At 35.8% G+C, this 113,345-nt stretch overlaps 5 protein-coding genes and 1 long non-coding RNA gene across 14 annotated transcripts; 2 read left to right on the top strand and 4 right to left on the bottom strand.

Annotated features, from left to right (window-relative positions):
- Positions 1-2,670: 2,670 nt before the first annotated feature.
- Positions 2,671-23,938, bottom strand: LOC113496608 (A disintegrin and metalloproteinase with thrombospondin motifs adt-2-like). Its single transcript, XM_026875880.1, has 13 exons — positions 23,562-23,938; positions 17,462-17,628; positions 16,866-17,037; positions 16,454-16,777; positions 15,984-16,192; positions 15,348-15,539; positions 14,594-14,722; positions 13,307-13,427; positions 12,803-12,949; positions 12,141-12,386; positions 11,659-11,782; positions 10,831-11,006; positions 2,671-3,654 (listed from the first exon to the last, which is right to left on the bottom strand). The coding sequence occupies exons 1-13, from the start codon at positions 23,634-23,636 to the stop codon at positions 3,376-3,378; spliced, it is 2,361 nt and encodes a 786-aa protein (XP_026731681.1). The 5' UTR covers positions 23,637-23,938; the 3' UTR covers positions 2,671-3,375.
- A 118-nt stretch (positions 23,939-24,056) lies between these two features.
- On the top strand, positions 24,057-27,886 carry LOC113496609. Of its 2 annotated transcripts, XM_026875882.1 has the most exons (3): positions 24,057-24,377; positions 25,684-26,217; positions 26,496-27,886. In XM_026875882.1, exons 2-3 carry the CDS (start codon positions 25,740-25,742, stop codon positions 27,395-27,397), a joined length of 1,380 nt encoding a protein of 459 aa, XP_026731683.1. In that variant the 5' UTR covers positions 24,057-24,377; positions 25,684-25,739; the 3' UTR covers positions 27,398-27,886. The 2 variants fall into 2 exon arrangements, with proteins under 2 accessions (XP_026731683.1, XP_026731682.1); XM_026875881.1 differs by having other exon boundaries at positions 24,057-26,217.
- Positions 27,887-31,202: 3,316 nt separating this feature from the next.
- Positions 31,203-36,705, bottom strand: LOC113496323 (14-3-3 protein zeta). 4 transcript variants are annotated; one of them, XM_026875486.1, is made up of 5 exons: positions 36,587-36,705; positions 33,701-34,036; positions 33,022-33,145; positions 32,489-32,652; positions 31,203-32,155 (listed from the first exon to the last, which is right to left on the bottom strand). In XM_026875486.1, exons 2-5 carry the CDS (start codon positions 33,998-34,000, stop codon positions 32,000-32,002), a joined length of 744 nt encoding a protein of 247 aa, XP_026731287.1. In that variant the 5' UTR covers positions 34,001-34,036; positions 36,587-36,705; the 3' UTR covers positions 31,203-31,999. The 4 variants fall into 4 exon arrangements, with proteins under 4 accessions (XP_026731287.1, XP_026731284.1, XP_026731285.1 ...); XM_026875483.1 differs by lacking the exon at positions 32,489-32,652 and adding an exon at positions 32,747-32,910 and having other exon boundaries at positions 36,587-36,704; XM_026875484.1 differs by lacking the exons at positions 32,489-32,652; positions 36,587-36,705 and adding exons at positions 32,747-32,910; positions 36,296-36,460.
- Positions 36,706-37,476: 771 nt separating this feature from the next.
- LOC113496324 (mRNA turnover protein 4 homolog) lies at positions 37,477-39,681 on the top strand. The gene is made up of 4 exons (XM_026875488.1): positions 37,477-37,823; positions 38,362-38,606; positions 38,825-39,073; positions 39,434-39,681. Exons 1-4 carry the CDS (start codon positions 37,796-37,798, stop codon positions 39,641-39,643), a joined length of 732 nt encoding a protein of 243 aa, XP_026731289.1. The 5' UTR covers positions 37,477-37,795; the 3' UTR covers positions 39,644-39,681.
- Positions 39,682-41,689: 2,008 nt separating this feature from the next.
- Positions 41,690-67,583, bottom strand: LOC113496963 (phosphatidate phosphatase LPIN2). Of its 5 annotated transcripts, XR_003400862.1 has the most exons (17): positions 57,735-58,036; positions 53,059-53,378; positions 49,633-49,865; positions 48,844-49,323; positions 48,601-48,696; positions 47,137-47,522; positions 46,738-46,879; positions 45,968-46,160; positions 45,435-45,562; positions 44,922-45,157; positions 44,724-44,836; positions 44,496-44,644; positions 44,234-44,372; positions 43,910-44,125; positions 43,719-43,822; positions 43,465-43,602; positions 42,424-42,510 (listed from the first exon to the last, which is right to left on the bottom strand). XR_003400862.1 is itself a non-coding variant. In XM_026876367.1 (16 exons), the coding sequence occupies exons 2-16, from the start codon at positions 53,245-53,247 to the stop codon at positions 42,360-42,362; spliced, it is 2,955 nt and encodes a 984-aa protein (XP_026732168.1). In that variant the 5' UTR covers positions 53,248-53,378; positions 67,416-67,583; the 3' UTR covers positions 41,690-42,359. The 5 variants fall into 5 exon arrangements, 4 of the variants coding, with proteins under 4 accessions (XP_026732168.1, XP_026732166.1, XP_026732169.1 ...); XM_026876367.1 differs by lacking the exons at positions 43,465-43,602; positions 57,735-58,036 and adding an exon at positions 67,416-67,583 and having other exon boundaries at positions 41,690-42,510; XM_026876365.1 differs by lacking the exon at positions 43,465-43,602 and having other exon boundaries at positions 41,690-42,510; positions 57,735-58,035.
- A 13,926-nt stretch (positions 67,584-81,509) lies between these two features.
- LOC113496470 lies at positions 81,510-109,047 on the bottom strand. The gene is made up of 2 exons (XR_003400816.1): positions 108,565-109,047; positions 81,510-87,247 (listed from the first exon to the last, which is right to left on the bottom strand). It is a non-coding gene; the product is annotated as an uncharacterized LOC113496470 (long non-coding RNA).
- Positions 109,048-113,345: the final 4,298 nt, after the last annotated feature.

Raw genomic sequence — 113,345 nt, 5'->3', positions numbered from 1 at the left:
AACCATTCAACCGTGTCAAAAGTACACGACTACAAAAAGTAGCATTCATCAGATAAAGTGCTACGGTGCTACAGACACACAAGTAAAAAAACTGCTTGTTCACTACATATACGTTTTCTTAAAACGTAACTCTACAGAAACTTCTCAAACCATGCCAGATGTAGTCATATAAATTCTATTGCGTTTATTCAGTATCGATAAAACGATTTTCTCGATTTAATTTTATTGCATCATTTGTTTTTAATGTTTCGCCAATATCAATAAATAAAACCTATTTGTTACTCGGACAATACTGTGTAATGTACAATAAGTGTCTAACCTTAGTCGGCATTCATTTTTTTTCTGTGACGGTAAAGGCATCACTATGTGCTAGTATCACGTCTAATTGTCACGTGATTTTAATATTAATGTATTTTGGCAAGGCGTGTAAATAAATTTACACAAAAATACGGACTCATATTGTGTGTAAATAGTTCGTCAGCTTTTGCGAAGCCTTTGTCACATTGTTTTCATCCTGTAGCCATAGCCATCCATCACCGAATGGTAGCCTTGGTGTTTCGATTATTAGGTACCATCAACATGAAAAGTACAGGATGTACAGTCAGTAACAATCTTCATTACAGAGAGTCACTTATGACATATTACAAACTATCTGTTTTATTCAGTAACAAGTGGAAAATTGGAGTTTAATGTGATATGTACTAAACAAATGACCTCTGAAAAACAATCTGTCTGTCTGCGTTTTAGAAAATTGCCTTGCGGAAAATTATTGACCATACAATCATACGAGACAAAGTTTTGATTACAAAACAAACAAGAAAAAGTACTCTCTTGCCTGTTGTAGCTTCGTACAATATAGTTAATTAGGAAGGGAAACAATTGCGAACAAATCTGAGAGACATTTATTAAAATAAAAAAAACCTGAAGGCGTATAAAAAAAATGAACACAACAATCCGACTCTACAAGTAGCAACGAAAATTACGTTTCACCCATTCATAATTTACTTTTGTTGTTGATTGTACCTGATGTATTATAGGTTCACGCCCATCACTTCATCTTCATTTCCACGATATTAGTATAATAAACAGTTAAGTGGAGACATATTTCTGCCAGCCCTTGATTATCTTTGATGACTCTCCGTCAAACCGGTCGTGTCATTGTGTGACGTCCTATTATTTTATTAGATACTTTTAGGACTAAGAGTGGCTAGACAATGTCATAGATAACGAATTGAGCTCCTCAGGCTTTTGTACAAGTTGACTTTGACTTTTCAGTTTAACGATTTGTCTGAGGAGCTTAGCTATAACTGCTCAAATAAATCGATCAAAGGTTCAGCTACGCCGACACGGTTGGTCTTCAGACTGCGGAATTAACTTTAATTTATAGGCCCCAGCCGTTCCTATATCTTTGATAGTCTTTACGGGAAGTCAGAAGCTAGAGAGTCTGACAACCAGTCTGACTGACGGCTTACGAGTTGGCTAGACTGGAGGAAGTTAGATAGACAGTCGCACCTTGTTAAGATGACCCCAACATAGTTGGGAAAAGGCTACGACGAAGATGATGACATTAGCCTTACTGGTCGGAGTCATGTAACTAGTCTGAAGGCACTGCTCTGCTATGAAGGATTGCAACGCATTGCCATACACCGACACGCGGATACCGTAGCATGGCGGTCAGGTTTATTATAGTTTTTCACACCCCTGAGTGAGTGGGAGTCCATGAGGATTCCCCCGCCTTACCAAAAAAAAAGGCACTGCTCTGCTATACAGGGCGTGTTGTTTATTTGTTATATTCACAACACATACGTAATATATCACAGAGTTTATTTATATGTGTAGGTATTGTAAACGGGTCGCACAATACGTACAGAGCATGCGTTGAAAGTGCAACAAACCGATTGTGTGTAATTGTATCCGTTTCAATGAATTATTTATTTTGTAGTCTGTGTTTACGTTCGCAGGCGATGGGATAATAAGATAACATAAGTATTTTTACTCCAAAACCTTTGGACTTATATTTTCTTGAAGTGTCACCGTCTTATGTGCTTACAATTATGATAAAAGGCATCTACATAAAGACATCATTTGCATCCATTACAAAAGCCCGCATCACGCATGCGTCGGCCGATGCCAATTAATCACAGGCTAGGCTAGTAACCGACTACTTCATGTCTTTATACCCAACATTAAAACTAATATATGTGATAACTACATATATACTCAGTTAAGTAGGTACGGCGTCTGTATATGTATGTGTATAATGTTTGAAGTTTGCAGGCTGCCATCAATCTTACTGACAAAAGTCAGGTGCCGAATATTTTAAAATAAATTAAGAATAAAAGTGATAAAAACTCCTTTATATTCTTGAAGTGTAGGAGCGAGTCGAATGACACAGGATTCGCCATTTATAGCTTAAAGAATAGCGTAATTGATGAAAGGATAGAGCACCTATCTTGATGTAATATAAGATAGAAAACAGTCTTAACTTTTTACTGTAATTGGTATAAACATAGATAAACAGCCAAAGTATTACTAGGTTAACTACCCAAGTAACTTAACATGTTAATAAAATCCTTGTTCATATTTATTCAACAGTAAGCGAACCATGCGATAACATCGTTACATAAATTATTTTAAATAAAACACGCATAAATAGAATATAAGTTTTATTTGAAAACATGCGCCATAAAAATACCTCTTTTCATATAAACTGTAAGTAGGATATAAAATTTATTGAAGTTTAAAACTAGAACATCTTACTCTATGATTTAAAAAAACAAAACATCTGCTCTGTTCAATATAAATAGAAAGACTAGTATTTGATTTATTCGTTTGCTAAGGTTGTTTTTATCTAACATTTATGAGTATACATTCAAAGATTTTTACAGCCGTACAGGCATGACTAACGCTTGTATTACGTAACGAAGGTCGGCAAATCTCTTTAATATAATCCCTGCATTGTAAACGTTACACTTATCAAAGTTATCACGCCTTGTTCATAGGAATGAGGAATACACAAACAAATAACACGATATTTTCCAGAATAAGATATTATTTACACTTAAATATTTCTAATACTTTCAGTAATACTGTAGTAACTAACTTCTAATAAATGCTTAAGGCACTGGTCGCACCAACTTACAACTAATCAATTAACCTACCCTTAAAACTACATTTTGGCAAGATCATGCTTTATATACGAAGTTCACTATGTAAAAAATGCGAATACATAATGCTGGGCGATGTCATAAATCATTCAAATGTATGGGAATGACAATACTTTTCCATAAGTGACAAGTAAATGACTTGTCAATGCCTAGATGTCGCTTGTCTATTTGGCGGGCAGTTTTTTATGATTTCAGTTACGCGCTCTTTCTATTCTATTTGACTTCTCTTTCTATTTGATTGTTGCCTTTGATTGTGAATATCAACGTAATCTTCAACTTCCCAATAGCTTTCTGGTTCGTCGAGTATATGTGGTGGTAAAGCTGATCTGACTAAGGGGACCCCTGAAGGGTCTAATGAGAGGTAGGTTCGTATAGCGTCTTCTGCCACTTCGTCATCCGGTGTCATCAACGCACGCGCATTGAAGGGTCCGTCGACATCCTCGCTTGGAAGCTCCCAGATGTGCCACTGCGCTGTCATCTTGAAATTCTGTGAAATAAATAGATTTACAATTATTTACCTTTGCAACATACAGCCGTATTCAATAATAATACTTTACCTCTAAGAATCATTGATCAAAGACATTCTTAAATATATATTTGTCTATACAGTCTCCTTGAAAATGACCAAGACCGCAGGATAGTTGAGAGGAGTATTTTGCTAAGCATCTGTTGAGCTTCGTTATTGCATAAGGGGTTGTTCGAATTGAAAATACATTACGTCTAAAAGAGCCGAAGAGTAATATTTCTAGTTACGTAATTTCAATTACAAATATTGCCAAAGATATATACTCAATAACGCAAACTTTTGTTGATTTTGAATATTCTTTCTTATACTCTTGAAATAAAACCCGTAGAGCAAAAGCTCTACAGATTTTATTGGTATGGATGCAACCTACATTTACCTTACAAACGATTTGAACTTTTCTAGTATTTGTCTCGCAAGCCTGTTTATTTCATTTTTACTTGTAATACGCCTAAAACCCGCATTATGACACTCACAAGTTCTGTTTTTATTACAATGCATATTTAAATAGTGTTGCGCAAAGAGTCATAAACTAATCTGTGTATCAGAGGTTCCTTGTTTACGAGATTAACCATGAAGGGTGTTAGTAACCGTAATTACTGTAATTAAAGGTACGAGGTACTTTAACACTTAATGTTACTAACACTATTAATACCTTCCGATACTACATCAGTCTATTTAGAGTATGTCGCACGAGAAAATGTACATAGAACACAAAGAAATCGAATTTCATTACGCATTTTCTATATCTGGTTTCCGTAACGGTCCCGCGGTTATAAACATATCTTATACTTCAATCAGTACATAACTTATACTTAAAACTGAATTATTGCGTTCTATAATGTACATTTTTAAGTTGACATTAGCTAGTAGATTTTAATATGTATACAATATTGGAAACTGTCGGGCACAGCACAGCATTATTATGGGAGAGACGAGGAAGAAAACTGAGTCCTTATTTATAATACTAAAAATATATGTATATTTCACATTGCGTTATTTTTTTTATTTACCTAATATCGGTAAATCTTTTAGGGTCTTTGTATGTTAAATTGGTATAGATATACTTACATTAGTTTATACTATTACGGGGTTCAATTACCAATACCGTGTATAAGAAAATATCATTATTTTACGAAAAGATACGTCAGCAACTTCTTACTTTCGTCATTAATTTAAGTCGTATGGCAATTATTCAAAAAGTAGAGTCGTATCATTTATCGCGCTAAAAATAGTGACAATTAATTCTTTCGATAGTATATGTATATCGGTTGGTTTAAATTATTATTACGTCTCGTTAGTACAGAAGTCCTTCACACATTTGAACAGAAAACCTAACTTGCAATGAAGAAAACCAGTTTAATTTGAAGATACGATACTGCTGGCGACTAACAATTTTGGAATTCGAGTAATTGTTGCAATTACATAATTGATACACTTTACTCAATGACACACGTTTGTTTATTTGTTTAATGCCTAAACAATAGGATTGTTGTAATTACATAATACTTGAATGTAATTTTGTTTACGTTTCTATTATGTCTCTTGTAAGTAGGTAGTTCTTATTTAGATTATTTTAGATACATAAGCAATATTCGCTTTTGATTGTCTATTTGAAATGTAAGACAAATTAAAAATGATAACAAAGAAAATAGTGTGAAAATAAAAACTTCAAGCTCTCGTCAAAAATATAGCATAGCTTTCGTTAGCGCTCTGCTTTATATGAAATCAGTTAAAGCGATAATCGCGTCTAACCAAATAACATTCCTACAATACTTAATATTTTAAAAATACTCGATTGTAAGAAAATGACAGATTTGAATCACATGACTTATCCCAACCAAATGTCAATTCCACACATTTGAACGCTTCCTTTTAACGGTAGCAACTGTAAAAATGTAGCTTGGCTTGTCAAAAGCTATGGCAGAATAAAGAAATTCAATGGCCCTTAAAAAATCTACACTTCTTTTTTAAGGAGTCGTGAAACAAATATATCAAGCCTCAATTCTTCATAAAATTAGTACCTCATTCTGTAGCTGTACATCATACTATTGACATTCTAATTTAAGTAACTACGAAAATGATTCTAATTCGCTGACGAATGCTTGTAAATAAAGAAGATAAATGTATATTTTTATCATAATGGCGTGTTCTAAGGCACGAGTTCAGGCTTATCAAAATAAAACATTATTTATGCGACAGTAATCTGCCGTAATGTAAACATTTCGAAACTTATCTGGGAATGATTTTTTCGACAGCATTCTCTATTCAGGTTTCAATTTTTTATTGACATATCTTACAAGCCAATATCCACATTAATTACTATTTTTATAGCTAAATTGATAAACTATTGAAAGGACATCTTTTTTTTGGCAATACAATCAACCACAGGTTGAAAGACAAAATGAACTAACTGAAAAACATGAAGCGATTAAATTACCCATTAACCCAAAAGCGGTGTGCGGTGCACCCAAAACGTACTTCAAACACGCTGTCAGCTTTATGGAAATATACGACCAATTTAAAGTAAATTTATTAAAATCTGAGATTATCCAATCATCCGCGCGATTCTATATATAAACTTATTTTTCGAGACATTCAGACGATAACAAAAACAAAGGAGTAACGACAAACACCGCATACTGAAGCCAGATGTGAAGACAGATTTGTTCGTCTTTTTTATAGTCCTTGAAATGTGAAAATTATATTGATTTTGTTAGCAGTCTACTGTAAATGATCTCATAATGTATTTTAAATTATAATATAATCGTTATAAACACTTTTACACTTATTTAGTTTCATGCAACTTAGTTTTACCGCACAGAGCGCGTGATGTTTGATTAGCCTTCAATTTTATCGTTTTACAACTAAAAATAACTCGACTGATTAACTTATTTTTATTTGTAGTACTTAATAGTTCTTGAAAGCTTTGTATAACTGTTTAAGTATAAATCTTATGTTATAAAACTGTTTATTAGCAATACTGCAAAGTTATTAAAAAGTTAAATGAGTAAGTGTCAATAGTTTTAATGATAATTAGAAAAATAAAATATATTATTATAGTTTGTAAGACAGAATACTTAAAATATTCACTTTAAATAGTACCTATGTAAGTTTACTTTCAGAAAGATTATGAAAAAAAAAAGTTTCTCAAAGCTAGGAGAAAAGTGTGATCAAGCCTCCAAAACTCAATGTATTTAATCCTTGTGTAGTCGAAGATTCTCAAACACTCGAGTTACATTCACAAAGACACCCGTCCTACGCGAGGATCGAACCCGCGCACATCGAGCGCTGTTGGTTTGGCGTAGTGACCTAGGTATACCACTCGGCTATCCAAACAGTCAAAAATATTGTAACATGCGCACTAAAGATGATTAGTTATAAAGCTAATTCTATAATCACATCTTTATGTTTTTTCATCCTACATCCTATTTCTATTAGGATCTGTAATCAGGGGTTTAAAAAAAAACTATAAGTAATAAATATACGGAATTAGGCAAACGTAATTAAACTAAAATCACATAATAAGGGAGATAATTGAAGGTTCAAATAGGTAAATAAGTACTGAAATTACGTACTTAGATGTGCTCTGTTGATTTCGCTTTTTGTTAGTGAAATTATTTGCTACTAAGTAGTTATGGCCTGCGGTTGCAAATCAGTAAATTGATTGTTAAATAATAACGTGACCAGAAAAAACATTTTTTTACCGTTTATGTTTACAAAACAGTATAAAACCTAATATAAAAGCAAAGATCTAAAGGGATGCTGCTTATAGTGTCGAAAATAGTCCAAAAATCTCATCGTCATATAGTTACTTTATTAAAAGTATTTACTTAATTGATATGGAGAATTTAATAACATTAAAGTAAGTAGAGTTAAGGTAATCTGTCAACAATTAACAACAGCCTTGGTGGAGTACAATACATGCCCTTGCCTGCTTCCGTTTGAGGCTTATCTAGGTTCTACTGCACATGAGTGGAACTTGTAACTAACTTGTATGCAATGACATAAGATTAGTAAACAATCGTAATTGTATTGTAGAGCATGGCGGTACATGTTGGCGGTAACAAATGAAACCTTCATGTCGTTATAATTTAATGATTTATGAAGTACTAAATCTTGACAACGCCTACGTACGTACGTACTTTGCCAAGTTATGTATGTGATCATGTGATACACAAGTAGTTATTGGCTATTAAGCTAAAGTTAGTATTTACTTATACTCCTACCTATTCTATTAACAATATTCTAAATATAACTTGGTACTGAAATCGAACCATGAGATGACCAATGGTACCAATAACTCAGTTACGCATATATTCTGCGAACTTCAAGAGACTTTATCAAGAGCGAGTTTACTTGTCATTATCTGGACGCAAAATTATACAGAATCACCTGCATAATACATCACGGTCCAATTTAAACGTCTAGATAAACTATGACGAATTGGGTCAATAATTCACCTAAAATAAACAAATAACTTTGAAAAATCTATGACGCACGTAAGATAGTTGGAATAAGGTATGTGTTTGACTGCTAATACAGCGGTTAAACAACAGCAAAGTATCACAATCAGCTGTCGAGTGACGCAGGCCCGCTCAAATATTATCTCATAATACAATTCAGGCTCTCTCTATGATAACAGCGTGAGCCAGATAATACTTGATCTTTTCTTAACAGTGCGTTAACTTCTAACGGTATGCGGCATGTCTGTAGTGATAAAGGAAACCGCGCGAGTCACCAATGGATGTCTAGATAGCCTCATTTTTTCAACAATAAAATGTTATGGGATGAAAAATTAAGCTTAAAGGGACGCTCCTGCTGGTTTTACACTGCACAACGCGCCCCTTGCGACTTGACCGACGAAGTCCAACCGAGGCATAGTCAGACCAACATATCCAGCGGCGTCGTGCCAGCCGTCGCTTTTAAGAAAAGTTTAATATTAAACCTCTTACGTACATTGAATTTTAAAGAAATGTATATTATAAGAACCAGTATTGTCAAAGAGTTAAAATCTTTAAAAGATCCAATTTAACAATGAGTCTCCCTATTGAACAACATTTTTTTCAAACCATAATAAATTAAAAGATTATACTTTGTAGTAGTATTACTTCACTATGTTACTCTTTACTATCATAATGCAGGTTTTTTGAGCGACTACGCTTTAATTACGGAAGCGATAAACAATTGCGTAGCGAATGAATACTATCAATTTTAGCTACTTGATGGCAAGTGATACTGCGCAGTGCGTGCATACTTTTTAATATTTAAAAAACGAATTGCCAAAGTGTATTCAGCCATTGTCAAAGGGACGCGTGTATTTGATTTTTTATTATGATTCCATTCAAGTGTCATTTTGATGCTTATTTTAAAATATGAACTTAAAAATACGGGTAAGGAATTGAACAACGCATTACATTTTGCTGTCTTTTTCAAGTCAATGCACAAAATTGTTCGCGTCTCTTTTCAGGTTTTGTGTTTATCTTTGCTCTTTAGGGTTTTCGCCTACATTACGTATATGAATATTCTAATTAACTATAAAAGCTAAATCCAGTCAGCCATTTTAGTTCCATTTATAAAAACTAATTTAATTTTTTACGCATTGCAACCTCCTTCCTACAAAAAATATCATCATGATTTTATAATCTGTTTGCAATTAAAAATATAATTTTAGCTCTACCGCAATCGTATTTTTAAGTATTGTAAAAACATTAATGATGTAGTTTAAAAGATTGACAGAGCACGTGAGATGACGCGGCACTGTTGACAAACAACAGATTAGACTGCCGTTTGTGCGGTTATTAGCCTATTTATACCAAGACAATGCACTATAAACGTAACTAAATGTTCTTAACCGTTTATAGACTTCTAATATGTTGCTACATTGTTAAAACCCTGTAGACTGTAGTTGTGGTTCGTTCATGATTATTCTGCCATATACGCTTGACAGATACATGACAGGAATGAAGATATCACTTTTATGCTCGAAAGGACCTTTTTTTAATTTATATGGGACTTGTATATTGGTACTTGCAGTAAGAAAAGCGTTATCTAAAATTATTGAGTTATTTTGTATATGAATGTTAACAAAAGTTCAATTTTATCATTCCGGCTGTTTTTGGACAACATGTTATAATTAGGCTTTAAAACTATTTCAGTGCTTAAATCTTAGTATGACAGTGACGGATACGTCATAAAAGAATATATTTAATTTTCCTAGCTCATGTCAAGTGTCATGACTAAGCGAAGTCAGTCAATGTGATCAATCACTGTTACGGAGTACGCCTAACTTCATTATGTTAGTCGTAAAGGGAAATAGAAAGGAAACCACTATATTTACGTACTTAATTTATTTAACGTACGTAAATTTGAAATGAGTGAAATGAGCAAAAGCTTTTATGTGAATAAGGGTCTTTTTTTCAGTTGGAAAATCATCAAATGACGCTTTCCGCAATGGGAAGGAGTGTCAGACTTTTACTGCTAGACCCACCCACCCTTTTGTACCTGGGCCGCAGTAACTCTTTCATGACCACACAACAACCAAAAAAACAATTTTCTGACATCCCCTTTTTCTGAACATAACCATACAGCGCCATCTATGACATTAAACACGAACCACAAACTCAGGTGAGTTTCCCAAGGCTACAACAAACTATCGAGTCAAGTACCGATACTATAGTTGTGACAGTTCCCACCAAGTGGTGGCGTTAAGATCTACTAATGACTCATCAACTAAATTGTAAGCAGAACTAGAATGTTTTAGTGATGCCACTTATACTAATGACGGGTTGTCGCGTGACAACTCATAATTATTGTTATTTGAAACGATTAGCTGTCATATATCTTGTCGTTCATTATACCTGGAATCTATGCTAAAAATTGTTGAAGAATTGAGGTAATTTGAAGTATAACGACGTTGTTGTTAAGAACTATTAAGATTTAAGTAAGCAGCGTTTTCGTTTACAGATGTGAAGTATCGCTACTAATTATAGAGAATCGTCAATGAGATAGTCACTTAAGTATGTTTCTTGAAAAAACTTTATCATTATTTTTAGTCAGCTCTTGTTGGAAGAAACTCGAAGAACGAAAGAATCTCTAATTAAATCAAAGTTTAGGTACCTACTGTTCCAACGATCTTACCTCAGGTAAACAGTGGTGTTGAAGGCAGTAGTAGTCTTGGTTGCCGTCATTGTGGCACCAGGTGCCGTCTGGAAAGTAGGGATCCTTCCCCACGTCGTTAAGTTCCACGCGAGGAGCGTAGAACCCACCGCCCGACACGCGCCTGCAGAATACTGCACACCCCATCCACATGCGAGCTGGCGAGTACATAAATAAGATTTGTAGTACAATAATACAATGCAAAGGAATGCTAGTTATTAAATAACAAAACTTGTGGCATATCGGAAAATTTGGAAATTGTCCTTTTCGGCATGTCTATTAAATTCTCAGAGGAATCCAGCAAACTTACGTTTTTTCAAAGGTTCTCAATCCACACGGAGCGTTATGGGTGGCTTACTCTAACAACAGGTTGTACATCAACAACACGAAAAGAAGGAAAAAGACAGATTGAAATTTTTACACACAATACAAAGAATAATATTAATTGAACAGTGCCCAATATAGAAGGTTGTAAATCATAGCACTTTTAAATGTAAATCTGACTGAGAAGCCCGTAAAAATAAAAAATGTGGGAGTGGTAAAGGCTTCTTTACCAGATCTCTTTTATGAAGTGATAAGAAAGATGTCACTACATAAGTATGCCGTCCACAGAAAAATAACAGATTAAAAAAAAACAGAAACAAAAAGCATTCGAACTTAAACAGACCTCTGCAGATAATGCAAGCGCTAACTACTTTACTAGCCTGTAACATCTTAAATATGTGACTAGAGTTCTACATTCTTGTAATAATTACAAAGAGATTCAACGCCTGGTCAAGTAGTAATACGTGAACTAAAGTAATGTCTCACTGGAGTCATGCGGCGCTTGCAGTCCGCCCCCTCTTGCATCCAGCTCGGGTATCAGCGACGCAAACTCCGAGCACTTGCGAGAGGCCAGCTCACTCGCCGCCACGCGAGTCTTTTTGCCGCACACCTTGGAAGTCAAGTCAATATTACTAACATATATCTAAACAGAATAGGTAACAAGGCAATGTTCGTAATATGTAAGTGTCGTCTGGGATGGCAATTAACCTAATTTTTTGATGAAAATAATGTAAAATGATTTATAGTATAGATTTATTAATTAGGTACACGTACTTTGTAGACGTGAAACACCTCTAAAAAGATAATTTCTACAGCGGTGTGCAGCTTTATATTATCTACATTTTCATAATCAACAAAAAATAATTCTTTGAATTTATAGGTAAGTTACAATAGTCTGGAATCAGGACAGCAGTTTATGAAAACAAAAGTGAAAAGAGTTTTAGTTATAGACCAAAAGCTCAGTGAACCTTAGTGTCATTGCATAGAACGACATCATATGACGCTCCTTGGCAGCCAGTATTCGTCGCGCTACATGTCCTGCGCCGCTCGCGGAACCCGCGCCCGCGCTCGGTACAGCCGGACTGGCAGCTCGCCTCCCGCCACGGGCTCCAGCCAGCGCCCAGACTATTATCCAGTTCACTGCTGGGCTTCGGAGCAGCTGTGCTGGATGTGGGCAGTGCTTTCGCCAGCACGCACTCGCCTCCTTGACACCACTGAAGCAAGGGTTAGTTATTTTACAGTATCAATTTCATTGATTGTCAATAGGAAAGAGAGATTAAGGTGAAATATTGTATTAATTTAATCTAAACATAAAGTTTTAACTCATATTGTGAGTACCGCGGTGGGCGCCAAATCCAAAATCGCAAAACCTTTTGAGATGCGCTAAATTAAGTAAACTTTTAAACAATTAAATGTGATTTTGTACGCGAACAGCGTCTTACATAACCCTTTTATTAAGCCATTAACTAAACAACATTTTTTAAGAGAGCTCTTAAGAGTTCACATTCTTGTTTTACTCTCACATTCTTGACTTCCTTCCTTGAAGACTTCCTTTCATATATGTATTTATAATCTTATTGTTACAGACTAAAATACATCCTTATTCATCTTAATAGGACGACTATCTAACCATATGAGGTCCGCAGGGCGTGCCAGGTAGTGCGGGTCCAGCGTAGTAATACCCGGCGCGGTGCGGCGTGCGGCACGCCAGCTGCGCGCAGTGCTCGCCGACCGGCGCGCTCGGAGATGGTGCTGCGTCTATGTCTCGGAGCAGGACCTGCGACAGAACATGGGAGTAGTAACCAAAGGACCTTCCTACATCACTAAAACGTATATATCTGTACGTATGTACATATCTGTTGTCTTGCTTTCACAACTGCAACTTATTTCTCTCACTTTAAGAGAAAAGTAATGGTAAGATTAGAAATCGTCTGTTTAAGGTGTATATTGATATTCCATCGCTCTCATCACACAAGAAACAAGATAAAATAAAAAACTACTTTTTAAGTCGTTCAATTTTACACAGTTCTAGTGCCAGTATTTGTCTCATAAACTAAGTTTATGTATTAGCAACTACCAGAACCAGTTTCAAAACTAATTCAGTTTTAAAGCATTTTAAGTAGCCAGGTCAGACCTCGCACTGTTTCTTTGCGCTCCAGATGGCACCAGGAGCTGAGCCGAACCTCTCGTGCTGCAACTCAACCGGCGCATCCAAGTCCTCGTCATCGCCTCCATCGAACAGACACGTCGCCCATCTGTCAACAAACAGACGTCACGAATAAACAGATCCTTAGCTCAGCAAATGTGACGGTTTATGCGAATTACCTTGATAATTCTCGTTATAATATTAGTTCGACTTTGTCGCATGGGTCATGTGACTGTGTATGACAACTATAATAATATAACAGATAAGGAGCATATAAATATAAGTGAGATCTAAACTCACGTATACTTGTGTGAGTTTGTGTGAACTCTGAGATAGTTCAAAAGTAGAGTTCCATTCATGTGTTTGTATAGAACTTCTAATTAAATATTAATCGAATAATAAAATTCTTTATTATTCCCCTATACTAATAAGAATCTTCGCAGTCATCAATGACTGCATTATTTAAACATAAATACTGCTTTGGATAATTTTCCGCGACTGTCTATTAGATTTAATACCTACTTGTGACGTAGGACATCACGCACTGCTCACGCGTGGTTTCGTTGTCATTAATATGAGTGTACGCGATCAAATAATGTTTAGCGCATTATATCATAAACTAAAACATCATGACGGCACACACGTTTTGTCTGCTTGTTAGTCTAGGTTATGTAAGAGCGTTGCTCTCGGGGTATTTAATTAAGCCACTCGATATCAAATCATATATAAAGACGTGTATGTTGTTTATAAAAAAATATAATGGTTTGCACGTTTTCTTCGGAGACACAACACAATTAATTTCATATGTTAAAAATTGTCCACAGGTATGTAACGATATAGCTTAAACTGTTAATGAATTAAAACCAGCCTGTTAACGCTATCCCTCATAGAATGGGGACAGGAGAGGGGGAAAAACTCCTCACGATGTTTTGGTTCACCGCATTTTAGTGGAGTCTTCGAATAAATAGGCAATATAGGTTTGGATAAGTTACATTGGTAAAGTACTTTGGCTGCTTTGGGATCGAACCTGCACGTCGTGCATACAAATCCATGCATAGAACCGCAAGACCTACGTACACTTACTGAAGTACCTTAGTAGTATATTGGAATTCTGGTCTCCTTTATACCCCAAGGCGGACTTTAAAGTGACGTTTCTATAACAGCCAGCCACATGTATTGAAGGCCACAGCATATACAAAAAAGTGGAAAATTTAATACTCGACTTCAGCAGGCGCTTTTCCAATATTGATCTTTTTTTTTTATTTATCAACATACTGCAAATCCGCCACGACTCTTGCGCTGCATGTGGACCAGGACGCCTCGCCGTTGGTGCCCCTCGACGGTGACATGATGTATCCGTCGCGTGCGCAGTTATTGCCAGTGCCGTCGTGATGCATGCCCAGGCTGGAAGTAAGGCGATCGTTTTGCTGTTACAAAGTCACAAGGGTTCGATATTATTAACCACAGGAGTTTCGTAAGCCCATTGTAATTAAATGGATCAGTTAAAGAAGAACGGTATTGGAATTTAGTAAAGATTTGATATCAAAGCCTCAAAAACTTAATGTTATAAGGCTCTTGTTCTTCCTGATATAAATTAGTATTAACTATTATAGTTTTGCTATACTCTTTTAGACATGGGTAATATCCTACCAAAGTAATTAGAGGTAATATTATATTCATGTTTCTTTAATAAATATATACGCAGTGACATACTCAAAGTTGACCGTTGCTGACAGCTGTCGTTGTAAGTAATGCACTTCTTTGTTTATTGGCCTTGTTATATTTCATTTACCTCAAGTCCCTTTACACCTTCTTTGTTCATCAAAACATTAGTCAATACCCGCATCATTATTTCTTAAATACGGTTAGGTTTTAATCGTTTTTAGGCTAATGACCCCACAAATCTATTCCTCAATTATTAATATTGGTAAAGAAATCAAGATTCAAAGTTATCGAGTGAATCTACCGTTGACCTTTCTTGATGTGAAAAAGTTTCCAAAAATAGATCAGAATAAAAGTTATGACCGACTTGTGTCCGATCTCGTGGGCGAGGATATAGACTGAAGTGAAGCCGGCAGAGGGATAGGGGCGGCCGAGCAGGTCCGACGTGCCGAACTCGGACACGACGCACGCATGCGCGGGGAGGCACACGCCGCCGACCGGCGCCAGCCCCATCGTCACCCCATTACGACGACCGCCCTCCAAAGAGTAGAAATCCAACCTTAAATGCAGAGTAAACGCCGCTTTATCTTTAGATACACTAGTTTTACAAACAAAGTTACAATTTACAAAAAATAAAAGGCATAAAGCTTATTACACTACACAAAACCATAATAACTGTCGTTAATCGTCTTCTTAAAAAATGCAAACACGTTTTTTTGCCCAAATAATGAATCATCAGAGTAAGAAATGAATACACCGAAACCACAAAAAAAATATTTAAAAAACGCTGTAAAATAGTATACACGTGTTAATACCTAAATACACCTTGTATTTATACATTCTGCATTGTCAATAAAATTACTGACTTATTTACGAACACAAAAAATACAGAAGGTCTGTTAACATGCATTGAATAAAATAAGGCCCGCAAAATCCAAAGAGTTGTAAAAATTGTCTTCTGATTTACGTATTTATACCGATTTAAGTATGTATTTATAGTTACCCAGAAAGCAGCAGCGCCATGTCCCAATGCTGTGGATCGTCATCATCCTCCACATTCAAGGATCGTTGATAAGCACAAAACGAGTCAAGAAGCAGGCCTCGCTCCGCGTGTGCGGGCAGCGACGAAGGCTGGGTGCGTAGCAACGTTAGCCGTACAAGAGACAGCTGGATGTGAGTGCCTAGAGACGAATGTTGGTATAGGGCTTGTACCTGAAAATCAGAAAATTATAGAAATGTAGGAAATCACTTTAAGTTATATTATCAGGACGAACGTTCGTGTGTAATTTTGTTGATTTTTGACTCTACGTTCAAAGGAAAATAGACTTTATTACAAGAAATGTGGTATTTGTAGCCGATACTCTGGATTAGCGATGCAGCCGCAGGTAAAATTTAGTAATATTTAATTTCAATATATGTGGACAAGGAAGCATGTATTAGGTATATATCCCACTAAAGTAAATAAGAACTTACACCATTTATGTACGCCAAAAGCATATCACGCAAGTCAGTCTCGCTATAATTAAGAAAAGGGTGGAAAATTTTGTAGGCGGCCTCATCCAAGAACAGGGCAATTTCGATGGTGTATTTAGGAGGGCCTGGTTTGAGCCGTGGTGGGTGAGCTCGCGGTCGACGCACTCGCGGACGCAGTGGCCGTGCGTCGTCTCCGGGCGAGGCTGGTGGTGGCGCGCGGCGGATCACGTGAGCTGTGCGCCCGCTGCCGTTCTCTGCCCGCCCAGCGCCTAGCGGCAGAGGACGCACCTCGTAGGTCGAATTGTCGACGACAATTAGACCATGCTGAAAAGTAGGAATGTAGATTTACTTCTTGATCTATCAAGTCCAAGTAATAATATGAAATATTGTAGGGTGTGTGAGTGAAACTTACAAGAGAGTGATCTCTGCAAGCTGAGAAAGCTGCAACTGAATTCGGACCGGAGTGCAGAAAGTGGCATGATGGGTCTACTGCCGAAAGTTTTGATTCCTGACCAAGGTCAGTCCACACTCGAAACTCAGGTGAAACCAGCCGACGATTCGGAACCAACTGTAGCTCAAAATTTCTGAAATAAATAAAGTATAGATTCGTTTCAGTCATCTGAAAAACCCCCATTAAATTAACAACTCAGTCATTAATATTAAAGTAGCAAACTCTTTGTCCTCGCATTCTCTAATGTATATTTTTAATCCTTTACATTCTTTGTAACCATGACAAATAACAACATCGAAACAATAAGGTTTTTATGGCCATTAAAACTTTACGAGAGGTGAACTCCAAGCATAATTAATGTACATAATACTATTATTAGAATTTACTAGCGTCACGTACCACTGGACGTACTGTATCTGTACCTGAATTTCATTTGCTACGAACTTTAGAGCTCTCGAGACAAAGAATACACAGCATTTGGCTATTCGCTAGGACTTCAACACGGTTCAAAACGAGTCACAGTTTTGGCAAAATTCAATCAATGCTGGCTAACATACCGTCCAAAGGCATCAAAGCTGTACGGCACAGGGATGTCATCAATAGCCTTGTCAGCAGCTAGTTGAGCCTCCCGAGGGATGAGGGCTGGCAGGTACACCACTTGGACATCAGAACTGTCCTGCACATGATCCGCATTCGTCCACCAACCGTGTAGAGAAAAAAAGTCCTGAAAAAATATAGCCACATAAGGCAAAGGACAAAAGAAAAGAGAACGTTATGTAAGTTAAAGAATAAAAACTACGAATAAGAAACTTATCTATTGTGTATTGAGAAATAACTGCCATAAATCATGCATCTTTTTCATTTGCACAACTAATTAGAAAAAATATAAAAGTTTAAGCAAATAATATAGCATGAATGTATGTGTATGGAGGTAATATTTCTAATAATATTTCATATTTCTTGAACTAAAATTATCAGTATTTCCAATAAATTTCAATTTGTTGAACAAATAAAATAGAATAGCTTTCGTTAATAGCAGCTTACTACTACAACGTGAACAAAAGGTACATCATGTAACATGATAAACATACAATAAATGAATAAATACATTATTAAATGATGTAACGGTTTACTCACGCGTATTTATCGGGGTAGCCCGACTAGTTTCGGACCCAACCGGAGTCCTTAATCATGAGCAGACGCGGCGGGATCGAGAGTCGAACTGTACGCGCGTACTGTAATACGCGTGAGTAAACCGTTACATCATTTAATAATGAATCAGTCTCACGATAGTTATTATAAGAATAAATACATGTAAACAAATACTTTCAGAGAACATTTAAACTTCATTTATATTTTTCAAACTTATGTTATTATCTGGTGAGTCAAGTATATATTATTGGCAATATTTGTGCTTTTTACGTTTTATAGTTCGAGCTGTTTGTACATATGTTTGAATAAATAATGAGCTAACAAAAAGTCAGTAAGTAGATATGAACTCCTCCTTTTTTATCGCGCCCAAAAAGGGTCGTTTACGGCCTGTGTACCGTAGCGAGAGAATGGACCCAAAAATGTGCTAAATAAATACTAAAGCGACCCTCGACATTCTTTCTCCCAAAACATGCATTTTTATCGAAGGAACATTTCTCTGATTTTCCTGGAAAACAGCTCATACTAAATTGTGAATTTAAAGAGATAAATCTTGAGAAACTTGAATTATTTTACGAAGCTATATCGCTAAAGTTAGATATGGCTGGTTTTATAACCGAAATGTTGGAAACCTTGCCAGAAAAGTTGGAATAAACGACTGAACTGTTATTTTTATCTCTAGTCTCGAAAGTATAGGAAACGATTAAGCTTACAAGCGATTGTATACCTAAGGGACTTACGTACGTAAGTGATTAAGTAAAAGTTTTTGAAGATAGCCAAATTCATGCACGTATAATAATAGAATTAATCAAAATTGATAGCTATTGTGACTCAAACTCAAGGATGTGAAAACGATGAGATACGAAATTATTAGATTGTATAACTACAAATCACCAATACAAGACACGCCTCTTGGAGCTGAGATAGAGTAACAGTTCCCGGGCGCAATAATAGCGCAACTTGGACAACTGCTCCTGTAGCCAAAAGACCTTTCTACAATCGATAACGTCTACACAAAATGCTGAAATGTAGAGAGATGATAGGTCAAAGTCACGTGACTTGTAGAAACTAAACGTCATTTTCATACATTTGCATTATTTAGTGACGTTAACGGTTGTCGAAATCTCACTTGACTAGAGGGGCTGGGTTGTTACGTTCAACAGACAACGTTAAATCGATCAACCCCGGCGAATCGAGTGAGTCACTCCGATAATTATCGAGTAAGCAACACAAATCGCAAGACGGTATATTGACTATGGTGATTACAAAATCTGTACCATTAATCTTTATAACGAAGCTCCACATCGTATCAAGGGAGTCTCTCAGAAGATTATTAATAGGTAAACAGTTTAATCGATTATCACGGTTCTTCCATCAACTGGAGAAGACTTTTTGTTTAAGAATTTATTGGTATGTTTAATTACGACACACTCGAATAGATCAGAAGACTTTAAATGCTAAATTCAAAGAATCATCAGATTATATTAAATCCTCGAACCGAATTAGTGTCATTCATTGTGTCAAGCAATATGAGCTAATTCCATAACTAGGTCCCGACCGGCCGGCTCGCGGCGTGACTAGACCTATCATTCATTGAAGATTACTCAGCTTCCTGAGTATTTGATATCTCATTTCCAACAATACAATCAATGTGGGTATCAGGAACACCGAAATGCTTCGTATAAGGCGATGATAAATGTTTTAACGAAGTGGGCCGGGCCGGTCGCGCCGGCAGGACCGCCACCGTCTAGTGGGCGCCCTCGCACCATTGTCACGACCATGTCGTCTGCGACATGTTCACATACTACTTTTATTACTCTCATTAATGACTAGACAACACTTTTATTAACCTTGTTAAGTAATCGTCATTATAATAAGCCACAAAGACGGCCTTGTTTTGGAACATCTGTTTCCTATAGACCACAGTCTCTATTAAAATAATTCGTTAAGTTACACGCACATTAGGCCCGCTATGGTAATTTTCACGGTTTATGTTTCAATACATTAGGTTATGTTTATTGATCCGCCGGTTCGCACTAAGTAGGTCAACGATCTCTATTAATTATCTCATTACACCAATGCCTGCGGCTCAAAGAGACTGCAGGAGTCTATTAAAATGTCATTAGATATTCTGTAGATAAAAATTGGTACACACCGCATCCGTCTCTGAGGTAACCTTGTGGTTCTGTAGACTGTAGCAAGGAAAACATTTTTAAGAGTCATAAGCTAAGTTATCGGTGAAAAGCTTTTGTTAAGTAGTTGCTGCTCTGGATTCATTGTTTTCGCAATGTGAATGATTAATGATAGTTGTCTAAGAGACAGCGGGCACAATGAAAATGTAAGTGGTTAGTGGTTACTGTTGTTTATTGTTATGAATATAAAAAGTGTCGGCATTATCATGTCAGTCAGGCGACGGACAACAGTGAAACCGAAATCAAGTCCACATGAGTCAGCTAAGTGTAGGCTCGACATTAACGGATGCGAGAAGTAAAGGGGAAAGTTAAGCTATTTGTTTTTCCTATTCCTTATTTTCTCGAGACAATGTGAGTTCTAATAAATAATTAGCGTCCGTAATAAATGGAATGGTATAATGGCGGCGGTGATTACTTTAATTTTGGCATTGAATAGCGTTACGTCGTCGTCGGTATGTGTCCGATGATGAAAGTTACTGGTATCGATCTCCATGAGGCGGAGGCTGCGGGTCCGTCAGGCAGGCACGTCGCGGACGCGGGCTCGCGGCTCACAACAAAGGCTCGCCATGAATCACCGAACGATTGAAAAACTACAACGACGTTAGCGTTGTGTAACGTAGTACGTGATCCAGTGCGCGAAACACCTGCATTCTTCTTACGTAATATAATTGTCAAAATAAAATCGTAACGCTAGGCGTTGTTAATGTACCATAATTTGGTGAAAGTTTTAATAGTATCGGAAAAATGTGCATTGTAGGTAACCCGTTATTGACGTAATATTATATAACCGGGGAGGCTAAAATAGCTCCGGATTCTAAAGCACGCATGAGTCCTACAAAATGGCAACACATATTGAAGTCTACAAAAGAAAGCACAAAGGCGCACTTAGCCCTTTCTTACTGCATTACTCTAAAAGCTATTAGACATTTTCACCTTCTTCTGCAAGCTATCAAATTACTAAAGACATGGTTACTCAATTTTGATGAAACAGAAACAGGCAGACTATAGCTTCGCATGCTAATGAACCAACTATTAAAACCTACAGATAATTTAGACACGAAACCACATGAAAAACAAACATATCTACACTTTATCAAAGGTATAATAGGTAAAAGTAAATCAATGTAAAAAAAATAAAAGGATTCAGATGTCACATAATGAAGGATTGTTTCCATTAATCAATTTGGTATCCATTCATCGTGTGTCACCTACAAACTTATAAATCAAGAGCAAATGTCGCGTCCCGGCGAATAATGTTACACCGAGTTTCCCCTGTAATAATATATCTTCAAGGTGCCTGTGATAATCGAATCCACGTGTAGATACCAAAAAGTTTTTATTACGATCAGCAGGGACCTTAAAAAAAACGTTTTCGTATTATTTTTTGTTTAAGAAACCTTGAATGTCTCGAAGCTCTATCTAAATGCTACGAATATATTAGACAAAGACTTGCTTCATATTATTACTAAAATGTAACACGATACTCATTATTTACGTGCTACATTACTTATGTACACACAAAATAACGTTGAAACAATATAATAAAAGGGAGGTTAGCACAAAGGAGTATCTACTGCTTATTTCTCAAGAAATCTCTTCGCAACAACTTCTATTTAGACATTTCAAAGGGGATTCAAAGGGTTTTACGTCTGATGTTTACAATATAAGCTTTGACTTGCGTAAACAAAATTAAGTAAGGTAAAATTTTAATTAACAAATCAATAATTTACAGTTCAATTCTTGGAATCCTTCGAACTACATTTCGTTGGCTAAGCAAGAATTATCATTAAAAACAAAGTGACTGACATTGACATCGTACAAAAGTGGTAATAATTCTAATATTATGAACTAACAAAAGCGTGTCAAGCACACGCCACACGTTCGGTTACAAGAAGTCGAGACATGTATTTTTGAAACTGATTATCATATTGCTTGTGAAAATCGTTGAAAGTGAACAACTTTACTAATATTATCACCTGCTTCTATTTATTTGCATTACCTACTTTAAATTTCAACACGAGCTAAGATTTTTGGATATGAACGACAATAAACGTTAAATATTAAATTAATTAAATATTACTTTTTGTAAACAAACATATTGTATGTATTTGTTCATGTATTTCACATTCAAAAGTGTATTTTATATACTTATTGATTTGGACGTACAATACACTGCAATTGGTTATTTGTACGTCTAAGTAATAGCTTTCCTTGAACTCTACATTTTTATTGACTGCTAGCTGACATCGCAGATGTTTTTTTTTTACCATTTATTTTTTTCCGTGAATTCCTTGTGTAGAAAAATCATTAAAAAAGCATAGATATAAAATAAATAGTAGCCAATTCTCAGTCCTACTAAATATGCATAAAAAAATTAGACGCATAAGTATGACAACTAAAATTGTGACACAAAAATTTTATACTGGTATTATGATAAATAATCATGGGTAAAGTTAGCAATATGTATTAGTAACATATAAAAAATTAATGAATGGTAGGTTTAATTAAAAGTTTAATTATACTTCAATAGGCAAATTAAAGGTTTAGCTTTTAACGCATTAGATTCGGGAATAATATTTATAAAAATATAATATTTGGACTATAATTTTTCAGAGATTTTTCAGTAAATTATTTTACACAGCAATTATGTTTATAAAGCATATTCTAACTATTATTGATGGGTTGGTTTTCCAATGTAATAAATAAGAGATGCTAAAAATTTAACTATGTAGAGTATCTGCATTCTGGCGCAGTCAGCCCTCGCATGTAGCTCAGAACATTAGTTAATTAGTCTGCAAGTTATAGTTGCAAGTTCCGTACAATGTACATTCATCTATACTGAGTAATTCACTAACTATATTAATTTTAGTATAATTTCATTTATGACAGCATTTTTTTATTTATATAAAATATTTTTTTTGTTATCGTTTAACGGGGAAATAGCAAATGATCTGCCATTGTCCTGTTACGTCCTTCTGTTTTCTATGGGCATTATAATAATACGATCAACAACGGTTAATTATGTTTTCGCAATAAAAACACAATGGTCATAGAATAGGGATAAATATGACGAGCTTATGACGTATATGTTAAAGTCTAACCATATACGTTATTCGTACTTTACAATTCACAACTAGTAAGACTTAACAGTTTGTTTACTTAAGTCAGTTAAACAAACACTCAATACGCATTGAAAAGTCAAAAATACGCAGCATCGTCGGTACGACGTAATGAAAAAATAAGTACAGCGAGGAGTAATAAATCAATATATAAGATATGAAGGCGGCCGCCCGCCCTCGGCGTAAAGCTTACTCACGGGAAACCGCGCAGGCGCACCGCCGCCCAGCACGCACACCAGCGCTACAATCACTAAGACACTGCTCGATGCCATGACACCCTCTCATCGCTCGCCAACCACCACGATAAGTTACTTCCTTGCACCCACACTCCTTATAAACTCAAACTCGGAAGACGCATGCAGGTGCTTTGAATATGTTTGAACCACGCGCGATGCACCGTGTGACGCAAGGGAACGACCGTCGTTGCGCGCGTTTAGAACGCGTACACTTATGAGGCGCCAGCTACCGAATAAGCATTGCGAGCCCCCGAATGAAGTGAACACCTTTCGCACCTCCGAGAGAAAGTCGAAGGAAAGTGCAGATTTTGGCTGTCAAGTCACCGCCCACACGCGTCCCCTGAGGAGCATTGTCGCGAGTCATCCATCACTCGACCTCGCCGACAGTCATCGGCTTCCGCTAATCAAAACAAATGAACAATATCGAGTGAGGGCCGCGGCCAGTCGGTCGTGCTGTGCGCCGGCCGCCCGCCGCCCGGCCGCACCGCGCGGCGCCGCTCTCGCTATGATATAATACTAAGTAACGTTCACGCTGCTCATAGCATTTTGTGATTATAAAATACGTAATATCGAAACATCGACAGGTTTTTTTTTGCAATTTGTGCGTACATTGCAACCGCGTGAGTTATACATCAAAGCATCAGAATGTAAGGTTTCCGGTACATCTTATCGTCTCTAGATATAATTAGGTATGTGAAAGACAGCCCGCATTCTCTTTATCAAGAAAGGTTTGGATGACTCACGTAAATATTGATCGACGTGTGACTTGATGAGAATGTAAGTTAATGTCAATTATTTTGTCGTTGGCCTGCCGCCAGCTGCCAAAATAAAAACACTGTTCTATGGTTTTTAACTATTAATTAGTTGTTTTAATGTACCTCATTCCCTAATGGACGCGTGATATGAAGATCTCCTAACAAATATCTTTAAACGCAAGTGTGTTCTTATAGGCACGAAAGTATTGCGAGTTTTTAAATTATAATACCTCTAAAAATATAGAGATCTGTATATGACAACAACTAAAATGCAAAGAGTCCGTAACCCAACAACTTACAAAAAGGTTTTATGATACCTTATGTTCTGAGATACCGTTATTTTTGATGATCATTTTTTACTTTAAGCAGCGAATCCAAGTCCCACATGAAACAAAGGAATAAATATTGACGTTTTTAGTAACATTTAGCACACTAGGCCGATGAACAGAGAATAATATGATATTATTCTATTAACATTACCCTCAGTCAATTACTTATTGTAATTAGTAAGTTTCAGACGCACGATGTCCCCATACGTCGTGTCAATAGCTATACCCAGCATTCAGTTTAGATAAGAAGAAGTTTGGAATTGTAGAGCGAATTGTAAAATTCCGGATAAGTGCAGCTCTATCACCAACATCCCATTCATTTTAGAAAAGTTTTGACGTAATACTTACGACGAGCTTCAGTAGCTAAACTTTAAATAAAATAATTCATATCCATTACATGTAGGTGTCTATAATTGGGAAAGTAATACGTGATAGTGGCACACGCCAAAAAAGATTGATAAGGCCCATTAGAGAATTAGACGGTAAGTATTAGGTCTAAGTGAATAGAGGTTGACAAGTGATGAAGGTTCGATTTCATTCCGCAAAGTTGGTGTGTAAATATTCCTAGTAAAATAGCTTCTGTGCTCAGATAAGTGAAGTGCTTTCAAGTAGTTTCAAGACAAAGGATTGCGGAAGTCGCGAGGAAGGTTACGCGGCGCCTGACACATAGTTACTCATATAAATATACTTACTTAATGATATAATGTACCTAGCAGAGATAAGTCATATTTATGTAATTATGCGCTTATAATATATCAAATCGCCGAGTATTAAATCTATTTAATTGACAAGTCTGACTGCAACACTATAGTGCAGATGCTGTAGAATGTAGAGTCACTTATTGCTCCTGAAAGGAATAAAGTGTCAACATATTTTTTACCCTTTCCTACATCAAACAATTGCATTAATTAATTTTAGTTGTACTGGTTATAAGCATATAAATGATATGAAATTCTATTTTAATTTATTATGGCCGAGGAATAAAGTTTTCCATGATAGTCAGGACAACTGTTCGACGCGTCGCGCCGGTAGTGGTCTGCGGACGCGGAATAATAATGAACTTAAACCAATACGCAGCCCTTTTATTGCTTTATTTGCACACTCGATCGGCGAGAACGCTGCCGTTCGTAGATACTCAAAGTGAATATTTGTCGCGTAGGACAGTCCGCAAACGTACTTGCTTAAATAAGATATTGTGCGTGTATGTCAGTCAGTTCAGGGACAATAAAAACTGGAGTCGTCGGCAATTTCGCGCGTTCTCATATGCTGCACATGGTCGGAGCGGTGAATCACTTCTGAAAAAAAAAAACCATCGAGGGACGGCGGAGAACGCGGGTGACGCAGCGGGCGCAAGGCCCGAGTCATTGATCCCGACACAGTCCCGGACGGCCGACGCCATGTCGGAGCTCGCGCGCGCCGCCGAGCCGCTCCTCCCGCCGCTCGCGCTCGCCGCGCTCGTCGCCTGTGTCGCTGGCGCTGCCGCTCTCGCCAACTGCTCCATACTGGCCGCACTCTTCAAAACCTCAAGGAGTGGTAAAAACTTTGTTCTTAATATCGGCAGCATACTTAACTTATTTTTAGAAGATGTATCCTTAAAGTTTACAAATAACCAGAATAGGAGATGGTAGTGTTTGGTTTGGAATGTATAAATGGCCGTAATTATAATGCTAAACATTAGTCCATTATGGTCCACACATAGTTTTCATTACTTCATTTACAAACATACAAGATATGCCTGATAGACATACATCTTGCATTCAAAACTACCATACAACGCCATTTAATTTCGTATTTATGTGGTTTTTACACAGGTTTACTGACCATCATCCTGCAATTAGCCATCGCGGACTTCATACTGGGAGCAACAATAGGTCCAGAACTGTGGTCGTTCAACACCAGATCGTGGGTTTTTGGTGACCCCGGCTGTGTCGCATACCGGGGGCTAAACGTGTTTGCCTCGACTGCGTCGTCATATTTGGTAGCCACCATCGCGCTACATTCACTTGCTACAATCAACATTGAAGAAAAGGCTATAACGAAACGAATCAAACGAAGCGAACAGGATGAAGATGAGGAAATAAGATCTTCTCGTCACAGTTTAGTGACTAGCAGCGATTTCTCAACTCCACCGAGAACTATGAACCTAGATTACCGACTGGGTGATCATAGAATCTCTGTGGCACAACCTTCAATCTTTGTTTGGGTTTTGGCTATATCACTGAGCGTGCCAGAGTTTGTATTAGCAACCACCGTGCACCTAGATCAGAATGTGGTCGTATGTACTATTGTAGACACCAGCCAGCGACTGCATATGTACTCAATTCTCGCTGTCTTCAACTTATTCTTACCCCTACTTATAATGGGTACTGCTGGGGTCCTCGTTATAATTAAGTTAAAATTAAAAAAGTTACTTTCTCAGATTGAGTGCTTCGAGTCGATTGCAGCTTTGAAGTTGTCTCTATGGCTAATAGTAGTTTACATGTTCCTCTGTACGCCGCGCTCCGTTGTGACAGCTTACAATATTTACTCAAAGTCTATGCAAGGAAATGTAACTTCATTGGTTCAGGACAATGATACAGCTGTCGTGAATATAGCTACCAGCGGTGCTTACATTGTTTCCACTTTAGTTCGTCCATTGCTTAGTATAACTTTATTGCCGCATGTCAGAAAGTTATTTTCTTTTGGATCATATACTCAAACAGACAATGTGTAATAGATACAATAAAATTATTATTTTTGTAAGACTTTACTGAAGTGATATATTTTAAACGATGTGTCTTAGCATTTAGCAAGTTGCTTGTGATTGTAAGTAATTAAGGCGTTAATTAAACACAATGATATTAAGATGCTCCTTCTAGTGGGGTCAGTAGCGCTGAAAATATTTTTAAGACTGCTATTATATAAAAATGTTAACACTTTGTTGTATACAACAAGTGTTAATTTTTTATTTTGCATTTAGATTACGAGTGACATTGGTGCCTTACCTAAAGCATAGTTTTCTTTAATATGTAGAGTTTAATGGGTGCAAATCAGAGAACCACCTTACCCTAAAGATACCAAATAAACATGAAAGACAATATGAGATATTGCATGTTTAGATTTATTTTAGAATATCGAGTCCGTTCCCTCACCTTATTCGGGAAATGGAAAATATTGTGTAATATTTTTATACCTACTTTTTTAATAAACAATTTTAGCAAAACTCTGTATTTTTCTATTTATTCATTTTAACAATTTAAAACAGACTAAGCACAAATAAGAAAATGCGGAGTAATTATTTTCAAAAAATGAAAAAGGCTTTTCTCCGCACTTGAAACTGAACCGCACGTTAACCTACCCAGTCGATATCGTCTCGTATTCAGAACTGAAGCGACTAGCCGGCGAGTCTGCACTGAATTAATAAATCTAGACGTTTCGTAGTATCTACGTAATGCCTAACCAGACAATATAATGCACTGCGCAAATAAACGCAACTAGAGACTAGAGGGAGAGTTGGGTGGGCCTGTCTCGCTCCCTTGAAACCTCCCCAGCCGGGTGATGTCATGCAACAAACACTAAGGAGCCATATTGCGGACACACATTGTACTGCCATAGTTTTATTGATTTTAACGCGCTCTACCCTAACTCCAAGCAAATAGAGCAGAATTACAGTGTACTAGCTGTCAGCTGTGACAGCTACCGCCTCCACTTCATCCGAGTGGTTATGAAGATATAAGGCACATTTTTTAAACTATTCTTGAAAAATAATTGATACAAATAATTATAATATATGGCCATTATTCAATGAATCATCAACCGGGGTCAGCAAAGTTAAATGTAGCAAAACATTGTAAACTGGAAGAGATATTTAATCATAGTAGAGCCAATTTACGCAAGTTCCTTATTTTGCTTGTTTTCTTCCTTGTTTTATACAATCTCTTGAAAAGTAATAAGAACCTACCACTCATGACAATGTGTCGTATACGACGGCGAAAAAAAATTGGCGTCGAAAGGTCCAAAATGAAGCTTAACTTTTACAAACTGAATGAATTTTGACATCGCTATAATTAGGTTTTCTTGATATTTTGTTTTCCGTCCATACCTTTAATTATATTAATCTTATAGGGAAACATGAATAGTAGGTACCTAATATCATGATTCGAAAGGTTTTAAAAAAATAATTGAAGAATTTTTGTGCCTAAACTGGCGCTTATTAGATTTCTTAATTTGTTATGAGTGTTGCAGCTATATTTTTATGAAAATTACTTAGGAAGTGGATCAAATAAATAATTTTACATAGAAACCATGCAGTCAGTATTTGTTTTAAAGAGAAACTAAGGCTTCAGGAACATCTAAGAATATTCAATTATGTTAATATAGGTGTATACTTTCAATATACGATGTCATGTGCTGACATCGTATATTAGGTACATATTTAACAAACAAATAGGTAACCTGCAGGACTACAACTTTCATAATTGTAGGAATACTAGGAATAATTGTAGGAGTAGGTACCTATTTATTACCCGTCCTGATCTAGATAGTTGTAGTTTGCAATCACTTAGTGGGGGTAGGTACTAGGGGTAAGTAGTGGGTTATAAAATAACAAGTATGTAATTAGTACATGGAATACATTATTAGGTAAGTCACTCTTTTGAAGTTCCCAACTCAGACATGTAGGCTCTCATGTTGTTGATAGGCGGCTCAATCTCATTATTAATTGTTTATATTTGCATGTTAAAGGTCACACTTCTGTAAATCTTCATGGTAATTAAAGTTTATAAAAAACAGTAGCTACTACTTGTGCGCCTACATAAACGCTAGCACTAGGTAGGTAGCTAAAGACCTACATGTAGACAGTTCAAAATCCGGTCAAGTGCTATCGCCAATAAGCATACTTACGTTTCTGTAAGTTAAATATGAAATACAATTTCGCATAACATTAACCGACTTTTAATGCGTTCTATTCTATAACAAAAAAAAATCATGAGCGGAAATTCTATCTACCTAAGAATTCTTGACTGCTTGGTTCTCTGGGATAGGTACAACCAAATAAATAAAAACAAATGGTTATAAAATTGAGGAAAGCCAAATAGTATAATATACCTACATAGGCACGTATAAGTAATACGATATCCATTGATAAAATGTAAAAACAATTACTTCCGATGCCTACATAGATTAAAAGGAATTTTAGAATTATTTTAATCCTACTATCCTGCTAATATACGGTTTATAAACGCGAAAGTTTGTATATATGGATGTTTGTTCCTCTATCACGCATAAACCACTGAACGTAAAGGAGAAATCATTGAAGGATTTAAACGAAACTTGGTAGACAGATATTTTATAATCAGAATTAAAATAACCAGGATGGTTCTTATTCAGATTTTCTGTTCCTCTTATTCAGATTTTATGTTCCCGTGGGATCATTTACGATTTGTAGCGGGCCGCGGGCAACAGCTTCCAATTAACCAGTTATTGTCTAGCTCCTGCCGTTAAAAGGTCAGCAAATTCATAAAAAAATAACTATGTACTAGATTGCAGCGAATGTAAGAACGTTCATCCGTAGTAAGCCTGCAAAGCAGTAAAAGCGCTCAATAGAGCCATGAAAATAGACTACACTTCAGGCCCACCAGACGCCATGGCCCTGAAATTCTTGTTCCATTGTTTCACGTCAAAGCTGTCTTCGCAAAATCTATACCTATTGATTCACCATATGACAGGTCCCTTACTTTCATCAGATACATACCTTCTTATCTTCATTTCGTTTATTTCACTATAAATGCTTACAAACTACTAAATACTGTCCTCAAAGTGTCGATGAAGACACGTAAGACGTAATGGAGTACATTACTCCATTGGAATTCTGTCGTGGAAGGATTTTGAGAATTGGCGTTATCGAATAAAATATTGTTTTGAAAAATAGGTAAAATTTTTAATTTACTCGACATTACTTAATTCAGGATCATCGATCGGACCGCTAGTTACCCATTAGCCCTTTCCAAACCTCCCGCAATCGATAGTGCAAGTAGGTGCCTATTGATCTCACCTTGAAAGCTTAGCTATGTTAATTTTCTTTAGCATAATGTTTTTACCACCAAACAATGAATGCCTGTTTTAGTGGCACGCTAATTTAAACTTAAATATAAATAATAACTAGTTAAGAAAAATAGTAAACATTATATTTTTAGTAGTGTTTATCGTTTCTAATTTTTTTAAGACAGTTCTCGAGTAGATAAATACGAATTATGGTTGTGTCCTGCCCCCGAAAACGACTATTATTGATTACGCAAATGTCTACTAGTTATACCTAAATTGGAAATCTATGTATTGATATTAAAAAAATACAAATGATTTTAGAACTTTAGCCTTTCCAAGATTTTCAATGATTGTAATCTAACTGATGGTTACCAAGAGACGATTAATTCTCAATTTACTTAAACCCTGAGGTCTATTACTGTCTCATCTTTTTTTAGAGAAACATTTTTGGGGTTATAGGTGATGGTTTATTTAAATATTGGTTCTAAAACTAAAAATTGTATTTAATACAAAAGTTTATTGGTGAAAACATGAAAAATATAATAGATTAATGGCTGATAAAATGCAGCAGAAATGTTACAATATTGGCCATCACAAACTATTTTGCTAATAAATGCCTGAAAATTCAGAATGCTATTATTAATCAGTGATGGGCACAATAAAATGGTTAATGTCAATATCAATACACTTCCTTTGGTAAAATTACAAATATGAGAGGACATCACAAAACCACAAAGACACTAACAAGTTTTTTGTGCCCTAATTTGATACAGCCATTATACAGGTGGATTTATTTATATTTATGAAAATCTAAATTTCAATGGATCGATTTTGGCGCATTTCAACAAATTCAAAATAACGAATAGCATAATTTTTAAAACAATTCACCATCATGATCTCCATTTCACTGCGGACATGCGGCGAAAGGAATGTTAATTTGGGGCCGACCTGGCTGTTAACTTTTAGTCTATTAAGAAAGGAAAACACTTTTAACTTAAGAAACCGTAATTTTAATAACTTAAGTTATAAATATTTATATTCATCGGGTCAGCTCGATATCTGTAATCCAGTGTAAATACAGAAATACAAAACCGTCAAAGATGACACATAACATTTAATTTTAGACGGAACGTGAAGGTCCGCTGCGAACGACATTTTTAACATTTTTTTACAAGCGACGGCTCGCATCAGCGGCGGAGGACCCGCGCCGCGCGGCGTTCTCGAATGTTACTCGTTTTCTTATAAAACACCAATGAGAACAAATGCGTGTGCTGGGGGTGAGCGCGGCGCGAGATTAGTTGTCGCCACCCTCGGCGGGCTCATCGCCATCGCCCTGCGTGTCTGACGTCCAGAGCGTCAGGTTGTCTCGCAGCAGCTGCATGATAAGTGTAGAGTCTTTGTACGAGTCTTCGTTCAGTGTGTCTAATTCGGCGATCGCGTCATCGAAAGCCTGTAAATACAAATAATATATTAAGATTTAACTCATTGCGTTTCAAAAGAAAATATACTCATTCCTTCGTAGGAAATAATACTCAGAATATAAAAAAAATACAATTAAACACTCTGATGCTGGCTGGATCGAGGATTAAAAGGTTAATTGCTTTACACAAGGCCATGCGGATATTTTATTAGTGAATTTAATAATCTACCGGATTATTTCTAACTTCGAAGTATCTCTTTATCTTCATGCAAACTTATCAAGGAGTATGCACTAACAAGAAACCTATCAGTTAGTTAGTTACAATACTGTGTCATCACACAATAATTTTCTCTTTAAAAAAACCTGTTTAGCTAAGTGGCACGCTCGCGCAGGGGAGTTGATTATCTCGTAATAAAACACGGAAAAGTTGAGCGCAAGGCCGAGTCTGATGGGGTGGGTTGGTTGCATTTTGGCTTTAGCAATGTCGAACGCTTCCTGGTAGGCCTTCTGCGAGTCCTCCACGACGGCTGGGGACAAGCGAGTACATTAATATGCCTAGCCTGCACTTCCCTCTCGTGCCAGCCAGCACAGAGCCTATGCATAACTGACACAAATAATGACCTGTTTGGCGAGCTGACACGCTTTGTCTGGTGAATTTAATATCTCATAATAGAAGACGGAGAAATTTAACGCCAGACCCAGCCTGATTGGGTGTGTGGGCTGCATTTTCGCCTTGCTGATCTCGAAAGCGTCTTGGTACGCTTTCTGTGAATCCTCTACAACAGCTGTAATGTAAAGTGGTGTTAGCTGACTAATTCTATTAAACATGTATTCATTAAAAGCTAAACTTTTTATCAAAATTACCAGACAAATAAAAAATTATACTTAGTACTCACAATTTCTGGTTTCTCCTGTGGCCACTTCTGCGAGGTACCTATAGTAGTCACCCTTCATTTTAAGGTAAAATACTTTACTTTCTGGATTACTAGCTTTAGGAATAAGGTGCTTGTCAAGTAAACCCTGAAACAATACATTTTTTTGTAAATTTGTTGAAGTTATGATTTATATTTTACAATTGAATCCTCTCAGTTAATTAATGAAATATATTTCAGGAATTCAGAAATATTTATAATAAATAGAAATATGACTTGTCCATTTTGCTTCTTTAAAATACTCAAAAAAGCTATAGTGCAGAAGTAATACGCGAGTTTAAAGGACAGGGCAACGAACGAAAACGGGATAGCAGCGCGCGCAATGACGCGGCGCAATACGTCACCCCGCCCTCCCCGCCCGCGAAAACTCCGCACCGCGCCCTGCATGCTCTCACGTGCTAACCAACATTATAACGCCCATGATTAACAAAAACGTTATGACTGCGGAGGAAATGACCACGGCTACTGCTCGCTTGCATCACCCCTCAAATTGGCGAAGCACAAATATCATGACGTCATACGCGTAGGACGGCGGCAACTGACGCTAATCTAGCTTAGTAAGGAGTAAATTCCCCGATTACATTGACAAACTAATGCAGGAGAAATCCAAAGTAAAATCCTGAAAAAAGAAAAAAAATCTTACCAAGACATCGTAGCAGATTTCTCTCAGCTCCTTTTCTACTTTAACCCTATATTCTTTTGCCATCTGTTGTTTTCTTTCCGATCCTTCGGTTTTCTGTTCAATGGAGGAGATGACGCGCCATGACGACCGCCGAGCGCCCACCACGTTTTTGTAAGCAACGGAAAGAAGGTTCCTTTCCTCGTTGCTCAGCTCGACGCCGGTTTCCGTGACTTCTTTCATCGCGGCCGCCATGTCGTCATATCGTTCAGCCTGCTCCGCCAGCTTGGCGCGTTGCACCAGTTCCTCCTTGTCGACGGACATCGTGGACGATGGGTGAGGATTATTTCACTGATGCCCCTGCAATAAAGTATGAATCACGAATAAACTATTTGATCCACGTCGAAGGACGATTCATTGTGAGCTCAAATTAATCAGAAAGACTAATCGTTAGGCGTCACTTTCACCGAAGCGAATCGCTTTTGGGTATATTAGTCATCATGGATAAATGGAAGTCGCACCTTGGGTAGAGGCTCGCGGGCGCACTAGCGCAATATGAAAATTGAACGAAGCTCAAAGAGCGACTCTCACGCCAAACGCGACATCGACGCGGCGACCGCTCGGTTTGACAGCATCTCACGGACTCAAGCAACTAGCAGGCTAGGCACGCGCCGTGTCGCCGCGCCGCCGCTTGGTCACCGCCACTGCGCCAACAGTATTGATCCGGCGACGCGGGATAAACACTCCAGACGAAATACGACTAGCGCGACGATTGCACACACCCCTCACCCTCACCGTACGCCCCTCGTGCACCGCGCCCGTCCGCCCGGCGCCTACCTCATACTACCCTTATCTACCTACCTATACGTATCGGTTTTTACGAGATTCTCCAGTTACTATGCTACAGGCTATGAGTAGTCAGAATAACTACAAGATCAACTCCTTAAATTATAAATTATGTAGAGAGACAGAAAATGAAATCCTTATCATGTTATGTAAAATTATGTTACACATAAATTAGAAAATGACTAAATAATTTTAAATTCAATTGCAAAGTATATATTTTAAGACATTTTAATATTGACATATTTTGATATTTATTGTTTAGTTATTTTAAAATAATTAATTAAAAATTTAAACAAGGCAGTTTTTTACTAATTTTGACCAACAATAAAAAATAAGATACCAAGCAATAGTGTTCATCTAACTAAACTATTAAATTGGCCACCTTTACTATTTTCTTTCAGATAGGACAGTTTTTAATACTATGATTTAAAATGAAAAGATACAGTAGGGGTGTGAGGGTCATGACCTCCGGTTGCCCCTCCCTCTCCTCTCCTAATGCAGCCTATCTAACCTATTAAAATATCTAACCCAGCGGCAAAATGTTGTATCCTTTTAAATACTAATTGAATTGATTGAATAATTAATATATAGGATAGAATTTTCATCATTTTGAACCAGCCAGTTATTATTATTGATTTGCAGCAATATATTTTATTAATATTTAATAGGTTAAATATGAATATGATTTTATTATGAAACATTTATTATTCTATGGCACATTATTAACACCCATACAATAAATCATAGCACAATACAGATTATTGAGCATGATGTCAATCTTTGAAGGGCAATGTGTCATGACAAGCATGGCGTAGCAATCAACATCTAACTGTAGATTTATAGAAATACAGCTAAGAACACATTTAGATTTGGCATGGTAAAACCTTGAGGAGAATGATTTCCTTACATTTAATAACTATAAAAAGTATGCATGCACTAAGATGCCAATTTATGCCCGGTACTAGTTTTATGTTGTTTGTGCTTAGGTACTCAATTTAAAGTATCTTACCATTATATTGACTATTTCTAATAAAATCTTTTTTTGGCACTATCGCCCATACACTAGGCATACAAGTATACTCAATTTTGAGTCATCTGGTTTTGAGCTTCTGCCGTAGCTTAAACATGTACCTAAACAAATAAATCTTACCCAGAAGGCAGTTGAAAGTTTTGAGAAGATGAGTATGAGGAAAACTGTGCTGTATGAGTAAATAAGCCTTGGGAGTTATAAAAGACATTATATCTAGTATCACATACAAGAGAGCATTGTGCTGTCGACTCAATGTCACGCACGTGCCCGTCTGAAAAGCGATGTTAGCAAATAAATTAACATTAGACCAAATACTTACCTACCTAATTACAACCTATGCCAAGTTACACAACGGAATTTACAAGTGATATCATCACACCAGAGATGAGGTGAAAGGAATGTCGTCGGGATATGGATATATTTTCGTTAAAATAAAGTACCTCAAATATATACTAAAGACTAACTCCAATGACATTACATAGTTATTGAATTGACCAAGATAACGAACGGCATGACTACGAACGGCGAAATTACGACGCACTAGTGTGATCGCCAGTTACCTCTATGAATACGCCAACGTTCGACATGCCCACGCATGCCAAACGGAACTATACGATATAATCGTATTAAATATATAACACAAGATTAATGATCAATCAATATCTTTGATTTCGTTAATATTCCAAAAATATAATTTCAGTCACGTCTAAAGAATTGTAATAAGAGCCAAAAAACCAACTTACGCGGTGAACCTCGATGTTTGCAACGTCTTAATACAACTAACGAATATATTATAACGTAGGAAATAAAAGTATATACGTTAAGTAGAACATAAATTCCGATTACAAAAATTTAGAATTATATCTAACCGCACCGCGAAATCGTGTCGCCGGCTCGGGCAAAATGGCTGCTGCAAGGGGCACTCCTTCTATGCGTCACAGTCACAGATTTGTGAGAAAACGGTTTAAAAACATAGACACTTCGTGTTAAACACATAAAATTACATTCACTTAATATAATTTTAAAACACTTACTTGTTGGAAGGGAAAAAAAGTAATTAAACCAGCAAATTACAACACAATATCGGTTTTTGTCTTGCGGTGAACGATATACTACACTGACGGCGGCGGGGCCAGAGGGGAAACAAAAACGGAACAGGGTTCACATTACGAGGCGGCCATCTTGAATTACTTTGGAGGAAGCGTACCACGATGCCTGCTATCACGTTCACGGAGTTGTCATTTAAGGTATTGCGTTCTCTTTCTTTTCTAAAAGTAGTAAAAGAGCTAGATAGAGAATAAAGTACGAGAAAAATGTGTGTTTGATCTCTTAGTAAGGTAACAGGAAGTGGGTATAGTTGCGCGCCTTTTTTAAATGAGTCAATGCCGATTGCCGATGATGGTATAGCGAAAAATACTATGAAACTGTTATTTATAAAAATTAATTTTTAAATAATATCAACGGCCTTTTCGTCTATTGCAGATGGTAATGTTTTTAAATAATAACGGCGATCAAAACTGTATTGAAAATGAATAGGCCCTACAAAGATTATTTGTCCTAATCCTATGCATGGAAAAATTGAACATATTCTTCAGATAGTAGTATGTACTCTTAAGGATGTAATAGTTTTAAAGACTAATATTAAAAAAAAGAGTTTTGTTATTGAGATAATGAATTTATGCTTTTTAAGATTTGGTACTCTCTTATTTATAATAATGGTTTACATTTCGTTTATTACAAGTAATGATGATTTGTTTAAGGTTTACGATGTAAAACTTTTCCTTCTATTGGTTTAAGTGGCAAAAAGGCTAACTAACAATAACAAAACCAAAAAGATTTTATATTGTCTATTCTCAGAATCTGATAAAACTACTAAAACCAGCACCTAATGTTCAGTAATTTAAATGGTTTTTGTAAAAAAAAATAATTAAAGAAAACAAATTCCGATGTAAAACCCACAAAGAGAAAATTAATCCTAAAATATAATAAAGACATGACGAGAAGAAAACTCTTGATTATGGTCAAATAGTCTAGTCTATGACTAGATTACGCCAGAAATGGTCAGAGAACAGACTAACTGAATAACAACAATCAAGTGTTTAAGTTATCACGTTGTTATATTTGAGGTTATCGCCTGGAATATAGTGTTAACTGTATTAACATCAATCATATATCCTTAAAATATTCTGAATTGAATAATTAAATTAATAGAAGTGTCGCTGTATACATACAAATAATTCAAAATGCCGAAATCAAAGAGGGACAAGAAAGGTAAGCAATAACCTAAAAATAACACATCTTTAGCAACTTAATTCTTATAGCACATTATAAGTAACCATAGCTCCCAATAGTTATTATATAATTAACGACAGCAACAACTAGTATCTGTGTCAGGGCTTCAAAATTGTAATAAAGAAAGATGTAAACGTCTCCAGGAAAGCAGGTCCTTGTAACATATCCACATTTTTCTAATTTGCTGAACTTCTATTTAAATTATTAGGAAAAGGAAGTTTTTTCAAAATCTATTCCTTTATTTCATCCTATAAGTGTTCCATAGGAATGACCTTGGTTTCTTTTTGCATAATTTGTGTATTTATTTACCTTTACATGCCCCTTACTGTATCTTGTGTACTGCATGCACTATTCTTCAAATACACATTACTATTTAAATGTTGCACAACATCTTACATATGAGTTACTCAATATTCTGAACTAGGTCACTTATTTTCACCAATGTTTGTATGTCAACTATTAATTTATTTACAATAGTATAATACCTGTATAAAACATGTTCTTTATTTATTTTCAGTATCATTAACAAAAACAACAAAAAAGGGATTGTTAATAAAACAGAAAATGATTGAGGAAATAAGAAATTCACTGTCAAAATATGAGCATATATTCCTGTTTACTGTTGATAACATGCGCAACACAAAACTGAAAGATCTACGCAGTGAGTGGAAAGATTCAAGATTCTTTTTTGGTAAAAACAAAGTCATGGCTGTAGCACTTGGGAGGACAAAAAGTGATGAAGTTGAAGATCAATTAAATTTGGTGAGTTTACACTGAAAGTTTAATATGTGAATATATGTGTTAATAGTGAAACATGAATTATTGGGTTTCTTTTTTCTAGCACCCCTTGCAAAATATATTTTATATCCACCCCAGTGATTGTTTCATTTGCACAACTAATTATACATATTTCAATATGTTTTACAATAAAGTTTCTATATTCCAGTACAGATTAAATATGGTATATTATTTTGTTACAGCTATCTAAAAGATTAAAAGGACAGTGTGGATTACTAATGACAAATAAAAATGTTCCTGATGTTTTGGAATGGTTCAAAGATTTCCGTGATGCAGAATATGCTCGGGCTGGATTTGTTGCTACTAAAGATGTTATATTACCACAAGGCCCGCTTGCTGACTTCTCCCACACAATTGAACCACATCTAAGGAGATTAGGTTTACCAACATCTTTAGAAAGAGGTGTTGTAAATCTAATAAAAGAATATCAGGTATGTATGTGAATATTTACAGAAAATTCTTATAAGGTTAATTTATTATTAAAAAAAGGCCATTAAGATTTGTTGAAACCAATTTAAGACTCTAATCTGCTCTTTCTGGAATGACTGACCAATATCACTCTCTCATCAGGCTCATTCTTCTCATTCTTGACTAAGACATTTTCATCAATAAATTGAATAGTTATAAATAAAAAATTAACAACAACAGCTGTGGATTTGCCCCTCCCAATTTGTTGATATGATATTTTGTTTCCATATATCTCATATATTATCTTAAATTAAGTGTTTTACCATCTGGTAACAAGTTAGCAATTATTGTAATTATATTATAATAAGTTGTTTCAATTTTAGGTCTGCAAAAAGGGAGCTCCTCTGACGCCAGAACAAGCAAGTATATTAAAACTACTAGGTATTCAAATGGCCAAGTTTAAAGTAGTCATTCAATGTCATTGGACAAAAGGCAAAGGTTTCCACAAGGACTTAGATGTGGAAAGTGAAGATGAGGCTGAGGACAATGATGAAGCAGACGATGATGATGTCATGGAGGAAGATGAAACATAGTATTTAAGGATCTATATAAATATATATTTTTAAAAGACTGAATTGTTTCATTTAGTATTTACGACGTAAATAGGACAAGCCGAATACTCTCATCTGTCCATGTTGACATGACATAATGGAATAGGGCTCGGAACACGGAAATACCATAGATTTTCAAAAAGAGGGGAACAATTCAATGGAGACGATATTAGTTTGGTTGAGATCAAAGCGCAAAATTAAACAAGCTGTATACTTCAAGGTAATTTGTTCGCGCCGCCGGTTTTAATGAACTCAAAGAGTAAGACTAGAATCTACACAGGGGGGAGCAGTAAAGATTTTGTTCTGGATTGCCGTGTTAAGATTTTTCGCGGATTATTTCTTACCTATGATCATTTAATACGGAGGAGTCAATGAATCCAGACCTATCAGGTCCACTGCTTAATTAGGCCTACGCCAACTTGGGCCCCAACACTCGGTATTCCGGCTTCCCCATCCAGTTAGAGCAAGCCACCTTTTTAGGTAATCGGGCAAGGGGCGTCCTACACTGCGTTTGCGGATTCGTGGTCTCCACTCTACGTCTCGTCTGCTCCAAGGGCCATCGGTTCTCCAAGAGACATGGCCTGCCCACTGCCATTTCAGATTGCTAACTCAGCATGCCGATCACTCCAGTTCTGCGGATAATATCGTTTCTAATTTTACCCCTCAAAGAAACTTCGAGCATGGCTCGCTGAGCGACTTGTAAGTGTGTGGACTACTAGCCCTACTGTTACTGTTAGTGTTTCGGCGCCGTGGGTCATAACGGGCAAGACGCATTGGATGCAAGACGTATGTAGAATCGATGGAGCCCAAACGGATCTGCGGTTGGTTCTTTTCTCGAAGTTGGGTCTACCAAACTGGATAGTGTACCCTGGGTAGTCATACTCATGCACAACTTTGAGAGCTATGCCTTCATGATCTCGGCATCAGTCTCGGCACGACATGAACGTTCAACATGACTTTAGTCTTGTCAAAGTTCATGTGGAGACTGACTCGCCGTTCAGACTAAGCAGCGTTTCGCCCGATTATATCACGGACTCTGCGCGATTACAACGATATCATCGGCAAAAAGATGTGAGATGTACTCGCCATCTACGCTGATTACTGATACCCTGTCTAGTCTTCAAGACGTCCTCCAATCCAGTTATATCCCCGTTTTACCTCTCAATTAGATCCGGTTCGTCCTTTGCTTCTGAATCGGGGCAAACATCGAACCGCCCAAAGCAGGCTATTGTCTGCTTTAAGAAATTCTGTCCTAATTCCGACATCTCCGGTTCATTGTTTTTTTTTTCGTTTTCCCCGTTTTATTCGTTAGCGCGTTACAATTTTCCAAAGAAGTATTCGACTTCATCGAGTATCTCGATTTTATCGCCATCCGTGGGATTAAGTTTTTGAGGTGGTGGGTCCTCCCTAGCGGCTAACCGAAAATTTGCGACCCCCTATTTTGCTCAATCGCAGCTTAAATTTCCGCAGCAGAAGGTTAAAGGACACGTCATCGGTCAACATTTCCCGTCTTTTCCTCATAAGATCGAGAGGCTTTTACGCTGCGGCGGAAAATGAAAAATGAGTTGACTCTATCACGATCTTTCAATATGTAGCGACATTTATGACGTCACCTTAATTTCAGGGCCCAAATTCCGCGATTTACAATAGCCGATGAACGAATGGAAATAAGATTAAAGTGACACTATTCGTGTTTTCCTAAGCATTTTTCCAGAACAATAATTGAAAATTCAGTACGGGTCAAATCGCTCACGGTCAATAAAATAAATTTCCAATTATTGTGTTGGCAAAATCCTTATGAGAATAGAAATAGTTTCAAATACAATGCTGAAATTGAAAAATAAATCAATGGATAGTTATTTCTGAAAATATTTATTAAAACAATCACAGAAACAATAAATAAATTATATTAAAAATATACCAAATTCTAATTAGACATAATATTTAGCTATTACAAATCAATGTGTCTAAATCATAAATCATTAAAGAGTTGTTGATTACAAATAATATAATAAAACTACCAGAAGCTAAGCCTCCGCATATTACGAATGTGTATTGCTTTAACACAAATATAACTTAGCACGTACAAATAGGTAATCACAGTATAAAAATAAAGCATCGTTATCAGTCGACGACATCACAGCTTACATAATCGACGAAATCAAAACTCAACTTGATTCCTTTGTAACCTACATCTGCAAACTATTTACCATCATGTACAGTCTTCGCAGAGAATAAATTTTAAATAATATTAATCGTCTTCATCAAAGTCATACATTATAGCGAAAAGTCAAAATAATATAAATTTTCGCTAATCACATCACAGGACAACAATCAAACTTACGTTACACACACGAGATACTACGAGTTAAGCAATTCATATATTTTTTTGGTATTCTCTACATGCTCATAACATCTATATTTTAACTACGTTGTAAACTAAACATCCTATTATCTAAAGCATCCTAAATGAAACTATCATCCCAGCGATTGCTACGTATTTCGAAGCTCTAGGTAAATAATGGAATAACCAAGTTTCAGGTATTGCTTCGTTCCAATCATTACATTTTGGATTAAGCTAAGCCGAGTTAGGCACAATGATATAGTTCTTTCTTATGTTTAAATAGGAATTCAAGAAGCGATATAGTAGAGTAGGAATAGGTGTTACAAATACAATATAAAGTACGTAATAATGTGATTAATGATGCTTAGGTGGCGGTGGGGTTATGGGAGGCAACTCGATCTCGGGCAGTGGCTGCCGCCAGAACACAGTCTGCGAGAATTCGTCGCTAGGCTCGCACTGCGCCGGCGGAAACACCTGGTCCACCAGCACCGACATGTGAGAGTACCTGCCGACACAGAATGTAGGTCTTTAATTTGTTAAACTTACCGATGTGTAGGGCCGTTCCTTAGTCTTAAAAGATTATCGTTGTTACATTACGTTATAATGATAATAGAACATCAAGCACATCCCTATATTAATTAATTCATATAAATGTTATTTAGTTGCACAGTGCCTTCGATGTATATTAGGCTTCGAGGAGTTTCTTATCCTCAATCCTTCATTTTGAATTTTAGAATAGTAAATAGAAAAAAATACGAAAAAAAGTTCTAAACGAAGCGAAACTTAAAAAAACGAGAACTCAAAAAAGAACATTCTTCAACATCATACTCAGGATTGTTTCTATGAAAATCATAGATATCGTAGATCGTAAACTAGTAAAAGTACTGGAGTTAGAGAAGGATTTATCAAGTGGTAAGAGTCATATTCGAAGTGCCGATGGTCAAAGTCGGTTATTACTTCAGTGCATTAGTGACAAGCTTTTTTCAATCCTAATTGATTTTCAAGTGTTAATTTGTATTCATTTGCGGCCAATATAGAGGAAGAATTGTGCAATATCATTCACATACACAGGATTGTTGGACACATGGTAATTATAAGATATGATATTGATCTTCAGTCGTAATTACGTAAAATGGTAATGAAACGTCTAGAGTTAGCAGATTTGTCCAGTTCACCAGAAAGAAAAAGGAAACAGAAAATATTAATTCCCAGAAGAAGTCGTTATTATGGTCCATAAAAACACATTCGAAACAACCCAAAGACACAAACACCAACACAAAAGAGACAGACAGATGACAAGTCGATGATTGCAAGTTATTTGTTTGTATTATGTTTAGTATTCAGCTAGTTATGACGTTATAGAAAATTTTGGTTATATGGTATTATATTTTTGATTTTTTAATGATGATGTGCGGCCGAAAACGTGTTCAAGCCTTACAAGTCATTCCATTCGGCTTACCGGCTTAATATCGTGTTGCTAATCTCTCAATAACAAAAGTTATATAATTTTGACACCTAAACCTCGCGCTAGCTTATTATTTTATCAGTTTTCTGTGGTGGGAAGAAATCATCGACCATGTCACTTTGCACGTTGTAACTGAAATAAAAATTATAGTACTCAATACAATGAGTAAAATACGGTGTTAGTGACTGGGCAATGTGATTTGGAAAGGTGACGTTAGTAAAGCTATGATTAAAAGATTTAATACTCACGTAGATTGGAATGTCTGAGTCAGTTCATGTTTTAATTCGCCCTTATAATTGATAGTGAAAATTCTCACGATCGGAATGCCAACAGTTTGATACGCGCAAACATCCTGCAGATAATAAGTACATATTATTTCCATTCGTTGATATACGTATCAATAATGAATACATAACGTAATTTTGACTGAATTACTTACATTTACTCTATTGCCATAGCCGGCGTAGAATGGATTCGAGCCCTGTGGGAATAGAGCCTTGATGTCTGCGAGGCATTGGATCTTGAATTCTTCGGGTTTCTTCTCTATAACCTCGCGATGGAACGCTCGCAGTAGCGAGGTAGGGTTGAGTAAGAGCGGACCGTCAGGCAGGCACACCTCGCCTTGTCTGATCGAGCGCAAGTACTCGCGCGTTACCTGTATTTGAAAGACAAATATTGAGTTATATCGCTAAGCTGACATCTGACATCTGATGGTATAAATTGAAAATGTCAATATAACTAGCAATGGAGACTAATCACTCACCCTAGCTTGCCCGATCGCTCGTGCGGATAAGTATAACAGCTGATATCCGTTATTCTTAATCTTAGTGAAAAGCTGCGCTACGCCAGATTGGGCCCAATCTTTTCCAACCAGTGGGAAAATATGTCCCAAAACATCAGACCTAAAAACAATGTATTTATTAAAAGTTACATTAAATCAGGTTTATCCTATTACGTATAAAACTAATAGGAGTTATTAAGGCAATTCTAGATAAATATGAACATATTAAATGCATGCGTCATACTTGGTGATTGTTCCGTCAATATCAGAGATGACAATCTTGTCGTCGTAACGCCATCGGAATACGTTACACTTGCACCTCGTCGTGCCCTGATAAGCCGTGGTCACGCTGAACACCATCTCATTCATGCCTTCGCGGAGATTTAGGTTTTTCTATAAAAAAAAGTATTTTCTCAATATCGTACCAGTTGATAGAGTTGAAAATGTTTTTGATGTAAGTAGGTAGGCTTACAATTTGTTCCGAAGACAGCCGAAGTGTTTTTCTAAAGGACGAATGTCTACGACTAGGCCTCTTTACTTGTCCATCCTGATCGGAGTCGGACGAGCTGTGATCGTGTCGGTCGACTGTGTAAAGAAAAACATTAGGCATAAAACAAACATCCTTTAATAACTTATAGGTATTTCTGTAGGTTTATGTAGGATATGGTACCTTGATCATTAGATTCATTAATTTGCGGTAGCTGTTCAGGAACATCTTCTAAGATATCTCTGGGGTCGATCTCCTCGACAATGTCTAACTCCCTAGCCTCTTCCACTTTATCTTCTAGATGGACAGGCTTCTCCTCATGCGGTTCACTAATGGTAACAGTTCTTCTTTCCGTTGGAGTTTCAATGAGAGCTACGGTTTCTTTTGTAATGTCGTCTTTTGGGGGTGATGCTTCAGTACTGTAAATGTATAGAGTAAGAACTTATTTTAGTAAAAGATGATGCAATTGAGATTGAATTTATTTGTGAAAGTGTTTTGATTGCCAAGTTTGTCTATTTGAGTTGGCGAATTTAGATTGTTTGTATATTAAAACTAAACTTGAGAATAGATTGTTGCTAGATATACAACAACAATTAAAATTAGGAGCAAGTGTTATGCGTGTTTTAGAGGCAAAAGCCATGATATTTATAAATGGTGAGCTGGGTAAAGGTGTAGCTACAGTGGCCCGTGACTCACCGCTTGGCTTCCGCGTTGGACCGGCGCCAGCTCCACCACGAGTAGCCGCGCGGCTTGCTCGCGCTGTCTGACGGCGGCGCTTGAGACTCGTCCTTCTCAGAACTCTTCTCTAATGATTCTAGAACGCGCTGGAAATTTACAATTTGTATTAGTGTGTGTTGTTCAAGATTTATTCTTGTTTTTGTTATAAGGGTTTAGTTTATGACTGTTAAAGAAATGCGTTTCACCCTCAGTGACTGAAATTTAATGCGGGTTGGCGGAAAAATTGACAATCAATCGCAATTTATGTTCGGTCAGATTGGCTGACTAAGTACAATTTATTGCCTCTGCCTGGCAGACCTCTTTACTAGAGTTACAATTGTCAGAAAATTATCAGTCTAATTGATTAACAGTCTAAAAATTTGAGCATCATTATCAACCATGCAGATCTTAGCCTCCACAGCATTCAACAGAAGGACATCATGACTTATGATAGTGTTTTTTTTTAACCTTTACTAATGAATATTGAGAATTGTCATGTTTATGGTACTTACATTGGGCAGCGGCCTGCGGTACGCCAGCAGCGACAGCAGCAGCGGGCCGGCGGCTCGCCAGGGCATGGCGCGGCCGCCGAGCCTCACCACCAGCGTGCCGTCGGCCGCCAGCGCCGCGCCGCGCGAACAGAACTCCTCGAACGACAGCGCGCGCGACACGCGGGCCTCCTGCACGTACACGCCCACCTGGCCCCTGACACCAAACATACTGTTACATTGGATACATACTTCAATCATATTTGATGTAAATTCTCCTAAGAATTTGTAACAAGTAATCGTAAAGGAACGCTGTCAAAGTATAGTTTTGATGTATTGTAGAGAGGATTTTCCATCTGAGGAGATCCATTGCTGATATAATAATAATACACCAGCTTGTAAATGTCCTCCTGCTGGATCAAGACCTTTTCTCATTAAGAGAAGCATTGAGAAATAAGCGAGCTGACTGCTGGTTGAAGATCCCAGTTATGTCAATGGTGATGTCTTAAAGTAATGAAGAAAGTACATATAACTTTGTAAAAGTCACATTGGTACTTGCCTGCATTGGGATCGAACTTGCAACCTCGAGTATACAAATCCTTTTATAAATCCGCAAGGCCACCACGACAGTTACTATTGTTATTGCTGATATGCAGCGTTCTAAATTCTGACAATCAGTCCTATTGTCAAATAATCAATTAGAGAGGTTAGATACATAAGCATTGTAATCGGATCACATGCAAAAGTCTCTCAAATTTTGGGCTAGTTATAGGAGCTTCAAATTGAGTTCTTACTTGGCTAAAAGCTTTTCATCATCGTCAGAGTCCAAGGTAGGCGGCTCCAGCGACGCAGGCGACTGCGGCAAGGATGGACCGTTACCCGACTCGTATTCCTCCTCAGTGGGCCCAGTTGTAGGATGCGTAACACCAGCTGGACCTGTGCCATTGTACATAATGTTGCAGAAAATAGATAGGTACATATTATGTTCAGGGTAATGACCCAATGAAGAATTGTATAAGCGATACTAATGAGTTATTTTGTGGCTTCGTTCAATAGCTAAGTATAATTTATTTTCAAAACTATGTAACAAAAGATTTAACACATGCAATTTTAGGAAGAATACAGGTTTACATTTTGTGTTCAAATTAATGAACTAATCACGTCTTGAACGAAGCCACAGATGTGGAACTTACAAATGATCTCACCAGATCGGAATCTGTCGGCGTGGTGCTTCGGGAAATAGAGATCAGGGTCGACCTGGCCTCGGTCCAGATCGTCTAGGTAGACGCCCTCGGCGGGCACGTCCGAGTCACGCGGCGACATGAAGCGGAACATGCCGCTGAGGACCCCGCGCCGGCTGGGCCGCTCCTCGTCCGAGCTGAGCGGCTCGGCGGGGGAGGCCGGCGAGGGCGGGGAGCCGGGCGACGGGGGCGACACCCCGGCCGGGGAGTCCCCGCCCCGCACGGGCGGCTCGGGCAGCTCACCCCAGCGCCACGACTGCGACGACTTGTCCGCGGCCACGCGCCCCGCCAGCTCCACCTCGGTGTCAGACTGAACTGGCGTGCCGCTGCGAGAACCCCTGAACCACAACGCACATACATTAACAATTATACTAAACAACTGATGCACATTATAAGCTTATCTCTTACTAAACAAAAACAAAATACGTATAACTAACTCATTTCTACAGAAATAAGCATTTTGGCTACATGAGTCTCATTGCATAAATACTATCAATAGACTGGTACCCCAATTCCAAAATATAAAAAGATAATCCTTTCACTGTACCACGAAGAAAGTTGATAAGAAGACAACATAAATCAATAGCGGGTCCAATGGGTGGTCTATGTCCAGACTAGTTAATTTATTTATATTTTATCTAAGAAATCATAAATTCATGAGCAGGAGCCAAAGTACAACATTATACGTCAATAATCCTATAATATATAGTTGAGAGTATGTACACGATAGCACAGAATGCACTTTGGACTTGAAGATTCACAGTAATTAACATTTGAGTCACATAGTTACAATTATGTATATATATGTAGATAATCCGCTGTGACTCATATCTCATATTATATCCGTTTACTAATAAAGGCCATAAATAGGTTATGCTGATTATATTTTGTGTTGATAAGTCATGCGAGGAAAACATATTTTCAAAATATTTTTGATAAAACAAAAACAACTTATTAAATTTGTAATGTTTCGCTAGGGCGATGTAAGTAGGTATTAACTCTTAATGAAAAACTATCAATCTACAAAAATACTAGAATGCAAAATAATAAAAGTGCAAATAGCTAAATAGTTTTGTTTCAAAACTACTGTGGTTGCGGTATAGGTAAGCACAAACAAAGTTTAAAAGTATGGGGTTGCAATTGTACGATTTTAGACAAACCTTTAACAAAATGTGTTTTTGCTTGATAATAACATTATTACAACAACATAAAACATGACAGACTACAATTAGGTTCTCTGTGCAGTATAACACTCATGCGTGATGGCGTGCAACTACTAAAATAAGCTACTATAATTACTTGTTTTACTTAAGATTACTTTTTTTAAAATAATTTATGCTGGCAATACTAATTAGAGTCGTGTTTGCAAGCGAGTGAATTAATATGAACTGATGTTATTTAGTATTGGTTTATTACGCGTTTCTGGAGGCGGCGTGCACCTCAAACGCGGTGTCCGACAACGCCAGGGGGATGCGGTTGTCGCCGTTCAGCTTGAGGTTCGACATTTCTTCACTGAAATTATGCGACTCTCTCAACAACATGCACGTAAACACACCTTACGAGTTACGCTTATGTTACTGTACACTCAAACAGATTAATCCTATGTTACGAAGAAAACGCCTACAAGATTATGGACGTTAATAGTTATATCATAGTTACCTTAGAGAAGCAGCAGTAACTTCAGAATCACTGAAGAAGTTGATGTCACCACCCACGTTGGGGATGGGGGCGGGCTGCGTGGCGCGCTGCTCGGAGCCCGCGCGGTCAGACTGGCTGGAAATTGAACTAGTCGACGATTTTCTTTGGTGTTTCTTTGAACTGGATTTCCTTGTCTTCTTCTTCTTCTTTCCATTTCCGTTGGGTTTGACTTCGTCCTGGTTCGCGGGTGCGGCGTCAATAGGCCTGAAGTCATTGTGAGCGCTGATCTTCTGGACCACCTGGTGAGCCACGCTCTCGGTCCCGCCGAGCTGTGTGGCTGCGAATGTTCTAGGCGCTCTGCCGTCTATCTTGTCCGTAGCTTCGTCTAGGCCGTCCATTTCAAACAATGCTTCATTGTCGTTGTTTGTATTGTCCTCTTTGGCAGCTTTTTTTATCTTACTTAGGTCAGGTTTCTGTATTGATTGTCCGTCAGCGGTATATCTGAAAGATAAAAGCGAAATGGTGATGCTTTTTTGATATTTATCTAGTGTGATAATTATGAAGTGTAACAGATTGGTGAGTAATTCTATGTTATACTAACGATTAACATAATGGCTAGTGTAAATAATGCAAATATGTTAACAGACTCGCTTTCGAACAGCGTGAACACGCAATGGAACTGTGACATGTAATCATCGCTTTTTTACCACACAGACAACTCTTCATGTCATCTACACTCTTAGACTTAGTCCTGTAGAAGCATTGGTAAATACAATTATGAACAAGAATGGAACATGGAATCTAAGCTACCTTCTTTTGGTGTAATCTGATGCCTGTCCATGGTCGGGTTCGACGGCGGAGAGCGAGTTTCGCCGCCGAGGCTCGTACAGGTCCTCAAAGCGTGCAGCAGGTATGGGGGAGGTGGCGAGGTGGGCAGAGCACTCCGCCTCGTCCTCCCCGACCTCCTCGACGAAGAAAGCCTCGCCAGACTCACCAAGCTTCATGTGAATGTTCAAAGGCTCTCCGTTCAACTCCAGGTCAACCTACACGAGATATCCATTGATTAATAAGCTGATAAAATATTGATTTCGGTTTATCTAAATATTTTCAAATTTTATTCTTCATTCACGCTATGCTAAAATATCTTCTAGAATACGAAGTGATCAATAGGACGCGAGGTTAAATATTTCTTCCGGAAAAATACTTTTCAAGGCAAATGGAAAATTTATGAAATTTTGATGTAGGAATTTCATGAAATCGCAGGCTAAAAATAAAAGTTTCGCCTTCGTGCTTCTTCATTTCTCTCCTACAGTGTGTATCGTAAAAGGTGTCATATCATGCAAACTGTTAATACTAATAGGAGCGATGACTCTTAAGTGGACAGGTACTGACAGATTTTAGGGTCGTAGGAAACATTCAGTTTTAGTTATGAATGCATATAATTATGTACTCCTATTCTCTACGTTTATTCTTTACTAGTGTACTAACAGGCGGCAGTAGAAACATAAATTTTAATACAATGCAGATGAGCACAAATATTAATGTTGAATAGATAAAGCTATTTATTTTGTAAATATGTTTCTATTTTATTTTATTCTAATGTAGATACTACACGCGCACTGGCAATGAGGATATATTTTTTCACAATAGTATGTAACACAGATTTCAGGCAACGTTAATTAAATTAATTCAGCTTAGACTTAATTGTATTCGAGACAATAGTTGGATTGATAAAAAATAAAACAGGTGGCCGGATGAAGAAAATATTTGTGCCAATTTTTTTTTCAGACTCTTAGTGAGAATTGTATCCTATTTTGGCATTCTTCCAATTTTCACTTGGTGTGAAGACGCAGATTCCTCGTCTCATTTTGGCAATGTACACTAATATACCACTAAACAATGTACTTAAATTATTATAATTATATCAAATGGCGAGTTCGGTACAAGTTGTTATAAATTTATGCTAATCTTAGGCAACAATATGCTCAACAAAATTGCATAAGAAACGTATTTAATAAATGTTGGAATAGATATGGTATCACTTCCGTGTGTGTCATAATGTACAATTAATTACTCTTTTAATTAAAATAATATTTGGTTTACAGCTAATGATAGCAGTGAGTTCAAAAAACGACCACAAACACGTGGTATTATTTTGTTTTGCTTTATGATGATACTTACACAAAGACTCATTCGTGAGAAAATGTGAAATAATGTTGTTTGTTCAAGTAAGTATGCGTCTACCACTAATGTCCACCAATAGTTAGTGAGATGATAATCCCGCTATTAATTTCTTATCAGCGCATAAGTTAATTACATTTCAATAACAGGAAGCGGTGACTTATCTAACCTAAATACTACATTCATTTTTCTTGTAATGTATATTTATTTGAATTGCACAAACGTGCGTACATATGGATCTCAGAATAATCTAGACGCGTGCATTGAGCGTAAACTAAGAGATGCTCTCGAGAAAGAATGTGCTCGGAGAACGCGGAGCTCGATTAAAATAAAATTAGAGTGGACGAAATGTGGGCTTACATTTTTTAAGCCTAACGTTTTATAGGTTTCGGCTATTATTAATTTATGGTTGTTCATTGCGAAGGAATGAAACAGTTTTGAGTTCAATTCACATTCCAGAAATTCTTGTTAACACTATTTTACGTGCGCGACGTATTTAAATATAGATAAATCGCAAAATTATGAGTAATCAGTGCTATAATATGCTTTAAGGAAATTTAAAACTTAAACTACATTCAGATTAGCTCAGAACATCAAGAATGCATCGAAAACATACCTGTTTAGTAGCTACTAGGTATATGAACACTAATCTAATTTCAAAATTACCGATTTCTTAGATTAGTCATCGTGTAATGAATGATGGACGAGTAAAGACAATTTTGCTTGTCAACTTTTTGTTGCAAATTTCAACAGCTTACGAAAAGAAAATAGTCGTTAAATTTGACGGACAGGCAGAATAACTCTTTAAATAAAAACATCAGTGGAAAAACAACAATGAAATAAATAAGAAGTTGTTGACATTTTATTAAATACTTAATACTTTATTCAAAATTCGTTAATGGCATGGTAACATGCGAGCATAAAAATGCTCAAAAAGATTCTTAATTTCGAATGATGGTCATCTATTTTTTGTTGCTTTGGTAAAATTTTATACCATCGGCTCGCTGAAGTGGCCAGCTCATAGGCGTGACTTGTCAAAATTTATCAAAGGTGGTAGGCACTCTGCATGTACCAAAAATAAAAGCAAGAATAGTGGCTAAGCGTACTTTAAGCATGAATTGTTGTCTCTCTTGTAACATTTATGGCGCGTCTCCAATGACATTTATAATATAATTACTTTTAAGTAATCATATTAATTACACAAACACTTACGTAAATTCAAATGTGTTTCTAGAGAGAAACTCACATGAAGCATTGCAAAAAAACCATCAGATACCATTTACGTGCCGTAAATTAAAATAGTATACAAAGGCGTGGTTTGTCGCTAGGTGTCGCAAATGGAGATGTTTTAGTTGTGACTCGTGTGACTGATTTGAAGGCCAAACAAGTCTCCAACTCTTCGCGTGGGCATTAAAATTCATGTTTCATATAGCTATAGCTATCTCCACTGTGACGTAAACAACTATCCAAATAGTCATTGCCCAAGATAGACGGACCACGTAACAGAATTACAACATTTAAGATTTACCCATTCGTTCATTTGGTGTGCATCCCATTATAGCATTAATTTTGATCTTCCATAATAATATCCTTATTATTAAGGTAAATACGTAAGATGTATAAATACATAAGCGAAAAACCAAAAAGTACAATTAATTTATGTCGCAGATGTTATTTGTATGTATAATAATTCAGCGACACATTCCTCACTTGAATCAACATGATTAAACAAAAAAAAATAGGATGGTAATGACGCAGGCCTGCACTGTTAATTAATGCCAACGAACGGAAGGTAAGGAAAAGATGTAACGTTATTTAAAGAGCAAAAAAGACATTTCCTGCAAAAGTTCTTAAATTCAATCGTGAGAATTGTTAACGGATGTAACGGCGATCAACCGTCGACGTGCGCCACTACCGGACACTTTATCACGAACTGTTTAGTAAATCTTTATGTCCAGTGTCGTTGGAAACCGGTGAACAAATTCACAACATGACGAATGAGTCTGAAGTAGTCTGAACTATATAACTGTATGGTAATATAAAAGGCATTCTTACCACTTTGAACCTGGAACGAAGTACTCCAAGCTTCCCAAAACGAACGTGGAACGGTGAACACGTGAAGCTGCCATCAGGTTGTTCGACCACCACCACGTCGATGGCTCCCGTCAGCGTCGCCCCGTTGATTTCATTATAAAACTCGCGAAAGTTCGCAATGAACTTGCCAATATAGTTCATAGAATACATGGCTGCTGTTTTGTCAATATCTCTCTGTTACTATATACGACACTTCACTGAATATGCACTATTATATACTACTTAAAGTCTTATAAATTACCCCATCTTGGGACCGAAGTACAAAAACAACATTAGGTTTCCTGAAACAAAAAGATAATATCTGTTAATAAAGCAACAAAACAAAGTTGATAAATTTACGAGGAAAGCAAGTATAAGGTAAGAGATATGGAAAACAAGAATATTTGCCTTCTTCACCTTATCAAATAAACGAGAAAATACTTTTAAAAAAGTATAAACCCACACACATGATAAGCACTAATGTATCCGATCGTGATTACCACGCAACCATGAATGACGCGAAACTTAATCATCAAAGTTGAAAAATAAAATTCTTGATATTTGTAGTAGATTATAGTACAGCAACTCGTGCTATTTATCTGTGTAATCTCTTAATAATACGTAATCGAAAACGTATAAATAAACAGCTTCTGCTAAGGATATTTTGGTGAGTTTCAGTGTGATTACAATAACCTCAGCTAGGCAGTCTCTGGTCATCGTTCATTCCTGATTTAGACGGAATAAGGAGCAACATTCTCCACAAATACTTCCTACGTATAAATCTCTGTTAGTGGCATGCTTTATAACTACGATTGTACATAAATGGACATAAATAGCGCAAGCGTTCATTACTGCAGCAGATATCGAGTCGAGTAGCTGGGTTCACGTACTATTAACTAGGCACCAGTGCACACGCAGGATGTTGCTCAACGTTGCATGGTCGAGAATCAAGATACAAAATTACTTCAAGTATAATAGTATTCGTAGAAACTATTGAGGTCGGCGACTGACACGATATTTCGCTTATCGATGTAGTCGTGTGGTCAATTTATTGAAGACACGTCAGCGTAAGAGGCATATTGACAAAACCTGATTTATATTCAACAAATATTCGTCATTTCATTCAGCGCGTCCACTGGTTACAAGTTTTACCACACAAATGTTACGATTCAAAGCGATATAGCTATTTGCATCTATTTTACGAGAACAGTGGACACGCAAAGACAACGTGGTGAAAGAATTCGTGGGATGCTAAAACAAACTAACAGAACAGGCACGAGCCGGAGACTTCCATTACTTCTACAAAAAAAACAGTCGTCATACAAAGGAAAACTTGTTGAGAATAATATAAACTCATTATGAAAAAGTTACAGTTGACGTTGAGACGCAATTTATTGGATTTAGACAATGTGCAATAACGATATAATTTCTGATAAAATTTACAAAAGAACGATTTTTTCAAATAAATATTTGTAGACTTTGCACAGCTCTATAACACTGTATTAAGAGTGATTAGCAAGTGATACCCTGTTGATATAATGTTTTCAGACTGATTTCGGCAAACCGTTTATTCAGATTAGATTACGGGAAGACGGAAATTGAAGAAACTGCCCTCATAAAAGGTCAAAGGAAACCAATAAATACGTGATCAGCTCCCTAAATGGACATTACTTCCTTATTAGGCGCAAGCTGAGTGATGTATCGTGTGGTTGGCAGTAAACTAGTACATACACAACGATATATTAGTTTAGCTCCCAACTAACATAGTGTTCAGTTGCGAATATATATACGTTGCTATTTATTTAAGAAGAGGATAACCTTGAAACTAGCAAGAATCATGAATAAATTTTGGATAGATTTAAAAAATACATTTTCTGCCATGATGTCTGAATATTGCCGCATGGAAAACGAAAATACATCTTTTAGATGTACAGTGGCGATGTATGAGCCATAGTGGCAGGTGTCCAAGGAGACCTGAATGACGGCTGGCTGAACTTATTTTAGTTCCAAGGGCTTCAAGTTCAATGTCTACAGAGATAAATGGCGTTCATTGTCGTTAGGGTCACGCACCTCAAACACAAAGCGGAACTCGAAACAGATCGCATTTGCCTGTTTAAAAAATATATCAAACAAAGTATTGGATGGACAACATACATGTCAATCACATTTTTATACACTTTTATCCATCAATGCTTGAAAGTTCATTGCTTTCGATCCTATGTATAGTAAAAAACAATCACAGAGTATATTTTTTGCGGAGCGAGCGCATTATCATACTGTATGAACAAAAAAGTAACATGTCTACGGCTAAGGCAAGGTTGGAATTGTTTGCCTCTTCGTAAGCATTTAACCTACTTCGAAATTATTATAATTATCAATTATAGTTTCATATTTTCAGGTTAAAGACTAACCTAGATAACAAGCTGTTATTACCTTTTTCAGCAATGTTTTTGTTCATGATATGAGCACTATTATCTTTCCTTTATTGGGTTACATCCAACTGTCATCACTTCCTCAATACGTGGGAGTTGTTTAGTTCAAACGATATATCATTATTAATTAGATGTGTAATAAATATGCATGCAAAATGTGGTTATCAATATAGGAAAGTAGAATTCTATTGTCTGACATAGTCATAATTTGTGTCGCGTTTTATTGATACATTTCACGTATGTATTTGTTTTTCATTAATCTGTTTTGATGAATGTTGTGATCCCAATTACGTTGACAAGATAGACTCGCGTCAGTATCGGGCATGGGTTATTAAAACTGACCTATAGGTTAGTCTCATAAGTAATGTCTCACGTGAACGCGTCGCGAACTGAGAACGCGAAGTGAGAAACAAACAACTGTTTATGAAACCTTATCTGTTAGCCAGTCGAGCGTACCACAAGTCTTCACGTGTACAGACACTGTTTGTTCTACAGGATCATCGATACATAAGAACAACTACAGTTATAATTACATTATTCACACTTATAGCTATAGATTCTCTTTCTTTCAGACTATTTAGTTCTTGTCCTACGAAACAATCGTTTACCCGACCAAGAATTTGAAGTTTTGCAATCGGTTTAATGACTTAATGATATCGTATCTGAGCTATGTTTTTGACCGATGTGTGGCAGATTATGATAAGCCACCATAACATTAAGCGTTATATCTGTACAATCTGCTTGAAAATGAGTAGCTTGTATTGCCTGTATTACATAATATTTTGGAGAGGGAAAAGGTCATGTTTGATTGAGCAAACTTTTGAACTAGAATCATGAAAAGATATATCAGTTTATGTAAAAGTAATATCTACAGTGAAAATATAATTAAAAGAGTTATTATTACTGCCTCGGGGAACAATGTGAAATAATAACCACAAAGAAAATTAAATAATCTGATATGCAATTCAAAAGTCAAGCTAATTAACCATACAGGCACGCGGATAAATTTCCCTTCGTTTATTTTTAACCATTGTTTGCAAAAAAAGGCATAAATACGTATTGGAATGAGACAAAGAAAAAAAAGAAAACCGTTGAAATATCGACAACTAACAAGAAAGGGTATTAAAATACTAGTGATAACTGCGATAATTTAATTATCGATAGACGCAAGTAACTTAATACGTATTATTTATATATGGCCCGATCGACACGATCACGCAAATTAGATTTAAAAATTACATAATTCTAAAAGTACATACGTGATACGTACATGTTTGTTTACTGTTTTTTTAACAAGTACGGCACGCAATAGAAATTCAGAGAGATACTATTATTTTAATGTAGGAAAACACGTTCAGTTTGTGGAGTAGCTAATAATGCGCTAGATTTTTTGTAACCGATCCTGCTAAATACTGCTTTGAAGTAGGTTAGCAGCGGTGCTCAAGTGTAAGGAAACGAGTTTCAAAGCCAACATCATCAAGGTGAAGATTGATTCGTTATGAATGAACACTTACCAGCCATTGGAAGAGAACAACACTGGTCATAACTTGGTAAAGGGCAACGTTCCATTCTAGTTAATATGACTCATACTGGTAACTTTATAGAGCAAATACAATGACGATTTAAACGCTGTCATCTTTGTTTCCATTGCTCGATTGTATTTCTCAGTAGCAATTTTATTGTCGTCTACATAAAGCCATTAATTTGTACGATACTTTGACCTCGAATCTGCATAATGTATTTAATGAAACATGATCATCATGATTAATAGGGCGACAAAACACAATACCTAATTTAGAATAGCATTAAGCAGTCCTATTTCGAAAATCGCAATCCAAATGACACAACTTTGCTATTTTGGGACTATTGATAAATATTTACAAAATTTATCAGCCCCATGAAAACAAACAGCGTCGTGTATTGAAATAGGAGAGTAACACATATCCAGAATGGCAATAACATGTAGACAAAGTAAACAGCCTGAAAATGACTGTGACTCTGGCAGCCAAAAATAATGAACTGACGGTGATTTTAAAAATAACACTAATTAAACACTTCTTCATTATTTATACTAATTGCTAAAGCAGTGTCTAATTAAATTGAGCAAAATGAAAAATATAACCATTCAGTACTGAAATTGCATATATCTAACAAGCACAATAATAAAACCATTATACAAGGATTTCAAAACAAAACCAAATTAAGTATAAATAAGCAAAAAAATACCTTAGCTATGCAGGATCGTAGATTTTAATATTTCACTGTCAACTTTCTAAGGCACAAAATGTTTTCTACGTAACAAACAATAAATACAGTCAGCTGTAATTTTCGTACACAACTCCGAACACAGGTAAGATTTCGACACGTGTTGCTTGCGCCGACTCTACCAGTAAACTGTGTGTGAGTGGCTAATGTCGGTGGGCCGATACGAGAGCGTCCAAGCGCCGAATGCCGGGCTGACGTCGAGTGACGTAGCTCGCCGAGCGTTTGTGCTTCGGCAGAATTATCAGTCACACAACTCTACCACACCATGTGCTTCGTACGTTCGACCACTAACCACTGGGTCGATCGCGCGACATCACGCCATGTCGCGCCACGACGTTATGAAAGTATCTTTACCGACCTACCAAGTACCAAGTTTACACGCAATGCGAAAGGAAATTAATTACTGTAGATGTTGCGGACTCGAATACGACCGATATGGTAGCGCCGTAGGGCTTAATGAGTGTTACTCGGAAAAAGAGAGATGCTTCCAGCAATTTAATGAAAACGTTACGTCATTATGTATTTTTTTTGTGGATATGAAATTAAGTATATAACTTAATGAATAAGAGTGAAACTGTCTATTGAATTTAGAGAATAACAGTTTGAACTTACGTATGTACGTATTAAAATATACTAATAGAGTATCCAAAAATAACGATTCATTAAGTATTTTATACTGTTTTATGGCTTGTCGCAAAGAACATATTTTATGATATAAAATGAAAAACAATATTTAAAGAAAATTCTTATCTGACTAATGTCACTAGACTCACTAGATCCGCAAGATAGTCGGTAAACGAACAACATTATATTCATGGCCTTGATATCTAAAAAAAGTTGGTAAAATATGCGAAGCAGTAGGTCTCTGTGTTACAGAATTCGGTATCAGAAGATTGGTTATCAGTAAAATGTTACAAAACATATTTAGTGGAGTGCTTGTTTACGACACCACTGAAAGTTCTTGGTTTAGGAATGTAAACAACAGTACGTCGTATTACCTGTCATAGCAGTTCGATTTACATTTCAAGTATTACTGTGTTCGATATATAGGTGTTAGTCACACATGACACTAGTCGTAAACAAAAACAACGCTTGTTTATCCGATGCGAAACGCATATCGTTCGCCAACTCGATCCCACCGGCCGCCGAGTTTTGTTATTGTCGAATGTTTCGTGCTGCTTATTTATCAATTTAAATAAAGGCCATGCCGTGGCATTGTAAAACCTAAAAAACCTCCTTGAATCCAAACCAGTTTTTGGCAACGTTTGGCGAATTTTTATATTCAGGAAGTTTTATTTTTTTATAATTACTTATTTAGCCCAGCCATTAGCCAGTCAAATAACGATTATTTCAATTAACCGTAGTTTTAGAGACTACTCAATTTTTTTCTGAAATACAGTTTAATAGTATGTAATACTTATGCATTATGTATGTGGGTCTCGAGCTATCTCAAGCTTTCACAAGAGGTGGATTATAGGTTGCCGACCTTTTTACACGTGATTCGTGACCCATATCCTATAGTTAATTGCCAGACACTGATTAGTATTTAATTCAATAATGAGCTGTAGGTCAGATATTCTCACATGTAAATTTTAATGAATACGGTTCTCATACATGTAGATAGAACATGAGAAGGTGGTTTAAAACTCACAAGGATCTTTCAATTGGATTTGAAATTGTGTACTCTCCCTCTCTCCTAATTCCCTGTCAGCCTTAGTTTTTTGAATAATCAGACTACACTTTCCAAAGAAACAGGGCTTTTATTTATTGTCAAGAAGTCGATTACAATATATTGCTACTCTGATAATTCATAAAAGTGTAAAATAGACGCTGTAAAATGATATGTAACAGCTCTAATTAACGACGAACTTTGTGTTTCAATGAAGTCCCTGATCCTTTATAATAAAACAATATTATGAGCAGAAAGTAACCCGATTTCTTTAGTTTTAAACCAAATGGTCTGTAATTAGCTAGATAATAATGATTAAAATGTTTTGACAATCATGCGCAATTTATTTAAAATAAAATATTTATTAGCTATAATATAAATAGATTGGATACGCAAAGGTCACTTGACTGGAGGTGTGTCTAAACAACACTAATTCATGATTAAGGACGGAATGTTTTTATACGGATCTAATAGATACGTATATTTACTGCAGATTGATATAAACACTGACAACATTACTAGTAGTATATTTTAACTACGTAACAAAATACAGCCACCTTATTAGTCTAGGAATGGGTGTGTCATGACGTATATTTACGACTAGCGAGAGGAACGACGGCGCCACACTATGCCTGTTGCGTATTATTTAATTCACAAGGTCAGAATAACACGCGGCTTTAAAAAAAACAACATGCATCGCACTTTCAGCCGTATGTCTAGTAGTCTAAACAATATATTCGCATTTGCAAATTTGCGAAAACAACTTCAACGCACCAGCACTATCGCGCCGATGGCCTTCGACTTCTTGTATGCGCGTGCTGGTGATACTAGTCGTCGTAATTTACGGAAAAACATGTATTATTTTCATTATGATCTTACTTCATACCTACTGATAAATGAAATATTATCAGAGGGGTAAAATACCTAGCGAAAAAAAAACCATTATCACAGTTTTAACGTCACGACATCATCGTATCGTACGATCAATGTGTTATGTAAGTTGGCAATTTATGTTAATGATATCTCACAAGATAATGAAGTAATCTGTTCGCAAATATATAAAAAAAAGTTACATAGTTTGTGTATTTTGAATATAGGACCCACTTGATGGAATGTGTGACCTCTGACTTGTGTATGAGGTAAATAAATAGTTATTATTCAATAACAAGGATATTCAAATAATTGATTATTTATTAAATTAATCCTGGATTATCCATTTACATTTAAGCGTAGTAACAGCAGAATGAGAAGAAATTATACGTTCCTGAGATTATAAACATGTTTTGAAGTTATTGAACTCCGACAAATTAGATTAAGTATCCTAATTTGATTATTTCACATCATTGAGTCTCCTGAAATTTTACACCATGTACGAATTAGTTAGAACGTGTAATAAGAAGATTATTCACTAGGAAATTATAATTTGAAATATATTCGATTAATCATCGAATTCCCGATAAACATACGTCAATTTCTGCTGCGTAAATGATAAAAATCGAACGAGGTAAAGTTGTAAATTTTAGATTTATAAGTATTAGTATAAATCTATATTAATGCTGAAAATATTTATTAATAATCAGACTTGTATCTGGATCTATTAGTCATAAGTTTTATTTCTGTTTGATAACCTAATTTTAGGAAAAAGGTTTTGCCCTTATCACTACATTATAAGTATTGGAGGAATCAGGCAAAAGCGACCGTGACTTCAGAGCCTGATTCATGTTTTTAGAGAAGGTACTGTCAGTTTCAAAAGTCTATGAACACTGATACATATTTAGATAAAAAATAAACCACAACAAAATACAATAAGTTAGTATGGGAGTTTTGAAACAAAATTACTAGCTGAAACTAAAATATTCCTATGAAGTATGAACACAATTTATAGACGTCGCTGGGAAATTACGGTAGTTAGCAAAACCTCTTCTGTCTTTTTTGCTGACCGTACAAACGTTTTATCTCATTAAACTGCTCTGTAATTATATGAATGCCTCTTAGAGGCAGCAAGCAGGTGAAGGGGTTGTCTCTCTGCCATACAAACATAATGATACAATCTTCTAGTATCAATACTTATTGCAATATGTCTTATATTGCCTAGCGTTACAACCTCGGGTTTTACCCGTACTAGTTGCATGACGCAACGATTGTCGTTTATGTTAGACTAGCTATGCCAGCAACTTTGCTCACGACGAAAGGTATTTTGGCCAGTGAATCAAAATTTTCGACGTGATTCTCTAAATTGGCATAAGTTCATTTACGAACCCATTGCAAGAAACAAACACGAAATGTTAAGTAAAGCTTACCCTAATGCACCAGAGAACCGCATTGAATTTTGACATTGCTGAGTTCCTCGCGCACAAACACACTGACAGAAAAAAAAATATTCCAGGCTCGGTATCGTTCGTAGAACACGTAGTGAGTATCCTTTAAAAACAATGTTCTATGCGCAGATTTCAATTTTCTACGATTTTATTGTACGTATGGATATTTATGTCATGTTTGCATTAAATCTCTGATTCTTTATAATGATGCAAGTGCGATGTAAGTAATGAAACGTATTTTTTATACTTTAATACCTATTCAGGCAAGTCTGGGATAATAAGCACCTTATTTTACGTACGTTAGCCTAGCCGTGGATTTACCACCGTCCACCACCACTGAACACAAGACTTTTGCAGCTGCTGAAGCGAGACGACGCACTACCCGGTATAGAATGGAGTCTCTCTTCCACGACTGAAACAGCTTCAATAACTGGGTGCTACCAGTGCTGGTTGTTGGTATTTTTTTATTTTGCCATTTTTTTTTCTTAATGTTCTACAGCTAGGCAGCAGGTATAATAATTGCAACGTGAGTAAAACCGAAGAGACGTTATCATGTCTCGAGTCAATGACCAAAAAGTTCTTATGATTAATTGCAAATCAATACCGTTACCTTGTTATTCGAACGCAAGATGACATGATTTCATCATAATCATTCAGCCCTCGCGTATTTTTTTTATACAATCGTTAAATTCTCTACCGTTAAGCTGAAGACCAGTTAAGTTATTATCCTGAGAACAAAGAAATATTGTGGATTTACAGATTGCAACATGCCGAATGCATGCGTCGAAAAAAGAGGGAAATCAGTGAATCATACAGCAATATGCGAAATAAAAAGGATTTTTGACAAAGGGTGGAGGAAGGCAATTTACAGTGATTTTAGTCTTGTGTGTTGTGTATAGATACTTTTTTTTAAACATTTGCATTGTCATTCACATTTGCATTTGCATTCACAGTTGGGACCATCGGGGGAGATGCTCAATGCTGAGAAACCTGAAGGAAAGGTGGGCTTACGTTTTAGGGCCAAGGACGTGGAGAACGTGATCAGACACATGTCGCGAGGTAAGTCCCCTGGCCATGATGGTCTGAGCATTGAGCACCTTCAGTACGGTGGTGCTCATATTTCGCGAGTGTTATCACTATTCTGTAACCTATGTATGAGTCATAGTTATTTACCACCCGATTTAATAAAAACCATAGTGATACCAGTTGTTAAAAATAAATCTGGGGACATGTCGGATCTGGGCAACTATAGGCCGATATCCTTGGCCACCATTATAGCTAAAGTACTTGATAGATTGCTTGAGATACAGTTAAATAAACATCTTCAAATACATGACAATCAGTTTGGGTTTAGGCCCAAACTCTCAACCGAATGTGCAATTATGTGTCTCAAGCAAACTGTCAGATATTATACAGATCGGGGAACGCCAATATATGCGTGTTTTTTAGACCTTTCTAAGGCTTTTGACCTGGTTTCCTACGACATACTCTGGAAAAAGTTAAAAGAGGAGAATACGCCTCCAGAAGTCATAAATATCTTTAGGTATTGGTATGGAAACCAGGTCAACAATGTAAGGTGGGCAGGGCAACTGTCTGATTCGTATAAAATGGAGTGTGGTGTGAGGCAGGGAGGGTTGACCTCTCCTGTACTCTTTAATTTATATATTAATGCACTGATTGTCACGCTCAGCAACGAACATGTCGGATGCCATATTGATGACGTATGCGTCAATAATCTCAGCTATGCTGACGATATGGTGCTGTTGAGCGCCTCAGTCTGTGGTCTAAGGAGGCTGCTTTGTTTATGTGAGGGGTATGCACAAACCCATGGACTTAAATATAATGAAAAAAAGAGCCAGGTTATGGTCTTTAAATCCGGAACTAAATATCCCACCAATATTCCCCCGCTAAAAAATAAATGGAACCTCCTTAGAAAGAGTAGATAGTTTTAAATACCTAGGTCATGTGGTTGCCTCAGATTTACGTGACGACATGGACATGGAACGGGAACGAAGGGCTTTATCGGTAAGAGCTAATATGGTATCTCGTAGGTTTGTACGTTGCTCCACTGGTGCTAAAACAACCTTGTTTAGAGCGTATTGCACAACATTCTACACGTGCAGCCTATGGATTACATATACTCGAAGATCGTACGAATCCCTTCGGATCCAGTATAATAATGCGTTCAGGATGCTGTTGGGGTTGCCGCGTTATTGTAGTGCCTCCGGCATGTTCGCGGACGCGCATGTTGACGGTTTTAGCGCGATAATGCGAAAACGCATCGCTTCAATGGTCAGCAGAGTACGCGCCAGCACCAACAGCATCCTGAACATGATAGCTTATAGGGTAGATTCCCCGTACATGAATAATGTTATAAGACTTCATGTCTAATCTATTCTGTATGTTGCTGTATTTTTATATGTTTATATTGTGATTGTGACTTACTAACCATATTATTCATGTATTACTAACAAGTGGATTATGTTATCTTAATAAATAAATTAAATTAAATTACCGCAAAACCACAGAATATCAACGACGTACGTCGCGTAACTTTTATACATACCTAATTATACAAAGCATCAATGACATAAATCTATAGTAATATATAAAGCTGAAGAGATTGTTTGTTTTTTTGAACGCGCTTATCTCAGGAACTCCTGGTTCAAATTGAAAAGTTCTTTTTGTGTTGAATAGACCATTCATCGAGGAAGGTTTTAGGCTATATGCCATCAGGCTGCGACTAATAGGAGCGAAGATACAATGGAAAATGTGGAAAAAACAGGAAAAATTATTCATCTTCGGGTTTCCGTTTAAAAATTCCTAACTTATATCTTCTAACGACGTGGACGAAGCCGCGGGCAACAGCTAGTACCTATATAAAACGTAGAGTTTTGCTACTAGTGTTAATAATGTATTCTTAATGATTAGCTAAAATGATAAAGGATTCCAGTTGCGATTGCATGTAAATAAGAGTACTTAGCGTCATCTACTACGGAGATAACAAATGAAATTAATTAAAACACGCTTTTAAATTGAAGCAGCAAATAATGGTATTGGCAAATAATGACCTACTTAGGTTAGCTATTTGTTTTGGAGTTTAAATATCCTTGTACGTTTAAGTTTAATAAATCATTTTGTCCTTGAATCTTGAAATTCTCAGTTCTAAATTTCAGAATATGACTTGTTTTTAGCGTAAAACACAAAAACGACAACAATTTAATAAATTACGTTTTTTCATGTATTTAGTGTAGTTATTGTCCCCGTTTTTAAATATTACAATCATCAATTATTATTATTATTTATTTATTATTTATTATCAAATGTGTTTAGTTATTAATTTTTTGATTTCTGTCTTAACATTCTTAACTTCAAATACTTTATTGCAATTATGGCGTGCAGCTGCTATGCACCATACACAATACATTAAGGACGTTAGGTGCATGAGCCAAAGTAAGGAATTCAGCAAACTTACTCCCGAGTCCCGAGACTAATTTGGTTCTATTTCCCATTATTTTTATGGTTCTATACACGGTATTATTTATTACCTGACTTGAAAAATGAGGAGAAACATCTCCCTTTTGAACTCAGTTCTTGATTTAAATATTACATATTCGTTTCTTGATGCGGTCCTAGATGGTGCTCCCGATATATACAAAGTACGGGTACTGATCCAGTGTCATCAACGTCTTTAGCAATCGCACGAGTTCAAGCCCAATTCGTGCCTCTGCAGGAATTGACGACAGTGTCGTTTTCAAAAGTATTAATTCGAACTCAATTCGAATGGAATCGAAGAGCATTCTGTAAAGATTTAGTCTACAGATTTGCTCATCATGTATCGAAGGATCATGTGTTAAGAAGAGTGAAAACACATCTTTGATAGAAAAACAAAAAAATCGTGCCCAACATTTGAGTACCAATAAATGTGTAACGTATCACATTTTGTCATACGGTCATAAATGTTTCAATTTGTTTCGTGTCTATTTCGCGTCTGGTACGATTCGCATGTAAAACCGGTAAGTGCCAGTCAAACTTGGAGCACTGAGGGTTCCGTACAAATAGGCTAAGGATAAAAACGCTCGGGGAACAAATACATTTGTGGGTATCCAACCTCAAATTTATTTCTCACCCACCAACACGATTAAGTAACCATAACCGCCTTTTTTCAGCCTCGGTCGAAACTTCAGTAAAAGGATTCCATTTAAACGGTTTTAGGTACAGAACCCTAAAAATATTATCAAGCTCGCGATTCGCTATGAACCTAACCTTGTTGCGCAAATTGGATCAACCGCGAATCGTACCCACCGCGAATTAGACCAATCGTGCCTAAATTGTAACCAGTAGGTACCTACAGACAAACTTTTGTAAATAAATAACTGTTTGTTATTAAATACATGATCTATTTATATAACTATCTACAAACCATACTTTGTTGTTTTACATAAATAAAGTATGTAAGTAGTTAAAAAGTAATGTTCTCTATTTTCTTTTTAATAATTATAATGTTATTAAGAGAAATTACATGAAAATATAATTAAAGCATTTCTGTAAGTCTGAAATTTTGATATGAATCATCTTTTATCTCAATAAGGATAAGGACAATATTTATTCATGATTATTTTATTGTATACACATTCTTCACCTCCATAATAAGTTTTGGCTTTTTGTTATAATGACTATATCCTGGTAAGTTTTTTCAGCATGATTGAATGACCGCAAGTTAATTTTACCGATTATTAATAATTAAAAAAAAAATTAAGTATACATATTATGTACTTGTTTCATACCTTCTTAATTAATACCAGGCTTAGATTTGTCTCTAAAGTAGTAAAGTGTGTTCTCAAATTATGGAAATATTGTTTCTTAGTCAGATAAAACAAAGATCTAAATATTACTGTTCCATGCTAAAATTCTAACCTTGCTCATAATATTTTCAGCTGGATTAAAATGTATTTAGTTTTACTGAGATGAAAAAATACTTTCAGATAATTAAACATTTTTAGATTATTGTATTTGTTTCAGGAAGGAACAACTGAATATTTTAACCCCTAAAAACTATAGATTGCTTTAAGGGAAACCAGAAAGTTAGGTCAATGTGAAGGCACCAGTGAGTATACAGAATATGTTTCTGAATATAAACAATTTACCTAATACTCTGGTACTGTGTTCATACACCATACAAAACAAACAGTTAAATGTAATTAAGGAAGTGAAAGTGGTTTGCAAAAACATTCCATGATTTCAAGTTAAATGTTTTAGTTGGAATATGATTACATATTATGAATGAAAAGTACTTCTTATTTTACATAGAACGACCAATTTTTATCATTAAAAATAAAATACGAATTCAAGTTCAATGAAAGACTTGTTTGGATAAAACCAAACGGAAAGGAAAAACCGCAAGTGAAAAGTACATGATCCTCTTCCTTTGTTTGATCGAATGAATCTGCACTTGCGCGAAGTCCGGAAAAAATGATAACTCCAAACCTATGAAGTAATTGTACATCTTCGTAGTAAAAACTGTACACACCATCATGTTATCGGAACTAAATAAGATTTCGCAATTCCTATAATGTTTTCTATAAGAACATTCGACTATAGTCTTTCGCTACGGACGGAAAAAGATAGTTACAAACAAAATGACCGAGCACTTACCAAAATCGTCTACTGTAGAAAAATACGATGTACAATTTCTGGATCAATAACACTAAGTATGATGTACTGCTGCAGAGAAAATAAATTATTTTCAAAGAACAACCATAAGCTCAAATAGAATAGCAAAGCACAAACAAAAGATACCTACAAAGTATTATTTTCCCGTAATTGACATATGGTGCGTTAAGGTTGGTATCACAAATGTCATATGGCGTGAGAGTAGAATTTTCTGTATTACCAGTAAAAAGAAAACGTTTATTTATAATTTTATACTAAAATTATAGAAAGTTTTAAGATTGCGGTCTGTTTATGGCTTTATGCATGGAATAATACATTTACGAAACTCAATTCAAAAACATATAATTATAAAGTACCTACACATATACATGTCTAATATTAGCATTTTCAAAACTGTATTACAATAATCTTAAATATAAAATTCTCGTGTTACGGTGTACGAAATTGAACTCCTCAAGAACGGCTGGATCGTTTCTTATAAAATCTGTGTATATATTCGGTAGCTCTGAGAATCGAACAACATTTATACCCCCTTTTTTCCCCTAATACTCATTTGTATAACAAAACAACGTTTGCTGGGATAACTAGTATAAATATGAAATACACATTATACATTTAATCGTTCTGGCAAGTGACGTCGTGTGTTAAAAAAAAACTAATTATTCAATATTTTTTGATAATTCGCCTTGCGGACTAAACAGGTTTTTTTGTCAAACATGAACAGAATAACTAGCCAAGTTAGCTGCGCTTGTTTTGCTACTAAACGCAGTAAGCACGATAGTTTTGCCTTAAATGCAAGTTTCTTAATAGACAACTCGACGTCAGTTAAAACAAACCGCGTCGAACGTTTCGGTTTATGCTTAATCCTTGTCTTTCTGTTCTCCCAGTTAGTTTATCCGGATCTTAAAGTGCTAAGGCTGCGTTCCTCTGCGGTCTTAAAATCCCCACTATCTAGTTTGGCGTCAAGTTTTAAGACGTACCTAGGAACGCTATAAAATTTCTCTGATAGTTTGAAACGTTGAGGACAATATCAATAACTTTTAGTGCTAAAATGCTTCTCCGTGTTTTCATATTTTCTTTTGTATTAAATAAGTAAAAACTCTGTCAAGTACGAGTCAGACTCGCGATAATCAGGATTCCATACATTATAGGCTAAATAAAAAACAAATTTACACAAAAAAAATGATAACCCGTCAAATTCATAAAGCTACTGGCGTTGCTATAGCAACAGGAATACTTGATCTGGGAAAATTTCATCCGTCTAACTAATTTCACACTTGAGATAAAGCAGGTGACAGACGGACGCACTCACAGACAAACAGCGGTGCTTAAAAAGGTACCGATTTTACATTTTGAGTACGGAACACAAAAAACGCTATTAATTTTGTTTCAGTAAATAAACACTGGGCCACAAGGATTTCCCAAATGTATCGTAGAACAGTTTTTAATAGAATTTACACTAACACTTACACACCAAGTAGTGTTTGTAAGTTCGGTGCAAACAGGTTTTAAGCTTAGTGTACCTATTTGTTTACTTTAAAATGAAGCCTTTATAGTCGGTTAGATTGTAATTGTGTCCACGGGGAGCTGAGTAAGCAAAACGGGACCGCCGGTTGCCAGCCAACGCCGTAACTAATTGATTTTTCGTGCGGTGTTAAACGAATTATTTGCTTCTGTAAACACCGTGTACCAGAACCATTTAAATTGCGAAACCGCGTAATATTAGTCTGTGTAGTCTAATATCTTATAATTTGTTTTGGGATGGTTATAAGGAGAGTGAAATGAAATTAACGTGTCAGTGTGTGTAATATTAATATTTAAAAAAGTTTTTTTTTTAAATCGAATAAATATTCGTATCTATCAGTCAACCAAGAGGTGCAAAGAAATAAAAATTAGGTGTATAATGAGAAAAGACAGTTGATGAAAAAGAAAATGTATTTTTTTATCTAAATAAATAATTAATCGAATTTATATTATCTACGCGCTTTAATTCTCATTTGTCGCTTGGAAGCGCTTTGTTATGATGGCACTTAAAATAAATTCAAAAAATAAATTCTTTGAGCTAATCATGTTTAATACATAGTAATCAATTACAAAATAATTCCCAAAATCATGTAAATATTTGTCAAACAATCAATTTGTTATAATTCGTAAGCCAATAATTTTGTACAAACAATAAATACATACTAAATAACCGTTATAAAATATAGCTTAGAACACCAATAAAATGTAACAATCACGTAAACATAGCGTCCAATTCGAGTTAATTTCCATCATTATTTGTGTACCTACAGCAAAATTTAACGTGTAATTAAACCAAAATGTTGTATGAAATCACATTCTGCGGGGCCATTTCATAAAATTTGCGGGTTAAACAAATTATTAGGTCCGCAATCACAACCAGCGGAATGTATTGCTAAGTGAACAACTTCCAATGCCGTTCATTTGAACAGACAATATAAGACTGGGAAATCTAATCTGCTTCTGAAATTTTCCAACCGACCCTCATTACCATTTGAAGGCGAAGAAAAGAAAGAAATATTCGCTATGACGGAAATTTCATGTAAATTGGGTGAAGTACGCGCCTCTTGCTTTCTTAAAATTTTCGTTGTACTTACAATTTTATTGTGATTGCAGTCACAGCGATCTGTCACCGTACGAACTTAATTTCGACGGAACTTTTTTCTTTTTTCTTATTCATGAGATATTTTGAGGGTTCTTACTGTCTTCGTCTGTGGTACGAGCTGGTTTTCTGTTATTGGACCTAAACCTTGAATTTACTTATATACATATGTCTTACATCCAACCTTTAAATACTACCACATCTACCACTAAGATCTTAGTAACAGCGACACTTAATTTATTTTTAATACATTTTCCGACCAAAAACCATTCGAAACTTTACTTGCGCCATTGCAAACAGTTTAAGACTCAAGAAAACCTCAAATCTGTTTTTTATTTGCAAAAAAAGTAAAATTATATAAAGTCAATTACAATTTCTTTTATCAATAACTATTCCGATAAAATCATCCTCTAACAGTCTCTTTAAAGCCGGCTTAGTTCTAGTCGGAGTTTTAGAATTAGGTCGTATCGTGAGCCAGCCCTGCGTGTGTTTTACAGCACGGCGGCGGCCGCGGGACGTGACTAGAGCGACAATGTGGCACAACGCTTGTTACCCCCTGCTTGTAACACAAGTAGTTACGGGACACAGAACATGTCTACAAGTGTCATTTTTCATTATTCTACACAATGTGTTGTCGCTACAAATTTTTGTTGGAAAAGTTGTGAGTAAACACAATTATCCGCAAACTATTTATTTTTTCTGCTTCGGTTATGAATACCGCTTCTTATTTCGTTTGCGGCTTGGACTGAAGAAGTTAATTGTTTTTATTTTATTTTGGCCAACAAAAGACGCGTCTACACTACAAAGCTACAAAAGAAAAGAATTTAAAAAACTTGTACAGATATTAAAGATTTGATTTTCATTAATCTAATTGAGAAAATACCTGCGAACATTATTTCATGCAATTTCGGGAATATTTAAGATAATTCTAATAAAGGTTATTCAATTTAGCCAGCCCGATAATTCCAGAGATTTTCATTAACGTTTGTTAAGTTTTTAGAAATAAAACGTTGAAAACGCTTTAATTATTTATGACAGGTCAATTATTAACTTCAAAGTCCCAAAAAGGTACACGTCCCAGATTATATTGTAATTTAAAAGCTTTATTCAATTATGAAGAGGTATGAATAACTCCAAAGTTAATTGATTTTAAGTATAAATAAATTTCGATACTAAAAATGAACGCATCAGTGGTTCATATCTATAGAGGTTTACTTCGCGCGAAATTCGGAGTATCATTAATCTTTTGTAAAAGCTCGAGATTTTATAAGAATAAAGTTTAAAAATAAATGTAAAGGAGACTGGAATCGATAAGGATTTAAGGCCGAAAACTTTGGGAAGTACTAAAATTTAATACCGGCCGCTGGCAGTTCTGGGGAGACCACACTTTATAGCAGCAATTACTACCCTTCATCTTCGAAATGTCATGGATTGGTTTGTCTTTTATAGGTTTTCGGGAATCTGGGTTATTGCAGTGCATATTCCAACTTCTTTATAGTGCCTTAATAATGATGAAGTTAAACCTGAAAACAAATCGGGCAACTCCGATTGACATAAAACAGAAGTGGATAGGTCAATTTGAAACGATCTGTAGAGCCTATTACGTAGAAATATGTTGGGGATGTTTATAATACTTTTTGGTTTGGAGATGACATCTTGAAGGTCTATTTTTTATCTATACTCTTGTTTGTTTGTTTAAACGCATTAATATCAAGAACTTGTGAACCGAATTGAAAAGGTTTTTCCGTTTTAGATAGGCTTTTCATTTAGGAAGATGGAAGAGAAGTACAGTATAAAAATACATTACAAATTGGGGAGAAGATGCGTGGGAGAAAACTTCTAATCATAATTCATCAATCATAATATACATTTTAAAACTTATATCTTGTCACCCACGACGAGGAAGTGGCACTCAACAGCTAGTGGCAGATAGTCCTAATCGAATATAAAATTTAACTAGCTGTTGCCCGCGACTTCGTCCCCGTGGGTAGAAGATATAAGTTATGATTTATACCTGCCCTGTTTTTTATTTCACATTTTCCATTGTATCTTCGCTCCTATTAGTCGCAGCGTGATGGTTTATAGCCTAAAGTCTTCCTCGATGAATGGTCTAATCAAAACAAAAATAAATAATTTTTTCAATTTTGTCCAGTAGTTCCTGAGATTAGCGCGTTCAAACAAACAAACATACAAACAAACAAACTCTTCAGCTTTATATATTAGTATAGAAGTATAGATTTGTGTTTGTAGTTCATAATTATACAATTATAAGTAGAAGTCTAGTTTTGCAAAACGAGCAATTAATTGCTTAGATACCTACACTAAAAAGGTTCTTTGCAAAATCCAAAAATAATTTCTTCTGATTATGCCGAGCAGACTTCAAACAAAACTTTCAACTAATTTCATGCCAACAAATAATGAATTTTCGTATGCTCTCTCATTTCGTGGAATGTAAATTTTGTTACGAAAATGTGAAACTTTTAAGTGGGCCTAACTTTTTATACACACATAGGATCGGCCCGTACCACAATCTATATTGGTACCAAAATAGAACAGTGACATGACACACGCAAACTTATTCATGAATATAAAACGCTGTCATTAAATCGTTAGATTCTTATGTCAAGATAATATTTCACGTATTCGACACAAACAAAAGGGATCAAAATACAAAGAGTTTGGTATCATACCATTCCAAGAACGAACACGTCAGCGCGTAAGCTCGACGTTTCAAAGTTGGATGCCGAATATGGAAAAAAGAAGATAACCTTAAAAATAAAACAATATTAGTTTAAATTTAGAATACCAGTCTTTTGATAAATAATTTTTTAAACAGAGTGAAGCGCTTGATCTGTTCTTTAAAATTGATAGTGTTTTGTTTTAATTTTCTAGCGTACCTATTTTTTTTTTTGTCGTCAGTTATCAATCGGGCACGTGTTTAACTTGATGCTAGATAAGTGAATACATTTGTGTGATTGTCTTCAGTAAAAAGGTCATAGAACTTATTGGACGAAGCCAGTATAAAGTGAAATGTAAGATGAATGTCAGAATTTCATAACACACGCGTTTTTCTGATAAGTACGTATCAATATCAGTACACCGATTTTAGTCAAGACGGTGGTAAATTCACACTCTTAGAAAGAGCGAGATAAAATGTTCAGAAAAGCAGGTACTTCATTCGCTTTTCTTTTGTCATCATCCATTACACTTCATCGATTTACACGTGTCTTAGATTCTATCTACACATCATTTATCGCTTCTTAGAAAACAATGTTTTGCTATCTCGTAATTAATAAGATATCTTGTAACTCGCCTTACTAAGAGTGGCAAGTATTTTATGAGGAATGTTATAATATTGCACTACTTATATTTGTAATTGTTGACCGTATCACTCAGAAAAGTGCTTCCTCTTTGCCTCATTATTTGTAGGTCCCTAACCTCCCAAAGCTGTATTGGAAGGAAGCAACTCATATATTCAAAGGGAACCTTCAAAAGAAATTTAGCTCTTCTTGCCTATTGTATAGGGGGTAATTTTGCATGCCATTTGAAAGGTTCTACTCGGAAAGGGTTGTCACTTTATATAAAGCTGACGTGGCCGCAAACGACAGTTAATGGCGCATAAAATTCACAGTAAGCCTGACACAGTGTAATCATTTTACGGTACTGTAAATTCAGGTATTTATGTGTTGAAATGTATCTTATCTTAAATTACATACTTACGTTTTGATGGAAATGAATTTGAATGGTGAACTCTTTCACCTAGAAAAATTACTTTTCTATCAGCGCTAAAAACGACCGTATACCTCAAATTTATTAAAGATTCCAGTTAAAATCTCGTGACAAGTCGATTATCAAAGACATTTCCAAACAAACTTCCACTTGACTAAAAGGGCAGTCTTAATAAAATAACTACGAACACTCGAAGGTAACCGAATAAAACTATTGGAAGCAAACTGAATACAATCGTGTCAGAATTGTAAACGTGCAAGGTGTACCTCAGGGCTACATAGCAGTAGCAGTATTATTTTTATTTGCTCGTCACAGTTTCCCGCTATGAACTCGCTCCCTTCCCCTACCTCCAATTTGACGGTGTCATATCACTAAATTAAAACGTGTTAATACGATATCCTACGCTGACCCCACGCTCAAAATGAGATTTGCTCGTCAAACGTTGTTGGTTTAATGCGATGTGGGTAGGCCTTGGGCAGTATCAGTATCTTTTTTGGTCTGTGGCAACACTGTTGACTAGACGTCAACAAAACTTCTCCCGATTAATTTATTTAATTTTAATTGTAATTTTGTATTTTGTATAGTTTAAATACTACTATCATGCTCAAAATATATTACGAATAGGTCGGGCAGTGTTATTTTGTCGTGATTTGATCCGCTTTAGTTAATAAAGTGTTTTAAAGTTGTGACGAGTTTCGCTGTCAAACCAAGTTAAACTGTAACGAACATTTTAAAGTGCATTGTCATCATAAAGTTGTGTGTAAGTGTTTAATATTATTTTTATCATCACAGTTCGAGCATTATTTGTGTCAAGGTACGTTTTGCCAGCTCAATTGCTAGTTCACTTGCACTCCCTCGTTGCATATCCTCATAGAATCTTACTATAACCTCCTTCTTGGTTGCCACTTGTCCCTTTTATTATTTGAAATGGACAGGGTGATGACCAGGAGAGGCGCAGCTCGCATGGAGGAATCAAAACTCCAACTTACTTTGCAAGAATTAAATAAGTATAAGAATTTGTGTGAGGAGTTGCAAAGAGAACAAGATGACAATGAGAAGGAAGTACTACAAATTTTGAATAATAATAGCAAACTCAAAGGTGAGATGGCAGAGCTTCATTGTCAGTTAGTAAATGTCACCGAAGAAAGGGACAAACTTAAGCTTTTAGTTGATCGGTTTGACCAGTGCAGCGATGAATTTGATTTAACCCTCAGGCACAACGCTGAACTGAAGAGTAGACTGAGTGTCGCTCAGGACACCATCCTCGCGTTGGACACAGCTGGCCAGAGGACTCAGACAGAGCACACACATGCTTTGTTTGATAAACTGGTTGGTTCGGCTCCGTCTGCCAACTCACTTTTGGGTAGCAATGACAGAAATAGTTGTAAACAAAATGAAATTATTGATTTGACTTGTGATAACAGTTTAACATCAATGTCACACATAACACAAATAAAATGTAGCAAAAACAAGTTAAAGAAATATATAAAAATTAAAAAACTAATACAGAAAACACAAAAACTTATTAACAAAAATAAAAACCATTTCAATAATAATTTGAGAAAAATAAACAGATGTAATCTTATTAAAACAAATTATGAGAACACCAAAATAAAATATGAGGCTGATATACAACACCTTCAGTCAGAGATTCTCCGCTTACAGGATTCCTTAAGTACTATTTCAGAAAAATATACCACATCACAAAAGGAAATAGGGGAATACATACTGGCAATGAATGGCCTGGTGGACCTGTGTAGTGAAAATGAGAGGATGTATAACTCCCTTGTAAACAGTCAAACACCGGACTGTAAATCTGGTCAGCCAGACCATTCACAGCCAGCTATATCTCTGGAGTGTTTAACACCCAACACTCACCCTGTGGAGTTGTGTAACAGTCTCCCCAGTACTTCCTTCATCACACAAATTAATTGTAATAATAATATATGTACAAATAGCGACAACAAAATTATGATGTTCTGCGATGAAATTGGACAAAACATGTCGCATAAGCTGTATGAACATGTAGGTGCTCAGGTGATCAATTGTTGCATGCCTGCAGCAGACTATAAACAAATAATGAATAAAATATTAACGGGCAACTATAGTCCATCAACTACTATAATTGTACTAATTGGGAGAAGAGGTAACACTAGTGTAAATATGTTAATGAAATATTTTGATAATTTAATTAAATTAAATGTTAAAAAAATTGTTTTATATGCTTTTGAGAGTGTTAAAAGTCAAAGGAAAACTGTAAATTTTGTTCCTGTTAATAAATATCGTTTAGAAGTTTTTAATAATAACTTAGATCAAAAATTATCTGGTTTGTCCTATCACAGTGACCCAGATCAAGCTTACACTTTATTATTTAATCTTATTAACTCAGAGTTTAAGAAGGTTTTTACTTCTAAATCAGCTTCTGTAAGTGATCGTTTAGTGTTTAGTGATTGGGCAACACCGGGTATTTTCAAGAGTAGACTAAAATTGTTTGAACTATATAATGAAAAGAAAATTAATCACAGCGATTATTTTAAAGAATATGTAAAGCGTTACTCAAAGCTGTTCAAGAGAGTCTGTGCCTCAGCAAAATCAATACACATTAGAAATAAGATAAAAACATCTGGAAACAAAATTAAAACTACGTGGAATATAATTAATGCGGAAATAGGAAAAAGTACAGTTAAGAATACAGATTTCCACTTAAAAATTAATGATGTAGATGTAAGAGCGGATATGGAGGTAGCAACGGAGTTTGAAAAGTTTTTCACAAATATCCCGATCTTAACAACCAGAACTCTGTTGTCGTCTTCCAGCTCCGCATACTCGATACTCCAAGACTGTGTACAGGAGTGCGGCATAGATTTTGAATTCACGTTTGTTAGCGCCAAAGAAATATTAGAATCATTCAAGGATATTGAAGTTAAGAAAACTGCTGACCTGTGGGGACTCTCTGTATATATTATATCCTCAATAATTAAATCGATTGCCCCATTCCTAGCAATAGTGTTCAATTCTTGTGTCGCCTCCGGTGTGTTTCCAGATCTAATGAAGTTAAGTAAAGTGATTCCATTATTCAAATCAGGAAGTACCACCGATCCAACTAATTTTAGACCAATCTCAATTTTGCCCACTATGAGCAAAATTTTTGAGAAACTAATTTTGAACCAAATGTTAAGACATTTCAATAGACACAATCTTTTTCATTCCAAACAATTTGGATTTACCAAGGGTCGGTCTACTACTGATGCGGGTGTGGAGTTACTCAAAAGTGTGTATGAGGCTTGGGAGAATTCACAGGATGCGTTAGGTATATTCTGTGACTTGTCCAAAGCCTTTGATTGTGTTTGTCACGATACATTAATCAGAAAACTGCATCACTATGGCATTAGAAATAAGTCTCTTAGCCTACTAAGCTCTTATTTAGAAAATCGAGTTCAAAGAGTAGATGTAAATGGCAAAAAATCTGAAGGAGCTCTTGTAACTATGGGCGTTCCGCAGGGTTCAATACTAGGCCCTTTTCTTTTTCTAATCTATATTAACGATTTACCCTTTCATGTAAGGGATAATCACAAGATTTTATTATTTGCTGACGACACATCTCTTGTTTTCAAAATTAAGCGTCAGCTTCAAAACTTTCAGGAAATTAATGTTGCCCTTGCAAAGGTTGTCCATTGGTTCAATATAAATAATCTTCTTTTAAATCCCAGTAAAACTAAATTAATAAAATTTTCAATGCCAAATGTAAGGCAATTAAGAACCAACGTACAACTGAATGGGATAGAGTTGGACCCTGTTGAGTCCACTGTCTTTCTTGGCATAACTGTTGATGCCAAACTACAGTGGGGCCCTCACATAAACAAGTTATCCGGCAGGCTCAGTTCAGCCGCCTATGCTGTAAAAAAAATTAGACTGATAACTGATGTGGATACAGCCAGAATAGTTTATTTCAGTTATTTTCATAGCCTTATGTCGTACGGGATCCTCCTCTGGGGAGGCTGTGCAGATATTCATTCCATCTTTGTGCTTCAGAAAAGGGCCGTCCGCGCTATTTATAATTTGGGCCCAAGAGTTTCTCTCCGAGAGAAATTCAAAGAGATAAACATTCTCACTGTAACTTCACAGTACATATTTGAGAATTTAATGTTTGTTCATAAAAACGAATCAAACTTTGTAAAATTGTCCGATGTCCACTCAATGAATACAAGGAACAAACATAATTTAGCCGTACATGCTACTCGTCTCCATAGAGTAAGCAACTCGTTCATGGGTCAATGTATACGTTTCTACAACAAGCTTCCCATTCATGTTCGTAAGCTACCGACTAAGAAATTTAAAACTTTTATTAAATTAAAACTATCCAGAAAAGGATATTACAAAATATCAGATTATTTAAATGATAAAAATGCTTGGGATTGAACTGCTCGCTTATACAGCTATCATTATTTATGTACATAAATATTGACATGTTTTGTGCTTTTGCATATAATCTTATACATATGTGACATTTTTTGTGCTTTTGCATGAATTTATTTTTGTTAATATTAATTATTATTTGATTTAATAACATGCAACTCATTTGCGTTATTATTTTTTAAATCTTTTTTATACATTTTTTTTTGTAAGTATAAACCTTATGCAGGTATATTATCAATTTATTGAAATACTCTGCATTAGTTTATACACTCGAATTTGAAAATTGTCTGGACTTTAAAAGAGACTGCGACCCCTGAGTTTGTTTCGACATTTCTTCTTAGGGTAGTCAGCTAGGAAATGTCGGCTCCATCGTTCTCAAAAAAGACATGTAAAAGTGATAAAAAATATCCTATTTGCAGAATAAATAATTTCATTTCATTTCATTTCATTTCATTTCATTTCATTTCATTTCATTTCATTTCATTTCATTTCCTATCTTTTTAGGTGACGTTTTGCTAATTTTAACAACTAGGCTGTATTGGTGAAATGGAAATTTTGGGATTTTGCTGAACATTTCCTAGCAATGATTTATAAGTTATAAATTCCGTTACTCAACTTCATTGATTATAAGGTCAAAAAAAATTGTTCTTAGTGTCGTTTTTAAAACCTGTCATACAGTCGATATAGGGTATATCGACTGTTCTTACAAAATTCATCTTAAGAGAACACATTCATTGAACTACTCTACACCTTCTTTCAAGATATAAGCAAACATTTCACTTTCAATAGGCGTACGTGAGCCTAAATTGAATCTGTGCTATTAAGGTAAATTGTCAAGAAGAAACCGTCAACGTCACACAATATGACGTCATCTAACTAAATCAATGGAGTCACTCAAGTAACAGTCTGTCCAGTGACTGTCACGCCGCTTTGAGGTCTGCCCTTTGACTACCTTCCTACGACATTTCGGATATCTGCCTTAGGATAGCTGTGTTGTGCTATTCCACTTAGGTATTGTCTTCGAAAGGATTTATTTGCTTTAATCATTTTAAGCTGGATTCTGTTTCTCAGGTGATCTTTTGTTCAAAGCTGGCAAAAATGACATTAATTTTAAAAAAAATCTGTTTTGGTCAAAAAAAAGTTTATGTCGTTTATGATTTTCACAGATAATGTATTTCTGCGGTCGCTATAACAACAAATTCTAAAAAAAAGTGTGCTCTTACAAATTTATTTCTCATCCAACCGATTTGTTTATTTTCAGCCTGTTTGTGATAAGAGCTATCTGGCAATAAAAGTCTCGATAAAATCGGTCCAGCTATTTCAGCAATTGTACGAAAAAACAGACTAATATTGTAAATTATTGTACCTATTTGTTTTATAAGCATGTAGTAAAAAACAGTTAATTCAATATTACAAACAGTAATTCCAATTTATCTATATATATTGATGATCAGCATCAATTGAAAGCCCCTTCAATACTATTAAATTGCGCTCAAAGGGTTCTGATTAATCCAAATACCTATCTACAGTCAACACCTTTGAAATATAATAGAGCCCTTATCTACATATTCACGCACAAAGAGATGAAAAATAATATCTAATAAATTCAAATATGTAAAGCGTATTCAAAATGTCTGTCAGTCTAATAATACTATGTAAATAAACTATGTCTTTAAATATTCAAACCATTCTAGTGTACATAAAAATAAGATATTTTATAAAAAAAAAAAAACATGAAAACATATTTGCGAATATTAACCTCCGTTGCTGAATATTGCGGTAACGGAGACACATAATCTGTGAATATTTAAATAGACTAGCTATTACAATTTTTAAGTTAAACCTTATGACAGATAGACAGACAGACAGACGCACGGACGGACGGACAGCTTAGCCTTAATAATAGGGCTGCGTATTCGTCCTTAAGGTCCGAAACCCTAAAAACCAACGTTAGGTAAAACGTGAATTATCGAAGCTTCAGCTTTACACAAGTATAATACAGCAAAATAGTCAAGGGAATATCAGGTAGCAACCGTTGGGATCTCGTTATTCATGAATAGTCTAGATGTACGCACAATTTTCTACCGGAGGGGCCATCGAAGGGCGTGCGTGACCAGATTTCGAGTCTACGCCAACATATTACTATACCTATCTCTAATATGGACTAGAAAATCTCGAATACGAGCAAATATGTAGCCATCTGTCGCAATGTGAAGGGATTTTCTGAATATATTATAATAGGGATATTGAAATTGAATTTTGTTCTATCTGATAGTAAAAGATGCAGAAAGTATTATTATTTACTAGTTATATACAATCGACATTTTTTTTCGTCAACAACGGAATGAAAAACATAAATTTAAAATCATTTTTTGAATCAGGAGTAAAGTAGTTTTGAGAACAGAAAAATCCAATCAAACTTTTACGCGGTTTGTCAATCACGTAAAATCAATGTTTTCGCAAGCCCGGAACCAATGAGTCAATGACTTTCAACACAATCAGGGGACAAGTAAATAAAGTTAAATTACTATAAAGATACCAAGAGATCTATTACAGAAACAGTTGAATAAAGCCAAATTAAAAAAAAAATTTTTCATTCATCTTGAAAAAAAAGAACGTTAAAAAAATACGAATCGCATTTTGACGAGTCTCCCCAAAGCCCAAAATAATGACAATTAACTGTAACTGCTCAGTCCGCAACTTTTTGAATGAAATTGTGGAGATCCCATAACGAATATCAAGACGAATTCCGAAACTCGAAATCTGTTTCTAAGAAATACGCTTAAGTTTGTTTGACGCGTAATTACATCAGACCGACTTGGTAAATATTCATTGACATTGAAATATTTTAAATACTTACTTATATAGGTTTAGTCAAATAAATATAGAATCTGAATATAACAAGCGGAGAGGAAATAATTTCGTAAATTACTTTTTTTATTTACCGCTTCTGATATTTTCTTTCATGATGAATTTCCGAAAAACTGTTTCAGTGCACGTTGGACTGGCGTTAATGAATCTTCCGTAAAAATAGGCTAATGAAAACCCAATTTGTAACAGACATTAGAGACCCATCAAATTTATTACCGTTGCAATTTTAGCTTTACCTCGATGTTACTTTTCATCAATTGTTTTCGTAGCGCCAACAAAAACACCTCATCGGCAAAATTTCAACCGTTTTACTATGCCGGTTTATGAGATATGGGTTGCAAGCCAGACACAGCTTTGGCCGCGAAGCCCCAGAAGTATTGCTCCGTTTTTACAATTTGAGTATGGATCCCTCAAAATTTAGGTAAAATTGTTACACACGGTCAGTTTTCTGGTAGGTAATGTGTAATAAATAAACCTTTTCATATAAATCCCTAACACGTGCCAGTCTTTGATATGAATACTGTGATTCCAAATAAAAATGGAGAACCAATACCTACATAAATTATGATTTCTACATCTCACTGTTTCATGTTTAGAATAAAGAGGCATTACATTTAAATATGGTTCGAAGACGGCGAAACAAACTAGGTTATACCTATTTAGGCAGTTCTAGACTAGAAATAGGCTGATTATATTAAATTTCAGATTCTATACTTTGAAGACTTTGATAGAATATTTATTTAGAAATACAATATTTTTAGGGTCTCGTATTTTTCGACATCTTGAGGTTGAGGTTTCTGTTTGTTGATGACAGTATGCTCTTTCAATGCATGAATTCGATTCCCGCGAACTTAAAATAAACGTCTTAAACATTAAAAAAAATAGAAAGCAAAAATTAGCTTAGCAACTGTCCTCGTCACCGTGTCAGCTGATTAACGACTCCGGTTGACTCCGAAACTAGGCATACCCCGATAAATACGCGAAAGAAAACCGTTATTAAACAAATAACAAACCAACAATCTTTAATACGTACTATTTCAGATTCAGTATTCTAAATACACAGTGAATCAAAACTGCTTTGTATTTCAACGCTAAGAAATAAGTCCCACGCTGACCTAGTGACCAGCGGGCAGCTACAATTTTGTCTTCAACACTACAATCACGAATTCGGTCCATTCTCTTCATATTTGACTTTCAAGTGATTTCGACAAGGTGCTTTTGCGCTTATTTGCAATCGCCTTTTACAAACTGCTGGGAAAATGTACTAAAGAATATTTTTGCATTTGCTTGCCCAGTAGCCAGGAATATTTGTGTTGTTAGCACACGGCAGACGAACACATTTAGACGGAATAAAGCAGGTTATGGTATCTTGGGTTAATATATAAATAGATAGAACAGACCTTTTTAACTTTAACTGTCAGGGTAAAAATCAAGCAAGGTTGATAAAGTGCTTATCTAGTTTTAATTAGGAGACTTAATTTAATACCGATAAAAACATACAAACTTCTTCAAATAAAATGTGCTGAACCAAACTTGAAGGAATTTTAATGGAACCAAATTGAAGCCATAAAAATAAGAATCATCAAAATCTGTTTTTCCAGTCCGAAGTTGTGAGGTAACAAATTGAGATCCTCCTCCTTATTAAAGTCGGTTGAAAAGCAAGTTTATTCACAGACTCTTAAAAATCACAATACCATACTAACTGCAAATAAAATAGAAACGAGCACCTCTATTTATTCAGAAGTCTGTTTTGAAATTGTTTATCAAGTTACCAAATTACTTTAGGGAATCAACAAAGATGAACGAAATAAACAAACGGGCCTTCTGATAATATAAATGAACATCAATGCTAAGGCAAACACAGAAAATCGGTTGAATGATTAATGAATTTCTTTGTTATATTAAGACAATCGGTTATTTGCAATCTAACCTGTGAATGTACCATGAGATCTTGTAGCCAGACCGTCGTGAATGAGGAAGCGAGACGCCAATACGCTCAGTGTATTACGCCATCTCTTTCACAAAGAGACCTCCTGCTATGAAGAACTCGTAGCACAGCCAAGGTTGAAAAGGGTACCTCATAAAGTGGGTACAACAACATTACAAGCCTGTAATGACGGTATTCGGCTATCAGTAAGGTGCAAGATCTTCCTTAAGCAATAAAAATAAATAAAAGAAACAGACATATTACCGTGGAACGATATTTCTTATTTTGCTCTTACACTTACGTGAAGTACAATTCAGTACAAATAAAAGAATAAATACATTATTTTAAGATTTCGTTGAATATTTCACATATTAAGTATTTCTGTTGCCTTTATTTTACAAATTAATTAGAGGTTGAATACCTACAGTTTTACTGTCGCCATGCCTTAAGTACCGGAACCTTAAGTACCGCAAGTCTGACACGCCCTTGACCGGTTTATCTAGATCATTTTAGGTCTTGCTCTTCTTTGTATTTCAATCAAAACTTTTGAATTGCCTCTTTATAAAGAAAGCCTATAGTAACTCAATTTCAGTGTTTTCATATGTTCGAACCTTCGTATGAACGGGAAACACAAAGAATAACATTGATCGAATAAGTGTTTAATCTTCGCCAAAGTTTCCAACGTTACTTGAAGCAAAATATAATAAATTGTTCTCGGGTGGTCAACCCTTAAGTTTAATATTAGTATTGAGGGGTCTAACCTCGGTGAAAGCTGTTAACCCTACATAACCTAGACCCAACAAATAATGTAAGTTCAGACATATAATATCGTAAACCACGCCCGAATATAGAAGGGTGTAAACTTCTAACAAGTTCAGGCATTCTTTTACAAAACACCAAAGAGGTCACAGCTATTTGCAGTTATAGATAAAATTACAGACTTGCAAGAACAAAGATTCGTTGGAACGTGGTTTGAGGTCGGAACCGCAAATTACTTTGAATAAAGATAAGGAAACCCGAGAGCTGTGTTTGGGAACTTTTAAACTGTATACACAAGGGTTCTTAGACACCTAATGTCACCCTTATGGCTTGAATACGTAAACGTTATGTATTTAGGAAATGTAATTGCCGAAATGTTGTTGTGTGATTTTGATGTTAGCTGATTTCGTGTGTCTTGTTGAGTTAAATTGCACGTCAAGGGCGAATTACAGTTGAATAAATGTTAAATGTGACGCGTGTCTAATAAAAACATGTTTGTTGGCCTTGTGAAGGGTATTATTATACGTTCATTGTATTTATTTAATAGTAAAATATTTAACGGTCTGCCGATCATGATTTTCGTGATAGCTTTAGCATACATAATACCTCAATGAATCCCTTTAATTTCGTAGTGAATGCAGCAGAAAGAAATTTATCTACACCGCGTAGCCTGTTAAATAGAAACATGTGTGACAAAGACCCAATGATCAAGCAAGTCAACAAGTTATAATTGTCATAGTTGAAGGGCCGACGCATGCGCAGTACAGAGCACGAAGGCGCCAGCGAGTCGGGGCAAGTCATCTCCCGTCAATAAAGGAAGCCCAATAGCAATCAAGTGGACGCATGCAATCAGCCGCTAATAAATTGTTACAGATTGGTATAAGGTGCTGGGACGGGGTCAACTTATGAAACGACTGCCTTTATTGGACTGCTACAGACGTAATATACGGTTAATTATGATATTTTGTGAGTATTGTTACTATATTATTATAAATATCATGGGTTTGGGTACATGTAATGTACATGACTGCACAGATAGCTGAGTGGTTGAAGCCATCAGTCCAAACCACTGTGCGCTTCGTGTCGCAGGTTTGATCGTAGACGAACAAAGGTTTCTGTGAACCCCGAATTGTCCTAAGTCAGGGTGTCATAGTGTATGTGAATTGAATGTTTGGGAAACCTCCGCGACAAAAGGATTAAATTTTTTAGAGAGAGATTCATGAGCTTTTAGTAATCAATCATAATTCTTGCCTCAATTACCAAAGCCAGGGCCTAACATGATAATGTCAACCATTTAACAGTAAATACCACAAAGCTGTGATAAAAGCCGTACTTTAATTTTAATTTTGAGATAAAAATAACACAACATTTTTGTCAAGATTATAACACAGATTCATACCATAAATAAGAACAATAAAGCGAAGAAATGAGAAAAAATTACAGCTAACAGCATTAAAATAATAGTTTCGCGGCTTAATCTTACGTCTGCTCGTAATACAAACATTATAACTTATGACCGGGGATTAAACGCTCGCTTTGTTTATTACAAGCCCTCTATTGTAAAGCACACATTAAACATTTCGCGGTACGAAATTCGATAATTAATTAAATTATATTACGACCCCACGCAAATCTGCAAAGTATTGATTTTGCCCTCCCACAAATTGGTTCTGCAAATTAAATTGAATAAACTTGAGAGAGGCCAATTGATCTAAAATTAGGGGGAGGCTGTCAAGTTACCGAAGCTATTTCGCCAATAAATATTAATAGCACGTCAATGCGAGATGTCTTTGTCAATGGCGACCGATATTGAAGGAACCTCGTGGACCTCTGAACAAGCGTCAAATTGCTCTCCTGAAGCCTACAATGAACTATCCTTTAGTCATTTGTGTTTTTGATCACTTGAACGATACATCATTTCGATATTTCGTAAATAAAACCACCATCGATCATAACTGTACCCTCTTCGAATGTAAAATCGCCTACTGAATATTCTAGATGAGCAATGAAATTTCATTAATGTATTCGTTGAATGCAGCCTTGATTGTTATTAATGTATTTCATTTCTCACAATTAACAAACGACGTAGTCATAACAAAAGGTACCTACATCTGCAGTGACTGGACTGTAGTGTGTAGAGTATATGGCATAGTGTATGGTAATAATTAATCACCTCAAATGCACGCCACCGTGATTTGTTTGGACATGACGTCACAGCTTGGTAAACAAACTCGCGCTGGACAGATACGCTTGATATTCTATTACAATTCTAGTTATTATCAGTCTAAATTGCTTCGTAATTAATCATCGATATAGAGTTCATTTGATGGCCATAAATATTATGGACATATTTGTTTCGATTGAAACTAGTAGAAGAGGTCGAAGTTTAATTATGTACCGACAAAAGCAATGTTTTGAAATGCTTGTTTTAGAACCGATACGTGTTTTTAAAACGTCTAGTTATTTGTATTTTATAATAGCTTTTGTTTTGCAGATCATAATTATTTGATAAGCCCTGCGTATCTATCGGAATCGGTCGAATAGTTTGGGACCAAACTGATTCTTGACTCCGTGTAGGATTGAAACTTGTCGGGAGATGGGTAAACCGTTATTTATATTCCGATAAATATGTGTCTCAAAGGCAATTACACCTGCACTAAGGAATGAAATCCTTGTTTCGAAGGGGGTTTCGCTAAAATTCAAGTTACATGCGTACATGCGCGTAGTGCGACACCCAGTTTCAGAATAATCATTTGTGGATCACACTAATTCTTGTCCTACTCGGTTATTTGTGCATTCGAATATTTTTATTTGTTCGCTGTACCTACTCGTATCATACCAAAATCCCTCATTATAATAAAATAATATTAGCTGATAGTTATAATAATGAGCGCCCTTAATTGCTCTAATGTTCTGTAGTGTTGAATACACTGTTATAGTTACACATTTCTAGCAAATGAATTGCATAGGTACACCTGTTTCGCAGCAAATAAATAATTCACTAGATAAAGAATACTTAAACTGCGCTAAAATAACGTCGATTCTTTACGAGGAATATTAAAGCCGTGGATTAAATCAATTCACGTTTTAGCAACATGTGACGTTATTAGCCCAACTTCCGTAAGTACTACCACATGTGATACATTTTCGCAATTTTCAATAATCGCTTGGTTGTTTTTATCCTGGTTTCTTACAAATTTTTCTAAGAAGCCAAACTCTTTGCTCGGAATTTGGTGACTTGACCTAAATTAATATACGGAAGTCTGTGTCACACGTATTCATCAGGATTGCCTGACTAGTGTTGTACTCAACGAGAGCCGGGGTCGCGAGTTGAACTGATATCTGATTTTCCTATTTTAGACTTACCTTTTTTGCATTCCTCAATTTCTTCATCGGAGTTATCTTCGCAGTCCTTCTCGAGGTCGCACACCCACATGATCGGTATACACTGGCCGTTGGCGCACTGGAACTGCTTCAGGGAGCATATTGCTGAAACAAACACGATACAGAGCATAAGTACAATATCGGGAGTAAGTCAAAGACTAGGCGATACTCCTAAATCTAGATCTCTTACTCGTAACAGTGTTTTAATTTGCGCTCTTCCTTCATACAATCAGCCAAAGATTGCTGTCTTTTTATCGCAGTTATTAAAACATTAATTTATTACTATTCCTGCTGTCAAATGTCATTTGTCTTCGATTACCTAACGACTGTTTTACGTCATAATTATAATAAACGTCGGTTTTATAAGTGACATTCCTCTTAATTCATTGAAAGTCATTTTTCCTAATTTTAAATGCACAAAGATTGATGTATGTAACTATTGTTCAACGTAATTCGTACTCGGTGTCCTAAAGTAATACATTATTTGATTTTTGATTAATGCTATCCTTATCTTGTTGTATCAGTTCAACATTAGAATGAAAGTGACAGAAATACTGCCAAATGGCTTTGTAGGCAGTCAAAACTTTTTCGTCAAGTGTAACAGCGAAAAAGTTTCAGTTATTTATGAAGTTGGTTTGTTTAGCTGTATGACTTATTATGACGTCCTATTTACTAATACGGGCCGAACATTTAGAAGTTGTGTTTTCTGCTCCATCACGGTATAAGCTTAAAGGCTTTGGATAAAGTTTCGTACTGTAGACGGAATACTATGTTGGCTTAACGAACTTTTTATCTCCATGAACTAAAAGCTTTTGTGTTGCTATTCTACATATAATCTTGAATTAATATTTAATTTTGTTTTTAATATGAATATTAAACACAGATTATTTTTCTTATATTTCGCAAGTTGTATATTTTTATATTACATTATCTTATTGCGATCACAAAATAGATAAATCAATTATTATGTAAATGTTCTTTTGTTTGTCGCTTCACTTGCATAGAATTGCCATTCAAATACTTTTAGGTTTCCACGAATATTCAAAATGAATGGATTTTGGAGATTTATCAAGGCCAACGAATAAGAATCCATAGTATAATTTTGTTGAAAATTAGAGTTAATTTGTTATCCGATATTAAGAGGTACTGGTCCGATTCCTGAACTCCTTTAAGTGTGTAGATAACCCATTTATTGCTTAAGGCTACACAATTATCAACTATCACGCTATAAATAATAGGAGCAGAGCAGAAATGACAAAAGAAAATAGGGAGAAGATGCGTGCACTCCAAAACTATATAACCGATTTTTAAAACTCTTATCGTCATAACCACGCAAACGAAGTCGCATAACTGCTCCTAATTAATAAAGATATTACTTTCTCCGATCTCACTGGGCCTCAAACCGCGATAGCACTAAACAAAGATCTTTAAGTCCCGGTGACCAAGACAATCATTCCTTGTTCGATTAAACGAAAACAATAAAACATTCAAGTGTAACGATAAGATAACGTAATTGTTGACTAATAGACGGGCTGATAACAAAATGGCGGCAACATTATTTATTACACGACGGTAATTAATTTAATACGACGTAAGTATTATAAATACTCCGTTGATTAACTAGATAGTGCGAATTTAAAGCTTTACTGATTGAAATTCCCTTTAATCCAAGTGTGAATAACGCCAAATATAAGATTGCAAAATAAATCATGGTTAGATAAGGCGATATAGTTGATTAGATTAGTTGGTGTTTTTATGAATCAGTTGCAAAAACAAGTTGAGAGGAAAATTTATAGAGAATTACTGCGATGTTCGTTTATCGATGTTAGCCATACGTACACAGTAACAGACTAGCTGTTGCCCGCAAACCCGCCCGCTACCAATTGAAATTGATTCCACAGGAACATAAAATCGGAATACAAATACGTATATGTGTTAATCCTAGTTATAAATTACCTGTTCGTGAAAGAGGAACAAAACCTCCATACAAACAAACTTTCGCGCTTGTAATATTATACAAGCAGGATAGAATATAAATTTTATAACGAGTCACAAACCGAAAAAACGAGAAAATGTTTAGACGACGTAGAGTAACATTCTCAAATAATTGGTACGAAAGTAATAGCTATAGTAATCATTATAGATTCGACTCCGAACACAGGATACTACTAATATTATACTATAACAAACGATACGAAATATCAATATATAACACAAAAAGTATTTTTGCTAACATCACAATTATCTGTTAGTATAAAAAGATACATTCATAACAGCGGAACGCCCTCTTGTATTCAAGATACATGCAGGAAAATGGCCTATTATAACTTAACATATAACTCTAACAGCTATATTTGTATTATGTATGTTTCTTTGTATATTTCCATGATATTAGACGGTCTTTAATATCGTGGTGGGCTTGCGGTTCTATACAATGTAGGGATTTGTATGTACGATCTTCAGGTTCCATTCTGACTAAGGCAAATAGTAGTGTGACTTTCAAAGTTACTTTATTTGCTTTCTTAATTATTCTAGGACTCCTCTGAAGAAGGGTGAAGGAAAAATATCGTGACAAAATCTGGTTTTCAAATATTGATACCTAAATTGGCAAGCCACAGTAAGCTAGAGTTGTGATCAAACGTTTTGTAGGTATCGCTTGATTTTAAGCGATATCTAGAAAACGTAATTTAGAAATATAAAACAATGAAATAGTCGACTCCAGCTAGCTTAAAAAAATATATATGTAAAACTGAAGACGTCTATCCTATTTGCAGAATAAATGTTTTCATTTCATTTAATTTCAAATGATTAACAATTATAGAAACCAAGCTAGACATAGTAAGCTCAGGGCGCCACCCAAACATGTACTAATTTAATTCAAAACAGTCCCGCCATTTAGGAACCTTCACTAGAATTATATGACAAATATAAGGATAAACAATCTTTATAAGTCCGTTATATAATGGTTGGAATCACGCGGTCAATACAATCGGGCTATCTTCGTTGTCCGCTAGTTGATTTATGCTGTAATATTTTCGAGAAGCGAAACCGTTCCATAGTCCCGTACATTTCACGGTATATTCCAATCAATGATTTACATACGTGGTACTTATTGATTTATAGCGAAACAGCAGATTGCATCATTCGATATATATTTTTAACAAAAGGCTCTTTTATTGATGTGATGTTGTTAAAATAAATGGTCCTGTTTTTAACCTCTGCTAAAGTCCGGGTTTCTGATCTATTGTAAAAAATACAACATATTTTTTTTAATCTTTTGTATGCTGCCAGTACTTTTATTATATTATGTTTTCTTTTTCTCTTTATAAAATGTGCATTATTATTCAGTCTCGAGCCCCCGTAGACCACAGACTTTTTATCGGCCGATAGTTTGGTCGGGCTCTTAAACAGTACGCAGATGTAAGCAAGTGCGCACACTATGACGATTTGGTATCGGCCATAGAAATCTAAATAACAAGTATTATTTAGATTTCTATGGTATCGGCCGATAAACAAGTTTGATGGGCTTCCCGATTTAATTCAAACTAAACTGTCGGCAAACCATCGGCCGACAGTATAATCAGTATTGGCTCCCTACCACACGCGCACACATGACGATTTTTTAGTCGGCCGACTAAGCCATAAAACATATTTGAGGGCTTTAATAAATTCCAATAGTTCCCAGATTATATTTACACAATTACAGTTATACTGTGCTGTGCAGTAACATTTTTTTTGCAACTTTCCTTTTAATAATCTATCACTGTGGATGGGATGCACTCTCGATTTCTTTTTGTAATTCTTCTCCTTCGTTGAATAAGAGCTATAATAACATTTCTCGAAACTTTTATTATACGACCGCTCACTTCAAAATATGTTTACTAATTGAGCGATTAAGTCAGAGCAATAGGCCGACTGTTGTAAATGGTCTGCGCACTCACTACCAACTCGACTATTTATTTGGTACAGTGTGCGCGCTAGCAACCCAACCCGACCAAACTATCGGCCGACTAAAAGTCTGCAGTCTGCGGGCTCTCTCAAGGACATCAAATCCTTTTTCTATGTATATTTTAGCAGAGTTAATTAATTTGCTGTACTGTAGTAATTACTTAGGTGCCCCTTTCATGTGTACCTACGCAACTTAATTTTAACAAGCTCATAATTAGGTACTATAATGCTTCTCTACATACATATTACGTATTTATTAAAATTACTTCAAAATATGTAGGTAGAATTAAAGATTCTTGATTTTTTTTTGATGTACTAATCGTTAAAAGTAATCTGCGAAATATACAATATTTTCTAAGAAACTCTACCTCACTTAATACTAATAATCATATTCAGAAGGCTTTCATCTCCACATAAAATAATTTAACATTACATTAACAAGAATTTCAAGCTTCAAAATTAAAACCATATCACACACATACATAGTAAATACATGAGAGACGAAATGCGTTAAATTTTAATGGCATATGTAATATCATAGAGTCAAAGTGGGCTGAAAGGGGACTCTAATTTAATTTCATTACTTTAGGCAAAGGGTTGTTATAGTAAAAGCGAGCCGTGTGGCCGCTTGTGAAGCAGGCGTACTCGCTCTGACATTCAATCTGAATGGAGAGCTCTCGTGTCTGTCCCATTGAGAACAAATCGCTCGACTAGGGGGACCGGTCCGACAAATTCGTACATTACGGGGAACGCTCCATGTTGTTTTAGGGAACAAATTCTGCCCAATAGCTTTCAATCTGCGCGATGCGAGCGACAGTTCGATTGTCCAGTTTTAATGAAATGATTCTGTTAAAACCTGTATGTAATTATACTTTTTAAGGCGACTGAGAGGCGATTTTTGTAAACAGCCAAGCATAAGATGTTTTAAATTTAGAATTCTTCTTTGAGCCGTGAATAATAACTATTTTATTTATATTTAAGCACACTCAGTTGCCACTCAGAAGTTTAGACATAGCTAGAATCAGGAAATTGGATCAGGAATAATATTATGTTTTGTTTTGTTTACACACACGTGTAGTTTATATTATTTTGCAAAACATCTATGAATATACTTAGCTTATAAACATACCTGATACTTAATACATTGCTACTAACTACTAATGGAAATGTTTCATTTTTAAATTAACTAGACGGAAAATTTCGCAACAGCTGAAATGTTCCACAACAAGTTATTTACGTTATTGTACCACAACCATTTAGTAAAGCTCATCAAATTATTACATGTACTCCAACAATAGAACAACACTGTACAGGCCGTCATTTGTCTAAATCGCGTCGCTTCATTCATTTACCTTAATATCCCTTCTAATCATGTACTAAAATTACCTGCATGACCGCTTAAATTCGATACTGAAATTAAACCTTATTTAGTAGCAATTGGATTTATATTGGAATATCCCAATTAGAATTTACTGCATTTGAAACTTGTGACCTCCAACTAGAACTAATACATTTATTTGTTATTCGATTTGACTCTCGGTTGAGACAAGGGTTTTTCGCAATGTTAGGTTTGGTCCCTTCTGTCCCTATTTCTAGTGTCCATTCAATTATCCCTTTCCTTTGGGACTCTTTAACGCTAGTATTTTAAGTTTATTTTTTTAGTCAATCAGACAAAGGGTTCGATTCATGCGCGGAATATGTAATCTTCCAACGTAATCATAAAAAAAATCCGTTCCGAGAAATCTCATTTTGTTCTGCTTTTCAGTTTATATAAAAGTGTTTGCTTCATTTTGTTCCAAATTTATCAGTGTCTAGTTAATATTTGCTTGTAAAATAATAACTGAAACAAAGAATTTCAACTTCAAAACCACTTATTAAATTCTATTCCCCAAAACTTTTCGTAGGTTAATTAAGTATGATAGTAACCTAAGAAATTTTTCAGTTATTATTTGGGTTCATTTAAGGCGTATTTTCAGTCCTACTCGGCGGAGAATTTCGACGGGCTTAAATTGTTTTAATTAAAAAACTAAGGAAAGACTGAAGAGGTGGGCAATTCGGCAATTCTTAATTATTTTCTCGGTACCATTTTATCAAATTATAATAGAATAAACCTCTTATTAGAGTGATAAAATAGAACGTTATTTTAGTTGGTGGAATGTACTTTAAAACAAAAGATGGACTAGACAGTGGCAAATATGTGGGTGACATAAGCGTGACTTGGTTTACTGTCTAAAGTTTTGAAGTAATTTATCTCGGTTTTACCCCAGTTTCTGAAGTTGAGAGCAGTTCCCCTAAACAAGTGATACTTCAACAAGTATTTATGATGGAAAAATTACTTATTTGAAGAGAATTGACATTATTTTGTTTCACTCCATGGATCAGAGTTAAGAGAAACATCGAATGGGTCTAAAGTGTACTAAATACATAGAATTAAACACATAAAATTAAATTGAGGATGATAAACAGTTTTAAAATCTACGACGTAACGTCAAGCGTGAGTTCTATTCACTCTTTTTTTTTTTTTTTTTTTTTTTTTTTTTTTTTTTTTTTTTTTTTTTTTTTTTTTTTTTTACACACGGTTATCTGATCCCAAGCTAAGCAGAGCTTGTGTTATGGTAACCAGACAACTGATAAACTTACTTATATATTTCTAAATACATACATAATATAGATAAATTACACCCAGACACAGAACAAATGATCGTGCTCATCACACAAACATTTCTTCTGGGTGGGAATCGAACCCACGACCTCCGATATAGCAGTCAGGGTCACTAACCACTAGACCAACAGGCCAGTCAAACTCTAAAATGATCAATTAAAGTTTTCGGCCTTGCAGGCAATGAAAAATATGTATCCAATATTATATTAATACCTATTCATTAAACCACCGAAGTGATAAAAAAATCCTCCTCTGGAATGCCTCTTTGTACAGATTCAGTAGTTTTATGACAGAACCTTCATATTCTAATTTCGTAACAATTCTGACAACCAGACTATGGAATATTGTGTTACCCATTAAAATGGGTTATGGAGGTCAGAAAGGCAGTAGCTATACGTAATGCAGTATTCCTGGTAAATCCGACAGACTGGAAACTGGCTCCCACGTTTTCGGGAAAATAATAATTTGAAGATACTCCCTCGTCATGTACAAACATTCAAATACTGAGTAACGTAACTCACGGCAAATTCAAGGAATCAGAAAGATTCTTCGAATATTTAAATTGCTATCTTATAGCAATATCGGGCTATTACAAAAACAATATACGAAAAACTTCCTAAAACTCTATAAATGAACATTAGTCAGAAAATAAAGGTTTATTGGCGTAAACAAAAGTAATTTTGGTAGTGTTTTGGGCGCGGTCGACCAATGGCCACGAGGTAGCTGTTAGACTACGGTCGCGGCGGTCGACTGCCCGGGGACGGTGTCCCACAGTGTTTGGTACGTGCGTAGCTTGCGCTGGTGCGCACGTACCCCACGCACCCCTCTGTGCGTAAACTAGAGAAACCAATTGAAGAGGGTACCGAGGTACCGAGGTGCGACGTCATACACCCCACGTCTCTACTAGAGGATTTTGAAGAAAACGCCAATAAAATCTTCCAAAAAACGGCTCGGAGATTCGCCAATAATTCTTGAGTGATGTCTAGTGTGTCTCGTTCCGAAGCTGAGCTGCGACTGAATTGCGACGGAAAGCCCCGCTGCTTTTATACAGCGAGACTTTACCGCCGTGTGCGCCACTCCAATACGAATCTTATTAGTTTTATTTTTAACTTTGGCGAACCTCTTAAACCTTTATTTATTCATAAAATTGACATCTGATGTACAATATTACAGTTTGTTATCACATAATATAGTTAGTTACATTTAAATAATACCTTTTAAAGGACTTAACTACTTACATTTATTATTTATCGACCCAGAAACACCAAAATACCGGCCGTCTTATTGGAGTCATTTACACATTTGTTCATAACTTTTTACTCCGACGGCCGATCTTCAAAATTCCAACGGATTTGGCGTTTCTGGGCGATTTCCAATAAGATATTCACCCTTACATTTAAAAACAACTTAAAGTAAAAAACGTCAATTTTACAATTCTTATTACGTAACCATTAACTTTCATAGTTCAACAATTTTACACTTAATAACTTTAAAAATGGACACAAATGTGACAATAGTCTATGATAACGTAAATAACAACAATTAGAAATATAAACAATAATAAAAATATGTAAAATCCTATTTCTAATTCACTATATGTCTGTGGGGCCGTGGTTATTCGTGTTACCCTGAATTACCCACTAAACTTGAGCTGCATACTTGCACCCTAGCGGCCCCTCATTGCTTTACTAAGACTACAGCTGATTTTCTTCTATCGCCGACGCGTCGCGCCGCGACTCGCGCCTCTCGGACAAACTACCTACGCGCGAAACGTCATATAGGTAACTAGCTGTTGCCCGCGACTTCGTCCGCGTGGTTAGAAGATATAAGTTAGGAATTTTTGAACGAAAGCCCTCGAAGATTAATATTTTTCCCCGTATTTGCCACATTTTCCATTAAATCTTCGCTCCTATTAGTTGCAGCGTAATTTTATATACCTAGCCTAAAACCTTCCTCGATTATTGGTCTATTGAACACAAAATGAGATCAAATTTTTTAGATGAAATTATTTATAATAATTTAAAAAAAAAATCGAATACAATTTTTTTTTCATTTTTTGCATTTTCTGAGAAGATTTGACGGGTGAATTTTCGATTTTAAATTAGAGTGTTTTTTTATATTAATTCAAAATAAGGTGAAAAAATAAATATTTTTAATCAAATAAATTACAGCGTATTTGGGACACAAAAAAGTAAGTTTTCACCAAATTTCGTTACAAAAATAAATTTTTGTAAAAGATAAAAATAAAAAACCACAATCTTGGTTTTTTAGATTTTTCACATAAATTTTGAGGTTATGTGAAAAAAATGTAAACACAAAAGTTTTAGATCTTTTTCTTTTAGAACTTTGCCATTTGACTTTTTTCGATACGAATTTTAGTTTTGCCGGAAATCGATAAAAACCGTTTTTTACTCTTCAAACGTCACTCCCACCCCCTTCCCGACCTCAGATCACCCGTAAATTATTTTTTCTTTCATTTTTATAATATTCCCCTCCTTTTCTAATGGGTTTCATCCTACTATTTTTTTTTTTTGGTTTTAAAAATTATCGACCCTGGTCTACAAGTATAGACACGAAAAATATATATCACAACGTTGGAAAAGTGCGACAAGCAAAATTAAACTGTAAGATCATATCCACAATGATTTTTATTCCATGTTTACAAGTCGCTCGGTAAATGCAACAATGGCGCCGCTGGGCGGTAAGATGTCACGTGCGCTCGTGGTTATACTATTTTCAAACTAATGTCTATGATAAAGAGTGCATATTGCATTGTCTTAGGTTGGAGTGGGTTACCCTGTTACAGTGTTACAGGGTAGTAAAGGGTAACCTGTTCGGAACAGGGTTACAGTAATCCGTTCGAAGGTGTAACATATGTCATAGGGTTTTTTCTTGAAGCGCTTAAAAAAACCCCTTCAAAAACCCTTTCAATGAGTATCCGGCCGGTCCCTGGTGACAAATTTCTGGTAGGAGACACCTTTATTTAATAACACCAAACATTTATCTTCTTTCAAACGCAATAGAATAACGTGTAACGTAGATTTACGCGATATGAAATGATACTAGGCGAGTGACAGCTGTGATAAATGAAAATCACACTATGATTTTAGCTTTAATATTCATAGGTAAGGTAGGTAAGTAGGTTCGTTATCAAACAAACATCGTGTAAGATAGTTCTTTAATAGTCGTGTTTTAAAAAGAAAGAAATTGCTATCAGTGAATATACTAAGAAATAACCTGAACAATTATGTTGTAATATATCAAATATGGCCTCCGTAGAATTAGAAACTCCTTGAATATTCAGTTCAACGTTCCATCTGTTTCGTTAGTATTTGGAATAGACCTTGAAACTTATTGAAGGGTGCGTCGTTCAGCAATAACACTTCAGTTTCACGATAGTAACAAAAAAAGCACATGTCTGATCCCTTCATTTTACCGTTTTTCCTTAACTATCTCAAAAATCCTAACAAGCTCATTATCCATTAGGTTCTTAATGTTTGTTATTTTGTCTAATATTTGAGATGTTTCATAGCATCAATTAAAGAACAATATTTTATCTTCGGATTATTCCTAGAATAAGTCCCAATTTAGCACAATGATAGGGAGAAACGTTAATTATTATTCAATATTCTATAGTACCAAAGACTCATTTATTTCGTAGAAAAGCGAGTAACACAAACACAATTTATTTCGCATTACTATCTAACGGGAATATATCTTAAAATAGCTAAGTTTTAGGAAAATCGGTCGAAACAACGGCCATATGTAGAGTGTCCATCAATTCGGTCTATTTTACGATCTGCCCGACACACGTCACAATCGGCTGTCTCTGACCCGGCGTGTCATTCACCTCAACAGCGTATTGTTTCATAATGGCTATATCGTGTTACCATAGTTACCACTTAGAAGACAAGGCTATGGATTACAGGCAGCTTGTAAAAATAAAATTCTTTTTTTTCTTTTATGTCCAAATTTGACACTGAAACCAGCCAGTGTCGTAGTGTAATTATTGTGAGAAATTGTCTTTAAAAACAAAGTACGATCTTATAAAGTTTGAGTTGTTCGCCCTTCACAAGATATTTAAAGACTTGATTCTTTGACAAACCAAACGCTGTTATTCAAATAGCCGTGTTTACTCGTCTTATCTTGTTTGAGATGAAATCATCGTACAAACTTTTTTAATTCGCCGACGTTAAAATCATATAGGCACTGCGCAAAATAATCGGATATCACGCTCTTGTCTATCAAATACAAATTGACGTACTATAATAAATTAATGTCATTTTTATCGTATAAATTATATTTCCCTATTTAAAATGTGTCTAATGAAGGAAATACAAAATTAAATCATTTATACCTAAATACAAAGCAAATATGTGATTGAAAACCCCGCTACACAAGGAATGAAATCCTTAATGCGATGTTTCCTTAGTGGTTTTTAAAAAAAAAAAAAAAAATACAATTAAACATCATTTTTGAGGAGAAAAAAACTGAATTGACGTCTTAAAATTAAAAAAAACCTACTAAATATTAACTGACAAACGGTACACAAAGCACAACAAATACGTTTTGTTTCCTTGACTGAACGACGGTTAATCTGTTACCTGAGACACCAGCGTAAGAGGATTATGTCGGGTGATCCAGTAGCATTCACCTAAATGTAATTATACAATTCCTGCAAAAAAGAAACTGGGAAAATTATACCACTAGTGGATCATAGATGTAAAGATGTGATTTGAAAACGATTCTTTTTTCAAGAAACATATTCTAATTATACAAAGAGGAAGAGCAACGTAATGGGTAATTTTGTATAATAATATTTGCTATTAATAAGTTTCCGGGTTTCAATTTGTTTTGCAGAAATATTTTGATTAGCTGAGTTTTTCAATGATTTCAAGAAACATCCTTTGCCAGAAATCAATTGGAAAGCTAGCAGTCATCTTAAATACTCTTTAAACGTAGCAAATACAATCTAAAAGAATGTGCAACATTTTTGTAGTTTCCACTAGCTTAAAAAAAGGCAACATCGTTGTACAAGCGAATAAAAGTTTTCATCCATAAGTTTTTAAACAAATTTAAAAACAACAGCCTGCCAAATTCGATGCCCAAAAAAAGGGAAACTGGCGGGCAGCCAAAATGAGGTTAAAAGGAATTGAGGAGAAAAGGAATAAATTGTGTAGCATTTGAGTGACAGAAGAGGTTAGAAGTACATGATATCGATAAGCAGGCGATACTGTGGCCGATTTAAATCCTAAACTGGATAAATGCTCGTCGGCCACTGAGCTGGGTTCCTGCGTTTGAATACAAATGGAGCGTTTATCCCTGAAAGCCAATCTGTATGCAAATTACAGTCCGTTTAACTATTCTCGTTAGTTGCTCATTTTCGGAACGTCTGCATTTTCAGTTTCACTTAAATATAATCCCTTTTATTGTCAAGTGATTGATTTGTTCTTTGTTACGATTCTACATTTAATTAAGCTTGTAATGCAATAATTTGAACATATTTGTTTTCATCTTCCTCTATTCTCATCCACTAGTGGAAGCAACTTAAGAATTCTCAAGATACTAAAGCAAAAATATCTCCAGATCTATTTTCAAAGCTAGCACAGAAAGACAATCTTAACTGCAAGTTAATTCCGTGGAAACGTCGAACATCTAGTTTTAATAACGTCTGAAATCCGGCCTAAAGATTTTGTTCTTAACTTAAGGCGTAACTTTTGCAAACGCCTAGATATTTTAGTGTCTTTCTGGGAAAACTTGTCGTCAACTTTTTCATCCCCTTTTTCCGGTTCCGCTAATGCGCAAACTTTCCTTCAGATACGCCGACACGCCTTGCGAAGTGGCTTGTTCAAAATTTCACGAAAGTCCAAGAAAAAGTAGCTTACTTAACTGTACAGGATTTATAAGTACCCATCGACAGCTTCAAAAATATAATCCCCGAGAAAGAATTACAAAGAAACGTTATTTGGGCTTCGTTTTACTCCTCCGAGAAATTACGCTCCATTCGCCGATGTTATGTATAAAAATACATTATAATCTATAATATAACTAAATATGGGAACTATATAAGCCTTATCCGAAACGAGAGACCGTACTCACAAGCTTTCAACATAATTTCATAAAGGCAACCACAAAGCGTAAGCATCACCATCAAGAATAATCAAATTTTCTCATTGATATCAGAATATAGTCGTATGAATGAAATATAACTACACATCGTTATCCTTTATCACGATGCAGAGAACATAATAGTGCTACAATATGTGTTCGCTTATAACATCAACATTATGTTGTGTATTTGTATATCCTCATCATTGTGTCTGCATCTGTGTTGAACACATTACTTTTTCTATCTCGGTTGTATTAGCAACCAGGGTCTCATTCTCTTTCGACGGCACGAAGCAATTGTAAAAGCATATTATTTTGCAAATCTGTTTCCAGTTTTCAATAAATGGAATGTTGTTAAGTTCAGCATTTTTATTTAAACCCGAAATTAAGGCTTGAAATATGTGGCGTAGTTTTGTGGAGAACTTTTCAACCGCGCTATAGAACGAACTATACACATATTTCATCCATACTCTTTGCAACATTTACATTTTCCATCGAACTTGTGGCTTTGTTAAAAAACTGGATCCAAGAATTATTATTTCAAAGATTTCAGAACTACAGAAATTATAATGAAAGCCACTAGAGCATCTCTCTGAATCGGCCTAATTGAGAACAAGCCGAGAGAAATCTAGTATGAGTTGGCTCATTAGTGAGTATGAATAACTTGTTCAGAACTTTATTAACTATAGTTCTGAAACGACCTTACAAAGTCATCACAGAGCATTGTAACAACAAGTTTGTGTTAAAGGAGCTAACAACCCACAAAGACTGGAGTTTAAACAAGCTCTCGAAGTGTGTAAAACCATCTGTTTAAGAGGTCTCAGCAAGATTTCAATTGTTCTCATTGATTTATTTAAATTGAAGATCTGGAACTATGATGGTGTAATGAAACTATTTGATACTAGGAACTATTTACAGCGCGCAATCGAGTATATCTCGTGGTAATTTTATGCGCCAAATATGTTGTGTTGACTACACAGCCAAATTATTCACATCTAAACATATTGCAAATGTTGTCTTCAAAAAAGTAAACAGACAAGTACTTGCGTACTTAAATATGTCTATCCTTCACCTAACTACCGATAAGTTTAGTATAATGAATATAATCAGAGAAACTCTCCACAGACCATTAAAAGGACCGCTGTCGATTGCGGGAAAATAAAGAAGAGAAAATCCTTTATCAATTTTTAAAAACCTTTTACAGATACAAGCCACGTGCAACAAAAATAAACCATTGATCGGAAATGTACTGGACATTCGAGTCGGGCCGCAATTAATACATGATTGGAACCAAATCGTCTCCTTAGAATTAAATGGCTTTAACTACTTTAATATCCAAACAAAAACTAGAACTTATTCCGAAAGAAAAAGGTTTAAATTCTAATGTAGGATTTGGAGACAGCTTCCGATCTAACCCCTGTTATAGAACCGTCTATGTGTATCATCGACATAGCAAAGGGCAGCGGCAGTGAAGCTTAATGACAACGGACCAATACAGAATCGAGGTCAACGTTAAGTGTCGCATTGGACTTGGCACGGACCCTTAATTGAGCGGTTATCGTATGGTCAGAAACGGAACGTCAAATAATATGAATGATAATGTCGTGGAAGCCACATTAGATGCGATGCCTACGACTGTTAGCAAAAACAAAAGCCGAATGAGGAAATAACATTTTTGGAAAAACCGATCAACTGCGAGTCGCTCTCGTAGCCACAAATGTATTTTTACTCAACTTTGTTACTCATCTGGACCATTGTTTTTAGGTTTGTTGTTACAACGGTAACAGACATGCATCGCCTGTAAATTTGAAAAGTCTAGCTATCACAGTTCATGAGATAACGCATTTTTGCAGGCCGACGGATGGATAAACCGGTCAAGTCCCTTACCGGACATATTTCGGTATAGAAGCCTATGACAGGATTTCAGAAGCATATGAAACCACTTTACTAGTCTACTGGGTAGCGTGGATAGCCGACATTTAAGATATAATGTTTCAAAAGCAGGCTCCAAGATCCTTTTCGTAGTAAATCTATACTATTATATAAAGCTGAAGAGTTTGTTTGTTTGAATGCGTTAGTCTCAGGAACTACTAGTCCAAATCGAAAAAATATTTTTGTGTTGAATAGACCATTCATTGAGGAAGGTTATGGGCTATATATCATCACGCTGCTACTAATAGGAGCGAAGATACAATGGAAAATGTGAAAAAAATAGGGCAGGTATAAATCATAACTTATATCTTCTACCCACGCGGACGAAGTCGCGGGCAACAGCTAGTGTTAATATAAATTGGTATTTACTCTATCACAAATATTAAAAAGTTGATTCGGTAGATCACAATAATGAAAATATAGGTATATAAAACCGAATTACAAAATACGCTAACTACGTCAATGAAATGCCAAGGTACATGAATTCCAAGAAATGTGCGATGCAATTACATAATGTAATTATCATATAAAGAAAATAAACCACTAAACAAATATACAGAAACAGTTATCTAGGAAACACGATTCTCACACACTAGAAGTGATAATTATGACATGCTTTATAATATACACGAGGGTACGTAATTTTCTAGCTAGGCTATGTACTGAGTGAAGCGAGTTCTGGTTTATAGGTGATGAGGGAAGGAAGACATGAAATAATTAAGCAAAAGGCTTTGCAAAGCAGTCACTAATTAGCTGGAAAAACACAAAATGTTAGTACTGCAGAAAGCGTTTTAAATTTTTAATCAGCCAGGTCTAGATTTTATTCCCTGGAAGAATTTGACCGGACTTCCTGAAATGAGCTCTAATCTCTCAAAATTCGTTGTTTTATTTTATTGAAAGACATTTTAGAGTTATTAAAGTTGAAAATTACTATGAAGATATAATTCAATTTGTATTCAACAGAGAATTTCCCCTAACACAAGTGTATAGAACAAATCACAACAAGAAGTAGCAGCACATGTGCTTAACAAAACTAGTACAGATACAACTTGCTTGCAATTAATGGAAGAGTTGAGTAGGTTTGGGACTAACTTGGATACAACTACGAGTATATTCAAGCTGTTCACTTAGTCAGGAAATTTATTAAACGTAGTATATTAATATTTGTCTGAATCTTAAATTAACAACGGAATAGATTGTTTTTTAGAAATTAAGTTGAACAGTTGAAATTTCTTCAAAAAAATACAGTTAAATTTAAAAACTATGGACAGTTAGGGTTTTTTGTTACACTCATACTATTAAGAATTTTCTTTAGCAAGTAATTTTAAGGGAATTGGTAATGGCTTCTATCCTATATATATTCTATACTATCCGACTATTTTTGGTATGACACTTTTTAGGAACGTAATATTAGTAAAATGTTAGAAATTTTACTTAGGTATGTGGAGGCCCAAAAGGAACAGTAAATGTTACAAGCAATTATGTTGTCGGACTTCAAATAACATTTTTGAATCCTTTGTAAGGAATTAATTTCAGAAGGACTTCGAAAAAGGTTGATCGAAAAATAACAATGTGTTCCGTTTTCGATGGCCATTTCTTTGCAAACTAGGTCAAATGGAGAACCCACACCAACTACGAGTATTTTGCATTTCTTGTTTATTCTACAAAAATAAAAATCTAGCTTAGTTTGCAACAGTACGTTTTCGAACAAATGTGTATGAATTGAAGACAATTGTTTAGTAAGAAAACAACAAGGAAATAAAACTGACAAATCAGCAAACGTCCTATTTGCTTAATTGTTACCTAAAAAGAAAAGGTCGGGTACGTCATACAAACTCGATGGTATCCTAAATTTATCTGAAGCATGATGAGCTGAAACGTAATATTTCCTTTAACCCTTTAACCCTACGCTAATCCACACACCTGTAATTAAGGTCGCCGAACAAAATTTCATTCATCATCGTTGTAAAAATTAGGACGCCTTATCGCGATCATCAATCATTAGATTAAATTGATTTGATTCATTTGAACGTTAAATAAGGAAAGCCTTCCCATTTAAAATAGGTTTTACGGTATCGTGTGAAACTCTTTGGTGAATTTGTCGGACCAGAGCGTCGGTACGCAGTCGCTAAAATAACCAATTTGGGGACCCTCATCGTGCGTCACGAAGTAATGGATGGCTGTGGGTTCACTGTTGCGGTGATATTGGACGGGGAAAAATTATATTTTGCTATTACCAAGAAATTCTGTGTAGCTGTTACTTGTAAGGAAGTACCGGCTAATACCGTATGAGGAGCGGCGTTCAAGATGAAGATGTAGGATTTTTTTACCATTAAATCTCCGTGATTGTTAAGTTTATAGTTTTCGTGTTAGTAATTCAGAAAACCAATTAAACTTCCTAGAAAATGTTCCGCCAAAAACGTATTACGTACAACATCTGTTCAAACCTATTAATAGCTCTAATATGATCAAATATGAATGCGTACCGAAATTGGAAGCATTACTAATGAAACATCTACCAACGGAAGCTTAATGCAGAAACAAAACAATTACGTCATTTTGAAACAGTCACAAAAACATATTGTTGAACATATTGTTGAGTCTACGATTAAAGACCTGTCTTTAATCGTAGAACAGAGAAACTCTTAGCTTTTTATATTTGAAGAAGAATTACATTATTCTTCTTCAAATACAAAAAAGCCAACAGTTTTGTAAGTGCTTGCTTCATCCATTACACAGTCCCTTGGAGGATACCTGTCTTATACAACCGTTGTACCATTTTTCTTAGCTCAAATACATCTTATCTTATCTTGCCGACAAATAAAATTATTTGGATTTATTTCCAAAGAATTTTCGTAAACACTTCTTGCTTCAAACTCTTCCTTATATATTTCCCATTTGATTGTCATAAGATTTTCTATAAAATATTAATACTAGCAGTAGCTCGCTAGAATTTTACCATTAGAGTTGCACATTAGTATACTTTTTTTTCATTTATTCACACCATCTTTATCAATGGTGCCAAGCGAGGTTTTAATAAGTAGATTTTTTTGGACCACTATAATTTTGACTCTATTTTCGACATTACTGTCTACTATAATAACATTATCTATCTGTTTCATCCATATTCAAGGTGAGGCATTTAAAATTTTCAGATGTTATCAGACCTTGTTGATAACTTTCTTAGAATGTCACGAAATTTTTATTCATATGGGTTTTCAAAAATATTCCCAATTTACATATTTAACAGTTAATCGGCATTTTACCAGAGGCGATCTTGTGCTTCTTGTTCCAGAAAACAAATGTTTAAACCTGAAAAAGAATTAGGCCTCCACAGTTTTTATTAAGACGAGGGTATTCTATTACGAATGAGAATTGAAGCGAAAGTCCTTCCCTCATCTAAGAACATCCAAAATAGTTCGTTCCTAACAATCGTCAGCAACGTGCTGCGTTTGCAGATCGTGCCCCTTCATTAAACTCGAAGGCAAAAAGTGGGTTCTTATCTAATCGGCTGTTGTCCCTTCGAGCTTTGCAGCTGGCACCCTCCGCACTGACAATGTACTTGACCCCAATTCTATCTAGGTACTGGACGAATAAATTACAAGAAAAAAAAATGTTCTCGAAATTGGTTTCTTTCTTAGACCTAAAGTAATAAGAATTATTCTATATATTAGTATTAGAAGTAGAGCATACAAACCACATTAAGCGCTTAATTGTTATCGCAAGCATTTTATTACAGAACTACTAAACAATAGAAATTACGTGGACCATCTCGAACGCTCTTGATACCTAATTGACACTATTATTAGAAACAAGTTAAGTTTATTTGCAGCAGTTCGTTCGGAATGTAATAACGTTGCTATAACATAATATTGCTCAGTCACTTTACAGTAACTTCGTTGTCTAGATTTCTTATTCTCTTCTAAGCGTTCAACGGCATCGTTATCCTCATGTTATTTATTTTTAGTTTTCTACGCCATTGTTGCCACATGTTCATTGCATGTGTATAATGTATCTAAACGGCCATCAGCAGAGATTGTGAGGAATAAAATGACAGTGTTAATAGTAAGAATGTCACATTGGACACGGTAAGTGAACTGTAAATCATTGCTTACGAGCTGGGGTTCTCAACGTCACTTTGTATGCATTTTATTGCGCTCAGTGACCAATCAAGTCACGGTCTTGTTATAACCCTCCTGATGTACGATGTCACTCAAGAATACAATCGTAAAAGGCAACAAATAGAGAAAGAAATTCGCGATTTAATAATATGAATGATGAAAAATGCTGATGCATGAATCGTTTAAATGCCTGAAGCTTCCATTATAATGGAATCGAATTCACATAAATATTTGCCTCGATTGACAAATTCTCTGCGTCGGCAGTTTCTCTAATAAAATCTTGCCGAGCACGACAAGTGCGATTCGTTTTCCATTTTTTGATATAATGACACCTCCTCGGGGCTGAAAGCCGGTTTTATAGCCATCACAATGGGATTGTGCTCTTTCATCAGCGAGACTTTTATGGTCGCCGCGTCAGCTGTGCCGCGGCGTGCCAAAATTGAGACAGTGTTACTACTTTCGCTCGACCACCCATTTAGCGGTTGTAACTCCATGTCACATTAACTGACCGCTGTTGCACTGTAAACATGTTCATGATATGCCGTCGGAAGGTTAAATGTACAAAAAATAGTAAACAATGATGCGAAAATATGTTCGGACATTGGCTACCCGCCACAACTACTGAACTTTGTACTGATTCAGGAAACCATAATGTCTACGGCCACTTTCGTCTGTTGGTGGATGTCTATTTTTGGATTCTGGCACTTTTCCACTACAAAATGCATATATCAAGCAGAATGATACAAGGCGTGACGTGCGTAGTAAAGTATTGTTGTAAGTAAGCGTGACATATTCAGATATGTTACATGACTTCACTAAGATAATATCAGCAGAAGTAGATTCTGATATCTCCTCAAATGTCTGATAACATAACAATACATTATGAAGATGACACAAATAATGTCAATAGGAATAGCTCTTAAGCATTCTACTGTATCTGTGATAAACTTTCTGAGATAGTAGGTATTAATTACAAGTTGCATGAACTAGTCGATACATCACTTATGCCCGTCGCGACGGATCAACCGCAAGGCCTTGAGTTGCTTGTTTAAGCACTAACCTTGGCTAAGTATAAACGTTGTTTCGCGTCATGTTAAACCAATAATCGTATATCGTTTTGATACTATTGACGATTTTAATTGTTCTTGAAGAAAACGAGAGTTTGTTCGTTTTTTTCTTCTCAGCATAACTATAATAACTGGTTCTTGGTTAGTTTGTTTCTCGTTCAAACAACAACATTCTCCTCACGCTCAATAATTTATGCTATTATGACGCTCACAAGACTTCCTTAAATTACCATACTGGTAATGACATTCTATTCACCGGTATATTTATCCAGATAATACTAAGAAATAACAAAGTAAATCGGTTTATTCGTGATAAAAATCACTACAATACTGCCGGCTTTAGCCTCAGACAATGGCTGAGAATTAGGCACTAAAGCGATTTTCTAATGAATTATTGTTTTACGTTGGCGTCACAATGACTATTCATCGGAAGACCCTTAAACCGACAGTAGGATTTGGCCGGTACCATTACCACTATAATAAGAAGAAGCACTATAGTATTTTATTGTTATTCATTTGAAAAATTTTCAATTGATGGGCAAAACAGGATCTTAAAGAAATTCGAAAACTATACATACTTTTTTTCGCTACTGACTATGGCAAAAATACTGTAGTAGATGCTTCATATTTTTCATTACTGGATAATAAAAAACCAGTCGAATATACGCAATTCTTCTTAAAATTCAATATGGCCAATTAGGGATCTAAAAAAAATCACACTTTCCCATCCTGAAGCAAAATACTTATAAAGGTTACTTTTTTGTTTGCAAAGAGTTATTATTACTGTAGAAATGTTTAAAAACAAATCAAACATCATTTGTTTGCGTTTTGTCATACGATTGACTCATTATATCTGGCTATAATTCCAACTCATCTGTTCTAGCCATGAAAACAGCTTGCAAACCGCTTCACGACCTTAACTGTTAAAACTGTACAGAGAGTAATTGTAAAAACATGCTAATGCTTAAATCTATACATATTCACATTGAATGTTAATTCAAATATTTGCAATGAAAATAGTGAAGGTAATAAATAATTAGGTCAATTTAAATTTAGGTTTAGTTATTTTTCTATAATATCGACAAAAAAATTGATAAGGATGCATAGTAAGTATAGATATTATAGATAATATAAATGTTTCATGCAATGTACTTCAAATTCTTTCTATAAATGGACGTTGTCATATCATTTTAGCCATCGCAAGCTATGGCGTGACTTTATCACTTGAATCTTATCTTGTTTGTTTGATTTTTTGTTATCTTCGTCTTCCTAAAAAACATAAACATTTAACTGGGTATTAAAAGTCAAGCACGTGTTTACGTCAGGTAGTACCTACGTAACAAACCTGTTTGTGCTATGAATAAGCTAGTTAGCGCATTCACGGAGCAGTAGACAAAAGTGTTCCCAGCTGTTAAAAAGAACGCGCGATCAAACATTTACATAAATACCAAACCGATTTGTTTACTCAACTCGACCACCACTTATTACTTCGCTGTCATACAACCAATTTAAATTCATATTCATTTTTCTTTTGTTTTTTTTCTCGCAATAATAAACAATCAAATAAATAACAAAGTTACTTACATTCGGATACAGTTCCATTGCCTTTCGACGCAAATACTGTCAATGTTTTAACGCTCAAAACACATAATAGAAACCACCACATATTGGCACAAAATTTTGGGGCTGCCCGACGACAGCCCACCAAAAGGAACATTCGTCCTGAAAACTTTCGATTTCGCCAAAATCACTATGAAGCAACACTGCAGGGATAATCCAGAGCCGTGACGGGATTACGTCACATTTATAACACTGTTAACCGTCTTTGAGATAGTAGTCACTGTTATTAATACTGCGAGATACAATATTTTTGTGATTGGTTGGTACGCGAGAATTTTGAGGTTATTTCTACGTGCACTGGTGCGAGCGCGACGGAGAAATGTCGCGCGAGGCAGGTGAGGAGCGCGCTGCGGCGCTCACAGCGGGCCGCTAGATGGCGCCGCCGGCGTCCGACGCGTGACGTACTACGTTTAGTTTCGGCGACCGAACGGCGGCGCTGCGCTGCTGATTCTAGCTACAGATTTTTCCAACGCATCACGCGAACGACACAGTGTTAAGTCGCGCTCACATGCGATCTCGAGTACAAACGACTATTTACGACGGTTGAGGGGGCACCATTTGTTTTTATGAGTTGGCTTCTTTATTACACGAAAATGCGAACATTACGACCAAAATTCTGATTAAGGTGAAATTGCAATTCCAAGTTATTTGACCTCTGAATATTTAGCAGTCTTTTATAGAGTAAGGGCTGAAAAAAATTGAATTGATGAAAAACAGAGGGTATTTTTTAATTCATCGACATTTATCATGAATAGCGAATATTAAGATGATACCAGTCCTATCCGTCAATAAATAAAATAAAAATAGAATCCAAATCAAAACCGAGCTAACAAAATCAGAATATAAGCAAATTTGAGCGAACTGTTTTTACGACCTGATAAAAAGATGCCGCCAGTCTCGTGCGGATGTGACCTCACCCTAACGCTAGAAATGGAATGCGCGCGCATCTTAACAGTGCCGCGCTGGGAAGACGTTGGGGGGCGTGGCGTTCAGTCGTTACGCACATACGCCAGTACGCAACGCCGCGATAACACTCCCGGCAGATAACAGACAACGAAGATTAAACTGCCTTCCACCGTCGCCGCACACACACACACACGCAGCGCTGTAAAGTGGACTGTAAACCCACGACCAGCGGTCAAACTCTAGTCACTAGCCATTCCTGAACTCAGCGTTCACGATATTGTTGTTTGTGTGCGTGCGTCCCGAACGACGTAAATATGAACTCGTTCGTCTTTGAACTGGCACCGGTTCAACCGGCTGCATTATCACAGCTCTTTCTGCCTTCACTGATAAACACAGCGACCTCCGCAACTCATCCGGATTATATAGGAATAAAAAATTCTTTAAAGTGTTCTTTTTTACAGAGTCTGAATAACAAAATGGGCGACAGAGAATGAACAACGAGAACCATGAACCATTCATTTTTGGAGAACATTTTGTATGGTTTTTTCCTGTTGAGCGAACAACCAACCACTATTCCTTATACTGATAACAAGCCGGTAAATTACTCAGTAATTAGGAATACTAAAATTATAGAACTATGTTTTATAAGGAAATAATATGTTGAATTTATTACTGGATAACTGATTTTTTGTTTACGTGCCTTAAAATAATATTCTAAAAATACAAATAACTTATAAATATTGGACGAGACTTGAACAAACTAGTTGAGCATTGATCTAATTATACTCGTGCTTAAGGATGGCTTTGGATTTCTAAAAACAAATAACACCACACGCATTGCTAATGTCAACAAGTTTCTTTACATGCTATATGCGTCTATGGCAACCCTCACCAATAATTTACTAAATTCTGAGTTAAATGCCAGCTTAGACAAAACAATTGCAAATCATAAAATAAGAGCTCATTAAAAATGTACGTCAACTGCGCATACAGCCTAGTAGAGCAAGTAGGCAAGAGTAATATTTCAAAGACCTTTCGACTTAAAATAACACTTCTCACCTTTCCAAATAGGGTCATTCTAAATTGCTATAGCGCGGTACATCCCGAATTTCTGGGTCAGCGCAGTCCAGCGGACGAGGATGCTATTTCTCAAAAAACGGCTTCGACGTAGGCGGGGGTTACTCAATAAAACATTACAGGTAAAACGTGCACTGAAGCCAAATTAGCCGAACGTGATTGGCGCGACATCTTTTTATTCAGCAAACAGGTTAAACAAAGAAAACTAATAAAGCAATAACAAATGTACGGTGTGGAATACTAAGTAAAAATATTGATAAAAATTATGAAGTTAGGGAGGTACGTGCCGAAACAAACTGGTGAACGTGATTCGTGTAGAAAGTTCTCTTCTAGTCAGTTAGGTTCTCAGACAATCTTCAGACCGCTGGCAAAAGTATTTTCAGTCGTTTTGCAGTATCTGAACGTCATAATTCTGAACCAACTACAGGCCACTGTAAACTTTTGTTTAGGTATATAAACTCTTCAAAATCCAAGAATTTTGAGCAAAAGCAAGAGGGGCAAAATGTACCTGTCCTTTACATAAGCCTTAAAAAGAGGAGGGAAACCTTGGCCCAGCTGTGGGACCTCATGCTCCATAAACCAGTAACTATGATAATTAATTTCAGTCGATAAAATATGCGTTTTCAATATTCAGTAGCAAACCTCATCGTCGGCTTAAAGTCTAACTGGTTTCAGCTGAGTACCAGTGTTTTACAAGGAGCGACTGCCTATCTGACCTCAACCCTGTTACCTGGGCGACACGATACCCCTTGGCTAGTTCATTCAGTAACAAAGTCAACAGGCCCCACTTTGAAGTAAAAAATAGGCATCTATTTAAATGTTCCGAAACATTATTTAAAATTGAACAAGATTATTTTTAGCCCAATGTGTTGTACATTATTTTCCTTGGCCCTTCCCTTCCCTCTGCATATATTACGAGTATTACCCACTCTCTGTAATCATATGGTAAGGAGAGCAAACATGTCAACTGCAACGTTCTAACACAAGAATATGTACTTATTATATTCTTGACTTTTCCTTGTTGTTTCTTTGCAAAGGAGATTTCTTAGGACTTGTGGTTAAGGGAAATTGGGGTGGGGAATACGTTCGTATGTGTTATCCTGTGTATCGTTTGAGACTCTAGATAGAAGCAATTCCTGATGATTGTTGTAATAGAAATATTAACATGAACATTAACATGATTGAAAGTTAAGAATCTGAACGAATAAAGCGAGTAAATACTTTTAAAATATCTCAAGAAGTTTTAAATAAATTAGTTACTATAGATTAGAATAAATTAGATACACATCTAAATCACAAATATTGTGTACCTTTATCTTGTGCTTTAAATCATATAAATCGAATGAGGTTGTATAATTATTCAAAAGCATATAGTGCACCCCAAAAAGTCACGCATAACTCGGTTTTATTTATTTTGCGTGGAGCTGACACCAAGCAAAATATAATGAGCTCAAATTAATATTGGTATGGGCAGCCGAAGCTCATATTAAATTCTTCTACCAAAGTAAATATAATTAATGCAGTCCTCGGAAACACAGTGACTATTTGCAAGCAATTAATATGCCTTAAACTGTGGACACTTTCGCATAAATAACCAGTTTTCATTAAATTCACGTGGAAAGTTGACAAAGTACGTGAACACGGCAAAATATTTAATCATTTACTTCTTGATATCGGGTTGATATAATCAATATTGTAAGGTAACAAACGGAAATTAAATTTTAAAATGTGTTTTTACTGTAAAATTTTGATATTGATAAATTTTACGTTTAATCAATAAACCTTAATAATTGTAACCTAAATATTTATTGGACTAATTGTAGTCAGAGTGTTTTATCAATTACCTACATACATAGGCATCTGGCCTGCTGCCTCAAGCTGGCGCCCTTAGGATTTACCACCACGAGTCTATAAGTTCAAGAACATATAAAAAAGTATATAGTAGGTATAAGATGATATTACATAATTATATTTATTAAATACTGAATAAGCTTAGGATTAACCGTAACTTGGAGTTTTAACATTTATATCCATACCTTGATGGATTAAAACGATTGCGAGTATTCTGAGTTAAAATATTATATATATATGAATACCATATGGTATTTGGTAGGTACATATATTTTACTGCCTCGTAGTCTCAATTTTGAAATTTGGTTCTTGGGTTGGTCAAAGGCAGTAACTGAGATTCACTATTCATAGTCAGCAGAGCTCAGAGCCATCAATGTTGACCGAGTTACCCATTTATGTCAGGTAGGCAATCACTCCATGTAAATTCAGATTATCAAACCTGGCAAGTCTGGAAACCGATTCCAATATACCTTCAAAAGGCTATACTGAAATTGTGTATTTTCACTACACTTAAGTAAATAACGGTTACCTTAAAAAGACTCGCGATCCCGCCGCTTCTGCTCATGATTAAGGACTCCGGTTGGGTCCGAAACTAGTCGGGCTACCCCGATAAATACGCGTGAATAAACCGTTACATCATTTAATACCTTAAAAAGACCCAAAAGCAAAAAAAAACCAGAGCAACTTCATGTGAAATTCGAAGTTCAGCCATATATGATAAGACTAGAAGCCGCTATCATCTTGGGACAACAGTGTAACAAAGCTTAATTAGCTATTAAAGTTACCTTAAAGGTGATCTGAGACAAGTCTTAGAAGTCCATGTCGTACCTATTTTAGGATTCAATAGGTATAATACAAATTATTGATTGACACAAGAGTAAGGCAGAAGTTACAAATTGGTTCTGTCGCTA

Source organism: Trichoplusia ni, chromosome 8 (genome assembly GCF_003590095.1).
Source record: "Trichoplusia ni isolate ovarian cell line Hi5 chromosome 8, tn1, whole genome shotgun sequence".
Classification (NCBI taxonomy): domain Eukaryota; kingdom Metazoa; phylum Arthropoda; class Insecta; order Lepidoptera; family Noctuidae; genus Trichoplusia; species Trichoplusia ni.
Note: the sequence above shows the minus strand (reverse complement) of the source record. Positions and strands in the feature narration are given on the sequence as shown.

What these genes read in the sequence shown, in the direction of transcription:
- LOC113496963 (XM_026876367.1), bottom strand. Translation starts at nt 53,247, where the DNA reads ATGTATTCTATGAACTATATTGGCAAGTTCATTGCGAACTTTCGCGAG. An exon ending in GTTACTGCTGCTTCTCTAAG is followed by an intron (nt 48,697 to 48,843) that starts GTAACTATGATA and finishes GCATAATTTCAG; the next exon opens with TGAAGAAATGTCGAACCTCA. An exon ending in GATGAAAAGCTTTTAGCCAA is followed by an intron (nt 46,161 to 46,737) that starts GTAAGAACTCAA and finishes GTTTGGTGTCAG; the next exon opens with GGGCCAGGTGGGCGTGTACG.
- LOC113496609 (XM_026875881.1), top strand. Translation starts at nt 25,677, where the DNA reads ATGATAGTCAGGACAACTGTTCGACGCGTCGCGCCGGTAGTGGTCTGC. An exon ending in CTTCAAAACCTCAAGGAGTG is followed by an intron (nt 26,218 to 26,495) that starts GTAAAAACTTTG and finishes GTTTTTACACAG; the next exon opens with GTTTACTGACCATCATCCTG.
- LOC113496608 (XM_026875880.1), bottom strand. Translation starts at nt 23,636, where the DNA reads ATGGCATCGAGCAGTGTCTTAGTGATTGTAGCGCTGGTGTGCGTGCTG. An exon ending in CTTGCAGAGATCACTCTCTT is followed by an intron (nt 16,778 to 16,865) that starts GTAAGTTTCACT and finishes CCTACTTTTCAG; the next exon opens with CATGGTCTAATTGTCGTCGA. An exon ending in AACACCACTGTTTACCTGAG is followed by an intron (nt 3,655 to 10,830) that starts GTAAGATCGTTG and finishes TTTATTTCACAG; the next exon opens with AATTTCAAGATGACAGCGCA.
- LOC113496324 (XM_026875488.1), top strand. Translation starts at nt 37,796, where the DNA reads ATGCCGAAATCAAAGAGGGACAAGAAAG. An exon ending in ATCAAAGAGGGACAAGAAAG is followed by an intron (nt 37,824 to 38,361) that starts GTAAGCAATAAC and finishes ATTTATTTTCAG; the next exon opens with TATCATTAACAAAAACAACA. An exon ending in ATCTAATAAAAGAATATCAG is followed by an intron (nt 39,074 to 39,433) that starts GTATGTATGTGA and finishes TTTCAATTTTAG; the next exon opens with GTCTGCAAAAAGGGAGCTCC.
- LOC113496323 (XM_026875486.1), bottom strand. Translation starts at nt 34,000, where the DNA reads ATGTCCGTCGACAAGGAGGAACTGGTGCAACGCGCCAAGCTGGCGGAG. An exon ending in CACAGGAGAAACCAGAAATT is followed by an intron (nt 32,653 to 33,021) that starts GTGAGTACTAAG and finishes GCTTGTCCCCAG; the next exon opens with CCGTCGTGGAGGACTCGCAG. An exon ending in CGTGCCACTTAGCTAAACAG is followed by an intron (nt 32,156 to 32,488) that starts GTTTTTTTAAAG and finishes TTGTATTTACAG; the next exon opens with GCTTTCGATGACGCGATCGC.